Source organism: Rana temporaria, chromosome 4, assembly GCF_905171775.1.
Source record: "Rana temporaria chromosome 4, aRanTem1.1, whole genome shotgun sequence".
In the NCBI taxonomy this organism is placed as follows: Eukaryota; Metazoa; Chordata; class Amphibia; order Anura; family Ranidae; genus Rana; species Rana temporaria.
In genome coordinates this window covers 410,357,825-410,476,889 of record NC_053492.1, presented here as the reverse complement: position 1 = coordinate 410,476,889, position 119,065 = coordinate 410,357,825, and the positions used below count along the sequence as shown (strand labels likewise).

General features: G+C 44.9%; 1 protein-coding gene and 68 non-coding genes across 69 annotated transcripts; all 69 read left to right on the top strand.

Moving 5' to 3' along the window:
• The first annotated feature begins 26,678 nt into the window (after window positions 1-26,678).
• On the top strand, window positions 26,679-26,793 carry LOC120938775. Its single transcript, XR_005749220.1, has one exon. It is a non-coding gene; the product is annotated as a U5 spliceosomal RNA (small nuclear RNA).
• Window positions 26,794-27,500: 707 nt separating this feature from the next.
• LOC120938181 lies at window positions 27,501-27,615 on the top strand. Its single transcript, XR_005748824.1, has one exon. It is a non-coding gene; the product is annotated as a U5 spliceosomal RNA (small nuclear RNA).
• Window positions 27,616-28,317: 702 nt separating this feature from the next.
• On the top strand, window positions 28,318-28,431 carry LOC120938174. Its single transcript, XR_005748817.1, has one exon. It is a non-coding gene; the product is annotated as a U5 spliceosomal RNA (small nuclear RNA).
• Window positions 28,432-29,283: 852 nt separating this feature from the next.
• Window positions 29,284-29,397, top strand: LOC120938812. The gene has a single exon (XR_005749256.1). It is a non-coding gene; the product is annotated as a U5 spliceosomal RNA (small nuclear RNA).
• A 702-nt stretch (window positions 29,398-30,099) lies between these two features.
• On the top strand, window positions 30,100-30,213 carry LOC120938168. Its single transcript, XR_005748811.1, has one exon. It is a non-coding gene; the product is annotated as a U5 spliceosomal RNA (small nuclear RNA).
• A 431-nt stretch (window positions 30,214-30,644) lies between these two features.
• LOC120938809 lies at window positions 30,645-30,759 on the top strand. Its single transcript, XR_005749253.1, has one exon. It is a non-coding gene; the product is annotated as a U5 spliceosomal RNA (small nuclear RNA).
• Window positions 30,760-31,460: 701 nt separating this feature from the next.
• On the top strand, window positions 31,461-31,574 carry LOC120938786. The gene has a single exon (XR_005749231.1). It is a non-coding gene; the product is annotated as a U5 spliceosomal RNA (small nuclear RNA).
• Window positions 31,575-32,391: 817 nt separating this feature from the next.
• On the top strand, window positions 32,392-32,505 carry LOC120938785. The gene has a single exon (XR_005749230.1). It is a non-coding gene; the product is annotated as a U5 spliceosomal RNA (small nuclear RNA).
• An 849-nt stretch (window positions 32,506-33,354) lies between these two features.
• On the top strand, window positions 33,355-33,468 carry LOC120938780. The gene has a single exon (XR_005749224.1). It is a non-coding gene; the product is annotated as a U5 spliceosomal RNA (small nuclear RNA).
• Window positions 33,469-34,170: 702 nt separating this feature from the next.
• Window positions 34,171-34,284, top strand: LOC120938167. Its single transcript, XR_005748810.1, has one exon. It is a non-coding gene; the product is annotated as a U5 spliceosomal RNA (small nuclear RNA).
• A 431-nt stretch (window positions 34,285-34,715) lies between these two features.
• On the top strand, window positions 34,716-34,830 carry LOC120938808. The gene has a single exon (XR_005749252.1). It is a non-coding gene; the product is annotated as a U5 spliceosomal RNA (small nuclear RNA).
• Window positions 34,831-35,531: 701 nt separating this feature from the next.
• Window positions 35,532-35,645, top strand: LOC120938784. Its single transcript, XR_005749229.1, has one exon. It is a non-coding gene; the product is annotated as a U5 spliceosomal RNA (small nuclear RNA).
• An 816-nt stretch (window positions 35,646-36,461) lies between these two features.
• Window positions 36,462-36,575, top strand: LOC120938783. Its single transcript, XR_005749228.1, has one exon. It is a non-coding gene; the product is annotated as a U5 spliceosomal RNA (small nuclear RNA).
• An 849-nt stretch (window positions 36,576-37,424) lies between these two features.
• LOC120938779 lies at window positions 37,425-37,538 on the top strand. Its single transcript, XR_005749223.1, has one exon. It is a non-coding gene; the product is annotated as a U5 spliceosomal RNA (small nuclear RNA).
• Window positions 37,539-38,240: 702 nt separating this feature from the next.
• Window positions 38,241-38,354, top strand: LOC120938166. The gene has a single exon (XR_005748809.1). It is a non-coding gene; the product is annotated as a U5 spliceosomal RNA (small nuclear RNA).
• A 431-nt stretch (window positions 38,355-38,785) lies between these two features.
• Window positions 38,786-38,900, top strand: LOC120938807. Its single transcript, XR_005749251.1, has one exon. It is a non-coding gene; the product is annotated as a U5 spliceosomal RNA (small nuclear RNA).
• Window positions 38,901-40,015: 1,115 nt separating this feature from the next.
• On the top strand, window positions 40,016-40,129 carry LOC120938206. Its single transcript, XR_005748847.1, has one exon. It is a non-coding gene; the product is annotated as a U5 spliceosomal RNA (small nuclear RNA).
• A 711-nt stretch (window positions 40,130-40,840) lies between these two features.
• Window positions 40,841-40,954, top strand: LOC120938811. Its single transcript, XR_005749255.1, has one exon. It is a non-coding gene; the product is annotated as a U5 spliceosomal RNA (small nuclear RNA).
• A 702-nt stretch (window positions 40,955-41,656) lies between these two features.
• Window positions 41,657-41,770, top strand: LOC120938165. Its single transcript, XR_005748808.1, has one exon. It is a non-coding gene; the product is annotated as a U5 spliceosomal RNA (small nuclear RNA).
• A 430-nt stretch (window positions 41,771-42,200) lies between these two features.
• On the top strand, window positions 42,201-42,315 carry LOC120938806. The gene has a single exon (XR_005749250.1). It is a non-coding gene; the product is annotated as a U5 spliceosomal RNA (small nuclear RNA).
• Window positions 42,316-43,016: 701 nt separating this feature from the next.
• LOC120938184 lies at window positions 43,017-43,131 on the top strand. Its single transcript, XR_005748827.1, has one exon. It is a non-coding gene; the product is annotated as a U5 spliceosomal RNA (small nuclear RNA).
• Window positions 43,132-43,976: 845 nt separating this feature from the next.
• On the top strand, window positions 43,977-44,090 carry LOC120938156. The gene has a single exon (XR_005748799.1). It is a non-coding gene; the product is annotated as a U5 spliceosomal RNA (small nuclear RNA).
• Window positions 44,091-44,793: 703 nt separating this feature from the next.
• Window positions 44,794-44,907, top strand: LOC120938164. Its single transcript, XR_005748807.1, has one exon. It is a non-coding gene; the product is annotated as a U5 spliceosomal RNA (small nuclear RNA).
• Window positions 44,908-45,337: 430 nt separating this feature from the next.
• Window positions 45,338-45,452, top strand: LOC120938805. Its single transcript, XR_005749249.1, has one exon. It is a non-coding gene; the product is annotated as a U5 spliceosomal RNA (small nuclear RNA).
• A 701-nt stretch (window positions 45,453-46,153) lies between these two features.
• LOC120938154 lies at window positions 46,154-46,268 on the top strand. The gene has a single exon (XR_005748797.1). It is a non-coding gene; the product is annotated as a U5 spliceosomal RNA (small nuclear RNA).
• Window positions 46,269-47,113: 845 nt separating this feature from the next.
• On the top strand, window positions 47,114-47,227 carry LOC120938155. Its single transcript, XR_005748798.1, has one exon. It is a non-coding gene; the product is annotated as a U5 spliceosomal RNA (small nuclear RNA).
• Window positions 47,228-47,929: 702 nt separating this feature from the next.
• LOC120938163 lies at window positions 47,930-48,043 on the top strand. Its single transcript, XR_005748806.1, has one exon. It is a non-coding gene; the product is annotated as a U5 spliceosomal RNA (small nuclear RNA).
• A 430-nt stretch (window positions 48,044-48,473) lies between these two features.
• LOC120938804 lies at window positions 48,474-48,588 on the top strand. The gene has a single exon (XR_005749248.1). It is a non-coding gene; the product is annotated as a U5 spliceosomal RNA (small nuclear RNA).
• A 702-nt stretch (window positions 48,589-49,290) lies between these two features.
• On the top strand, window positions 49,291-49,405 carry LOC120938153. The gene has a single exon (XR_005748796.1). It is a non-coding gene; the product is annotated as a U5 spliceosomal RNA (small nuclear RNA).
• Window positions 49,406-50,112: 707 nt separating this feature from the next.
• On the top strand, window positions 50,113-50,226 carry LOC120938210. The gene has a single exon (XR_005748850.1). It is a non-coding gene; the product is annotated as a U5 spliceosomal RNA (small nuclear RNA).
• Window positions 50,227-50,937: 711 nt separating this feature from the next.
• LOC120938803 lies at window positions 50,938-51,052 on the top strand. The gene has a single exon (XR_005749247.1). It is a non-coding gene; the product is annotated as a U5 spliceosomal RNA (small nuclear RNA).
• A 557-nt stretch (window positions 51,053-51,609) lies between these two features.
• LOC120938217 lies at window positions 51,610-51,725 on the top strand. Its single transcript, XR_005748857.1, has one exon. It is a non-coding gene; the product is annotated as a U5 spliceosomal RNA (small nuclear RNA).
• Window positions 51,726-52,570: 845 nt separating this feature from the next.
• LOC120938778 lies at window positions 52,571-52,684 on the top strand. Its single transcript, XR_005749222.1, has one exon. It is a non-coding gene; the product is annotated as a U5 spliceosomal RNA (small nuclear RNA).
• Window positions 52,685-53,386: 702 nt separating this feature from the next.
• LOC120938162 lies at window positions 53,387-53,500 on the top strand. The gene has a single exon (XR_005748805.1). It is a non-coding gene; the product is annotated as a U5 spliceosomal RNA (small nuclear RNA).
• A 431-nt stretch (window positions 53,501-53,931) lies between these two features.
• On the top strand, window positions 53,932-54,046 carry LOC120938802. The gene has a single exon (XR_005749246.1). It is a non-coding gene; the product is annotated as a U5 spliceosomal RNA (small nuclear RNA).
• Window positions 54,047-54,751: 705 nt separating this feature from the next.
• Window positions 54,752-54,865, top strand: LOC120938205. The gene has a single exon (XR_005748846.1). It is a non-coding gene; the product is annotated as a U5 spliceosomal RNA (small nuclear RNA).
• A 711-nt stretch (window positions 54,866-55,576) lies between these two features.
• LOC120938801 lies at window positions 55,577-55,691 on the top strand. The gene has a single exon (XR_005749245.1). It is a non-coding gene; the product is annotated as a U5 spliceosomal RNA (small nuclear RNA).
• A 557-nt stretch (window positions 55,692-56,248) lies between these two features.
• On the top strand, window positions 56,249-56,362 carry LOC120938204. Its single transcript, XR_005748845.1, has one exon. It is a non-coding gene; the product is annotated as a U5 spliceosomal RNA (small nuclear RNA).
• Window positions 56,363-57,208: 846 nt separating this feature from the next.
• Window positions 57,209-57,323, top strand: LOC120938195. The gene has a single exon (XR_005748837.1). It is a non-coding gene; the product is annotated as a U5 spliceosomal RNA (small nuclear RNA).
• Window positions 57,324-57,880: 557 nt separating this feature from the next.
• On the top strand, window positions 57,881-57,996 carry LOC120938216. The gene has a single exon (XR_005748856.1). It is a non-coding gene; the product is annotated as a U5 spliceosomal RNA (small nuclear RNA).
• An 845-nt stretch (window positions 57,997-58,841) lies between these two features.
• Window positions 58,842-58,955, top strand: LOC120938777. The gene has a single exon (XR_005749221.1). It is a non-coding gene; the product is annotated as a U5 spliceosomal RNA (small nuclear RNA).
• Window positions 58,956-59,380: 425 nt separating this feature from the next.
• Window positions 59,381-59,495, top strand: LOC120938800. Its single transcript, XR_005749244.1, has one exon. It is a non-coding gene; the product is annotated as a U5 spliceosomal RNA (small nuclear RNA).
• Window positions 59,496-60,196: 701 nt separating this feature from the next.
• Window positions 60,197-60,310, top strand: LOC120938782. The gene has a single exon (XR_005749227.1). It is a non-coding gene; the product is annotated as a U5 spliceosomal RNA (small nuclear RNA).
• An 852-nt stretch (window positions 60,311-61,162) lies between these two features.
• LOC120938810 lies at window positions 61,163-61,276 on the top strand. The gene has a single exon (XR_005749254.1). It is a non-coding gene; the product is annotated as a U5 spliceosomal RNA (small nuclear RNA).
• Window positions 61,277-61,978: 702 nt separating this feature from the next.
• LOC120938203 lies at window positions 61,979-62,092 on the top strand. Its single transcript, XR_005748844.1, has one exon. It is a non-coding gene; the product is annotated as a U5 spliceosomal RNA (small nuclear RNA).
• Window positions 62,093-62,809: 717 nt separating this feature from the next.
• Window positions 62,810-62,924, top strand: LOC120938799. The gene has a single exon (XR_005749243.1). It is a non-coding gene; the product is annotated as a U5 spliceosomal RNA (small nuclear RNA).
• Window positions 62,925-63,343: 419 nt separating this feature from the next.
• LOC120938202 lies at window positions 63,344-63,457 on the top strand. The gene has a single exon (XR_005748843.1). It is a non-coding gene; the product is annotated as a U5 spliceosomal RNA (small nuclear RNA).
• An 817-nt stretch (window positions 63,458-64,274) lies between these two features.
• Window positions 64,275-64,388, top strand: LOC120938161. Its single transcript, XR_005748804.1, has one exon. It is a non-coding gene; the product is annotated as a U5 spliceosomal RNA (small nuclear RNA).
• Window positions 64,389-65,096: 708 nt separating this feature from the next.
• Window positions 65,097-65,210, top strand: LOC120938201. The gene has a single exon (XR_005748842.1). It is a non-coding gene; the product is annotated as a U5 spliceosomal RNA (small nuclear RNA).
• Window positions 65,211-65,921: 711 nt separating this feature from the next.
• Window positions 65,922-66,035, top strand: LOC120938160. Its single transcript, XR_005748803.1, has one exon. It is a non-coding gene; the product is annotated as a U5 spliceosomal RNA (small nuclear RNA).
• A 430-nt stretch (window positions 66,036-66,465) lies between these two features.
• On the top strand, window positions 66,466-66,580 carry LOC120938798. The gene has a single exon (XR_005749242.1). It is a non-coding gene; the product is annotated as a U5 spliceosomal RNA (small nuclear RNA).
• Window positions 66,581-67,281: 701 nt separating this feature from the next.
• LOC120938773 lies at window positions 67,282-67,396 on the top strand. The gene has a single exon (XR_005749218.1). It is a non-coding gene; the product is annotated as a U5 spliceosomal RNA (small nuclear RNA).
• Window positions 67,397-68,103: 707 nt separating this feature from the next.
• On the top strand, window positions 68,104-68,217 carry LOC120938200. Its single transcript, XR_005748841.1, has one exon. It is a non-coding gene; the product is annotated as a U5 spliceosomal RNA (small nuclear RNA).
• Window positions 68,218-68,928: 711 nt separating this feature from the next.
• LOC120938797 lies at window positions 68,929-69,043 on the top strand. The gene has a single exon (XR_005749241.1). It is a non-coding gene; the product is annotated as a U5 spliceosomal RNA (small nuclear RNA).
• A 557-nt stretch (window positions 69,044-69,600) lies between these two features.
• Window positions 69,601-69,714, top strand: LOC120938198. Its single transcript, XR_005748840.1, has one exon. It is a non-coding gene; the product is annotated as a U5 spliceosomal RNA (small nuclear RNA).
• An 846-nt stretch (window positions 69,715-70,560) lies between these two features.
• Window positions 70,561-70,675, top strand: LOC120938194. Its single transcript, XR_005748836.1, has one exon. It is a non-coding gene; the product is annotated as a U5 spliceosomal RNA (small nuclear RNA).
• Window positions 70,676-71,232: 557 nt separating this feature from the next.
• On the top strand, window positions 71,233-71,346 carry LOC120938197. The gene has a single exon (XR_005748839.1). It is a non-coding gene; the product is annotated as a U5 spliceosomal RNA (small nuclear RNA).
• Window positions 71,347-72,192: 846 nt separating this feature from the next.
• On the top strand, window positions 72,193-72,307 carry LOC120938192. Its single transcript, XR_005748835.1, has one exon. It is a non-coding gene; the product is annotated as a U5 spliceosomal RNA (small nuclear RNA).
• Window positions 72,308-72,864: 557 nt separating this feature from the next.
• LOC120938215 lies at window positions 72,865-72,980 on the top strand. The gene has a single exon (XR_005748855.1). It is a non-coding gene; the product is annotated as a U5 spliceosomal RNA (small nuclear RNA).
• Window positions 72,981-73,825: 845 nt separating this feature from the next.
• On the top strand, window positions 73,826-73,939 carry LOC120938159. Its single transcript, XR_005748802.1, has one exon. It is a non-coding gene; the product is annotated as a U5 spliceosomal RNA (small nuclear RNA).
• Window positions 73,940-74,369: 430 nt separating this feature from the next.
• Window positions 74,370-74,484, top strand: LOC120938796. Its single transcript, XR_005749240.1, has one exon. It is a non-coding gene; the product is annotated as a U5 spliceosomal RNA (small nuclear RNA).
• A 701-nt stretch (window positions 74,485-75,185) lies between these two features.
• LOC120938772 lies at window positions 75,186-75,300 on the top strand. Its single transcript, XR_005749217.1, has one exon. It is a non-coding gene; the product is annotated as a U5 spliceosomal RNA (small nuclear RNA).
• A 707-nt stretch (window positions 75,301-76,007) lies between these two features.
• On the top strand, window positions 76,008-76,121 carry LOC120938219. The gene has a single exon (XR_005748859.1). It is a non-coding gene; the product is annotated as a U5 spliceosomal RNA (small nuclear RNA).
• A 711-nt stretch (window positions 76,122-76,832) lies between these two features.
• On the top strand, window positions 76,833-76,945 carry LOC120938185. Its single transcript, XR_005748828.1, has one exon. It is a non-coding gene; the product is annotated as a U5 spliceosomal RNA (small nuclear RNA).
• A 548-nt stretch (window positions 76,946-77,493) lies between these two features.
• Window positions 77,494-77,607, top strand: LOC120938196. The gene has a single exon (XR_005748838.1). It is a non-coding gene; the product is annotated as a U5 spliceosomal RNA (small nuclear RNA).
• An 846-nt stretch (window positions 77,608-78,453) lies between these two features.
• LOC120938191 lies at window positions 78,454-78,568 on the top strand. Its single transcript, XR_005748834.1, has one exon. It is a non-coding gene; the product is annotated as a U5 spliceosomal RNA (small nuclear RNA).
• Window positions 78,569-79,125: 557 nt separating this feature from the next.
• LOC120938214 lies at window positions 79,126-79,241 on the top strand. The gene has a single exon (XR_005748854.1). It is a non-coding gene; the product is annotated as a U5 spliceosomal RNA (small nuclear RNA).
• Window positions 79,242-80,086: 845 nt separating this feature from the next.
• On the top strand, window positions 80,087-80,201 carry LOC120938171. The gene has a single exon (XR_005748814.1). It is a non-coding gene; the product is annotated as a U5 spliceosomal RNA (small nuclear RNA).
• Window positions 80,202-85,904: 5,703 nt separating this feature from the next.
• OTOR (otoraplin) lies at window positions 85,905-104,170 on the top strand. Its single transcript, XM_040351271.1, has 4 exons — window positions 85,905-86,100; window positions 93,257-93,399; window positions 97,585-97,695; window positions 103,470-104,170. Exons 1-4 carry the CDS (start codon window positions 85,977-85,979, stop codon window positions 103,491-103,493), a joined length of 402 nt encoding a protein of 133 aa, XP_040207205.1. The 5' UTR covers window positions 85,905-85,976; the 3' UTR covers window positions 103,494-104,170.
• Window positions 104,171-119,065: the final 14,895 nt, after the last annotated feature.

Here is a 119,065-nt window from a genome sequence, read left to right as displayed (position 1 = left end):
CTGACGTGATCGCGCGGCGGGGGCGCACGATGACACAGGGTGGAGTATCCTGTGTCTCCATGCACCCCCCCACCTGCCACGCGATCGCATCGGGCCTTGCCGGCTGGTAATTGAGGCCGCGGCTTTGCGGCCTTCTGCAGGCCTATGCTTCCTGCGCCAGGTCACTAATTCTAACCCTGCTTTAGGATGAAAAAAAACGTCTGTACTTTACTTCAGTGCAGGGGTGTCCTGCCGTACAGACCCATTTTTGCTGCACTTTTTCCTTGACCAGGATCCTGCACTGCATCAGTGTTTATCGGCATTAAAAGCAGTAATGAACTCAAATGCAAACATTTATTATATTGCAGCTTGCCAATTGGATGTGATGGCTGCATTCATTTTTTCTTTTCCTTCTGTTTTCATCTGGCCAGTAAGAATAAACTCTTCCAGATGTATCAGTTTACAGGAATGAGACAACCCCTTTAATACTGCCAGGGGTGCTTATTGATCAGCTTGTTATTCATGTAAAACATTTAACTCAAAAGGAAAAAACTGCTGTAACTGAATATTAAGTTAGAGCTGGAATTTGGCTTCAATCTGTTAGTAAATGTGCCACTACTCTCCCCCAGATTAACAATGCTGCTCTCAACTGTGCCCCTGTGCTCATGCATCCTGCGTGGGGGGCACTCTAATGCAAGAGGTGTGTTGCTGGCCTGATCACCAGGTGAAAACAGAGGAGGAGGGTCTAAAAAAAAAAAAAACTAATGCAGCCAACACATCTAAGGTTTGGTAAGCTGCAATATATTACATCTCTGGTTTTGGGTTTAAGATACATCAAGAAGATGCATGACTTTCATCCTGATCCCCTATTGAGTAATGAGTAACCAAGAGCATACATGCTACACAATGAAAGTCTTGCATGCTTTTTCCGGGGCAGTTACTCTCTAGGCCGCCCTTTCCAGCACTGTCCCCAACTTCTTCCTGGGTTTTGCCCCGGCAGTCCTCTTTGGGCCAAATACTCGCAGTACTCCAGGACTGAGGCTAGTAATTAGTTGTTCAAAGATGATGGTTGCCTCTGTGGTTCACATCACTCATTATTACACAGGCGTAGTGGAGGGGAACCGAAAACTAAAACTTATGCATACAGATATTTTTTCCCCATTCTCTTCATGCTGAGAAAAAGAGAGTACATACAGTACGGTAATCATAACGGTGAACAGCAAGAAAGTAAGAAGGGAAATTTGCTGTAATGAACACCTTTGTGTATTCACCACTGTCTGACTGGACTGACATCAGTGATGCTCAGAGTAGTAGAATTTCTTGCAATTTTATGGCTTCATATAGTTTGAATTAAAATAATCTGGATTTCGATTTCCCTAACAAGTAATGTACTCTAATGGGCTTTTTCAACTATGCAGTAACGTGGATTATCTAAACTTTTTCCTGTTCGTATGTATTTTGCTGTTCACGCTACCTTACTGGACAAGACTGCTTTTATTCATAACTGCCTATTCCAGATAACAATGAGTTGTGGAGAAAATTGAGATTGCTAAATCAGCAAAAGCAAGTCCTGCGTTGCCTCTGGCACTCTTCTCACTGCTGCTAATATGTATTAGATAGTCATCTGACAGTGTATTGCTGTCGGGAGTGATTTTGGTAAGTTATGATAATGGTAAGCACTCCTTGAGAATTCCTCCATTCACGGAAGCAAATACATTTCCTAAACTCTATTCTCTAACGTAAGGCTAGCCATGGGGTTTCAATAAAACTGCACAATTATTTTAGGCAACTGCAAGAAGATAGTGTTCCTCCAGGAAAATCTTTTTAAGTCATTCAGGCTCCTGTTTGACACTGTAAGCAAGTATCAACTCGTTACTATGTGATGCACAATCTAACCATGAGTGCTCAACCTGTGACCTTCCAGCTATTGCAGAACTACAAGGCCCACAAGGCATTGCAAGGCTGACAGTTACAAGCATGACTCCCAAAGGCAGAGGCATGATGGGACTTGTAGTTCCACAACAGCTAGAAGGTCACAGGCCTTGCCTGACTGAACCAAGTTCTTGCTTACTTGTGTCTCACACTTACCCTTCCAGACACTACAGCCCGCAGTGTGAGGGAGTAAGCAACAAATCTAGCCCTGCCAATTTATAAAGGTGTGGGCAGAACTAGACGTGGCTAGTTGTCGATTTCCAAGCTACAGCCTTGTGATTCAGCAGCAACAATACTGATAATTGAGCCTCCCTGCTACAGGTATTATCCCACTGTAGGGCAAGCAGGGACAGACTGCATGAGAATGGCAACTCTGCTCTGAGCACTCGGGGGCCAGTGCAGCATTGTTGCCATATCATCATTAGGTGGACTTCATCAACAACTATTAACTAAGTGCAGATACACTTAAAAAAATGCTGCAGCATTTTAGGTGCAGCATCCCATTTTTGTGAGGGAAGCAATAGTTTTACTTTCACCACCTCAATACCGGGCTTTTTCATCCCCTTCCTGTCTAGGCCAATTTTTAGCGCTGTCACACTTTTACACAATTACTCAGTCATGCATTGCTGTACCCCAATTAAAGCGGAGCTCCACCCTAACGTGGACCCCTCCGGGGTCACATTTGACACCTTTCAGGGGGGAGGGGGGTGCAGATACCTGTCTAAAGACAGGTATTTTCACCCACTTCCGGCCACAGTCTGCGGGAAGACTGCGGGCAGGACGTCACCTCCAATCCTCCCTCGGTTGTGCTCTGGGAACACATTAGGCTCCCAGAGCACAGCAGGAGCCAATCAGCAGGCGCAGTGCAACTCGCGCATGCGCCGTAGGGAACCGGGCAGTGAAGCCAGAGCGCTCCACTTCCTGGTTCCCTCACCGAGGATGGCGGGGGGGGGGGGGAAGTCAGAGTGACGAGCGATCGCTCGTCCTCTGCTGCGGATGGCGCTGGACTCCAGGACAGGTAAGTGTGCCGATATTAAAAGTCAGCAGCTGCAGTATTTGTAGCTGCTGACTTTTAATATTTTTTTTTTCAGAGGACATCCTCTTTAAGCTTTTATTATTTTTTAAGACAGATCTTTTTTGGTGGTATTTAATCGCCACTGGGGGTTTTTTTTTATTGGGTTTGCTATATAATAAAAAAAATGTTGTTAGTTTCTTTAAAAAAAAGAAAAATATGCAAATAATCTTTTTTTCATAAAATGAGACCGAAATGTATTCTGATACATTTCTTTGGTAAAAAAAAAAACTGTGTATATTATTTAGTCTGTGTAAAGGTTATAGAGTCTACAAATTATGGTGTGTGTATGTATAGATATACATATAACAGGGCTCAAAATTTCAAGCCCTGAGCTACTAGCCAGGCCTCAAGAGTTACTCGCCACCAGTTGCCCCACCTAATTCATACACTGCTCCACGCCTAATTGTGCCCCTAAACACGCCCTCGTAGATTATCTCATGGAATGACACTGTTAAATGTTTTATGCAGAATCAAGTTACACAATTAAATATTACCAAAAACAACTTTAACAAAATGGGACAGGGCACTGGGGACAGACCAGAGGGACAGGGCACTGGGGGCAGACCAGACCCATTCATCTCATCATCAGGAGCCTGTGTGTGCGGCTCCACGCTTGCATGTCCCCACTTCCCCCTTTTATTCAGGCTGGCAGTGAGGAGAGGAGCTGCAGCACAGCGGGAGTGAGTACAATCCAGCGCTGAGATCCACACAACTGCACAGCCATTGACACCATAGCACAGCGCACACTGACACCGCACAGCACACATTGAGACCAGTCTGCTCACAGTGCTCAGGCTGAACTGCTGGACACTTACATAGAGCACAAGGAGAAGAAAACTGCACAAACTAGAAGGCTGCCGCTCTCATGTCAGGGCAACTTTCAGTGAGCGCTGCACTGCCTACCTGGGACACCCGGAGTGGTAATTTTCGCAATCCTCCACCTGACTCATTACTTCCTGCTCCCTGCTCTCTGTTCTCCAGCTACATTGGCCGGGGGGGAGGGGGGCAGGCTCAGAGAGGTCATACTGTTAGGTCCCATGGCTTAATGAGAATTATAAGGAGAGCACCTGTGTACTGCTCTGCCTGTGTGCGGCTCACCAGACTACTTTTCCCGAGCATGCACCTTTCCTCTTCGGCCGCCAATCGCATCGGGACTCTAAGTGTAGGCACAGTTGAAGGGACATTGGTCATGCAGGCCTGTCATCACTCGCCCCCAGCTTAAATCCACTCGCCAAATGCTAGCAGGCGAGTGCAAATTTTGAGGGCTGTATATATATATAACTTTTTTGTGCTCAGTGTGATTACTTTATACCCAGAGCTGAACCTATTTCGCATCCACATACAAAGATGAACAAAAAAATACATACACATAGAACAGGTGTGCTACCAGATAGAATATTCAATGAGCGCTAAAAAAAAAGTGAATGTGAACAATCCAAAGGTTCAACATGGATTACATATAAAGTGCACTACCACCTGAATAATTTGCTAAGTGCTAAAATTCAAATATATCTGACCAATCAGAAGTCTAATATAAATAACAAATGGAAAAAGTAAGAAAATAAATAATAAAAGTTTATCCACCAAATATCAATGAAATATGCATGTTCCTGGGTTCACCAACAGCAGTGTGAGTGATGGTGTAAAAAACTCCAATCTTGTGCCCTTCACTACAAATGAGACTCTAGACAGATGCTATGGATCTCCAGTAACAGAGATTAATCAAGCATTTGCCACAACAGGCGTCTCTAGATATCCTATGGTGGTCCTCATCCAACAATCAAGCTGAGCAACTCCAAGTTTACAAACCCAGTCAGACCGTTTGTATCACCACATTGGAGGAAGAAAATAGAGGCCGCATATAGTGTGAAAAACGCTAGGCATCTACAGTATCTCACAAAAGTAAATATTTTATTATATCTTTTCATGTGACAACACTGAAGAAAGGAGACTTTGCTACAATGTAAAGTAGTGAGTGTACAGCTTGTATAACAGTGTAAATTTGCTGTCCCCTCAAAATAACTCAACGCACAGCCATTATTCTCTAAACAGCTGGCAACAAAAGTGAGTACACCCCTAAGTGAAAAGTCCAAATTGGGCCCAATTAGCCATTTTCCCTCCCTGATGTCATGCGACTCGTTAGTGTTATAAGGTCTCGGGTGTGAATGGGGAGTAGGTGTGTTAAATTTGGTGTAATCGCTCTCATACTGGTCACTGGAAGTTCAACATGGCACCTCATGGCAAAGAACTCTGAGGATCTGAAAAAATAATTGTTGCTAATTAACCACTTAACCCCCGGGCCTGTTTTTCAGAGTCGGTGTTTACGAGACTAAAACATTTTTTTTTGCTAGAAAATTACTTAAAACCCCCAAACATTATATATATATTTTTCTAACACCCTAGAGAATAAAATGGCAGTCATTGCAATACTTTTTGTCACACCGTATTTGCGCAGCGGTCTTACAAGCGCACTTTTTTTGGAAAAAATTCACTTTTTTTAATTAAAAAATAAGACAACAATAAATTTGGCCCAATTTTTTTATATATTGTGAAAGATAATGTTACGCCGAGTAAAATGATACCCAACATGTCACGCTTAAAAATTGCACCCGCTCGTGGCATGGCGTCAAACTTTTACCCTTAAAAATCTTGATAGGCGACGTTTAAAAAATTCTACAGGTTGCATTTTTTGAGTTACAGAGTAGGCCTAGGGCTACAATGATTGCTCTCGCTCTAACAATCGCGGCGATACCTCACTTGTATGGTTTGAACACCGTTTTCATATGCGGGCGCTACTCGCGTATACGTTCGCTTCTACGCGCGAGCTCGTCGGGACGGGGCGCTTTAAAAATTTTTTTGGGGGGGTTTCGTATTTATTTTTATTTATTTTACATTTTTTAACACTGAAATAAAAAAAATAAAAAAATTATCACTTTTATTCCTATTACAAGGAATGTAAACATCCCTTGTAATAGAAAAAAGCATGACAGGTCCTCTTAAATATGAGATCTGGGGTCAAAAAGACCTCAGATCTCATATTTAGGCTTAAATGCAAAAAAAAATGTGAAACTGTCATTTTTTCAAATGACAAAAAAAAAAAATGTTGCTTTAAGACGCTGGGCGGGACTGACGTTTTGATGTCACTTCCGCCCAGCAGAGCTATGGGGACAGGCGAAGGAGATTTTTCCTTCACTCGCAACCCCGCACAGCTGCCGAACGGTCGCGATCTCCTCCGCCGCTACCGACGGCTACGGTAAGCGGCGGAGGGTGCGGGAGAGCGGCGGGAGGGGGGGGCCCTCTCCCGCCACCGATAACGGCGATCTCACGGAGACCGCCGTTATCGCTGACAGGACCGCCCACTGAAGAGATGAATATCTCGGTTGTGGCAGCAGCTGCTGCCGTTACCGAGATATCCATCTTCAAAGTGATGACATATAACGACGGTGGGCGGTCGGCAAGTAGTTATGCTACAGCACGGTGGCCAAGACCATACAGCGGTTAAACAGTACAGGTTCCACATAGAACAGGCCTTGCCATGGTCGACCAAAGAAGTTAAGTGCACGTGCTTAGCATCATATTGAGAGGTTAACTTTGGGAAATAGAGGTATGAGTGCTGCCAGTATTGCTGCAGAGGTTGAAGGGATGGGGGGGTCAGCCTATCAGTGCTCAGACCATGCGCCACACACTGCATCAAATTGGTCTACATGGTTGTCGTCCCAGAAGGAAGCCTCTTCTAAAGATGATGCACAAGAAAGACCGCAAACAGTTTGCTGAAGACAAGCAGACTAAGAACATGGAATTACTAAAACCACGTCCTGTGGTATGATGAGACCAAGATAAACTTATTTGGTTCAGATTATGGCAAGCTTGTGTGGTGGCAACCAGGTGAAGAGTACAAAAACAAGTGTGTCTTGCCTACAGTCAAGCATGGTGGTGGGAGTGTCATGGTCTGGGTCTGCATGAGTGCTGCCAGCACTGGGAGCTACAGTTTTATGAGGGAATCCTAAAGGCCAACATGTACTGTGACATACTGAAGCAGAGCATGATCCCCTCCCTTCGGAAACTGGGCCGCAGGGCAGTATTCCAACATGATAACAACCTCAAACACACCTCCAAGAAGGCCACTGCCTTGCTAAAGAAGCTAAGGGTAAAGCTGATAGATTGGCCAAAAATGTCTCTAGACCTAAACCCCATTGAGCATCTGTGGGGATCCCTTAAGCGGAAGGTGGATGAGCGCAAGGTCTCTAACATCCACCAGCTCCATGATGTTGTCATGGAGGAGTGGAAGAGGAATCCAGTGGCAACCTGTGAAGCTCTGGTGAACTCCACGCCAATGAGAGTTAAGGGGCAGTGCTGGAAAATAATGGTGGCCACGCAAAATATTGACACTTTGGGCCCAATTTGGACATTTTCACTTAGGCGTGTACTCACTTTTGTTGCCAGTGGTTTAGACACTATTGGCTGTGTGTTGAGTTATTTTGAGGGGACAGCAAATTGACACTGTTATACAAGCTGTACACTCACTACTTTACATTGTATCAAAGTGTAATTTCTTCAGTGTTGTCACATGAAAAGATATAATAAAATATTTACAAAATGTACTCAAGTTCAAGCCCCTCCCAATCTGTTTTGTGTCAGAGCACATCGTCAGGGGAACAGGAGCGTGTATGGTATATATACAGCATATATATATCTGAAAATTTATCAATCCTGATGTACTGACTATCAGTTCTTGAGGCCCTAAAATGCCAGGAAAATACAAATACCCCCCATGACACTTTTTGGGGACCAGTGACATTACATTGATCGGTGCTATAAAAATGCACCGATCAATGTAAAAATGACACTGGCGGGGAAGGGGTTAACACTAGGGGGCGATCAAGGGGTTAACTGTGTTCTCTGGGTGTGTTCTAACTGTGGGGGGGGGGGGGGCTGCCTGGAACACCACATGACTGGGAACAGCAGATCTCCATGATGTCTCCTGTCAGAACGGGGATCTGCCTTATTTACATAATTAGATACCCATTCTGCCTCTGTATATCGCGCGTCGCCGGCGGACATCAATTCCGCTGCACCAGCGGGCACGACACATGCCCGCCAGCTATATCACATGCATGGACTGACATAAACCTATGGCGATTAGCGCTATCCAGCCACCTTTAGAGGGTGGTCGGGAAGCGGTTAAAGGATAAGTTGATCTTTTTGTCAAAAAATAATAAATGCATATTTTTTTGCAGGTACAAAAATGTGCATTTATTATTTGTTGTTGCAGGAGCCTGTAAAGCATTGCACCAGCATATTGCTAATGCCATGCAAGTCTCCTGCAGACCTGTCAGTGTATCGGCTTCCTCGTACCTTGTATGAGGAAACCGATACACTCTGACAGAAAGCACGAATGAACTGCCACAGCGACGTGGTACTTCATTTAGAACTACAAGCCGTCAGCCGCCTAAATTGTCGGGCCTTTTAGTTTATATTTACAGAGCACTGTGAATGAGTGATATGGCCACGTGGGCAAAGCACATTTATTTATAAAATGTTGACAAGCTCATGGTGAGGAGAAGGTCTCTCACTAGCTGGGGGAGCGGGGAGTGGGGGCCGGCGCTTTCATAAGGTGTTATGGCCCAGTTGGTTCATTGCACATTTTGACTGGGGGATAGGAGAAACTTACCTCATCCTCTGCTCCCACATAATCCAGCTATGAACTGTCGTTCGGCTTCATTGTGTCCAGTGCAGGGTTATGGAGTGTCTTGATGTCAGAAACCAAGGCCGCTGGAACGTGATGTAGAGAAAACACTGCAGGGACAGGTCAAGCAGCGGGTAGGTTCAGATAATTAAACCTGATCGGTTCACCCATGTGAAAGGGGCCTTAAGTTGTTTGTCTCATCCATGTAAACGGATACATTCTGCTGGAGAGATTGAGCTTGTGAAAAACAGCAGACTTGCTTGCTGGATCACCAGGTGAAAACAGAAGAAAGCCTACAAAAAGAAAAATAATGCGGCATCGCATCTAAGAATTGGTAAGCTAGTAAATATAATAAATGTTTGCTTTTGGGTTTAACACTGCTTTAACTCCCTTAGCGGTAAACCCGAGCGTGACTCGGGGTGGGTTTTCCATGTTAGGATCGGTATCCCCGAGTCACGCTCGGGGTGGACGTGCAGAGTGTGCAGCGGCGCGGTTTACCTGCTCGCTGAATCCACAGGCAAGTTACTTACCTTGTCCCTGGATCCAGCGATGCATCCCCGCTGTGTGAGCGAGTGAGTCCTCGCTCGATTCACAGTGTCCCTGTGTGCCGCCGATCTCCGTTCCCTACGACGTTACGAGGCATGGGGGCAGAGAACGGCGCCAAATTCAAAAAAAGTAAACAAACACATTACATACAGTATACTGTAATCTTATAGATTACAGTACTGTATGTAAAAAATACACACCCCCCTTGTCCCTAGTGGTCTGCCCAGTGCCCTACATGTACTTTTATAAAATAAAAACGGTTCTTTCTCCCTGCAAACTGTAGATTGTCCAAAAGTGTCCCTTTATGTAAAAAATGGTTTTAGATCAGCTAGAAAACAGCGATAATAAATTATAATCACTTGCAGAATTGTGCCATAGCGATTTGTGGGGAAATACGTCATAAAAAAATAAAAGTAATGACAGCGAAAATTCTGCAACTGATCAAATTTCCGTGATTTTGAGTTGATTACATTATTGAATATTTTTTATTATAATTATATTATTATTTGTTATAATTATTTATAATTATTTATTATATTATAATTTATAATTTTGTTTTAAAAAAAAAATCATACCCGGGATGCCTACTAGACTCTTGTTTGGTCAGATTGAGTTATTCCTAAAAATTGCAGGCCTACAGTATAAAACACCAAATTTCCTTGCAAAATAATTGTACCACTTTTGGTACGTAATTCCAGACAGAATCATACCGCCAGGGAGGTTAAAGAGGAAGTAAACCCTCTGAAAGTTTTTCTAAAAAAAAATACCCTTCAAGAGAAAGGCATAATGAGCTAGTATGCATAGCATACTAGTTCATTATGAATTACCTGAGATCTAAGCCCCTGCAGCGACCCTCGTTCCTCTCCTTCGCCGCTGACAGATACCCGGTTATACATCCGAGTATCGCTGCTCCGTCGCCGTGACTGGCCGGAGCAACGATGATGTCATTACCGGGCATGCGCGTGGGAGCCGTCAGGGATGGCGCAGTCCCATTCATTAACGGCACGCTCAGTGCGCCGGCGTCGTTGTCTACGGCGCGCATGCGCCATAGACTTCAGTGCAGTCTTTTCTGCAAATTTCTCCTTAACCACGTAGGTTAAGGAGATATTTCTTGCACCTACAGGTAAGCCTTAATCTAGGCTTACCTGTAGGGCCAAGTGGTCTGTAAGGGTTTACAACCCTTTTAATATTAAAGGGGTTGTAAAGGTACAATTTTTTTTCCTAAATAGCTTCCTTTACCTTAGTGCAGTCCTCCTTCACTTACCTCATCCTTTGATTTCGCTTTTAAATGTCCTTATTTCTTCTGAGAAATCCTCACTTCCTGTTCTTCTGTCTGCAGTGTAGAGTGTCCTGACTCTCCTGTGGTCCAAGGGAGGGGGAGAGCACGACACTCCACACTAGGGAGAAAGCCTTGCATTACTGTGTGGAGTACACAGTAATGCAAGGCTTTCTCCTTGGTGTGGAGTGTCGTGCTCGCCCCCTCACTTGGACTACAGGAGAGTCAGGACACTCTACATTGCAGATAGAGAAAGGAGCTGTGTGTTAGTGGGCGTCCTGACTCTCTAGTAGTCCAAGGGAGGGGGCAAGCACGACACTCCACACCAGGGAGAAAGCCTTGCATTACGGTGTGTAGTTACAGACAGAAGAACAGGAAGTGAGGATTTCTCAGAAGAAATAAGGACATTTAAAAGCAAAATCGAAGGATGAGGTAAGTGAAGGAGGACTGCACTAAGGTAAAAGAAGCTGTTTAGGAAAAGCAACATGTACCTTTACAACCCCTTTAAGTTTAAGTGGGCCTAACTTCTTGTTTCTCATTATACAAGCAGTCTTGATTTTTGCCCTAGGTGTCTTATAGCTGCTTCCCCAGCTAGATTTTCTAATAACCCTTCTCCCACTCTCTCTCTCCCACTCTCTCTCTCCCACTCTCTCTCTCTCTCTCTCTCTCTCCCCCCCCCCCTCTCTCTCTCTCTCTCTCTCTCTCTCTCTCTATATATATATATATATATATATATATATATATATATATTTATATATTTATATATATTTATATTATATATTCAGTGACTTTAAATTCTGTTTTCTCAGGGCCTTATTAAAATGTTCTAGGACGCTGCTCTTCAGTGTACAATGTGACTGGTGCCATTGTTCAATCACATTTTGACACCTGTCAGAATTGACACAGGTCGCTCATGTGTAAATGAACTGTACCCTGCTGTCTCCAGCTTTTAACTTTTTTCCTTTTTTTTTTTTTTTACACAATTCACTGAGCTAATTTTTTCTAGTTTAAACAGTTTTAAACTGATGTCTATACTTTACAAACCTTTTTTTTTTTTTTCAATAACTTTTTTGTCTTAACGTAGTTTGTGTTTGCTCAGCCACTCTTGCATACCAAACGCGGTCTTTTACGCTTCACTTGCGGATTCAGGCTCTCTTTTTTGCTCCTTGTAAATAAATTAAGAGCAGAAACTTTGTGATTATGCAGAATCTCAGTGTGTGCCCTTCAAGAAGGAACAGTTCTTCCGTGTCATTCAGCCACACACACATGATCACAGCCTTGAAAGTTTATCCGCAGCTGAAATACCTCAGAGGTCTTCTTTAAAAACGATCTTTTGTGATTATGACATACGCAAGGTCTCTGCGCTCTCAATGCTCCCTCATCCTAAGATTTGAAAAATGGCATTTAGAATTTTCTTTTTTTAATTGTGTTTGTTGGAGACTGAAGCCAGCTTTTTTTTTGTTAATTTATTGCTGCATCCTTTTTTAAAGCCTGTGTAGCGCTGCCCTCGTTGAAGCCGCTGATTTTAACTGGTTCTTCCCCAAACAGTGCAGAGGCTACCAATCACACATGCAACAGTCCATTAACTCCATTGACCACTTGCGCTCTGGAGAGTTTTACCCCGTTCATGACAAGGACATTTTTGGCTATTTTGACTGGTAATTGCGTGGTCATAAAATGCTGTACCCAAACAAAATGTATATATATTTTTTTCACACATTTTTTTTTTTTTTTGTGGTATCTGTCCACCACTGGGGTTTTCTTACTATTTGTGATATAAATGAAAAAAGATCAAAAATTTCGAAAATATAAATAAAAATAGCCAAAATGTATTCTGCTACAGTTGTGCTCATAAGTTTACATACCCTGGCAGAATATATAATTTCTTGGCCATCTTTCAGAGAATATGAATGCTAACTCAAAAACGTTTCTTTCACTCATGGTTAGTGTTTGGCATAATGGCAACAGAAAACTACCCAAATGACCCTGATCAAAAGTTTACATACCCCAGTTCATAAAGCGGAGTTCCAACCACAATTAGCATTTTTTAAATGTATGTCCTTTCATCCTGCGTTTTTATAATATAAATCTGGTCACTTACTATTTTACAATCCGCCGCCGATCCGCATCGATATTCAAAAAAGATAGTTTATAAAACTATATCTACACCGTTGTCATTTTGCTTGTGGGCATTGTGAAGCCTACAAGCACTTACTTCCTGGAAGTCTTGGATGGGGAGTGATAATTGGACAGCGCACTGCATCCTGGGAAATGATGACACACATTTCCCAGGAGCATTAGAGGGAGATGATGTCAGAATCCTAGGTGGTTTCAAAGGCAGATTTTGTGGGACCGCATAGCAACAGGCATTTCCAGATGAGTAAAAAAAAAAAAAGTTTCTTTTTTTTTTCTTTTTTAGTCGTAAGCTACAGTTTAAAGCAAAATAGTTTTTTTTGATGGAACCTCCACTTTAATACCATGTAATGTGCCCTTTTAACATCAATGACAGCTGGAAGTCTTTTGTGGTATTTGTGGGTGAGGCTCTATATCGTCTCTGATGGTAAAGCTGGCAATTCCTCTTGACAAAAAAACTCCAGTTCCTGTAAATTCTTGGGCTGTCTTGCATGAACTGCACGTTTGAGATCTCCCCAGAGTGGCTCAATGATATTGAGGTCAGGAGACTGAGATGCCCACTCCAGAACCTTCACTTTATTCTGCTGTAGCCAATGACAGCTTGACTTGTGTTTTGGATCATTGTCATGTTGGAATGTCCAAGTATGTCCCAGGTGCAGATTCCTGGCTGATAAATGCAAATGTTCCTCCAGTATTTTTTGATAACATACTGCATTCATCTTGCCATCAATTTTGACCTAATTTCCTGTGCCTTTGTAGCTCACACATCCCCAAAACATCAGCGATCCACCTCCGTGTTTCACAGTAGGAATGGTGTACATCATAGGCCTTGTTGACTCCCCTCCAAATGTAGCGTTTATGGTTGTGGCCAAAAAGCTAAATTTTGGTCTCATCACTCCAAATAATTTTTTTCCTAGAAGGTTTGAGGCTTGTCTCTGTACTGTTTGGCGTATTGTAAGCGGAATTTGTGGCATTTGCTTAGTAATGGCTTTCTTCTGGCGACTCGATCATGCAGTCCATTGTGCCTCCTTATTGCGCATTTTGAAACAGCCACACCACATGTTTTCAGAGAGTCCTGTATTTTACCTGAAGTTATTTGTGGGTTTTTCTTTGCATCCCCGGACAATTTCCTGGCAGTTGTGGCTGAAATTTTAGTTGGTCTACCTGACTGTGGTTTGGTTTCAACAGAACCCCTCATTTTCCACTTCTTGATTAGAGTTTGAACACTGCTGATTGCCATTCTCAATTCCTTGGATATATCTTTATATCCCTTTCCTGTTTTATACAGTTCAACTACTTTTTCCCGCAGATCCTTTGACAGTTCTTTTGCTTTCCCCATGACTCAGAATCCAGAAACGTCAGTGCAGCACTGGATGAAAGATGCAAGGGTCTGTCAGGAGTCCAGAAACTCATTGACCTTTTATATATACACACTAATTACAAGAAAACAGATCACAGGTCAGGATGGTTACCTTTAATGGCCATTCAAATCCCTTTTTGTCAACTTGCATGTTATCAGGCCAAAATCACCAGGGTATGTAAACTTTTGATCAGGGTAATTTGGGTAGTTTCTGTTGCCATTATGATTTAAAAAGAGTAAACACAGTTGATTAATAATAAATGGCTACATTCAAACACTAACCATGAGTAAAATAAATGTTTTTGTGTTATCATTCATATTCTCTGGAAAATGGCCAAGAAATCATAAATTCTGCCAGGGTATGTTTACTTATGAGCACAACTTTATGTCTTTGGTTAATCCCAATAAGTGCATATTGATTGTTTGCATGAAAGTTATAGCGTCTACAAACTATGGTATAGATACTTTTCATTTTTTATTTTAATACTAGTAAAGGCGCAGTGATCAGCAGATATAGTGGAACTGTGATAGCGCAGTGGGCAATTGACACTAACTGACATTGACTTCACCAGCACTGATCATATACACCAGGGGTATTGAAATAAAATTCACGGAGGTCCAGTCATTCAAATTTTCTTCTAGCTGAGGTCCGAATCGCTGTTTAATTCCTAAGGGCACCTTGAAGCATCGGCAAACTCTGCACACTTTCGTGACCACCAAACTAGCTTGGTGCAGCGCAGTTTAATTGCTTTGTGCATGTAAAAACGGCCTACACACAGAACACAGGTAGCAGTGATATAAACCTAGCCTCAAATTCTTCACATCAGAACAGTGTTCTCAGCCCCCCTGCACATCACAACCCCCCTATACATCACAGCCCCCTATACATCACCCCCTTTACAGCAATGTCTTCAACCCCCTCACATCACTCCCCCATTATTATTACCTCCCCATCACATGCCTGTTCTCTGCCCCCTTTATATCAGCCCCTTCCTCCTTCACATTACTGACCTCAGCCCCCCTACATATCACCCCCCTTATGGCTGTCGTCACCCCCCCAACTTTGCATCACCCCCTTCACATTCCTTTCCTCACCGTTCTTTACATTGCTACTTCATTCCCCCTTTATATCACCCCCTCCTCCTTCACATTCCTGCCCCCCCTTTACATTCCTGTCCTCATTCCCCCTTCACATTCCTTTCCTCACCCTTTGCATTCCCCCCCCCCCTTTACATTCCTGTATTCACCTTGTCTTTAAATTCCTGTTCTAATCCTCACTTTACATTCCTGTTCTCAGCTCCCCCCCTTTAAGATCCCCCTCCTCCAGATTCCTGCCACAAGCCCCCTTCACATTATTCCTGGCCTCCCACACATCTGTCACAGTACCTATTTTTAAATCATACTTACCTAGGTGGATGGAGCATTGGTACAATGCTGCATCTGTCCCCGGCCGGCTCTAAAACTGGGAATTGAGCTATCAAACATTGCTAGTTGCTAGGTTTTCATAGCATCCTGAGCAGAGAGCTGGTGACTGTTAGTCACCGCTCTCTGCTCTGCCCCTCCTGCGCTCACTGGAGCGTTGGGCTGTGGAGGGGGCGGGGCTGCAGGCTTAGGCTCTCAGTGGCTGACTGAGAGGCTGAGACAGGTGCTGGTCCAGGCATGTGGGCAGTTTCCGACCATATAGTTGTGATCTTTCCGTAACCTGGACCGGCTCTGTGATGTTAGGCCACAGGAGAAATACAGTCAAAAGAGCTTTGGTTGTACTTCTCCTTTAAGCAAAAGCTATTGATACACTTTAAAGCTGAACTCTAGGTATGAGCTTGGCAAGATGGAGAGGGAGAGGGAGAGGGAGAGGGGGGGGGGCAGTGGTGTCATGATCCCCACCTTGTGCAATCATAGAACGCTTTGCATTCATTGAGAAAAATGCAAGGTGTTCTGTGAATGGCGCCCATGCCGAACAGGCAACCCCCTGTGTTTACTGTGCAGCAGGGCAGCCAACCAGCACATTGAATACTACAGTGATTCTCCACTTCCATAGCGGTCCCACAGGTATGGCATATACATAGCTCCCAACCGTCCCTGATTTTGAGGGACTGTCCCTGATTTGGAGCAATGTCCCTCTTTCCTCCTCATTTGTCCCTCATTTTGGTCTGATCTATATATTTGGATATAAAATGCACTTTTTATCTTTCAAAAAGTGTTTCCCATTGCTAAACCTTTCATCCAAATTCAAAATTGCTGCATTTGTAAATTTTAAAAGCCAATATAAAAGGGATAATAGTGGTAAATAAAGCCCTTATGGATTTAATTAACCCTTTTTGGGGGGTTTATTCTTTAACCAGTTGCCGACCGCCCCACGCCGATATACGTCGGCAGAATGGCAGGGGCAGTATCAGTATGTCCCCTTTAATTTGCCACGCAACAGGCGCATGTGCGCGCCACGTTCTCCATGATCGAGCTTGCTGTCCCCGCAATTTTTTTTTTTTGCCAGCGCCCACCAATCGTGACACGGAGAGGCAGAATGGGGAGATGCCTATTTAAACAAAGCATTTTCCTGTTCTGCCTAGTTACATGACAGGGATCTACTGCTCCCTGTAATCGGGAGCAGTGATCGTTGTCATGTCAGTGGTAGCCCCCCCCCCCCACAGTTAGAATCACTCCCTAGGACACACTTAACCCCTTGATCGCCCCTAGTGTTTAACCCCTTCCCTGCCAGTGTCATTTACACAGTTATCAGTGCATTTTTATAGCACTGATCGCTGTATAAATGACAGTCGTCCCAAAATAGTGAAAAGGTTTTATATGATTCCATGCAAGGAAAAAGTACACGGTAGAAAAAATAAAAAAAGGAAAGAACTGCTGCCTCTACAGATTACTACCACTTAGGTGGAGAAAGATTGAGTGAATGGGGGAGTGATGTAGGTGTGGCGCTGTTCTGTTAGTTAGTACAAGTACTAGCGTGAATTAATAAAGTGACTTGACCTATACCTAGTCCCTTAGTCCCAAATAGTGTCAAAAGTGTCCGATGTGTCCGCCATAATGTCGCAGTCACGATAAAAAGCGCTGATCGCCGGCATTATTAGTAAAAAAATTTTTTTTATAAAAATGCCATAAATATATCCCCTATTTTGTAGATGCTATAACTTTTGCTTATTGCGATTTTTTTTTTTTTTTACCAAAAATATGTAGAATAATACATATCGGCCTAAACTGAGGAAAAAAATTGTTGGTTTATATATTTTTTGGAGATATTTATTATAGCAAGAAGTCAAAAATATTGCTTTTTTTTTTGTTTATAGCGCAAAAAATAAAAACCGCAGAGGTGATCAAATACCACCAAAAGAAAGCTCTATTTGTGGGAAAAAATGGACGTAAATTTTGTTTGGGTGCAACATCGCATGACTGCGCAATTGTCAGTTAAAGCAACAAAGTGCCGAATCGCAAAAAGTGCTCTGGTCAAAAAGGGGGTACATTTTTCCAGGGCTGAAGTGGTTAAGGGGGTGTGACAGGGGGCGTGTCCTATGCCTAAATACATTTTCTAGTAGGTGTCCCTCATTCCCATCTCAAAATGTTCGGAGGTATGTATAACGGAGCGTCCCACACTCCACTTGAGTGCTTCCGTCATATACCGCTTCCTATCAGTCTGGATATAGATATCAGATATTCCAGCTGCTCTCAAGCACACAAAGAAACAAGGGCCCAGATTCAGGTAGATTTGCCCATTACACAAAAATGTGGAGTAGCGCTAAAAAACTGAAAGGCCTTCAAATAACTGAGTACAACAAACAGAAGGCTATGTGAAAGTCCAATATCAATCAAAATTGTGTTACACAAATAAGTGAAAAAACAAATGGTTAATAGTCCAAATGTGCATCAAATTAGAGTGTGACACCCCAATGTGAAACAGAGGAAGAAGAGTCTGGCTCCAAATGGAAAATGCAACTTGCTGACCCTTACCGCAAAGGAAGGTCCTATCAGACCTAGTCAAGCAGAAATCCCTGGGTATGTTGTAGTAGAACTTGTCTGTTTAAGACGATCCCTCCAGGGGTCACAAATCCACCAATAAAGCAACCAGAAGAAAAAAACTCATATAGTGTAAATCCGTGTGATAGCAAAAACATGAGTGCATCCCCCAGTGACTGGCAACAGACAGTGTGAACACAAGAAACCACCACCAGTACACACACTGACCCTTACCAGAGCATATGATCCATCAGGATCAGTCAGAGCAGAGGGGATGTAAACAGTAAGCAACAATAGGACGTCTCAGCCAATGGTAAACAAAGGAATCGGCAGGTCCAATATGTGTGAGGAGGAGAAAAAAACTCACATAGCGTGATAACGTAGAAGTATTTAATAAAAAAGCAGTACACTTACAGTTCAGTAACAGGGTGTCAGCAGAGATAAAAAGAAAGCCGGCCGGCGTGTCAGAACGAAAGTCCTCAAATCGCGGTGATTTGCCCATTACTTACACATGAGCTGCTCAGCTGAATTTCTCTGCGCTGGGGCAATTTAGCCAAATTGCCACCTGATTCAGGAATCGTTTGTTCAGTTAATTTGCTCCTGTTTAAGGCAAAGCTGAGGGCGCAAGGCCGCGCAAGTAAAAGTGGCTGTGCCCCTATGTAAATGAGCATTTTTCGGCTCAGCAGAGGTTTGCGCCGGGCGCGCGCATGCGCAGTTATGGCGCTTCCGTCTGCGCATGCGTCAAACTGCGCCTATCATACTTTCAGGGCAAATCCTGCTCAGCTGCTTGCACTGAGCAAATAAATAGGAGCAGACTTGCGCAGGTTCTTTGCTGAATTTCATCCTGCTTTTTCTAACCCCCCCTGAGCAAGGAAATTTAGCCCATTTTGAAGAGATGGCACCTCCCAAAGGAACGAAAAAAAGAAAGGCCAACTTCGTGGCTGCGGAGATGGACATCCTAATTGCTGCACTCCAGCGCCATAAAGAAGTCCTATATGGTGCCCAGCGGCCAAACACCACCGTTGCCCAAAGGAGGGCTATCTATGAAGCCATAACCCTGGACATCAATGCCCTGGGTAATCAAGAGCGTTCCTGGGATGACATCCAGAAAAAACTAAATGACATGAGGCGCAGGGTCCGGGAGAAACTGGCTCTTATCCGCAAACATACCGGTGGCACGGGAGGTGGACCACGATGTAAGATCCGACTAAATCAGGAGGAGGAGATTATTGCCCAAACTCTAGTGCAGGAGCAGGTGGAGGGACTTGCAGGGTACGACTCCACTGTTGGGAACTTGGGGACTGGTAAGTTATTTTGTTTCATATCTGCTGTGCATCATGGGAGGGGGTAGAAGTGAACATATTTGGGGGTAGAAGTGAACATGGAACTATTATTTTTGTTTCATATCTGCTGTGCATCATGGGAGGGGGTAGAAGTGAACATGTGAGAAGTGTGTTGCACCAGCAACAATTTTTTTTTTTGGTGTCATCCACAGGTGGTGATGAGGATGATGAAGCTGGGCCGTCTTCGGCTGCGGGGCGACCTACGCCATCCATACCTGAGCCAGGGGTCCAGTCAGGCCCCATGGACATTATGGCAATGCTGGTACAGGAGGAGATCCTACCGGGGACAAGTATGGTGGAGGAAGTGGTTTTGGAGGAGGAGTCCTTTTTCATCATCCAGGAGGACTCTGGCTCCCTCCAGGAGGATACCACCATCCCTGATCAAAGGCCACCACCCCCCCGGCCAACACGTCATCCCCCTCCAGGGCAAGCCCCTCCAGGGCAAGCCCCTCCATTGTGGACGCCTCCCCTTCTCCCTCTGTCCGTGCCCGAGCCTCTCCTCCCAGGAAGGCTCTGTTCAAAACCAGGGATATACCCTCCAGCCTCCGTCAGGGTCTGCTGGAGGAGCAGGTCCTCCAGAGCCGCCATATAGGGGCCATGGTGGGAGATGTAAAACGTATGGCGGACAGCATGGCATCCACCTCCACCTCTGTGCAGCATGCCCTCACCCTGCATGCAGACCGGGACAAACATGTCTCACGGAGCCTGGATGAACTAAGTGGCAACTCCAAGGCCATAGTCACCTGCTTGGTGGCTCAGCAGAACGCCCCCGCTTTATTAACCGCTGAGGTCAGCAGGATGGCAGCTGCGGTGGAGGCCAACACCGCTCCTGTGCAGGCCAACACCGCTGCAGTGCGGGAGGAGGGGAGAGTTACCCGCCGTCATCAGCGGAACACCACCACCCGCCAAATGCGGATGTTGGGCCAGACCAACACCATCCTCGCCCGCCTGGCCAACGCCATGGAGGGCATGCAGCCACCACCTGCGAGGAGTCTGGAAGTAGGGGTTGATGCTCCTCCCCCCCTCCATCCCCACCCCATGCCTCCTCCGCACCACGGAGATTGAGGAGCCGGAGCCGGGGCACCCTTGGCCCAAAGAAGAATTTTTTTTTTTATATAATTTGAAAAATTATTATATGCTCAGAATATGAGCTATTTTTTTTTATTATATGCTCAGAATATGAGCTATTTTTTTTATTATATGCTCAGAATATGAGCTATTTTTTTTTATTATATGCTCAGAATATGAGCTTTTATATTTATTTGTAGTCCCTACACACGGTGAGGAGTGTATACTACAGTGTGACTGGTGTGTGAATGGGGGGGGGGTGGCACTCCTGCTGGAAAAGGGGTGTCACCCTCTGCCATGTGAAAGGTGTATGAATGGACAGCAACATAATTGGAGCCTTGACGCAGCGTTGCTGCTCCCTAATACCATGTGGTATTGTTGGGTCTAATCCAATTTGGGGTGCATGTGTGTGTGCTAGGGACCACAGTGGTGTGCATACATGCATTATACTTGTGACAAGATCAGGGTGTGTTTAATGTGCAAAGAGACGTTCCACAAGACCATTCCGGATTGCTCTTCCCTCAGAAGATCCGGTAGTGTTTATTGGGGGGGGGGGATTGCGTGGTTCGGGGGTAAGGTCATTGCGTAGCTCAATGTGCATGCCCCTTCTCTCAGCAAAATTGTGGAGAATGCAACATGCCCCGATGATTTGGCACACAAAGTTGGGTGAATACAACAGGGTCCCCCCTGATTTATCCAGACATCTGAATTGAGATTTAAGGATGCCAAATGTGCGCTCCACCACCGCACGGGTACGTGCATGGGCTTCGTTAAATCTTTCCTCTCCTGGTGTTTGAGGGTTACGAAATGGGGTCATCATGTGAGGTCCCAGGGCATATGCTGCGTCACCTGGAAGGGAAAAGACAGGAGGATGTTAGTCGTGCATGTGCCCCTTGTGATGTCTGCATCATGGGGGGGGGGCAGTCATACCTGACACCCATGTCACTCACCAATCAGCCAGCTGTCTCCATACATGTTCTGGTCAAACTCGGTTGGGATGGGGCTGTGTCGGTAAATAAAACTGTCATGGCTTGACCCTGGGTGTTTGGCACGGACATGCCATATGAGGCCATGTGCATCCACAATCACCTGCACATTTATCGAATGCCAATGCTTCCTGTTGCAGTAGATATGCTCGAGGTGCCGGGGGGGGCGTAGTGCCACATGGGTACAATCTATTGCACCCACAGTGCGTGGGAATCTGGCTATTTCATAAAAATCACTGATTGCCTTCTGCCGCAGGTCAGCCGTGGTTGGTTTGATAAATTGTGTGCCCATGCGTCTGAGTATTGCAGGGATCACTTGGTGCACACACCTGCTCATGCTGGATTGGGACATCCCCGCCACCATTCCACCTGTGCGCTGAAATGAGCCACTTGCCAAAAAATGAAGGGTTGCCACTACCTTCACCAGTGGCTGCAATGCCTGTCCCCGATGGGTCGGGCTGCTGATGTCATCCTGCAGGATTGTTACCAACTCAAGGATGACTTCAGGGCTGAAGCGAAACATGCGATACACCCCATTATCACTCATATCAAAAAGGTTGTAGCGCCCTCTGTAAATCCTCTCCCGTGCCCTCCTACGAGTCGGCTCAGTCAATAGAATATCAAGAACCATAGCTGCCCCTGGCATGTTGGTGCACAGATGTGAGGTCCCGAAAATGTGGGTGCTCTGCTTGTTCAGCTCGTCTGTCTAGGTGCTGCTGAAGTTGCGCGCTCCTGCAGCTGACATGTGGCCATCTGTTGCTAACTTGCCCCTGCTTTTAGAAGGAGCAAGTTTGCCCGGGGAAAAAAGCTTGCGCGCTTCCAGCGCAAGATGCGCCTCACACGCGCATGTTTCAGAATCATCGGCAGTACCTAATTTGCATATTAGCTGAGGGAATAACATGAATGCGCAAGTTACACCTCGAGCAAAATTGCGCAAGAATTGCGCCGGAGCAGCGAGGCTGCGTGCGCGGGAAAAAGGCAGAATTTCAGGCTTAGCTGGTTTACTGAATCAGCCGCAAATTTGCCTGGGAGCAAATCAGTACTTGCGCGGCGCAAATCACACTTGCTCCCGCGCAAGTGCTTCTTGAATCTGGGCCACGATTTGTTTGTGTGCTGAACATGGAGGCCGGGATTCAGAAAACACTTACGTGGGCGTATCTACAGATACACAGCGTAAGTGTAGAGATGCGCCGTAGTATCTATGCGCCTTATTCACAATCCTAGATACGCCTGAAATATGGCTTCATCCGACCGACGTAAGCCTTAGTACGCCGTCGGATCTAGGGTGCATATTTACGCTGGCTGCTAGGGGTGCTTCCGTAGATTTACGCTTCGAATATGTAAATGAGCTAGATACGCCGATTCACGAACGTACTTGCGCCCGTCGCAGTAAGCTACGCCGTTTGCGTAAGGCGTACGTCCGGCGTAAGTCATGTTAAGGTATGGACGTCGGAAACGTCGGAACAGCAGTCGTATTTTACGTCGTTTACGTAAGTTGTATGTGAATGGGGCTGGGCGTATCTTAGGGACGTGATTCAACGTGATTCTGAGCATGTGCGCCCATCCGCCGTTCGTTCGGCCATGCTTTTTTAATGTGGTCACGCTTCATTATAATACAACACGCCCACCTTCCACCTACTTTGAATTAGGCGGGCTTACGCCGGCCTATTTACGTTACGCCGGCGCAACGTTGTTGGCAAGTGCTTTCTGAATAGTGTACTTCCCTCTCTATGTTACGTCGGCGTAGCGCATATCAGATGCGCTACGCCGCTCTAAAGATACTCAAATGTATCTGAATCCCGGCCGGAGTGTTTAATAGAACCAAGAATACAACCTTATATACAGTTTAAAGAGGAGGTAACCAGAACATAAATTAACATGAGCCAGGGATGGACTGGCCATCGGGAGGACCGGGAGATTCCCGGTGGGCCGATCCCTCTGTGGGCCGATCCCTCAGTGACAGCTCCGAGTCTCTGCGCTCTGCTGACCGCTGCTTATCAGACTTAGAGTACTGTATAAGCGAGGGCTTGCTGAGCAGCAGCTTGTGCGGGCTATTTTCGTTCCCGCACGCTGCTACGAGCTACACTTTTTACTGCAGAGAGAGCCGAGTCAGCCGACATCTCTCCCTGCAGTCCCCGGCTGTCTGGCCCCCCTGATACACACACATAGCTGACTGCAGTGGAGAGAACTGAGCCCGCCCCCTCCTTCTCCTGCTGTGTGATATTTCCTGTGTACACAGAGGAGGAGGAGGCTCACCATGCTGCCGAGTCAAAGCTGCTCGTCTGAGACTGCCTGAACAACTGCAAAGTAAGTTTTCCAGAGGTGGGGAGAACAAGCCTACAGTTCACTATGAGTGGTTTGGGGGGAGAGGATATGTTTAAGGGGGCACTTTAGGACTTGTGCTGCAATCCACTTGTATATGAAATCCACCCCCCTTAGCACATATCCTCTCCTTCCCCCCTCAAATCAAAGAGATACTGTCTGCCACAAGTCACAAGTGATGTGCACAAATGCTCCAGGTGCCCAAACTAATGCCCCCCTTCCAGCCAAGTTAATGCAGCAAAGTGAAAAACACAGGAACACGTTGTGCAATCTGTGCAATGCACATGCCACCCAGGTCCAATTTCAGCCCAATTATGTCCGCACACTCTCTGACCCTTGCCTGTAGTATGTTTTGCAGTCTCTGACCCTCGCCTGTACTATGTCTGCAGTCTCTGACCCTCGCCTGTAGTACGTTTTGCAGTCTCTGACCCTCGCCTGTACTATGTCTGCAGTCTCTGACCCTTGCCTGTAGTACGTTTTGCAGTCTCTGACCCTCGCCTGTAGTACGTTTTGCAGTCTCTGACCCTCGCCTGTAGTATGTTTTGCAGTCTCTGACCCTCGCCTGTAGTACGTTTTGCAGTCTCTGACCCTCGCCTGTAGTACGTTTTGCAGTCTCTGACCCTCGCCTGTAGTACGTTTTGCAGTCTCTGACCCTCGCCTGTAGTACGTTTTGCAGTCTCTGACCCTCGCCTGTAGTACGTTTTGCAGTCTCTGACCCTCGCCTGTAGTATGTTTTGCAGTCTCTGACCCTCGCCTGTAGTACGTTTTGCAGTCTCTGACCCTCGCCTGTAGTATGTTTTGCAGTCTCTGACCCTCGCCTGTAGTACGTTTTGCAGTCTCTGACCCTCGCCTGTAGTATGTTTTGCAGTCTCTGACCCTCGCCTGTAGTATGTTTTGCAGTCTCTGACCCTCGCCTGTAGTACGTTTTGCAGTCTCTGACCCTCGCCTGTAGTATGTTTTGCAGTCTCTGACCCTCGCCTGTAGTATGTTTTGCAGTCTCTGACCCTCTCCTGTAGTATGTTTTGCAGTCTCTGACCCTCGCCTGTAGTATGTTTTGCAGTCTCTGACCCTCTCCTGTAGTATTTCTGCAATAAAGGAGGGCACAAGCATGAATTAATTTATGTACTGCCACTGCTGGTCATGGTCACTGATGAAATAATGTTTTTGTGCGTGTTTGCAAAATTAAAGTGGGCCGGTCTGGATGAAGTCCAGGGCCAAATTTTTGTCCCAGTCCAACCCTGACATGAGCTAATTAACTAATCATTTACCCAGACTCGGCAACTCATAGATATGACCTTTCAGAGTAGACGTCCTGTCTCCTCGCTCACCTGCTATACAATACACATTATCATAAGTGTAAACACAGGACATCTTCACACAATAGCAGGGTCAATTAGCACAGAGAACAGACAGATGGCTGGAGGTGAGGACATTAGCATTTAACAGTATGTGTCCCAACAGTATGAATGAGTCACTCTTACAATTAACCCGTTGAGTTCAGAATCAACAACCAGTAAATAGTTCTTTACAGATATCCTGGAATATATTGTGAATTAAAATTACATAATAATCCCATCTCAGGTAGTTCAAGATATCATTTCTCAGTCATCCTATGCCCCTAGTGGACATAGTATGATTTTAGACAGAAGAGGATCCGGGGATGTCCCGGGTGAGTCTGTCGCAGTATGCATATACATTCTCACAATGTAATTATGCAAATAATCCATACCTATTTTCAGGCGTATCTTAGTTTTGTGGGCACGGGGCACAGATAAGACGCCGCATATTTGCACTTACGCGGCGTATCTCGAGATACTTCGGCGAAAGTGCTTTGTGAATCCAGGCCTGTATGTTTATGGAAGTCTGCTTTAAAGTGAACTTGTTGATTTGCATATCTTGGGTAGCGCAGGTTCACCTGAAAATATAAATTCTGCCACAAAGTTGGAGGTTTTGTTCAATATTTTGGAGCAGATATTTCTGTGTATTTTGTGTGCTTGCAGCGTTCCCTTCCTACACCGGGCATTGCTATTGAGTGTCTTTGATAAACAAGTGCATAGGAGCTCTCTTGTATCCACGTGTCCATGCGTGTGAATGGAATGCTGTACAGGTCAATCCTATTGGCTGGCTCTGTTTTTCCAGATGTTCAGTTCCAGCATAAATGTACTGCAAGTGGTTCAAAGTATACACAGTACACTCTTCTAAGACACTGACCGAGCTCCTGGGAGGAAACTGGGGAAAATGGCTAAGACTTTGTATGTTGCGGTCATAATCTTATGTCTGGGATTTATTCATCAAAAGGCCGATGGGGTTTTCATGCAGAAGTTGTCAGATAAGAAGCTCTGCGCCGATGATGAATGCATTTGTAAGTTTGCCAAAAATGCAAATCTTTATTTTCCTTTTTATCTCTTCTAATGTATCTATTTAGTTAATTTAAGTCTACTAAATTACAGAATTATTTTTGTTTTAATACAAATTTTTGGGGTTTCAATCAGTGGTAATACAAGTGGTATTGTGAGGTAGTTCTTATTGTGAGGTAGTTCTTATTGTGAAGTACTTATTGTGAGGTAGTGAGGAATCCCTTTTTGTGAGGTACTTATTGTGAAGTACTTATTGTGAGGTAGTTCTCAGAGGTACACGGGGGAATTGTTTGGTAGATACAATCACTTGCAAGTCTGAAGTTTAGTAAATACTAAATATTATACAAGCTGGATTTGTCTTGTGTTCTGCTGGGCCGTGCGTCTTATATTGTTCCGATGAAGTCGATTGTTACGCGTGCCTGCTGATTCCCGCCCCCATGCAGCTGCACAGACATGCAAATTAGGGTGTCTTGGAGTCACCATGAGTTGAACAGCATCTGTGTTCTGCCGGACCGTGCATCTTATATTGTTCTGATGAAGCTGATTGTTACGCGTCCCTGCTGATCCCTGCCGCCATGCAGCTGCACACACATGCAAATTAGGGTGTCTTGGAGTCACCATAAGTTGAACAGCATCTGTGTATTGCTGGGTTATACTCTGGTTTCTCTTTAGAATGATTAAATCTTTTGCATTTTATTAAAGATTTCTGTGGAGGGGAACAACCATGAGTTTTGGTGAATTTTTTGATACCTGGCTAATGCCGGGCTTCCTTGGTCAAAAATAGCTTGAGATCCTTTGATTTGGAAAGGCAAGTAGATGGCTTTAATGTTGTTGTTGTTGGTGGTGGTGGTAAACGTGGCCTTGAAAACTACTTGATAGTCTTGATCCACCTATGCATATATTTGCCCCCAATTCCATGGCCGTGCGTCTTATATTGTTCTGATGAAGCCGATTGTTATGCATGCCTGCTGATTGCCGCCCATATGCAGCTGCACAGACATGCAAATTTGAATGTCTTGGAGTCACCATGAGTTGAACAGCATCTATGTTCTGCCGGGCCATGCGTCTTATATTGATCTGATGAAGCTGATTGTTATGTGTGCCTGCTGATTCCCACCCCCATCCAGCTGCACATACATGCAAATTAGGGTGTCTTGTAGTCACCATGAGTTGAACAGCTTCTGTGTTCTGCTGGGCCGTGCGTCTTATATTGTTCTGATGAAGTCGATTGTTATGCGTGCCTGCTAATTCCCGCCCCCTTGCAGCTGCACAGACATGCAAATTAGGGTGTCTTGGAGTCACCATGAGTTGAACAGCACCTGTGTTCTGCCGGGCCGTGCATCTTATATTGTTCTGATGAAGCTGATTGTTACGCGTCCCTGCTGATTTCCGCCCCCATGCAGCTGCACACACATGCAAATTAGGGTGTCTTGGAGTCACCATAAGTTGAACAGCATCTGTGTTTTGCTGGGTTATACTCTGGTTTCACTTTAGAATGACTAAATCTTTTGCATTTTTTTAAAGATTTCTGTGGAGGGGAACAACCATGAGTTTTGGTGAATTTTTTGATACCTGGTTAATGCCGGGCCTCCTTGGTCAAAAATAGCTTGAGATCCTTTGATTTGGAAAGGCAAGCAGATGGTTTTAATGTTGTTGGTGGTGGTGGTAAACGTGGCCTTGAAAACTACTTGATAGTCTTGATCCACCTATGCATATATTTGCCCCCAATTCCAAGGCCGTGCGTCTTATATTGTTCTGATGAAGCCGATTGTTATGCATGCCTGCTAAATTCCCGCCCATATGCAGCTGCACAGACATGCAAATTTCAATGTCTTGGAGTCACCATGAGTTGAACAGCATCTATGTTCTGCCGGGCCATGCGTCTTATATTGTTTTGATGAAGCTGATTGTTACGTGTGCCTGCTGATTCCTGCCCCCATGCAGCTGCACAGCCATGCAAATTAGGGTGTCTTGGAGTCACCATGAGTTGAACAGCTTCTGTGTTCTGCTGGGCCATGCGTCTTATATTGTTCCGATGAAGTCGATTGTTATGCGTGCCTGCTGATTCCCGCCCCCTTGCAGCTGCACAGACATGTAAATTAGGGTGTCTTGGAGTCACCATGAGTTGAACAGCATCTGTGTTCTGCCGGGCCGTGCATCTTATATTGTTCTGATGAAGCTGATTGTTACGCGTCCCTGCTGATTTCCGCCCCCATGCAGCTGCACACACATGCAAATTAGGGTGTCTTGGAGTCACCATAAGTTGAACAGCATCTGTGTTTTGCTGGGTTATACTCTGGTTTCACTTTAGAATGACTAAATCTTTTGCATTTTATTAAAGATTTCTGTGGAGGGGAATAATCATGAGTTTTGGTGAATTTTTTGATGCCTGGCTAATGCTGGGTCTCCTTGGTGAAAAATAGCTTGAGATCCTTTGATTTGGAAAGGCAAGCAGATGGCTTTAATGTTGTTGTTGGTGGTGGTAGTGGTGGTGGTAAACGTGGCCTTGAAAACTACTTGATAGTCTTGATCCACCTATGCATATATTTGCCCCCAATTCCAAGGCCGTGCGTCTTATATTGTTCTGATGAAGCCGATTGTTATGCATGCCTGCTGATTCCCGCCCATATGCAGCTGCACAGACATGCAAATTTAAATGTCTTGGAGTCACCATGAGTTGAACAGCATCTATGTTCTGCCGGGCCATGCGTCTTATATTATTTTGATGAAGCTGATTGTTACGTGTGCCTTCTGATTCCCGCCCCCATGCAGCTTCACAGCCATGCAAATTAGGGTGTCTTGGAGTCACCATGAGTTGAACAGCTTCTGTGTTTTGCTGGGCCATGCGTCTTATATTGTTTCGATGAAGTCGATTGTTATGCGTGCCTGCTGATTCCCACCCCCTTGCAGCTGCACAGACATGTAAATTAGGGTGTCTTGGAGTCACCATGAGTTGAACAGCATCTGTGTTCTGCCGGGCCGTGCATCTTATATTGTTCTGATGAAGCTGATTGTTACACGTCCCTGCTGATTTCTGCCCCCATGCAGCTGCACAGACATGTAAATTAGGGTGTCTTGGAGTCACCATGAGTTGAACAGCATCTGTGTTCTGCCGGGCCGTGCATCTTATATTGTTCTGATGAAGCTGATTGTTACGCGTCCCTGCTGATTTCCGCCCCCATGCAGCTGCACACACATGCAAATTAGGGTGTCTTGGAGTCACCATAAGTTGAACAGCATCTGTGTTTTGCTGGGTTATACTCTGGTTTCTCTTTAGAATGATTAAATCTTTTGCATTTTATTAAAGATTTCTGTGGAGGGGAACAACCATGAGTTTTGGTGAATTTTTTCATACCTGGCTAATGCCGGGCCTCCTTGGTCAAAAATAGCTTGAGATCCTTTGATTTGGAAAGGCAAGCAGATGGTTTTAATGTTGTTGGTGGTGGTGGTAAACGTGGCCTTGAAAACTACTTGATAGTCTTGATCCACCTATGCATATATTTGCCCCCAATTCCAAGGCCGTGCGTCTTATATTGTTCTGATGAAGCCGATTGTTATGCATGCCTGCTGATTGCCGCCCATATGCAGCTGCACAGACATGCAAATTTCAATGTCTTGGAGTCACCATGAGTTGAACAGCATCTATGTTCTGCCGGGCCATGCGTCTTATATTGATCTGATGAAGCTGATTGTTACGTGTGCCTGCTGATTCCCACCCCCATCCAGCTGCACAGACATGCAAATTAGGGTGTCTTGGAGTCACCATGAGTTGAACAGCTTCTGTGTTCTGCTGGGCCGTGCGTCTTATATTGTTCCGATGTAGCCGATTGTTACGCGTGCCTGCTGATTCCTGCCCCCATGCAGCTGCACAGACATGCAAATTAGGGTATCTTGGAGTCACCATGAGTTGAACAGCATCTGTGTTCTGCCGGACCGTGCATCTTAAATTGTTCTGATGAAGCTGATTGTTACGCGTCCCTGCTGATTCCTGCCGCCATGCAGCTGCACACACATGCAAATTAGGGTGTCTTGGAGTCACCAAAAGTTGAACAGCATCTGTGTTTTGCTGGGTTATACTCTGGTTTCTCTTTAGAATGATTAAATCTTTTGCATTTTATTAAAGATTTCTGTGGAGGGGAATAACCATGAGTTTTGGTGAATTTTTTGATGCCTGGCTAATGCTGGGTCTCCTTGGTGAAAAATAGCTTGAGATCCTTTGATTTGGAAAGGCAAGCAGATGGCTTTAATGTTGTTGTTGTTTGTGGTGGTGGTAAACGTTGCCTTGAAAACTACTTGATAGTCTTGATCCACCTATGCATATATTTGCCCCCAATTCCATGGCCGTGCGTCTTATATTGTTCTAATGAAGCCGATTGTTATGCATGCCTGCTGATTGCCGCCCATATGCAGCTGCACAGACATGCAAATTTGAATGTCTTGGAGTCACCATGAGTTGAACAGCATCTATGTTCTGCCGGGCCATGCGTCTTATATTGATCTGATGAAGCTGATTGTTATGTGTCCTTCTGATTCCCGCCCCCATGCAGCTGCACACACATGCAAATTAGGGTGTCTTGGAGTCACCATAAGTTGAACAGCATCTGTGTTTTGCTGGGTTATACTCTGGTTTCACTTTAGAATGACTAAATCTTTTGCATTTTATTAAAGATTTCTGTGGAGGGGAACAACCATGAGTTTTGGTGAATTTTTTGATGCCTGGCTAATGCTGGGCCTCCTTGGTAAAAAATAGCTTGAGATCCTTTGATTTGGAAAGGCAAGCAGATGGTTTTAATGTTGTTGTTGGTGGTGGTAAACGTGGCCTTGAAAACTACTTGATAGTCTTGATCCACCTATGCATATATTTGCCCCCAATTCCAAGGCCGTGCGTCTTATATTGTTCTGATGAAGCTGATTGTTATGCATGCCTGCTGATTCCCGCCCATATGCAGCTGCACAGACATGCAAATTTGAATGTCATGGATTCACCATGAGTTGAACAGCATCTATGTTCTGCCGGGCCATGCGTCTTATATTGGTCTGATGAAGCTGATTGTTACGTGTGCCCGCTGATTCCCGCCCCAATGCAGCTGCACAGACATGCAAATTAGGGTGTCTTGGAGTCACCATGAGTTGAACAGCTTCTGTGTTCTGCTGGGCCATGCGTCTTATATTGATCCGATGAAGTCGATTGTTATGCGTGCCTGCTGATTCCCGCCCCCTTGCAGCTGCACAGACATGCAAATTAGGGTGTCTTGGAGTCACCATGAGTTGAACAGCACCTGTGTTCTGCCGGGCCGTGCATCTTATATTGTTCTGATGAAGCTGATTGTTACGCGTCCCTGCTGATTTCCGCCCCCATGCAGCTGCACATACATGCAAATTAGGGTGTCTTGGAGTCACCATAAGTTGAACAGCATCTGTGTTTTGCTGGGTTATACTCTGGTTTCTCTTTAGAATGATTAAATCTTTTGCATTTTATTAAAGATTTCTGTGGAGGGGAACAACCATGAGTTTTGGTGAATTTTTTGATACCTGGCTAATGCCGGGCCTCCTTGGTCAAAAATAGCTTGAGATCCTTTAAAGATCCATTTTATTAAAGATTTCTGTGGAGGGGAACAACCATGAGTTTTGGTGAATTTTTTGATGCCTGGCTAATGCTGGGCCTCCTTGGTAAAAAATAGCTTGAGATCCTTTGATTTGGAAAGGCAAGCAGATGGTTTTAATGTTGTTGTTGGTGGTGGTAAACGTGGACTTGAAAACTACTTGATAGTCTTGATCCACCTATGCATATATTTGCCCCCAATTCCAAGGCCGTGCGTCTTATATTGTTCTGATGAAGCCGATTGTTATGCATGCCTGCTGATTCCCGCCCATATGCAGCTGCACAGACATGCAAATTTGAATGTCATGGATTCACCATGAGTTGAACAGCATCTATGTTCTGCCGGGCCATGCGTCTTATATTGGTCTGATGAAGCTGATTGTTACGTGTGCCCGCTGATTCCCGCCCCCATGCAGCTGCACAGACATGCAAATTAGGGTGTCTTGGAGTCACCATGAGTTGAACAGCTTCTGTGTTCTGCTGGGCCATGCGTCTTATATTGTTCCGATGAAGTCGATTGTTATGCGTGCCTGCTGATTCCTGCCCCCTTGCAGCTGCACAGACATGCAAATTAGGGTGTCTTGGAGTCACCATGAGTTGAACAGCACCTGTGTTCTGCCGGGCCGTGCATCTTATATTGTTCTGATGAAGCTGATTGTTACGCGTCCCTGCTGATTTCCGCCCCCATGCAGCTGCACATACATGCAAATTAGGGTGTCTTGGAGTCACCATAAGTTGAACAGCATCTGTGTTTTGCTGGGTTATACTCTGGTTTCTCTTTAGAATGATTAAATCTTTTGCATTTTATTAAAGATTTCTGTGGAGGGGAACAACCATGAGTTTTGGTGAATTTTTTGATACCTGGCTAATGCCGGGCCTCCTTGGTCAAAAATAGCTTGAGATCCTTTGATTTGGAAAGGCAAGCAGATGGTTTTAATGTTGTTGTTGTTGGTGGTGGTGGTGGTAAACGTGGCCATGAAAACTACTTGATAGTCTTGATCCACCTATGCATATATTTGCCCCCAATTCCAAGGCCGTGCGTCTTATATTGTTCTGATGAAGCCGATTGTTATGCATGCCTGCTGATTCCCGCCCATATGCAGCTGCACAGACATGCAAATTTAAATGTCTTGGAGTCACCATGAGTTGAACAGCATCTATGTTCTGCCGGGCCATGCGTCTTATATTGTTTTGATGAAGCTGATTGTTACGTGTGGCTGCTGATTCCCGCCCCCATGCAGCTGCACAGCCATGCAAATTAGGGTGTCTTGGAGTCACCATGAGTTGAACAGCTTCTGTGTTTTGCTGGGCCATGCGTCTTATATTGTTCCGATGAAGTCGATTGTAATGCGTGCCTGCTAATTCCCGCCCCCTTGCAGCTGCACAGACATGTAAATTAGGGTGTCTTGGAGTCACCATGAGTTGAACAGCATCTGTGTTCTGCCGGGCCGTGCATCTTATATTGTTCTGATGAAGCTGATTGTTACACGTCCCTGCTGATTTCTGCCCCCATGCAGCTGCACAGACATGTAAATTAGGGTGTCTTGGAGTCACCATGAGTTGAACAGCATCTGTGTTCTTCCGGGCCGTGCATCTTATATTGTTCTGATGAAGCTGATTGTTACGCGTCCCTGCTGATTTCCGCCCCCATGCAGCTGCACACACATGCAAATTAGGGTGTCTTGGAGTCACCATAAGTTGAACAGCATCTGTGTTTTGCTGGGTTATACTCTGGTTTCTCTTTAGAATGATTAAATCTTTTGCATTTTATTAAAGATTTCTGTGGAGGGGAACAACCATGAGTTTTGGTGTATTTTTTGATACCTGGCTAATGCCGGGCCTCCTTGGTCAAAAATAGCTTGAGATCCTTTGATTTGGAAAGGCAAGCAGATGGTTTTAATGTTGTTGGTGGTGGTGGTAAACGTGGCCTTGAAAACTACTTGATAGTCTTGATCCACCTATGCATATATTTGCCCCCAATTCCAAGGCCGTGCGTCTTATATTGTTCTGATGAAGCCGATTGTTATGCATGCCTGCTGATTGCCGCCCATATGCAGCTGCACAGACATGCAAATTTCAATGTCTTGGAGTCACCATGAGTTGAACAGCATCTATGTTCTGCCGGGCCATGCGTCTTATATTGATCTGATGAAGCTGATTGTTACGTGTGCCTGCTGATTCCCACTCCCATCCAGCTGCACAGACATGCAAATTAGGGTGTCTTGGAGTCACCATGAGTTGAACAGCTTCTGTGTTCTGCTGGGCCGTGCGTCTTATATTGTTCCGATGTAGTCGATTGTTACGCGTGCCTGCTGATTCCTGCCCCCATGCAGCTGCACAGACATGCAAATTAGGGTATCTTGGAGTCACCATGAGTTGAACAGCATCTGTGTTCTGCCGGACTGTGCATCTTAAATTGTTCTGATGAAGCTGATTGTTACGCGTCCCTGCTGATTCCTGCCGCCATGCAGCTGCACACACATGCAAATTAGGGTGTCTTGGAGTCACCAAAAGTTGAACAGCATCTGTGTTTTGCTGGGTTATACTCTGGTTTCTCTTTAGAATGATTAAATCTTTTGCATTTTATTAAAGATTTCTGTGGAGGGGAATAACCATGAGTTTTGGTGAATTTTTTGATGCCTGGCTAATGCTGGGTCTCCTTGGTGAAAAATAGCTTGAGATCCTTTGATTTGGAAAGGCAAGCAGATGGCTTTAATGTTGTTGTTGTTTGTGGTGGTGGTAAACGTTGCCTTGAAAACTACTTGATAGTCTTGATCCACCTATGCATATATTTGCCCCCAATTCCATGGCCGTGCGTCTTATATTGTTCTGATGAAGCCGATTGTTATGCATGCCTGCTGATTGCCGCCCATATGCAGCTGCACAGACATGCAAATTTGAATGTCTTGGAGTCACCATGAGTTGAACAGCATCTATGTTCTGCCGGGCCATGCGTCTTATATTGATCTGATGAAGCTGATTGTTATGTGTCCTTCTGATTCCCGCCCCCATGCAGCTGCACACACATGCAAATTAGGGTGTCTTGGAGTCACCATAAGTTGAACAGCATCTGTGTTTTGCTGGGTTATACTCTGGTTTCACTTTAGAATGACTAAATCTTTTGCATTTTATTAAAGATTTCTGTGGAGGGGAACAACCATGAGTTTTGGTGAATTTTTTGATGCCTGGCTAATGCTGGGCCTCCTTGGTAAAAAATAGCTTGAGATCCTTTGATTTGGAAAGGCAAGCAGATGGTTTTAATGTTGTTGTTGGTGGTGGTAAACGTGGCCTTGAAAACTACTTGATAGTCTTGATCCACCTATGCATATATTTGCCCCCAATTCCAAGGCCGTGCGTCTTATATTGTTCTGATGAAGCCGATTGTTATGCATGCCTGCTGATTCCCGCCCATATGCAGCTGCACAGACATGCAAATTTGAATGTCATGGATTCACCATGAGTTGAACAGCATCTATGTTCTGCCGGGCCATGCGTCTTATATTGGTCTGATGAAGCTGATTGTTACGTGTGCCTGCTGATTCCCGCCCCAATGCAGCTGCACAGACATGCAAATTAGGGTGTCTTGGAGTCACCATGAGTTGAACAGCTTCTGTGTTCTGCTGGGCCATGCGTCTTATATTGATCCGATGAAGTCGATTGTTATGCGTGCCTGCTGATTCCCGCCCCCTTGCAGCTGCACAGACATGCAAATTAGGGTGTCTTGGAGTCACCATGAGTTGAACAGCACCTGTGTTCTGCCGGGCCGTGCATCTTATATTGTTCTGATGAAGCTGATTGTTACGCGTCCCTGCTGATTTCCGCCCCCATGCAGCTGCACATACATGCAAATTAGGGTGTCTTGGAGTCACCATAAGTTGAACAGCATCTGTGTTTTGCTGGGTTATACTCTGGTTTCTCTTTAGAATGATTAAATCTTTTGCATTTTATTAAAGATTTCTGTGGAGGGGAACAACCATGAGTTTTGGTGAATTTTTTGATACCTGGCTAATGCCGGGCCTCCTTGGTCAAAAATAGCTTGAGATCCTTTAAAGATCCATTTTATTAAAGATTTCTGTGGAGGGGAACAACCATGAGTTTTGGTGAATTTTTTGATGCCTGGCTAATGCTGGGCCTCCTTGGTAAAAAATAGCTTGAGATCCTTTGATTTGGAAAGGCAAGCAGATGGTTTTAATGTTGTTGTTGGTGGTGGTAAACGTGGACTTGAAAACTACTTGATAGTCTTGATCCACCTATGCATATATTTGCCCCCAATTCCAAGGCCGTGCGTCTTATATTGTTCTGATGAAGCCGATTGTTATGCATGCCTGCTGATTCCCGCCCATATGCAGCTGCACAGACATGCAAATTTGAATGTCATGGATTCACCATGAGTTGAACAGCATCTATGTTCTGCCGGGCCATGCGTCTTATATTGGTCTGATGAAGCTGATTGTTACGTGTGCCCGCTGATTCCCGCCCCCATGCAGCTGCACAGACATGCAAATTAGGGTGTCTTGGAGTCACCATGAGTTGAACAGCTTCTGTGTTCTGCTGGGCCATGCGTCTTATATTGTTCCGATGAAGTCGATTGTTATGCGTGCCTGCTGATTCCTGCCCCCTTGCAGCTGCACAGACATGCAAATTAGGGTGTCTTGGAGTCACCATGAGTTGAACAGCACCTGTGTTCTGCCGGGCCGTGCATTTATATTGTTCTGATGAAGCTGATTGTTACGCGTCCCTGCTGATTTCCGCCCCCATGCAGCTGCACATACATGCAAATTAGGGTGTCTTGGAGTCACCATAAGTTGAACAGCATCTGTGTTTTGCTGGGTTATACTCTGGTTTCTCTTTAGAATGATTAAATCTTTTGCATTTTATTAAAGATTTCTGTGGAGGGGAACAACCATGAGTTTTGGTGAATTTTTTGATACCTGGCTAATGCCGGGCCTCCTTGGTCAAAAATAGCTTGAGATCCTTTGATTTGGAAAGGCAAGCAGATGGTTTTAATGTTGTTGTTGTTGGTGGTGGTGGTGGTAAACGTGGCCATGAAAACTACTTGATAGTCTTGATCCACCTATGCATATATTTGCCCCCAATTCCAAGGCCGTGCGTCTTATATTGTTCTGATGAAGCCGATTGTTATGCATGCCTGCTGATTCCCGCCCATATGCAGCTGCACAGACATGCAAATTTAAATGTCTTGGAGTCACCATGAGTTGAACAGCATCTATGTTCTGCCGGGCCATGCGTCTTATATTGTTTTGATGAAGCTGATTGTTACGTGTGCCTGCTGATTCCCGCCCCCATGCAGCTGCACAGCCATGCAAATTAGGGTGTCTTGGAGTCACCATGAGTTGAACAGCTTCTGTGTTTTGCTGGGCCATGCGTCTTATATTGTTCCGATGAAGTCGATTGTTATGCGTGCCTGCTGATTCCCGCCCCCTTGCAGCTGCACAGACATGTAAATTAGGGTGTCTTGGAGTCACCATGAGTTGAACAGCATCTGTGTTCTGCCGGGCCGTGCATCTTATATTGTTCTGATGAAGCTGATTGTTACACGTCCCTGCTGATTTCTGCCCCCATGCAGCTGCACAGACATGTAAATTAGGGTGTCTTGGAGTCACCATGAGTTGAACAGCATCTGTGTTCTGCCGGGCCGTGCATCTTATATTGTTCTGATGAAGCTGATTGTTACGCGTCCCTGCTGATTTCCGCCCCCATGGAGCTGCACACACATGCAAATTAGGGTGTCTTGGAGTCACCATAAGTTGAACAGCATCTGTGTTTTGCTGGGTTATACTCTGGTTTCTCTTTAGAATGATTAAATCTTTTGCATTTTATTAAAGATTTCTGTGGAGGGGAACAACCATGAGTTTTGGTGTATTTTTTGATACCTGGCTAATGCCGGGCCTCCTTGGTCAAAAATAGCTTGAGATCCTTTGATTTGGAAAGGCAAGCAGATGGTTTTAATGTTGTTGGTGGTGGTGGTAAACGTGGCCTTGAAAACTACTTGATAGTCTTGATCCACCTATGCATATATTTGCCCCCAATTCCAAGGCCGTGCGTCTTATATTGTTCTGATGAAGCCGATTGTTATGCATGCCTGCTGATTGCCGCCCATATGCAGCTGCACAGACATGCAAATTTCAATGTCTTGGAGTCACCATGAGTTGAACAGCATCTATGTTCTGCCGGGCCATGCGTCTTATATTGATCTGATGAAGCTGATTGTTACGTGTGCCTGCTGATTCCCACCCCCATCCAGCTGCACAGACATGCAAATTAGGGTGTCTTGGAGTCACCATGAGTTGAACAGCTTCTGTGTTCTGCTGCGCCGTGCGTCTTATATTGTTCCGATGTAGTCGATTGTTACGCGTGCCTGCTGATTCCTGCCCCCATGCAGCTGCACAGACATGCAAATTAGGGTATCTTGGAGTCACCATGAGTTGAACAGCATCTGTGTTCTGCCGGACCGTGCATCTTAAATTGTTCTGATGAAGCTGATTGTTACGCGTCCCTGCTGATTCCTGCCGCCATGCAGCTGCACACACATGCAAATTAGGGTGTCTTGGAGTCACCAAAAGTTGAACAGCATCTGTGTTTTGCTGGGTTATACTCTGGTTTCTCTTTAGAATGATTAAATCTTTTGCATTTTATTAAAGATTTCTGTGGAGGGGAATAACCATGAGTTTTGGTGAATTTTTTGATGCCTGGCTAATGCTGGGTCTCCTTGGTGAAAAATAGCTTGAGATCCTTTGATTTGGAAAGGCAAGCAGATGGCTTTAATGTTGTTGTTGTTTGTGGTTGTGGTAAACGTTGCCTTGAAAACTACTTGATAGTCTTGATCCACCTATGCATATATTTGCCCCCAATTCCATGGCCGTGCGTCTTATATTGTTCTGATGAAGCCGATTGTTATGCATGCCTGCTGATTGCCGCCCATATGCAGCTGCACAGACATGCAAATTTGAATGTCTTGGAGTCACCATGAGTTGAACAGCATCTATGTTCTGCCGGGCCATGCGTCTTATATTGATCTGATGAAACTGATTGTTATGTGTCCTTCTGATTCCCGCCCCCATGCAGCTGCACACACATGCAAATTAGGGTGTCTTGGAGTCACCATAAGTTGAACAGCATCTGTGTTTTGCTGGGTTATACTCTGGTTTCACTTTAGAATGACTAAATCTTTTGCATTTTATTAAAGATTTCTGTGGAGGGGAACAACCATGAGTTTTGGTGAATTTTTTGATGCCTGGCTAATGCTGGGCCTCCTTGGTAAAAAATAGCTTGAGATCCTTTGATTTGGAAAGGCAAGCAGATGGTTTTAATGTTGTTGTTGGTGGTGGTAAACGTGGCCTTGAAAACTACTTGATAGTCTTGATCCACCTATGCATATATTTGCCCCCAATTCCAAGGCCGTGCGTCTTATATTGTTCTGATGAAGCCGATTGTTATGCATGCCTGCTGATTCCCGCCCATATGCAGCTGCACAGACATGCAAATTTGAATGTCATGGATTCACCATGAGTTGAACAGCATCTATGTTCTGCCGGGCCATGCGTCTTATATTGGTCTGATGAAGCTGATTGTTACGTGTGCCCGCTGATTCCCGCCCCCATGCAGCTGCACAGACATGCAAATTAGGGTGTCTTGGAGTCACCATGAGTTGAACAGCTTCTGTGTTCTGCTGGGCCATGCGTCTTATATTGTTCCGATGAAGTCAATTGTTATGCGTGCCTGCTGATTCCCGCCCCCTTGCAGCTGCACAGACATGCAAATTAGGGTGTCTTGGAGTCACCATGAGTTGAACAGCACCTGTGTTCTGCCGGGCCGTGCATCTTATATTGTTCTGATGAAGCTGATTGTTACGCGTCCCTGCTGATTTCCGCCCCCATGCAGCTGCACAGACATGCAAATTTCAATGTCTTGGAGTCACCATGAGTTGAACAGCATCTATGTTCTGCCGGGCCATGCGTCTTATATTGATCTGATGAAGCTGATTGTTACGTGTGCCTGCTGATTCCCACCCCCATCCAGCTGCACAGACATGCAAATTAGGGTGTCTTGGAGTCACCATGAGTTGAACAGCTTCTATGTTCTGCTGGGCCGTGCGTCTTATATTGTTCCGATGAAGTCGATTGTTTCGCGTGCCTGCTGATTCCCGCCCCCATGCAGCTGCACAGACATGCAAATTAGGGTGTCTTGGAGTCACCATGAGTTGAACAGCATCTGTGTTCTGCCGGACCGTGCATCTTATATTGTTCTGATGAAGCTGATTGTTACGCGTCCCTGCTGATCCCTGCCGCCATGCAGCTGCACACACATGCAAATTAGGGTGTCTTGGAGTCACCATAAGTTGAACAGCATCTGTGTTTTGCTGGGTTATACTCTGGTTTCTCTTTAGAATGATTAAATATTTTGCATTTTATTAAAGATTTTTGTGGAGGGGAACAACCATGAGTTTTGGTGAATTTTTTGATACCTGGCTAATGCCGGGCATCCTTGGTCAAAAATAGCTTGAGATCCTTTGATTTGGAAAGGCAAGCAGATTGCTTTAATGTTGTTGTTGTTGTTGGTGGTGGTGGTAAACGTGGCCTTGAAAACTACTTGATAGTCTTGATCCACCTATGCATATATTTGCCCCCAATTCCAAGGCCGTGCGTCTTATATTGTTCTGATGAAGCCGATTGTTAGGTGTGCCTGCTGATTCCCGCCCATATGCAGCTGCACAGACATGCAAATTTAAATGTCTTGGAGTCACCATGAGTTGAACAGCATCTATGTTCTGCCGGGCCATGCGTCTTATATTGTTTTGATGAAGCTGATTGTTACGTGTGCCTGCTGATTCCCGCCCCCATGCAGCTGCACAGCCATGCAAATTAGGGTGTCTTGGAGTCACCATGAGTTGAACAGCATCTGTGTTCTGCCGGGCCGTGCATCTTATATTGTTCTGATGAAGCTGATTGTTACACGTCCCTGCTGATTTCTGCCCCCATGCAGCTGCACAGACATGTAAATTAGGGTGTCTTGGAGTCACCATGAGTTGAACAGCATCTGTGTTCTGCCGGGCCGTGCATCTTATATTGTTCTGATGAAGCTGATTGTTACGCGTCCCTGCTGATTTCCGCCCCCATGCAGCTGCACACACATGCAAATTAGGGTGTCTTGGAGTCACCATAAGTTGAACAGCATCTGTGTTTTGCTGGGTTATACTCTGGTTTCTCTTTAGAATGATTAAATCTTTTGCATTTTATTAAAGATTTCTGTGGAGGGGAACAACCATGAGTTTTGGTGAATTTTTTCATACCTGGCTAATGCCGGGCCTCCTTGGTCAAAAATAGCTTGAGATCCTTTGATTTGGAAAGGCAAGCAGATGGTTTTAATGTTGTTGGTGGTGGTGGTAAACGTGGCCTTGAAAACTACTTGATAGTCTTGATCCACCTATGCATATATTTGCCCCCAATTCCAAGGCCGTGCGTCTTATATTGTTCTGATGAAGCCGATTGTTATGCATGCCTGCTGATTGCCGCCCATATGCAGCTGCACAGACATGCAAATTTCAATGTCATGGAGTCACCATGAGTTGAACAGCATCTATGTTCTGCCGGGCCATGCGTCTTATATTGATCTGATGAAGCTGATTGTTACGTGTGCCTGCTGATTCCCACCCCCATCCAGCTGCACAGACATGCAAATTAGGGTGTCTTGGAGTCACCATGAGTTGAACAGCTTCTGTGTTCTGCTGGGCCGTGCGTCTTATATTGTTCCGATGTAGTCGATTGTTACGCGTGCCTGCTGATTCCTGCCCCCATGCAGCTGCACAGACATGCAAATTAGGGTATCTTGGAGTCACCATGAGTTGAACAGCATCTGTGTTCTGCCGGACCGTGCATCTTAAATTGTTCTGATGAAGCTGATTGTTACGCGTCCCTGCTGATTCCTGCCGCCATGCAGCTGCACACACATGCAAATTAGGGTGTCTTGGAGTCACCAAAAGTTAAACAGCATCTGTGTTTTGCTGGGTTATACTCTGGTTTCTCTTTAGAATGATTAAATCTTTTGCATTTTATTAAAGATTTCTGTGGAGGGGAATAACCATGAGTTTTGGTGAATTTTTTGATGCCTGGCTAATGCTGGGTCTCCTTGGTGAAAAATAGCTTGAGATCCTTTGATTTGGAAAGGCAAGCAGATGGCTTTAATGTTGTTGTTGTTTGTGGTGGTGGTAAACGTTGCCTTGAAAACTACTTGATAGTCTTGATCCACCTATGCATATATTTGCCCCCAATTCCATGGCCGTGCGTCTTATATTGTTCTGATGAAGCCGATTGTTATGCATGCCTGCTGATTGCCGCCCATATGCAGCTGCACAGACATGCAAATTTGAATGTCTTGGAGTCACCATGAGTTGAACAGCATCTATGTTCTGCCGGGCCATGCGTCTTATATTGATCTGATGAAGCTGATTGTTATGTGTCCTTCTGATTCCCGCCCCATGCAGCTGCACACACATGCAAATTAGGGTGTCTTGGAGTCACCATAAGTTGAACAGCATCTGTGTTTTGCTGGGTTATACTCTGGTTTCACTTTAGAATGACTAAATCTTTTGCATTTTATTAAAGATTTCTGTGGAGGGGAACAACCATGAGTTTTGGTGAATTTTTTGATGCCTGGCTAATGCTGGGCCTCCTTGGTAAAAAATAGCTTGAGATCCTTTGATTTGGAAAGGCAAGCAGATGGTTTTAATGTTGTTGTTGGTGGTGGTAAACGTGGCCTTGAAAACTACTTGATAGTCTTGATCCACCTATGCATATATTTGCCCCCAATTCCAAGGCCGTGCGTCTTATATTGTTCTGATGAAGCCGATTGTTATGCATGCCTGCTGATTCCCGCCCATATGCAGCTGCACAGACATGCAAATTTGAATGTCATGGATTCACCATGAGTTGAACAGCATCTATGTTCTGCCGGGCCATGCGTCTTATATTGGTCTGATGAAGCTGATTGTTACGTGTGCCCGCTGCTTCCCGCCCCCATGCAGCTGCACAGACATGCAAATTAGGGTGTCTTGGAGTCACCATGAGTTGAACAGCTTCTGTGTTCTGCTGGGCCATGCGTCTTATATTGTTCCGATGAAGTCGATTGTTATGCGTGCCTGCTGATTCCCGCCCCCTTGCAGCTGCACAGACATGCAAATTAGGGTGTCTTGGAGTCACCATGAGTTGAACAGCACCTGTGTTCTGCCGGGCCGTGCATCTTATATTGTTCTGATGAAGCTGATTGTTACGCGTCCCTGCTGATTTCCGCCCCCATGCAGCTGCACATACATGCAAATTAGGGTGTCTTGGAGTCACCATAAGTTGAACAGCATCTGTGTTTTGCTGGGTTATACTCTGGTTTCTCTTTAGAATGATTAAATCTTTTGCATTTTTTTAAAGATTTCTGTGGAGGGGAACAACCATGAGTTTTGGTGTTTTTTTTGATGCCTAGCTAATGCTGGGCCTCCTAGGTGAAAAATAGCTTGAGATCCTTTGATTTGGAAAGGCAAGCAGATGGCTTTAATGTTGTTGTTGTTTGTGGTGGTGGTAAACGTGGATTTGAAAACTACTTGATAGTCTTGATCCACCTATGCATATATTTTCCTCCAATTCCATGGCCGTGCATCTTATATTGTTCTGATGAAGCCGATTGTTATGCATGCCTGCTGATTCCCGCCCATATGCAGCTGCACAGACATGCAAATTTCAATGTCTTGGAGTCACCATGAGTTGAACAGCATCTATGTTCTGCCGGGCCATGCGTCTTATATTGATCTGATGAAGCTGATTGTTACGTGTGCCTGCTGATTCCCACCCCCATCCAGCTGCACAGACATGCAAATTAGGGTGTCTTGGAGTCACCATGAGTTGAACAGCTTCTATGTTCTGCTGGGCCGTGCGTCTTATATTGTTCCGATGAAGTCGATTGTTTCGCGTGCCTGCTGATTCCCGCCCCCATGCAGCTGCACAGCCATGCAAATTAGGGTGTCTTGGAGTCACCATGAGTTGAACAGCATCTGTGTTCTGCCGGGCCGTGCATCTTATATTGTTCTGATGAAGCTGATTGTTACACGTCCCTGCTGATTTCTGCCCCCATGCAGCTGCACAGACATGTAAATTAGGGTGTCTTGGAGTCACCATGAGTTGAACAGCATCTGTGTTCTGCCGGGCCGTGCATCTTATATTGTTCTGATGAAGCTGATTGTTACGCGTCCCTGCTGATTTCCGCCCCCATGCAGCTGCACACACATGCAAATTAGGGTGTCTTGGAGTCACCATAAGTTGAACAGCATCTGTGTTTTGCTGGGTTATACTCTGGTTTCTCTTTAGAATGATTAAATCTTTTGCATTTTATTAAAGATTTCTGTGGAGGGGAACAACCATGAGTTTTGGTGAATTTTTTCATACCTGGCTAACGCCGGGCCTCCTTGGTCAAAAATAGCTTGAGATCCTTTGATTTGGAAAGGCAAGCAGATGGTTTTAATGTTGTTGGTGGTGGTGGTAAACGTGGCCTTGAAAACTACTTGATAGTCTTGATCCACCTATGCATATATTTGCCCCCAATTCCAAGGCCGTGCGTCTTATATTGTTCTGATGAAGCCGATTGTTATGCATGCCTGCTGATTGCCGATTGTTATGCAGCTGCACAGACATGCAAATTTCAATGTCTTGGAGTCACCATGAGTTGAACAGCATCTATGTTCTGCCGGGCCATGCGTCTTATATTGATCTGATGAAGCTGATTGTTACGTGTGCCTGCTGATTCCCACCCCCATCCAGCTGCACAGACATGCAAATTAGGGTGTCTTGGAGTCACCATGAGTTGAACAGCTTCTGTGTTCTGCTGGGCCGTGCGTCTTATATTGTTCCGATGTAGTCGATTGTTACGCGTGCCTGCTGATTCCTGCCCCCATGCAGCTGCACAGACATGCAAATTAGGGTATCTTGGAGTCACCATGAGTTGAACAGCATCTGTGTTCTGCCGGACCGTGCATCTTAAATTGTTCTGATGAAGCTGATTGTTACGCGTCCCTGCTGATTCCTGCCGCCATGCAGCTGCACACACATGCAAATTAGGGTGTCTTGGAGTCACCAAAAGTTAAACAGCATCTGTGTTTTGCTGGGTTATACTCTGGTTTCTCTTTAGAATGATTAAATCTTTTGCATTTTATTAAAGATTTCTGTGGAGGGGAATAACCATGAGTTTTGGTGAATTTTTTGATGCCTGGCTAATGCTGGGTCTCCTTGGTGAAAAATAGCTTGAGATCCTTTGATTTGGAAAGGCAAGCAGATGGCTTTAATGTTGTTGTTGTTTGTGGTGGTGGTAAACGTTGCCTTGAAAACTACTTGATAGTCTTGATCCACCTATGCATATATTTGCCCCCAATTCCATGGCCGTGCGTCTTATATTGTTCTGATGAAGCCGATTGTTATGCATGCCTGCTGATTGCCGCCCATATGCAGCTGCACAGACATGCAAATTTGAATGTCTTGGAGTCACCATGAGTTGAACAGCATCTATGTTCTGCCGGGCCATGCGTCTTATATTGATCTGATGAAGCTGATTGTTATGTGTCCTTCTGATTCCCGCCCCATGCAGCTGCACACACATGCAAATTAGGGTGTCTTGGAGTCACCATAAGTTGAACAGCATCTGTGTTTTGCTGGGTTATACTCTGGTTTCACTTTAGAATGACTAAATCTTTTGCATTTTATTAAAGATTTCTGTGGAGGGGAACAACCATGAGTTTTGGTGAATTTTTTGATGCCTGGCTAATGCTGGGCCTCCTTGGTAAAAAATAGCTTGAGATCCTTTGATTTGGAAAGGCAAGCAGATGGTTTTAATGTTGTTGTTGGTGGTGGTAAACGTGGCCTTGAAAACTACTTGATAGTCTTGATCCACCTATGCATATATTTGCCCCCAATTCCAAGGCCGTGCGTCTTATATTGTTCTGATGAAGCCGATTGTTATGCATGCCTGCTGATTCCCGCCCATATGCAGCTGCACAGACATGCAAATTTGAATGTCATGGATTCACCATGAGTTGAACAGCATCTATGTTCTGCCGGGCCATGCGTCTTATATTGGTCTGATGAAGCTGATTGTTACGTGTGCCCGCTGCTTCCCGCCCCCATGCAGCTGCACAGACATGCAAATTAGGGTGTCTTGGAGTCACCATGAGTTGAACAGCTTCTGTGTTCTGCTGGGCCATGCGTCTTATATTGTTCCGATGAAGTCGATTGTTATGCGTGCCTGCTGATTCCCGCCCCCTTGCAGCTGCACAGACATGCAAATTAGGGTGTCTTGGAGTCACCATGAGTTGAACAGCACCTGTGTTCTGCCGGGCCGTGCATCTTATATTGTTCTGATGAAGCTGATTGTTACGCGTCCCTGCTGATTTCCGCCCCCATGCAGCTGCACATACATGCAAATTAGGGTGTCTTGGAGTCACCATAAGTTGAACAGCATCTGTGTTTTGCTGGGTTATACTCTGGTTTCTCTTTAGAATGATTAAATCTTTTGCATTTTTTTAAAGATTTCTGTGGAGGGGAACAACCATGAGTTTTGGTGAATTTTTTGATGCCTAGCTAATGCTGGGCCTCCTAGGTGAAAAATAGCTTGAGATCCTTTGATTTGGAAAGGCAAGCAGATGGCTTTAATGTTGTTGTTGTTTGTGGTGGTGGTAAACGTGGATTTGAAAACTACTTGATAGTCTTGATCCACCTATGCATATATTTTCCTCCAATTCCATGGCCGTGCATCTTATATTGTTCTGATGAAGCCGATTGTTATGCATGCCTGCTGATTCCCGCCCATATGCAGCTGCACAGACATGCAAATTTCAATGTCTTGGAGTCACCATGAGTTGAACAGCATCTATGTTCTGCCGGGCCATGCGTCTTATATTGATCTGATGAAGCTGATTGTTACGTGTGCCTGCTGATTCCCACCCCCATCCAGCTGCACAGACATGCAAATTAGGGTGTCTTGGAGTCACCATGAGTTGAACAGCTTCTATGTTCTGCTGGGCCGTGCGTCTTATATTGTTCCGATGAAGTCGATTGTTTCGCGTGCCTGCTGATTCCCGCCCCCATGCAGCTGCACAGCCATGCAAATTAGGGTGTCTTGGAGTCACCATGAGTTGAACAGCATCTGTGTTCTGCCGGGCCATGCATCTTATATTGTTCTGATGAAGCTGATTGTTACACGTCCCTGCTGATTTCTGCCCCCATGCAGCTGCACAGACATGTAAATTAGGGTGTCTTGGAGTCACCATGAGTTGAACAGCATCTGTGTTCTGCCGGGCCGTGCATCTTATATTGTTCTGATGAAGCTGATTGTTACGCGTCCCTGCTGATTTCCGCCCCCATGCAGCTGCACACACATGCAAATTAGGGTGTCTTGGAGTCACCATAAGTTGAACAGCATCTGTGTTTTGCTGGGTTATACTCTGGTTTCTCTTTAGAATGATTAAATCTTTTGCATTTTATTAAAGATTTCTGTGGAGGGGAACAACCATGAGTTTTGGTGAATTTTTTCATACCTGGCTAACGCCGGGCCTCCTTGGTCAAAAATAGCTTGAGATCCTTTGATTTGGAAAGGCAAGCAGATGGTTTTAATGTTGTTGGTGGTGGTGGTAAACGTGGCCTTGAAAACTACTTGATAGTCTTGATCCACCTATGCATATATTTGCCCCCAATTCCAAGGCCGTGCGTCTTATATTGTTCTGATGAAGCCGATTGTTATGCATGCCTGCTGATTGCCGCCCATATGCAGCTGCACAGACATGCAAATTTCAATGTCTTGGAGTCACCATGAGTTGAACAGCATCTATGTTCTGCCGGGCCATGCGTCTTATATTGATCTGATGAAGCTGATTGTTACGTGTGCCTGCTGATTCCCACCCCCATCCAGCTGCACAGACATGCAAATTAGGGTGTCTTGGAGTCACCATGAGTTGAACAGCTTCTGTGTTCTGCTGGGCCGTGCGTCTTATATTGTTCCGATGTAGTCGATTGTTACGCGTGCCTGCTGATTCCTGCCCCCATGCAGCTGCACAGACATGCAAATTAGGGTATCTTGGAGTCACCATGAGTTGAACAGCATCTGTGTTCTGCCGGACCGTGCATCTTAAATTGTTCTGATGAAGCTGATTGTTACGCGTCCCTGCTGATTCCTGCCGCCATGCAGCTGCACACACATGCAAATTAGGGTGTCTTGGAGTCACCAAAAGTTAAACAGCATCTGTGTTTTGCTGGGTTATACTCTGGTTTCTCTTTAGAATGATTAAATCTTTTGCATTTTATTAAAGATTTCTGTGGAGGGGAATAACCATGAGTTTTGGTGAATTTTTTGATGCCTGGCTAATGCTGGGTCTCCTTGGTGAAAAATAGCTTGAGATCCTTTGATTTGGAAAGGCAAGCAGATGGCTTTAATGTTGTTGTTGTTTGTGGTGGTGGTAAACGTTGCCTTGAAAACTACTTGATAGTCTTGATCCACCTATGCATATATTTGCCCCCAATTCCATGGCCGTGCGTCTTATATTGTTCTGATGAAGCCGATTGTTATGCATGCCTGCTGATTGCCGCCCATATGCAGCTGCACAGACATGCAAATTTGAATGTCTTGGAGTCACCATGAGTTGAACAGCATCTATGTTCTGCCGGGCCATGCGTCTTATATTGATCTGATGAAGCTGATTGTTATGTGTCCTTCTGATTCCCGCCCCATGCAGCTGCACACACATGCAAATTAGGGTGTCTTGGAGTCACCATAAGTTGAACAGCATCTGTGTTTTGCTGGGTTATACTCTGGTTTCACTTTAGAATGACTAAATCTTTTGCATTTTATTAAAGATTTCTGTGGAGGGGAACAACCATGAGTTTTGGTGAATTTTTTGATGCCTGGCTAATGCTGGGCCTCCTTGGTAAAAAAATAGCTTGAGATCCTTTGATTTGGAAAGGCAAGCAGATGGTTTTAATGTTGTTGTTGGTGGTGGTAAACGTGGCCTTGAAAACTACTTGATAGTCTTGATCCACCTATGCATATATTTGCCCCCAATTCCAAGGCCGTGCGTCTTATATTGTTCTGATGAAGCCGATTGTTATGCATGCCTGCTGATTCCCGCCCATATGCAGCTGCACAGACATGCAAATTTGAATGTCATGGATTCACCATGAGTTGAACAGCATCTATGTTCTGCCGGGCCATGCGTCTTATATTGGTCTGATGAAGCTGATTGTTACGTGTGCCCGCTGCTTCCCGCCCCCATGCAGCTGCACAGACATGCAAATTAGGGTGTCTTGGAGTCACCATGAGTTGAACAGCTTCTGTGTTCTGCTGGGCCATGCGTCTTATATTGTTCCGATGAAGTCGATTGTTATGCGTGCCTGCTGATTCCCGCCCCCTTGCAGCTGCACAGACATGCAAATTAGGGTGTCTTGGAGTCACCATGAGTTGAACAGCACCTGTGTTCTGCCGGGCCGTGCATCTTATATTGTTCTGATGAAGCTGATTGTTACGCGTCCCTGCTGATTTCCGCCCCCATGCAGCTGCACATACATGCAAATTAGGGTGTCTTGGAGTCACCATAAGTTGAACAGCATCTGTGTTTTGCTGGGTTATACTCTGGTTTCTCTTTAGAATGATTAAATCTTTTGCATTTTTTTAAAGATTTCTGTGGAGGGGAACAACCATGAGTTTTGGTGAATTTTTTGATGCCTAGCTAATGCTGGGCCTCCTAGGTGAAAAATAGCTTGAGATCCTTTGATTTGGAAAGGCAAGCAGATGGCTTTAATGTTGTTGTTGTTTGTGGTGGTGGTAAACGTGGATTTGAAAACTACTTGATAGTCTTGATCCACCTATGCATATATTTTCCTCCAATTCCATGGCCGTGCATCTTATATTGTTCTGATGAAGCCGATTGTTATGCATGCCTGCTGATTCCCGCCCATATGCAGCTGCACAGACATGCAAATTTCAATGTCTTGGAGTCACCATGAGTTTAACAGCATCTATGTTCTGCCGGGCCGTGCGTCTTATATTGATCTGATGAAGCTGATTGTTACGTGTGCCTGCTGATTCCCACCCCCATCCAGCTGCACAGACATGCAAATTAGGGTGTCTTGGAGTCACCATGAGTTGAACAGCTTCTATGTTCTGCTGGGCCGTGCGTCTTATATTGTTCTGATGAAGTCGATTGTTTCGCGTGCCTGCTGATTCCCGCCCCCATGCAGCTGCACAGACATGCAAATTAGGGTGTCTTGGAGTCACCATGAGTTGAACAGCATCTGTGTTCTGCCGGACCGTGCATCTTATATTGTTCTGATGAAGCTGATTGTTACGCGTCCCTGCTGATCCCTGCCGCCATGCAGCTGCACACACATGCAAATTAGGGTGTCTTGGAGTCACCATAAGTTGAACAGCATCTGTGTTTTGCTGGGTTATACTCTGGTTTCTCTTTAGAATGATTAAATATTTTGCATTTTATTAAAGATTTTTGTGGAGGGGAACAACGATGAGTTTTGGTGAATTTTTTGATACCTGGCTAATGCCGGGCATCCTTGGTCAAAAATAGCTTGAGATTCTTTGATTTGGAAAGGCAAGCAGATTGCTTTAATGTTGTTGTTGTTGTTGGTGGTGGTGGTAAACGTGGCCTTGAAAACTACTTGATAGTCTTGATCCACCTATGCATATATTTGCCCCCAATTCCAAGGCCGTGCGTCTTATATTGTTCTGATGAAGCCGATTGTTAGGTGTGCCTGCTGATTCCCGCCCATATGCAGCTGCACAGACATGCAAATTTAAATGTCTTGGAGTCACCATGAGTTGAACAGCATCTATGTTCTGCCGGGCCATGCGTCTTATACTGTTTTGATGAAGCTGATTGTTACGTGTGCCTGCTGATTCCCGCCCCCATGCAGCTGCACAGCCATGCAAATTAGCGTGTCTTGGAGTCACCATGAGTTGAACAACTTCTGTGTTTTGCTGGGCCATGCGTCTTATATTTTTGCGATGAAGTCGATTTTTATTCGTGCCTGCTGATTCCTGCCCCCTTGCAGCTGCACAGACATGTAAATTAGGGTGTCTTGGAGTCACCATGAGTTGAACAGCTTCTGTGTTCTGCCGGACCGTGCATCTTATATTGTTCTGATGAAGCTGATTGTTACGCGTCCCTGCTGATTTCCGCCCCCATGCAGCTGCACACACATGCAAATTAGGGTGTCTTGGAGTCACCATAAGTTGAACAGCATCTGTGTTTTGCTGGGTTATACTCTGGTTTCACTTTAGAATGACTAAATCTTTTGCATTTTATTAAAGATTTCTGTGGAGGGGAACAACCATGAGTTTTGGTGAATTTTTTGATGCCTGGCTAATGCTGGGCCTACTTGGTGAAAAATAGCTTGAGATCCTTTGATTTGGAAAGGCAAGCAGATGGTTTTGTTGGTGGTGGTGGTAAACGTGGCCTTGAAAACTACTTGATAGTCTTGATCCACCTATGCATATATTTGCCCCCAATTCCAAGGCCGTGCGTCTTATATTGTTCTGATGAAGCCGATTGTTATGCATGCCTGCTGATTCCCGCCCATATGCAGCTGCACAGACATGCAAATTTGAATTTCTTGGAGTCACCATGAGTTGAACAGCATCTATGTTCTGCCGGGCCATGCGTCTTATATTGATCTGATGAAGCTGATTGTTACGTGTGCCTGCTGATTCCCACCCCCATCCAGCTGCACAGACATGCAAATTAGGGTGTCTTGGAGTCACCATGAGTTGAACAGCTTCTGTGTTCTGCCGGACCGTGCATCTTAAATTGTTCTGATGAAGCTGATTGTTACGCGTCCCTGCTGATCCCTGCCGCCATGCAGCTGCACACACATGCAAATTAGGGTGTCTTGGAGTCACCATAAGTTGACCAGCATCTGTGTTTTGCTGGGTTATACTCTGGTTTCTCTTTAGAATGATTAAATATTTTGCATTTTATTAAAGATTTTTGTGGAGGGGAACAACCATGAATTTTTGGTGAATTTTTTGATACCTGGCTAATGCCGGGCCTCCTTGGTCAAAAATAGCTTGAGATCCTTTGATTTGGAAAGGCAAGCAGATGGCTTTAATGTTGTTGTTGGTGGTGGTGGTGGTAAACGTGGCCTTGAAAACTACTTGATAGTCTTGATCCACCTATGCATATATTTGCCCCCAATTCCAAGGCCGTGCGTCTTATATTGTTCTGATGAAGCCGATTGTTATGCATGCCTGCTGATTCCCGCCCATATGCAGCTGCACAGACATGCAAATTTAAATGTCTTGGAGTCACCATGAGTTGAACAGCATCTATGTTCTGCCGGGCCATGTGTCTTATAATGTTTTGATGAAGCTGATTGTTACGTGTGCCTGCTGATTCCCGCCCCCATGCAGCTTCACAGCCATGCAAATTAGGGTGTCTTGGAGTCACCATGAGTTGAACAGCTTCTGTGTTCTGCTGGGCCATGCGTCTTATATTGTTCCGATGAAGTCGATTGTTATGCGTGCCTGCTGATTCCCGCCCCCTTGCAGCTGCACAGACATGTAAATTAGGGTGTCTTGGAGTCACCATGAGTTGAACAGCTTCTGTGTTTTGCTGGGCTATGCGTCTTATATTGTTCTGATGAAGTCGATTTTTATGCGTGCCTGCTGATTCCTGCCCTCTTGCAGCTGCACAGACATGTAAATTAGGGTGTCTTGGAGTCACCATGAGTTGAACAGCATCTGTGTTCTGCCGGGCCGTGCATCTTATATTGTTCTGATGAAGCTGATTGTTACGCGTCCCTGCTGTGTTCCGCCCCCATGCAGCTGCACACACATGCAAATTAGGGTGTCTTGGAGTCACCATAAGTTGAACAGCATCTGTGTTTTGCTGGGTTATACTCTGGTTTCTCTTTAGAATGATTAAATCTTTTGCATTTTATTAAAGATTTCTGTGGAGGGGAACAACCATGAGTTTTGGTGTATTTTTTGATACCTGGCTAATGCCGGGCCTCCTTGGTCAAAAATAGCTTGAGATCCTTTGATTTGGAAAGGCAAGCAGATGGTTTTAATGTTGTTGGTGGTGGTGGTAAACGTGGCCTTGAAAACTACTTGATAGTCTTGATCCACCTATGCATATATTTGCCCCCAATTCCAAGGCCGTGCGTCTTATATTGTTCTGATGAAGCCGATTGTTATGCATGCCTGCTGATTGCCGCCCATATGCAGCTGCACAGACATGCAAATTTCAATGTCTTGGAGTCACCATGAGTTGAACAGCATCTATGTTCTGCCGGGCCATGCGTCTTATATTGATCTGATGAAGCTGATTGTTACGTGTGCCTGCTGATTCCCACCCCCATCCAGCTGCACAGACATGCAAATTAGGGTGTCTTGGAGTCACCATGAGTTGAACAGCTTCTGTGTTCTGCTGGGCCGTGCGTCTTATATTGTTCCGATGTAGTCGATTGTTACGCGTGCCTGCTGATTCCTGCCCCCATGCAGCTGCACAGACATGCAAATTAGGGTGTCTTGGAGTCACCATGAGTTGAACAGCATCTGTGTTCTGCCGGACCGTGCATCTTAAATTGTTCTGATGAAGCTGATTGTTACGCGTCCCTGCTGATTCCTGCCGCCATGCAGCTGCACACACATGCAAATTAGGGTGTCTTGGAGTCACCAAAAGTTGAACAGCATCTGTGTTTTGCTGGGTTATACTCTGGTTTCTCTTTAGAATGATTAAATCTTTTGCATTTTATTAAAGATTTCTGTGGAGGGGAATAACCATGAGTTTTGGTGAATTTTTTGATGCCTGGCTAATGCTGGGTCTCCTTGGTGAAAAATAGCTTGAGATCCTTTGATTTGGAAAGGCAAGCAGATGGCTTTAATGTTGTTGTTGTTTGTGGTGGTGGTAAACGTTGCCTTGAAAACTACTTGATAGTCTTGATCCACCTATGCATATATTTGCCCCCAATTCCATGGCCGTGCGTCTTATATTGTTCTGATGAAGCCGATTGTTATGCATGCCTGCTGATTGCCGCCCATATGCAGCTGCACAGACATGCAAATTTGAATGTCTTGGAGTCACCATGAGTTGAACAGCATCTATGTTCTGCCGGGCCATGCGTCTTATATTGATCTGATGAAGCTGATTGTTATGTGTCCTTCTGATTCCCGCCCCCATGCAGCTGCACACACATGCAAATTAGGGTGTCTTGGAGTCACCATAAGTTGAACAGCATCTGTGTTTTGCTGGGTTATACTCTGGTTTCACTTTAGAATGACTAAATCTTTTGCATTTTATTAAAGATTTCTGTGGAGGGGAACAACCATGAGTTTTGGTGAATTTTTTGATGCCTGGCTAATGCTGGGCCTCCTTGGTAAAAAAATAGCTTGAGATCCTTTGATTTGGAAAGGCAAGCAGATGGTTTTAATGTTGTTGTTGGTGGTGGTGGTAAACGTGGCCTTGAAAACTACTTGATAGTCTTGATCCACCTATGCATATATTTGCCCCCAATTCCAAGGCCGTGCATCTTATATTGTTCTGATGAAGCCGATTGTTATGCATGCCTGCTGATTCCCGCCCATATGCAGCTGCACAGACATGCAAATTTCAATGTCTTGGAGTCACCATGAGTTGAACAGCATCTATGTTCTGCCGGGCCATGCGTCTTATATTGATCTGATGAAGCTGATTGTTACGTGTGCCTGCTGATTCCCACCCCCATCCAGCTGCACAGACATGCAAATTAGGGTGTCTTGGAGTCACCATGAGTTGAACAGCTTCTATGTTCTGCTGGGCCGTGCGTCTTATATTGTTCTGATGAAGTCGATTGTTTCGCGTGCCTGCTGATTCCCGCCCCCATGCAGCTGCACAGACATGCAAATTAGGGTGTCTTGGAGTCACCATGAGTTGAACAGCATCTGTGTTCTGCCGGACCGTGCATCTTATATTGTTCTGATGAAGCTGATTGTTACGCGTCCCTGCTGATCCCTGCCGCCATGCAGCTGCACACACATGCAAATTAGGGTGTCTTGGAGTCACCATAAGTTGAACAGCATCTGTGTTTTGCTGGGTTATACTCTGGTTTCTCTTTAGAATGATTAAATATTTTGCATTTTATTAAAGATTTTTGTGGAGGGGAACAACCATGAGTTTTGGTGAATTTTTTGATACCTGGCTAATGCCGGGCATCCTTGGTCAAAAATAGCTTGAGATTCTTTGATTTGGAAAGGCAAGCAGATTGCTTTAATGTTGTTGTTGTTGTTGGTGGTGGTGGTAAACGTGGCCTTGAAAACTACTTGATAGTCTTGATCCACCTATGCATATATTTGCCCCCAATTCCAAGGCCGTGCGTCTTATATTGTTCTGATGAAGCCGATTGTTAGGTGTGCCTGCTGATTCCCGCCCATATGCAGCTGCACAGACATGCAAATTTAAATGTCTTGGAGTCACCATGAGTTGAACAGCATCTATGTTCTGCCGGGCCATGCGTCTTATATTGTTTTGATGAAGCTGATTGTTACGTGTGCCTGCTGATTCCCGCCCCCATGCAGCTGCACAGCCATGCAAATTAGGGTGTCTTGGAGTCACCATGAGTTGAACAGCTTCTGTGTTTTGCTGGGCCATGCGTCTTATATTTTTGCGATGAAGTCGATTTTTATTCGTGCCTGCTGATTCCTGCCCCCTTGTAGCTGCACAGACATGTAAATTAGGGTGTCTTGGAGTCACCATGAGTTGAACAGCATCTGTGTTCTGCCGGGCCGTGCATCTTATATTGTTCTGATGAAGCTGATTGTTACGCGTCCCTGCTGATTTCCGCCCCCATGCAGCTGCACACACATGCAAATTAGGGTGTCTTGGAGTCACCATAAGTTGAACAGCATCTGTGTTTTGCTGGGTTATACTCTGGTTTCACTTTAGAATGACTAAATCTTTTGCATTTTATTAAAGATTTCTGTGGAGGGGAACAACCATGAGTTTTGGTGAATTTTTTGATGCCTGGCTAATGCTGGGCCTACTTGGTGAAAAATAGCTTGAGATCCTTTGATTTGGAAAGGCAAGCAGATGGTTTTGTTGGTGGTGGTGGTAAACGTGGCCTTGAAAACTACTTGATAGTCTTGATCCACCTATGCATATATTTGCCCCCAATTCCAAGGCCGTGCGTCTTATATTGTTCTGATGAAGCCGATTGTTATGCATGCCTGCTGATTCCCGCCCATATGCAGCTGCACAGACATGCAAATTTGAATTTCTTGGAGTCACCATGAGTTGAACAGCATCTATGTTCTGCCGGGCCATGCGTCTTATATTGATCTGATGAAGCTGATTGTTACGTGTGCCTGCTGATTCCCACCCCCATCCAGCTGCACAGACATGCAAATTAGGGTGTCTTGGAGTCACCATGAGTTGAACAGCTTCTGTGTTCTGCCGGACCGTGCATCTTAAATTGTTCTGATGAAGCTGATTGTTACGCGTCCCTGCTGATCCCTGCCGCCATGCAGCTGCACACACATGCAAATTAGGGTGTCTTGGAGTCACCATAAGTTGACCAGCATCTGTGTTTTGCTGGGTTATACTCTGGTTTCTCTTTAGAATGATTAAATATTTTGCATTTTATTAAAGATTTTTGTGGAGGGGAACAACCATGAGTTTTGGTGAATTTTTTGATACCTGGCTAATGCCGGGCCTCCTTGGTCAAAAATAGCTTGAGATCCTTTGATTTGGAAAGGCAAGCAGATGGCTTTAATGTTGTTGTTGGTGGTGGTGGTGGTAAACGTGGCCTTGAAAACTACTTGATAGTCTTGATCCACCTATGCATATATTTGCCCCCAATTCCAAGGCCGTGCGTCTTATATTGTTCTGATGAAGCCGATTGTTATGCATGCCTGCTGATTCCCGCCCATATGCAGCTGCACAGACATGCAAATTTAAATGTCTTGGAGTCACCATGAGTTGAACAGCATCTATGTTCTGCCGGGCCATGTGTCTTATATTGTTTTGATGAAGCTGATTGTTACGTGTGCCTGCTGATTCCCGCCCCCATGCAGCTTCACAGCCATGCAAATTAGGGTGTCTTGGAGTCACCATGAGTTGAACAGCTTCTGTGTTCTGCTGGGCCATGCGTCTTATATTGTTCCGATGAAGTCGATTGTTATGCGTGCCTGCTGATTCCCGCCCCCTTGCAGCTGCACAGACATGTAAATTAGGGTGTCTTGGAGTCACCATGAGTTGAACAGCTTCTGTGTTTTGCTGGGCTATGCGTCTTATATTGTTCTGATGAAGTCGATTTTTATGCGTGCCTGCTGATTCCTGCCCTCTTGCAGCTGCACAGACATGTAAATTAGGGTGTCTTGGAGTCACCATGAGTTGAACAGCATCTGTGTTCTGCCGGGCCGTGCATCTTATATTGTTCTGATGAAGCTGATTGTTACGCGTGCCTGCTGATTTCCGCCCCCATGCAGCTGCACACACATGCAAATTAGGGTGTCTTGGAGTCACCATAAGTTGAACAGCATCTGTGTTTTGCTGGGTTATACTCTGGTTTCACTTTAGAATGACTAAATCTATTGCATTTTATTAAAGATTTCTGTGGAGGGGAACAACCATGAGTTTTGGTGAATTTTTTGATGCCTGGCTAATGCTGGGCCTACTTGGTGAAAAATAGCTTGAGATCCTTTGATTTGGAAAGGCAAGCAGATGGTTTTGTTGGTGGTGGTGGTAAACGTGGCCTTGAAAACTACTTGATAGTCTTGATCCACCTATGCATATATTTGCCCCCAATTCCAAGGCCGTGCGTCTTATATTGTTCTGATGAAGCCGATTGTTATGCATGCCTGCTGATTCCCGCCCATATGCAGCTGCACAGACATGCAAATTTGAATGTCTTGGAGTCACCATGAGTTGAACAGCATCTATGTTCTGCCGGGCCATGCGTCTTATATTGATCTGATGGAGCTGATTGTTACGTGTGCCTGCTGATTCCCACCCCCATCCAGCTGCACAGACATGCAAATTAGGGTGTCTTGGAGTCACCATGAGTTGAACAGCTTCTGTGTTCTGCCGGACCGTGCATCTTAAATTGTTCTGATGAAGCTGATTGTTACGCGTCCCTGCTGATCCCTGCCGCCATGCAGCTGCACACACATGCAAATTAGGGTGTCTTGGAGTCACCATAAGTTGACCAGCATCTGTGTTTTGCTGGGTTATACTCTGGTTTCTCTTTAGAATGATTAAATATTTTGCATTTTATTAAAGATTTTTGTGGAGGGGAACAACCATGAATTTTTGGTGAATTTTTTGATACCTGGCTAATGCCGGGCCTCCTTGGTCAAAAATAGCTTGAGATCCTTTGATTTGGAAAGGCAAGCAGATGGCTTTAATGTTGTTGTTGGTGGTGGTGGTGGTAAACGTGGCCTTGAAAACTACTTGATAGTCTTGATCCACCTATGCATATATTTGCCCCCAATTCCAAGGCCGTGCGTCTTATATTGTTCTGATGAAGCCGATTGTTATGCATGCCTGCTGATTCCCGCCCATATGCAGCTGCACAGACATGCAAATTTAAATGTCTTGGAGTCACCATGAGTTGAACAGCATCTATGTTCTGCCGGGCCATGTGTCTTATAATGTTTTGATGAAGCTGATTGTTACGTGTGCCTGCTGATTCCCGCCCCCATGCAGCTTCACAGCCATGCAAATTAGGGTGTCTTGGAGTCACCATGAGTTGAACAGCTTCTGTGTTTTGCTGGGCTATGCGTCTGATATTGTTCTGATGAAGTCGATTGTTATGCGTGCCTGCTGATTCCCGCCCCCTTGCAGCTGCACAGACATGTAAATTAGGGTGTCTTGGAGTCACCATGAGTTGAACAGCTTCTGTGTTTTGCTGGGCTATGCGTCTGATATTGTTCTGATGAAGTCGATTTTTATGCGTGCCTGCTGATTCCTGCCCTCTTGCAGCTGCACAGACATGTAAATTAGGGTGTCTTGGAGTCACCATGAGTTGAACAGCATCTGTGTTCTGCCGGGCCGTGCATCTTATATTGTTCTGATGAAGCTGATTGTTACGCGTCCCTGCTGATTTCCGCCCCCATGCAGCTGCACACACATGCAAATTAGGGTGTCTTGGAGTCACCATAAGTTGAACAGCATCTGTGTTTTGCTGGGTTATACTCTGGTTTCTCTTTAGAATGATTAAATCTTTTGCATTTTATTAAAGATTTCTGTGGAGGGGAACAACCATGAGTTTTGGTGTATTTTTTGATACCTGGCTAATGCCGGGCCTCCTTGGTCAAAAATAGCTTGAGATCCTTTGATTTGGAAAGGCAAGCAGATGGTTTTAATGTTGTTGGTGGTGGTGGTAAACGTGGCCTTGAAAACTACTTGATAGTCTTGATCCACCTATGCATATATTTGCCCCCAATTCCAAGGCCGTGCGTCTTATATTGTTCTGATGAAGCCGATTGTTATGCATGCCTGCTGATTGCCGCCCATATGCAGCTGCACAGACATGCAAATTTGAATGTCTTGGAGTCACCATGAGTTGAACAGCATCTATGTTCTGCCGGGCCATGCGTCTTATATTGATCTGATGAAGCTGATTGTTATGTGTCCTTCTGATTTCCGCCCCCATGCAGCTGCACACACATGCAAATTAGGGTGTCTTGGAGTCACCATAAGTTGAACAGCATCTGTGTTTTGCTGGGTTATACTCTGGTTTCACTTTAGAATGACTAAATCTTTTGCATTTTATTAAAGATTTCTGTGGAGGGGAACAACCATGAGTTTTGGTGAATTTTTTGATGCCTGGCTAATGCTGGGCCTCCTTGGTAAAAAATAGCTTGAGATCCTTTGATTTGGAAAGGCAAGCAGATGGTTTTAATGTTGTTGTTGGTGGTGGTAAACGTGGCCTTGAAAACTACTTGATAGTCTTGATCCACCTATGCATATATTTGCCCCCAATTCCAAGGCCGTGCGTCTTATATTGTTCTGATGAAGCCGATTGTTATGCATGCCTGCTGATTCCCGCCCATATGCAGCTGCACAGACATGCAAATTTGAATGTCATGGATTCACCATGAGTTGAACAGCATCTATGTTCTGCCGGGCCATGCGTCTTATATTGGTCTGATGAAGCTGATTGTTACGTGTGCCCGCTGATTCCCGCCCCCATGCAGCTGCACAGACATGCAAATTAGGGTGTCTTGGAGTCACCATGAGTTGAACAGCTTCTGTGTTCTGCTGGGCCATGCGTCTTATATTGTTCCGATGAAGTCAATTGTTATGCGTGCCTGCTGATTCCCGCCCCCTTGCAGCTGCACAGACATGCAAATTAGGGTGTCTTGGAGTCACCATGAGTTGAACAGCACCTGTGTTCTGCCGGGCCGTGCATCTTATATTGTTCTGATGAAGCTGATTGTTACGCGTCCCTGCTGATTTCCGCCCCCATGCAGCTGCACATACATGCAAATTAGGGTGTCTTGGAGTCACCATAAGTTGAACAGCATCTGTGTTTTGCTGGGTTATACTCTGGTTTCTCTTTAGAATGATTAAATCTTTTGCATTTTATTAAAGATTTCTGTGGAGGGGAACAACCATGAGTTTTGGTGAATTTTTTGATACCTGGCTAATGCCGGGCCTCCTTGGTCAAAAATAGCTTGAGATCCTTTGATTTGGAAAGGCAAGCAGATGGCTTTAATGTTGTTGTTGGTGGTGGTAGTGGTGGTGGTAAACGTGGCCTTGAAAACTACTTGATAGTCTTGATCCACCTATGCATATATTTGCCCCCAATTCCAAGGCCGTGCGTCTTATATTGTTCTGATGAAGCCGATTGTTATGCATGCCTGCTGATTCCCGCCCATATGCAGCTGCACAGACATGCAAATTTAAATGTCTTGGAGTCACCATGAGTTGAACAGCATCTATGTTCTGCCGGGCCATGCGTCTTATATTATTTTGATGAAGCTGATTGTTACGTGTGCCTTCTGATTCCTGCCCCCATGCAGCTGCACAGCCATGCAAATTAGGGTGTCTTGGAGTCACCATGAGTTGAACAGCTTCTGTGTTTTGCTGGGCCATGCGTCTTATATTGTTTCGATGAAGTCGATTGTTATGCGTGCCTGCTGATTACCGCCCCCTTGCAGCTGCACAGACATGTAAATTAGGGTGTCTTGGAGTCACCATGAGTTGAACAGCATCTGTGTTCTGCCGGGCCGTGCATCTTATATTGTTCTGATGAAGCTGATTGTTACACGTCCCTGCTGATTTCTGCCCCCATGCAGCTGCACAGACATGTAAATTAGGGTGTCTTGGAGTCACCATGAGTTGAACAGCATCTGTGTTCTGCCGGGCCGTGCATCTTATATTGTTCTGATGAAGCTGATTGTTACGCGTCCCTGCTGATTTCCGCCCCCATGCAGCTGCACACACATGCAAATTAGGGTGTCTTGGAGTCACCATAAGTTGAACAGCATCTGTGTTTTGCTGGGTTATACTCTGGTTTCTCTTTAGAATGATTAAATCTTTTGCATTTTATTAAAGATTTCTGTGGAGGGGAACAACCATGAGTTTTGGTGAATTTTTTCATACCTGGCTAATGCCGGGCCTCCTTGGTCAAAAATAGCTTGAGATCCTTTGATTTGGAAAGGCAAGCAGATGGTTTTAATGTTGTTGGTGGTGGTGGAAAACGTGGCCTTGAAAACTACTTGATAGTCTTGATCCACCTATGCATATATTTTCCTCCAATTCCATGGCCGTGCATCTTATATTGTTCTGATGAAGCCGATTGTTATGCATGCCTGCTGATTCCCGCCCATATGCAGCTGCACAGACATGCAAATTTCAATGTCTTGGAGTCACCATGAGTTGAACAGCATCTATGTTCTGCCGGGCCATGCGTCTTATATTGATCTGATGAAGCTGATTGTTACGTGTGCCTGCTGATTCCCACCCCCATCCAGCTGCACAGACATGCAAATTAGGGTGTCTTGGAGTCACCATGAGTTGAACAGCTTCTATGTTCTGCTGGGCCGTGCGTCTTATATTGTTCCGATGAAGTCGATTGTTTCGCGTGCCTGCTGATTCCCGCCCCCATGCAGCTGCACAGACATGCAAATTAGGGTGTCTTGGAGTCACCATGAGTTGAACAGCATCTGTGTTCTGCCGGACCGTGCATCTTATATTGTTCTGATGAAGCTGATTGTTACGCGTCCCTGCTGATCCCTGCCGCCATGCAGCTGCACACACATGCAAATTAGGGTGTCTTGGAGTCACCATAAGTTGAACAGCATCTGTGTTTTGCTGGGTTATACTCTGGTTTCTCTTTAGAATGATTAAATATTTTGCATTTTATTAAAGATTTTTGTGGAGGGGAACAACCATGAGTTTTGGTGAATTTTTTGATACCTGGCTAATGCCGGGCATCCTTGGTCAAAAATAGCTTGAGATCCTTTGATTTGGAAAGGCAAGCAGATTGCTTTAATGTTGTTGTTGTTGTTGTTGTTGGTGGTGGTGGTAAACGTGGCCTTGAAAACTACTTGATAGTCTTGATCCACCTATGCATATATTTGCCCCCAATTCCAAGGCCGTGCGTCTTATATTGTTCTGATGAAGCCGATTGTTAGGTGTGCCTGCTGATTCCCGCCCATATGCAGCTGCACAGACATGCAAATTTAAATGTCTTGGAGTCACCATGAGTTGAACAGCATCTATGTTCTGCCGGGCCATGCGTCTTATATTGTTTTGATGAAGCTGATTGTTACGTGTGCCTGCTGATTCCCGCCCCCATGCATCTGCACAGCCATGCAAATTAGGGTGTCTTGGAGTCACCATGAGTTGAACAGCTTCTGTGTTTTGCTGGGCCATGCGTCTTATATTTTTGCGATGAAGTCGATTTTTATTCGTGCCTGCTGATTCCTGCCCCCTTGCAGCTGCACAGACATGTAAATTAGGGTGTCTTGGAGTCACCATGAGTTGAACAGCATCTGTGTTCTGCCGGGCCGTGCATCTTATATTGTTCTGATGAAGCTGATTGTTACGCGTCCCTGCTGATTTCCGCCCCCATGCAGCTGCACACACATGCAAATTAGGGTGTCTTGGAGTCACCATAAGTTGAACAGCATCTGTGTTTTGCTGGGTTATACTCTGGTTTCACTTTAGAATGACTAAATCTTTTGCATTTTATTAAAGATTTCTGTGGAGGGGAACAACCATGAGTTTTGGTGAATTTTTTGATGCCTGGCTAATGCTGGGCCTACTTGGTGAAAAATAGCTTGAGATCCTTTGATTTGGAAAGGCAAGCAGATGGTTTTGTTGGTGGTGGTGGTAAACGTGGCCTTGAAAACTACTTGATAGTCTTGATCCACCTATGCATATATTTGCCCCCAATTCCAAGGCCGTGCGTCTTATATTGTTCTGATGAAGCCGATTGTTATGCATGCCTGCTGATTCCCGCCCATATGCAGCTGCACAGACATGCAAATTTGAATGTCTTGGAGTCACCATGAGTTGAACAGCATCTATGTTCTGCCGGGCCATGCGTCTTATATTGATCTGATGAAGCTGATTGTTACGTGTGCCTGCTGATTCCCACCCCCATCCAGCTGCACAGACATGCAAATTAGGGTGTCTTGGAGTCACCATAAGTTGACCAGCATCTGTGTTTTGCTGGGTTATACTCTGGTTTCTCTTTAGAATGATTAAATATTTTGCATTTTATTAAAGATTTTTGTGGAGGGGAACAACCATGAGTTTTGGTGAATTTTTTGATACCTGGCTAATGCCGGGCCTCCTTGGTCAAAAATAGCTTGAGATCCTTTAAAGATCCATTTTATTAAAGATTTCTGTGGAGGGGAACAACCATGAGTTTTGGTGAATTTTTTGATGCCTGGCTAATGCTGGGCCTCCTTGGTAAAAAATAGCTTGAGATCCTTTGATTTGGAAAGGCAAGCAGATGGTTTTAATGTTGTTGTTGGTGGTGGTAAACGTGGACTTGAAAACTACTTGATAGTCTTGATCCACCTATGCATATATTTGCCCCCAATTCCAAGGCCGTGCGTCTTATATTGTTCTGATGAAGCCGATTGTTATGCATGCCTGCTAAATGCCGCCCATATGCAGCTGCACAGACATGCAAATTTCAATGTCTTGGAGTCACCATGAGTTGAACAGCATCTATGTTCTGCCGGGCCATGCGTCTTATATTGATCTGATGAAGCTGATTGTTACGTGTGCCTGCTGATTCCCACCCCCATCCAGCTGCACAGACATGCAAATTAGGGTGTCTTGGAGTCACCATGAGTTGAACAGCTTCTGTGTTCTGCTGGGCCGTGCGTCTTATATTGTTCCGATGTAGTCGATTGTTACGCGTGCCTGCTGATTCCTGCCCCCATGCAGCTGCACAGACATGCAAATTAGGGTATCTTGGAGTCACCATGAGTTGAACAGCATCTGTGTTCTGCCGGACCGTGCATCTTAAATTGTTCTGATGAAGCTGATTGTTACGCGTCCCTGCTGATTCCTGCCGCCATGCAGCTGCACACACATGCAAATTAGGGTGTCTTGGAGTCACCAAAAGTTGAACAGCATCTGTATTTTGCTGGGTTATACTCTGGTTTCTCTTTAGAATGATTAAATCTTTTGCATTTTATTAAAGATTTCTGTGGAGGGGAATAACCATGAGTTTTGGTGAATTTTTTGATGCCTGGCTAATGCTGGGTCTCCTTGGTGAAAAATAGCTTGAGATCCTTTGATTTGGAAAGGCAAGCAGATGGCTTTAATGTTGTTGTTGTTTGTGGTGGTGGTAAACGTGGATTTGAAAACTACTTGATAGTCTTGATCCACCTATGCATATATTTTCCTCCAATTCCATGGCCGTGCATCTTATATTGTTCTGATGAAGCCGATTGTTATGCATGCCTGCTGATTCCCGCCCATATGCAGCTGCACAGACATGCAAATTTCAATGTCTTGGAGTCACCATGAGTTGAACAGCATCTATGTTCTGCCGGGCCATGCGTCTTATATTGATCTGATGAAGCTGATTGTTACGTGTGCCTGCTGATTCCCACCCCCATCCAGCTGCACAGACATGCAAATTAGGGTGTCTTGGAGTCACCATGAGTTGAACAGCTTCTATGTTCTGCTGGGCCGTGCGTCTTATATTGTTCCGATGAAGTCGATTGTTTCGCGTGCCTGCTGATTCCCGCCCCCATGCAGCTGCACAGACATGCAAATTAGGGTGTCTTGGAGTCACCATGAGTTGAACAGCATCTGTGTTCTGCCGGACCGTGCATCTTATATTGTTCTGATGAAGCTGATTGTTACGCGTCCCTGCTGATCCCTGCCGCCATGCAGCTGCACACACATGCAAATTAGGGTGTCTTGGAGTCACCATAAGTTGAACAGCATCTGTGTTTTGCTGGGTTATACTCTGGTTTCTCTTTAGAATGATTAAATATTTTGCATTTTATTAAAGATTTTTGTGGAGGGGAACAACCATGAGTTTTGGTGAATTTTTTGATACCTGGCTAATGCCGGGCATCCTTGGTCAAAAATAGCTTGAGATCCTTTGATTTGGAAAGGCAAGCAGATTGCTTTAATGTTGTTGTTGTTGTTGGTGGTGGTGGTAAACGTGGCCTTGAAAACTACTTGATAGTCTTGATCCACCTATGCATATATTTGCCCCCAATTCCAAGGCCGTGCGTCTTATATTGTTCTGATGAAGCCGATTGTTATGCATGCCTGCTAAATGCCGCCCATATGCAGCTGCACAGACATGCAAATTTCAATGTCTTGGAGTCACCATGAGTTGAACAGCATCTATGTTCTGCCGGGCCATGCGTCTTATATTGATCTGATGAAGCTGATTGTTACGTGTGCCTGCTGATTCCCACCCCCATCCAGCTGCACAGACATGCAAATTAGGGTGTCTTGGAGTCACCATGAGTTGAACAGCTTCTGTGTTCTGCTGGGCTGTGCGTCTTATATTGTTCCGATGTAGTCGATTGTTACGCGTGCCTGCTGATTCCTGCCCCCATGCAGCTGCACAGACATGCAAATTAGGGTATCTTGGAGTCACCATGAGTTGAACAGCATCTGTGTTCTGCCGGACCGTGCATCTTAAATTGTTCTGATGAAGCTGATTGTTACGCGTCCCTGCTGATTCCTGCCGCCATGCAGCTGCACACACATGCAAATTAGGGTGTCTTGGAGTCACCAAAAGTTGAACAGCATCTGTATTTTGCTGGGTTATACTCTGGTTTCTCTTTAGAATGATTAAATCTTTTGCATTTTATTAAAGATTTCTGTGGAGGGGAATAACCATGAGTTTTGGTGAATTTTTTGATGCCTGGCTAATGCTGGGTCTCCTTGGTGAAAAATAGCTTGAGATCCTTTGATTTGGAAAGGCAAGCAGATGGCTTTAATGTTGTTGTTGTTTGTGGTGGTGGTAAACGTTGCCTTGAAAACTACTTGATAGTCTTGATCCACCTATGCATATATTTGCCCCCAATTCCATGGCCGTGCGTCTTATATTGTTCTGATGAAGCCGATTGTTATGCATGCCTGCTGATTGCCGCCCATATGCAGCTGCACAGACATGCAAATTTGAATGTCTTGGAGTCACCATGAGTTGAACAGCATCTATGTTCTGCCGGGCCATGCGTCTTATATTGATCTGATGAAGCTGATTGTTATGTGTCCTTCTGATTCCCGCCCCATGCAGCTGCACACACATGCAAATTAGGGTGTCTTGGAGTCACCATAAGTTGAACAGCATCTGTGTTTTGCTGGGTTATACTCTGGTTTCACTTTAGAATGACTAAATCTTTTGCATTTTATTAAAGATTTCTGTGGAGGGGAACAACCATGAGTTTTGGTGAATTTTTTGATGCCTGGCTAATGCTGGGCCTCCTTGGTAAAAAATAGCTTGAGATCCTTTGATTTGGAAAGGCAAGCAGATGGTTTTAATGTTGTTGTTGGTGGTGATAAACGTGGCCTTGAAAACTACTTGATAGTCTTGATCCACCTATGCATATATTTGCCCCCAATTCCAAGGCAGTGCGTCTTATATTGTTCTGATGAAGCCGATTGTTATGCATGCCTGCTGATTCCCGCCCATATGCAGCTGCACAGACATGCAAATTTGAATGTCATGGATTCACCATGAGTTGAACAGCATCTATGTTCTGCCGGGCCATGCGTCTTATATTGGTCTGATGAAGCTGATTGTTACGTGTGCCCGCTGCTTCCCGCCCCCATGCAGCTGCACAGACATGCAAATTAGGGTGTCTTGGAGTCACCATGAGTTGAACAGCTTCTGTGTTCTGCTGGGCCATGCGTCTTATATTGTTCCGATGAAGTCGATTGTTATGTGTGCCTGCTGATTCCCGCCCCCTTGCAGCTGCACAGACATGCAAATTAGGGTGTCTTGGAGTCACCATGAGTTGAACAGCACCTGTGTTCTGCCGGGCCGTGCATCTTATATTGTTCTGATGAAGCTGATTGTTACGCGTCCCTGCTGATTTCCGCCCCCATGCAGCTGCACATACATGCAAATTAGGGTGTCTTGGAGTCACCATAAGTTGAACAGCATCTGTGTTTTGCTGGGTTATACTCTGGTTTCTCTTTAGAATGATTAAATCTTTTGCATTTTATTAAAGATTTCTGTGGAGGGGAACAACCATGAGTTTTGGTGAATTTTTTGATGCCTAGCTAATGCTGGGCCTCCTAGGTGAAAAATAGCTTGAGATCCTTTGATTTGGAAAGGCAAGCAGATGGCTTTAATGTTGTTGTTGTTTGTGGTGGTGGTAAACGTGGATTTGAAAACTACTTGATAGTCTTGATCCACCTATGCATATATTTTCCTCCAATTCCATGGCCGTGCATCTTATATTGTTCTGATGAAGCCGATTGTTATGCATGCCTGCTGATTCCCGCCCCTATGCAGCTGCACAGACATGCAAATTTCAATGTCTTGGAGTCACCATGAGTTGAACAGCATCTGTGTTCTGCCGGGCCATGCGTCTTATATTGATCTGATGAAGCTGATTGTTACGTGTGCCTGCTGATTCCCACCCCCATCCAGCTGCACAGACATGCAAATTAGGGTGTCTTGGAGTCACCATGAGTTGAACAGCTTCTATGTTCTGCTGGGCCGTGCGTCTTATATTGTTCCGATGAAGTCGATTGTTTCGCGTGCCTGCTGATTCCCGCCCCCATGCAGCTGCACAGACATGCAAATTAGGGTGTCTTGGAGTCACCATGAGTTGAACAGCATCTGTGTTCTGCCGGACCGTGCATCTTATATTGTTCTGATGAAGCTGATTGTTACGCATCCCTGCTGATCCCTGCCGCCATGCAGCTGCACACACATGCAAATTAGGGTGTCTTGGAGTCACCATAAGTTGAACAGCATCTGTGTTTTGCTGGGTTATACTCTGGTTTCTCTTTAGAATGATTAAATATTTTGCATTTTATTAAAGATTTTTGTGGAGGGGAACAACCATGAGTTTTGGTGAATTTTTTGATACCTGGCTAATGCCGGGCATCCTTGGTCAAAAATAGCTTGAGATCCTTTGATTTGGAAAGGCAAGCAGATTGCTTTAATGTTGTTGTTGTTGTTGGTGGTGGTGGTAAACGTGGCCTTGAAAACTACTTGATAGTCTTGATCCACCTATGCATATATTTGCCCCCAATTCCAAGGCCGTGCGTCTTATATTGTTCTGATGAAGCCGATTGTTAGGTGTGCCTGCTGATTCCCGCCCATATGCAGCTGCACAGACATGCAAATTTAAATGTCTTGGAGTCACCATGAGTTGAACAGCATCTATGTTCTGCCGGGCCATGCGTCTTATATTGTTTTGATGAAGCTGATTGTTACGTGTGCCTGCTGATTCCCGCCCCCATGCAGCTGCACAGCCATGCAAATTAGGGTGTCTTGGAGTCACCATGAGTTGAACAGCTTCTGTGTTTTGCTGGGCCATGCGTCTTATATTTTTGCGATGAAGTCGATTTTTATTCGTGCCTGCTGATTCCTGCCCCCTTGCAGCTGCACAGACATGTAAATTAGGGTGTCTTGGAGTCACCATGAGTTGAACAGCATCTGTGTTCTGCCGGGCCGTGCATCTTATATTGTTCTGATGAAGCTGATTGTTACGCGTCCCTGCTGATTTCCGCCCCCATGCAGCTGCACACACATGCAAATTAGGGTGTCTTGGAGTCACCATAAGTTGAACAGCATCTGTGTTTTGCTGGGTTATACTCTGGTTTCACTTTAGAATGACTAAATCTTTTGCATTTTATTAAAGATTTCTGTGGAGGGGAACAACCATGAGTTTTGGTGAATTTTTTGATGCCTGGCTAATGCTGGGCCTACTTGGTGAAAAATAGCTTGAGATCCTTTGATTTGGAAAGGCAAGCAGATGGTTTTGTTGGTGGTGGTGGTAAACGTGGCCTTGAAAACTACTTGATAGTCTTGATCCACCTATGCATATATTTGCCCCCAATTCCAAGGCCGTGCGTCTTATATTGTTCTGATGAAGCCGATTGTTATGCATGCCTGCTGATTCCCGCCCATATGCAGCTGCACAGACATGCAAATTTGAATGTCTTGGAGTCACCATGAGTTGAACAGCATCTATGTTCTGCCGGGCCATGCGTCTTATATTGATCTGATGAAGCTGATTGTTACGTGTGCCTGCTGATTCCCACCCCCATCCAGCTGCACAGACATGCAAATTAGGGTGTCTTGGAGTCACCATGAGTTGAACAGCTTCTGTGTTCTGCCGGACCGTGCATCTTAAATTGTTCTGATGAAGCTGATTGTTACGCGTCCCTGCTGATCCCTGCCGCCATGCAGCTGCACACACATGCAAATTAGGGTGTCTTGGAGTCACCATAAGTTGACCAGCATCTGTGTTTTGCTGGGTTATACTCTGGTTTCTCTTTAGAATGATTAAATATTTTGCATTTTATTAAAGATTTTTGTGGAGGGGAACAACCATGAGTTTTGGTGAATTTTTTGATACCTGGCTAATGCCGGGCCTCCTTGGTCAAAAATAGCTTGAGATCCTTTGATTTGGAAAGGCAAGCAGATGGCTTTAATGTTGTTGTTGGTGGTGGTGGTGGTAAACGTGGCCTTGAAACCTACTTGATAGTCTTGATCCACCTATGCATATATTTGCCCCCAATTCCAAGGCCGTGCGTCTTATATTGTTCTGATGAAGCCGATTGTTATGCATGCCTGCTGATTCCCGCCCATATGCAGCTGCACAGACATGCAAATTTAAATGTCTTGGAGTCACCATGAGTTGAACAGCATCTATGTTCTGCCGGGCCATGTGTCTTATATTGTTTTGATGAAGCTGATTGTTACGTGTGCCTGCTGATTCCCGCCCCCATGCAGTTTTACAGCCATGCAAATTAGGGTGTCTTGGAGTCACCATGAGTTGAACAGCTTCTGTGTTCTGCTGGGCCATGCGTCTTATATTGTTCCGATGAAGTCGATTGTTATGCGTGCCTGCTGATTCCTGCCCCCTTGCAGCTGCACAGACATGTAAATTAGGGTGTCTTGGAGTCACCATGAGTTGAACAGCTTCTGTGTTTTGCTGGGCTATGCGTCTTATATTGTTCTGATGAAGTCGATTTTTATGCGTGCCTGCTGATTCCTGCCCTCTTGCAGCTGCACAGACATGTAAATTAGGGTGTCTTGGAGTCACCATGAGTTGAACAGCATCTGTGTTCTGCCGGGCCGTGCATCTTATATTGTTCTGATGAAGCTGATTGTTACGCGTCCCTGCTGATTTCCGCCCCCATGCAGCTGCACACACATGCAAATTAGGGTGTCTTGGAGTCACCATAAGTTGAACAGCATCTGTGTTTTGCTGGGTTATACTCTGGTTTCACTTTAGAATGACTAAATCTATTGCATTTTATTAAAGATTTCTGTGGAGGGGAACAACCATGAGTTTTGGTGAATTTTTTGATGCCTGGCTAATGCTGGGCCTACTTGGTGAAAAATAGCTTGAGATCCTTTGATTTGGAAAGGCAAGCAGATGGTTTTGTTGGTGGTGGTGGTAAACGTGGCCTTGAAAACTACTTGATAGTCTTGATCCACCTATGCATATATTTGCCCCCAATTCCAAGGCCGTGCGTCTTATATTGTTCTGATGAAGCCGATTGTTATGCATGCCTGCTGATTCCCGCCCATATGCAGCTGCACAGACATGCAAATTTGAATGTCTTGGAGTCACCATGAGTTGAACAGCATCTATGTTCTGCCGGGCCATGCGTCTTATATTGATCTGATGAAGCTGATTGTTACGTGTGCCTGCTGATTCCCACCCCCATCCAGCTGCACAGACATGCAAATTAGGGTGTCTTGGAGTCACCATGAGTTGAACAGCTTCTGTGTTCTGCCGGACCGTGCATCTTAAATTGTTCTGATGAAGCTGATTGTTACGCGTCCCTGCTGATCCCTGCCGCCATGCAGCTGCACACACATGCAAATTAGGGTGTCTTGGAGTCACCATAAGTTGACCAGCATCTGTGTTTTGCTGGGTTATACTCTGGTTTCTCTTTAGAATGATTAAATATTTTGCATTTTATTAAAGATTTTTGTGGAGGGGAACAACCATGAGTTTTGGTGAATTTTTTGATACCTGGCTAATGCCGGGCCTCCTTGGTCAAAAATAGCTTGAGATCCTTTGATTTGGAAAGGCAAGCAGATGGCTTTAATGTTGTTGTTGGTGGTGGTGGTGGTAAACGTGGCCTTGAAACCTACTTGATAGTCTTGATCCACCTATGCATATATTTGCCCCCAATTCCAAGGCCGTGCGTCTTATATTGTTCTGATGAAGCCGATTGTTATGCATGCCTGCTGATTCCCGCCCATATGCAGCTGCACAGACATGCAAATTTAAATGTCTTGGAGTCACCATGAGTTGAACAGCATCTATGTTCTGCCGGGCCATGTGTCTTATATTGTTTTGATGAAGCTGATTGTTACGTGTGCCTGCTGATTCCCGCCCCCATGCAGTTTTACAGCCATGCAAATTAGGGTGTCTTGGAGTCACCATGAGTTGAACAGCTTCTGTGTTCTGCTGGGCCATGCGTCTTATATTGTTCCGATGAAGTCGATTGTTATGCGTGCCTGCTGATTCCCGCCCCCTTGCAGCTGCACAGACATGTAAATTAGGGTGTCTTGGAGTCACCATGAGTTGAACAGCTTCTGTGTTTTGCTGGGCTATGCGTCTTATATTGTTCTGATGAAGTCGATTTTTATGCGTGCCTGCTGATTCCTGCCCTCTTGCAGCTGCACAGACATGTAAATTAGGGTGTCTTGGAGTCACCATGAGTTGAACAGCATCTGTGTTCTGCCGGGCCGTGCATCTTATATTGTTCTGATGAAGCTGATTGTTACGCGTCCCTGCTGATTTCCGCCCCCATGCAGCTGCACACACATGCAAATTAGGGTGTCTTGGAGTCACCATAAGTTGAACAGCATCTGTGTTTTGCTGGGTTATACTCTGGTTTCACTTTAGAATGACTAAATCTATTGCATTTTATTAAAGATTTCTGTGGAGGGGAACAACCATGAGTTTTGGTGAATTTTTTGATGCCTGGCTAATGCTGGGCCTACTTGGTGAAAAATAGCTTGAGATCCTTTGATTTGGAAAGGCAAGCAGATGGTTTTGTTGGTGGTGGTGGTAAACGTGGCCTTGAAAACTACTTGATAGTCTTGATCCACCTATGCATATATTTGCCCCCAATTCCAAGGCCGTGCGTCTTATATTGTTCTGATGAAGCCGATTGTTATGCATGCCTGCTGATTCCCGCCCATATGCAGCTGCACAGACATGCAAATTTGAATGTCTTGGAGTCACCATGAGTTGAACAGCATCTATGTTCTGCCGGGCCATGCGTCTTATATTGATCTGATGAAGCTGATTGTTACGTGTGCCTGCTGATTCCCACCCCCATCCAGCTGCACAGACATGCAAATTAGGGTGTCTTGGAGTCACCATGAGTTGAACAGCTTCTGTGTTCTGCCGGACCGTGCATCTTAAATTGTTCTGATGAAGCTGATTGTTACGCGTCCCTGCTGATCCCTGCCGCCATGCAGCTGCACACACATGCAAATTAGGGTGTCTTGGAGTCACCATAAGTTGACCAGCATCTGTGTTTTGCTGGGTTATACTCTGGTTTCTCTTTAGAATGATTAAATATTTTGCATTTTATTAAAGATTTTTGTGGAGGGGAACAACCATGAATTTTTGGTGAATTTTTTGATACCTGGCTAATGCCGGGCCTCCTTGGTCAAAAATAGCTTGAGATCCTTTGATTTGGAAAGGCAAGCAGATGGCTTTAATGTTGTTGTTGGTGGTGGTGGTGGTAAACGTGGCCTTGAAAACTACTTGATAGTCTTGATCCACCTATGCATATATTTGCCCCCAATTCCAAGGCCGTGCGTCTTATATTGTTCTGATGAAGCCGATTGTTATGCATGCCTGCTGATTCCCGCCCATATGCAGCTGCACAGACATGCAAATTTAAATGTCTTGGAGTCACCATGAGTTGAACAGCATCTATGTTCTGCCGGGCCATGTGTCTTATATTGTTTTGATGAAGCTGATTGTTACGTGTGCCTGCTGATTCCCGCCCCCATGCAGCTGCACAGACATGCAAATTAGGGTGTCTTGGAGTCACCATGAGTTGAACAGCTTCTGTGTTCTGCTGGGCCATGCGTCTTATATTGTTCCGATGAAGTCGATTGTTATGCGTGCCTGCTGATTCCCGCCCCCTTGCAGCTGCACAGACATGTAAATTAGGGTGTCTTGGAGTCACCATGAGTTGAACAGCTTCTGTGTTTTGCTGGGCTATGCGTCTTATATTGTTCTGATGAAGTCGATTTTTATGCGTGCCTGCTGATTCCTGCCCTCTTGCAGCTGCACAGACATGTAAATTAGGGTGTCTTGGAGTCACCATGAGTTGAACAGCATCTGTGTTCTGCCGGGCCGTGCATCTTATATTGTTCTGATGAAGCTGATTGTTACGCGTCCCTGCTGATTTCCGCCCCCATGCAGCTGCACACACATGCAAATTAGGGTGTCTTGGAGTCACCAAAAGTTGAACAGCATCTGTATTTTGCTGGGTTATACTCTGGTTTCTCTTTAGAATGATTAAATCTTTTGCATTTTATTAAAGATTTCTGTGGAGGGGAATAACCATGAGTTTTGGTGAATTTTTTGATGCCTGGCTAATGCTGGGTCTCCTTGGTGAAAAATAGCTTGAGATCCTTTGATTTGGAAAGGCAAGCAGATGGCTTTAATGTTGTTGTTGTTTGTGGTGGTGGTAAACGTTGCCTTGAAAACTACTTGATAGTCTTGATCCACCTATGCATATATTTGCCCCCAATTCCATGGCCGTGCGTCTTATATTGTTCTGATGAAGCCGATTGTTATGCATGCCTGCTGATTGCCGCCCATATGCAGCTGCACAGACATGCAAATTTGAATGTCTTGGAGTCACCATGAGTTGAACAGCATCTATGTTCTGCCGGGCCATGCGTCTTATATTGATCTGATGAAGCTGATTGTTATGTGTCCTTCTGATTCCCGCCCCATGCAGCTGCACACACATGCAAATTAGGGTGTCTTGGAGTCACCATAAGTTGAACAGCATCTGTGTTTTGCTGGGTTATACTCTGGTTTCACTTTAGAATGACTAAATCTTTTGCATTTTATTAAAGATTTCTGTGGAGGGGAACAACCATGAGTTTTGGTGAATTTTTTGATGCCTGGCTAATGCTGGGCCTCCTTGGTAAAAAATAGCTTGAGATCCTTTGATTTGGAAAGGCAAGCAGATGGTTTTAATGTTGTTGTTGGTGGTGGTAAACGTGGCCTTGAAAACTACTTGATAGTCTTGATCCACCTATGCATATATTTGCCCCCAATTCCAAGGCAGTGCGTCTTATATTGTTCTGATGAAGCCGATTGTTATGCATGCCTGCTGATTCCCGCCCATATGCAGCTGCACAGACATGCAAATTTGAATGTCATGGATTCACCATGAGTTGAACAGCATCTATGTTCTGCCGGGCCATGCGTCTTATATTGGTCTGATGAAGCTGATTGTTACGTGTGCCCGCTGCTTCCCGCCCCCATGCAGCTGCACAGACATGCAAATTAGGGTGTCTTGGAGTCACCATGAGTTGAACAGCTTCTGTGTTCTGCTGGGCCATGCGTCTTATATTGTTCCGATGAAGTCGATTGTTATGCGTGCCTGCTGATTCCCGCCCCCTTGCAGCTGCACAGACATGCAAATTAGGGTGTCTTGGAGTCACCATGAGTTGAACAGCACCTGTGTTCTGCCGGGCCGTGCATCTTATATTGTTCTGATGAAGCTGATTGTTACGCGTCCCTGCTGATTTCCGCCCCCATGCAGCTGCACATACATGCAAATTAGGGTGTCTTGGAGTCACCATAAGTTGAACAGCATCTGTGTTTTGCTGGGTTATACTCTGGTTTCTCTTTAGAATGATTAAATCTTTTGCATTTTATTAAAGATTTCTGTGGAGGGGAACAACCATGAGTTTTGGTGAATTTTTTGATGCCTAGCTAATGCTGGGCCTCCTAGGTGAAAAATAGCTTGAGATCCTTTGATTTGGAAAGGCAAGCAGATGGCTTTAATGTTGTTGTTGTTTGTGGTGGTGGTAAACGTGGATTTGAAAACTACTTGATAGTCTTGATCCACCTATGCATATATTTTCCTCCAATTCCATGGCCGTGCATCTTATATTGTTCTGATGAAGCCGATTGTTATGCATGCCTGCTGATTCCCGCCCATATGCAGCTGCACAGACATGCAAATTTCAATGTCTTGGAGTCACCATGAGTTTAACAGCATCTATGTTCTGCCGGGCCATGCGTCTTATATTGATCTGATGAAGCTGATTGTTACGTGTGCCTGCTGATTCCCACCCCCATCCAGCTGCACAGACATGCAAATTAGGGTGTCTTGGAGTCACCATGAGTTGAACAGCTTCTATGTTCTGCTGGGCCGTGCGTCTTATATTGTTCCGATGAAGTCGATTGTTTCGCGTGCCTGCTGATTCCCGCCCCCATGCAGCTGCACAGACATGCAAATTAGGGTGTCTTGGAGTCACCATGAGTTGAACAGCATCTGTGTTCTGCCGGACCGTGCATCTTATATTGTTCTGATGAAGCTGATTGTTACGCGTCCCTGCTGATCCCTGCCGCCATGCAGCTGCACACACATGCAAATTAGGGTGTCTTGGAGTCACCATAAGTTGAACAGCATCTGTGTTTTGCTGGGTTATACTCTGGTTTCTCTTTAGAATGATTAAATATTTTGCATTTTATTAAAGATTTTTGTGGAGGGGAACAACCATGAGTTTTGGTGAATTTTTTGATACCTGGCTAATGCCGCGCCTCCTTGGTCAAAAATAGCTTGAGATCCTTTGATTTGGAAAGGCAAGCAGATGGCTTTAATGTTGTTGTTGTTGTTGGTGGTGGTGGTAAACGTGGCCTTGAAAACTACTTGATAGTCTTGATCCACCTATGCATATATTTGCCCCCAATTCCAAGGCCGTGCGTCTTATATTGTTCTGATGAAGCCGATTGTTATGTGTGCCTGCTGATTCCCGCCCATATGCAGCTGCACAGACATGCAAATTTAAATGTCTTGGAGTCACCATGAGTTGAACAGCATCTATGTTCTGCCGGGCCATGCGTCTTATATTGTTTTGATGAAGCTGATTGTTACGTGTGCCTGCTGATTCCCGCCCCCATGCAGCTGCACAGCCATGCAAATTAGCGTGTCTTGGAGTCACCATGAGTTGAACAACTTCTGTGTTTTGCTGGGCCATGCGTCTTATATTTTTGCGATGAAGTCGATTTTTATTCGTGCCTGCTGATTCCTGCCCCCTTGCAGCTGCACAGACATGTAAATTAGGGTGTCTTGGAGTCACCATGAGTTGAACAGCATCTGTGTTCTGCCGGGCCGTGCATCTTATATTGTTCTGATGAAGCTGATTGTTACGCGTCCCTGCTGATTTCCGCCCCCATGCAGCTGCACACACATGCAAATTAGGGTGTCTTGGAGTCACCATAAGTTGAACAGCATCTGTGTTTTGCTGGGTTATACTCTGGTTTCACTTTAGAATGACTAAATCTTTTGCATTTTATTAAAGATTTCTGTGGAGGGGAACAACCATGAGTTTTGGTGAATTTTTTGATGCTGGGCCTACTTGGTGAAAAATAGCTTGAGATCCTTTGATTTGGAAAGGCAAGCAGATGGTTTTGTTGGTGGTGGTGGTAAACGTGGCCTTGAAAACTACTTGATAGTCTTGATCCATCTATGCATATATTTGCCCCCAATTCCAAGGCCGTGCGTCTTATATTGTTCTGATGAAGCCGATTGTTATGCATGCCTGCTGATTCCCGCCCATATGCAGCTGCACAGACATGCAAATTTGAATGTCTTGGAGTCACCATGAGTTGAACAGCATCTATGTTCTGCCGGGCCATGCGTCTTATATTGATCTGATGAAGCTGATTGTTACGTGTGCCTGCTGATTCCCACCCCCATCCAGCTGCACAGACATGCAAATTAGGGTGTCTTGGAGTCACCATGAGTTGAACAGCTTCTGTGTTCTGCCGGACCGTGCATCTTAAATTGTTCTGATGAAGCTGATTGTTACGCGTCCCTGCTGATCCCTGCCGCCATGCAGCTGCACACACATGCAAATTAGGGTGTCTTGGAGTCACCATAAGTTGAACAGCATCTGTGTTTTGCTGGGTTATACTCTGGTTTCTCTTTAGAATGATTAAATATTTTGCATTTTATTAAAGATTTTTGTGGAGGGGAACAACCATGAGTTTTGGTGAATTTTTTGATACCTGGCTAATGCCGGGCCTCCTTGGTCAAAAATAGCTTGAGATCCTTTGATTTGGAAAGGCAAGCAGATGGCTTTAATGTTGTTGTTGGTGGTGGTGGTGGTAAACGTGGCCTTGAAACCTACTTGATAGTCTTGATCCACCTATGCATATATTTGCCCCCAATTCCAAGGCCGTGCGTCTTATATTGTTCTGATGAAGCCGATTGTTATGCATGCCTGCTGATTCCCGCCCATATGCAGCTGCACAGACATGCAAATTTAAATGTCTTGGAGTCACCATGAGTTGAACAGCATCTATGTTCTGCCGGGCCATGTGTCTTATATTGTTTTGATGAAGCTGATTGTTACGTGTGCCTGCTGATTCCCGCCCCCATGCAGTTTTACAGCCATGCAAATTAGGGTGTCTTGGAGTCACCATGAGTTGAACAGCTTCTGTGTTCTGCTGGGCCATGCGTCTTATATTGTTCCGATGAAGTCGATTGTTATGCGTGCCTGCTGATTCCCGCCCCCTTGCAGCTGCACAGACATGTAAATTAGGGTGTCTTGGAGTCACCATGAGTTGAACAGCTTCTGTGTTTTGCTGGGCTATGCGTCTTATATTGTTCTGATGAAGTCGATTTTTATGCGTGCCTGCTGATTCCTGCCCTCTTGCAGCTGCACAGACATGTAAATTAGGGTGTCTTGGAGTCACCATGAGTTGAACAGCATCTGTGTTCTGCCGGGCCGTGCATCTTATATTGTTCTGATGAAGCTGATTGTTACGCGTCCCTGCTGATTTCCGCCCCCATGCAGCTGCACACACATGCAAATTAGGGTGTCTTGGAGTCACCATAAGTTGAACAGCATCTGTGTTTTGCTGGGTTATACTCTGGTTTCACTTTAGAATGACTAAATCTATTGCATTTTATTAAAGATTTCTGTGGAGGGGAACAACCATGAGTTTTGGTGAATTTTTTGATGCCTGGCTAATGCTGGGCCTACTTGGTGAAAAATAGCTTGAGATCCTTTGATTTGGAAAGGCAAGCAGATGGTTTTGTTGGTGGTGGTGGTAAACGTGGCCTTGAAAACTACTTGATAGTCTTGATCCACCTATGCATATATTTGCCCCCAATTCCAAGGCCGTGCGTCTTATATTGTTCTGATGAAGCCGATTGTTATGCATGCCTGCTGATTCCCGCCCATATGCAGCTGCACAGACATGCAAATTTAAATGTCTTGGAGTCACCATGAGTTGAACAGCATCTATGTTCTGCCGGGCCATGCGTCTTATATTGATCTGATGAAGCTGATTGTTACGTGTGCCTGCTGATTCCCACCCCCATCCAGCTGCACAGACATGCAAATTAGGGTGTCTTGGAGTCACCATGAGTTGAACAGCTTCTATGTTCTGCCGGGCCGTGCATCTTATATTGTTCTGATGAAGCTGATTGTTACGCGTCCCTGCTGATCCCTGCCGCCATGCAGCTGCACACACATGCAAATTAGGGTGTCTTGGAGTCACCATAAGTTGAACAGCATCTGTGTTTTGCTGGGTTATACTCTGGTTTCTCTTTAGAATGATTAAATATTTTGCATTTTATTAAAGATTTTTGTGGAGGGGAACAACCATGAATTTTTGGTGAATTTTTTGATACCTGGCTAATGCCGGGCCTCCTTGGTCAAAAATAGCTTGAGATCCTTTGATTTGGAAAGGCAAGCAGATGGCTTTAATGTTGTTGTTGGTGGTGGTGGTGGTAAACGTGGCCTTGAAAACTACTTGATAGTCTTGATCCACCTATGCATATATTTGCCCCCAATTCCAAGGCCGTGCGTCTTATATTGTTCTGATGAAGCCGATTGTTATGCATGCCTGCTGATTCCCGCCCATATGCAGCTGCACAGACATGCAAATTTAAATGTCTTGGAGTCACCATGAGTTGAACAGCATCTATGTTCTGCCGGGCCATGTGTCTTATATTGTTTTGATGAAGCTGATTGTTACGTGTGCCTGCTGATTCCCGCCCCCATGCAGCTGCACAGCCATGCAAATTAGGGTGTCTTGGAGTCACCATGAGTTGAACAGCTTCTGTGTTCTGCTGGGCCATGCGTCTTATATTGTTCCGATGAAGTCGATTGTTATGCGTGCCTGCTGATTCCCGCCCCCTTGCAGCTGCACAGACATGTAAATTAGGGTGTCTTGGAGTCACCATGAGTTGAACAGCATCTGTGTTTTGCTGGGCTATGCGTCTTATATTGTTCTGATGAAGTCGATTTTTATGCGTGCCTGCTGATTCCTGCCCTCTTGCAGCTGCACAGACATGTAAATTAGGGTGTCTTGGAGTCACCATGAGTTGAACAGCATCTGTGTTCTGCCGGGCCGTGCATCTTATATTGTTCTGATGAAGCTGATTGTTACGCGTCCCTGCTGATTTCCGCCCCCATGCAGCTGCACACACATGCAAATTAGGGTGTCTTGGAGTCACCATAAGTTGAACAGCATCTGTGTTTTGCTGGGTTATACTCTGGTTTCACTTTAGAATGACTAAATCTTTTGCATTTTATTAAAGATTTCTGTGGAGGGGTACAACCATGAGTTTTGGTGAATTTTTTGATGCCTGGCTAATGCTGGGCCTACTTGGTGAAAAATAGCTTGAGATCCTTTGATTTGGAAAGGCAAGCAGATGGTTTTAATGTTGTTGGTGGTGGTGGTAAACGCGGCCTTGAAAACTACTTGATAGTCTTGATCCACCTATGCATATATTTGCCCCCAATTCCAAGGCCGTGCGTCTTATATTGTTCTGATGAAGCCGATTGTTATGCATGCCTGCTGATTCCCGCCCATATGCAGCTGCACAGACATGCAAATTTGAATGTCTTGGAGTCACCATGAGTTGAACAGCATCTATGTTCTGCCGGGCCATGCGTCTTATATTGGTCTGGTGAAGCTGATTGTTACGTGTGCCTGCTGATTCCCACCCCCATCCAGCTGCACAGACATGCAAATTAGGGTGTCTTGGAGTTCAGCTTTAAATCTGTACCATGCTAATGTCTACTGCATAAAAGTAAGAGGGGTGCAATTATAGAAAAGCTGCCGAGTTTATTCTAGAGTATTGCAGTTATTCAACTTTGTTACCCTTACCCACATGACTTTGTCAAACACTCTTGTCTTCATTTTACCAAGTCAGCTCTTCTTAGCCGCTTGCATTGTCTTTTAACTTAGAATTCTGCTGACTTTACATATCTTTAATAAAAGCCAGAGCATCTGCTATAAAATGTGCTACATTGTACAGGAGCGAACGCTGAATTAAAAGGCATACTATCTGCCTGGTATGTATGTATGTAGAAAGGTTACAGATCTGCTATGAGCATGGGCGTCCGCTGAAATTTTTTCAGGGGGGGGGGGGCGCTTCAGCAGCGGCGATACACAGTCGCATTTTACCCTTTCATCGACCGCTAGCAGTGGTTAAACGCTACCCCCCCCGCGTTAAAATTTAAAAACACCCCACTGTGCCCTCTGCATCTTTCAATATCTCTTTGTCCTACTGTGTACCCCCCTCTCCACAACTGCACCCCTTTACATTACACAACACCCTTCACCACTGGACCCCTCTACATTACACAGCACCCTGGATCACTGGACCTCTTTACATTGCACAGCATCCTGCACCACTGGACCTATTTCTATTATTACATAGTTATACAAAATGAAATGGTTCAACTCACCATAATGCAGAAACAGTTGGAGCCCCGAGTGTGTCACTTGCCACCATCGCCTGCCACGCGTTGCGGATTATCACTTGCCACGTCGCCATGCTTATCACTTGCCACGTTGTGGATTGTCACTTGTCACGTTGCCTGCTGTCACATGTTGTGGATTGTCACTTGCCACGTTGCCTGTCACATGTTGTGGATTGTCACTTGCCACGTCGCCTGCTGTCACATGTTGTGGATTGTCACTTGCCACAGCGCCTGTCACATGTTGCAGTCCGGATTGTCACTTGCCACGTTGCCTGTCACATGTTGTGAATTGTCACTTGCCACGTCGCCTGTCACATGTTGTGGATTGTCACTTGCCACGTTGCCTGTCACATGTTGTGGATTGTCACTTGCCACGTCGCCTGTCACATGTTGTGGATTGTCACTTGCCACGTCGCCTGTCACATGTTGTGGATTGTCACTTGCCACATCGCCTGTCACATGTTGTGGATTGTCACTTGCCACATCGCCTGTCACATGTTGTGGATTGTCACTTGCCACATCGCCTGTCACATGTTGCGGTCCGGATTGTCACTTGCCACGTCGCCTGCTGTCACATGTTGTGGATTGTCACTTGCCACGTCGCCTGTCACATGTTGTGGATTGTCACTTGCCACGTCGCCTGTCACATGTTGTGGATTGTCACTTGCCACGTCGCCTGTCACATGTTGTGGATTGTGTACCCCCCTCTCCACAACTGCACCCCTTTACATTACACAATACCCTTCACCACTGGACCCCTCTACATTACACAGCACCCTGGATCACTGGACCCCTTTACATTGCACAGCATCCTGCACCACTGGACCTATTTCTATTATTACATAGTTATACAAAATGAAATGGTTCAACTCACCATAATGCAGAAACAGTTGGAGCCCCGAGTGTGTCACTTGCCACCATCGCCTGCCACGCGTTGCGGATTATCACTTGCCACGTCGCCTGCCACATGCTTATCACTTGCCACGTTGTGGATTGTCACTTGTCACGTTGCCTGCTGTCACATGTTGTGGATTGTCACTTGCCACGTTGCCTGTCACATGTTGTGGATTGTCACTTGCCACGTCGCCTGCTGTCACATGTTGTGGATTGTCACTTGCCACAGCGCCTGTCACATGTTGCGGTCCGGATTGTCACTTGCCACGTTGCCTGTCACATGTTGTGAATTGTCACTTGCCACATCGCCTGTCACATGTTGCAGTCCGGATTGTCACTTGCCTGCTCCAATTGTCCCTTGCTGTGTCAGGACCAGGGTTGTCAGCAATGTCAGGCAGCAGAGAAATTATTTAAACTCTCTGATTCCCGCGCTGCCTACACAGAGAGGAAGGGGGCTGCTGGGCGGGCGGTGAGAGATAATGAAATCTCTCTGCTCCCTCCCGCTTACCAGCTCGCTGATTGGCCAGCACTCGCTCAGGCTCAGACACTCACTAAGCCAAGCCGCCCAGCCCACAAGCTCTCTCACCTGACACCCCTCAGCGGAGCCGCCCGCACTTTTAGCTGTCACTCGCCCGCACACTATGTCACTCGCTCCCTCACCAGCCCATCCAGCTGCCCACAGCCTGGCCTGCTAGCTCTCACCCATCCACGGCACTCACCGGCCATCCGCTGTTGGATTTCAGGGGGGGCCGTCCCGCTGACAGAGAGGGGGAGGGGGGGCGATCGGGGGAGATATACAGTGCAGACAGCTCACGGCTCTCCTCTCCCTGTCACAGCGCCACGGCTCCATTTACCAGAGAACTCGGCAGCGGCGCTGTGACAGGGAGAGGAGAGCCGTGAGCTGTCTGCACTGTATATCTCCCCCGATCTCCCTATCTCTGTCAGTGGAGCTAGCTCTAATTTCATTCGCCGTGATGCCGCCTTGTTTCCTGCCGAGAATCATGACATTGGCACTGGTTTCTAGGGGGGGGGGCGAGAGCCCTCCCTTGCCCTATGGAGCGGACGCCCATGGCTATGAGTAATGATTTTTGTAACTTATTGTCTAACAAAATCATGGTCATTGCTGAACAGGGAACATTGACACATTTGTAGGGACCCTGCCTAAAATTGGAGTATTCCTAGTTAGTTAAAGCAGAACATTTTACCCTAATGCATTCCCTGCATTATGGTAAAAAATGTCCAAATGTCCCAAAGATACATTTCGATTAAGGTTGCCACCTGTCCAGGATTCACCCGGACGGTCCAGGTTTTGAATCATGTGTCAGGGTTTCAGTCCACCTGAAACCCGGACACATTTTTCAGACAGGAATGTGACTCAGAACAGGGCCTGACAGATGGGTGAGGGGGCACTATATACACACACACACACACACACACACACACACACACACACACACACACACACACACATATTTTAAGCAGTTACAGCAACAGTTTTGTCCTTTTAGGGCACACATGTTAAACACAAGGCATGTGGGCCGAATCTGGGCTTCCAGGCCTTGTCAATTTGTCAAGGAAGCTTTGGGGAGGGTTGAGTTTGGATTACACCCTGTACATAATACACTCTTGAACCCTGCCCATAGAACACTCCTGAACTCTGCACTCTGTATGTAGCACACTCCTGAACTCTGCACTCTGTATGTAGCACACTCCTGAACTCTGCATTGTATGTAGCACACTGCTGAACTCTGCACTCTGTATGTAGCACACTCCTGAACTCTGCACAATGTATGTAGCACACTCCTGAACTCTGCACTCTGTATGTAACACACTCCTGAACTTTGCACTCTGTATGTAGCACACTCCTGAACTCTGCGTAATGTATGTAGCACACTCCTGAACTCTGCACTCTGTATGTAGCACACTCCTGAACTCTGCATTCTGTATGTAGCACACTCCTGCACTCTGCACAATGTATGTAGCACACTCCTGAACTCTGCACAATGTATGTAGCACACTCCTGAACTCTGCACAATGTATGTAGCACACTCCTGAACTCTGCACTCTATATGTAACATGCTCCTGAACTCTGCACAATGTATGTTGCACACTCCTGAACTCTGCACTCTGTATGTAGCACACTCCTGAACTCTGCACTCTGTATGTAGCACACTCCTGAACTCTGCACAATGTATGTAACACGCTCCTGAACTCTGCACTCTATATGTAGCGCACTCCTGAACTCTGCACAATATACGTTGCATAACCCTGAAGTCTGTACTCTGTATATAGCGCACTGAGATACAACTGGCCCTTACTGCTTATGGGGATCCTTGATGAAATTGAGTTTGGCACGCCTGTTTCAGGGGGTTGATGTTTTACTTAAATAAAACAAAAGCTGATCATTGTAAGCACCCCAGTCCATGGTAAATGGTGTGTCTTAATCATCTAACTGGTCCAGGACAACTTGTTCTGTTGAAGAACAACAAACTTACTGGCCAGATCATCAAGTGAAAATAATCGAAAGAAAACGAATGCATCATATTCAAGAATTGGTAAGCTGCAATATAATACATGTTTGCTTTTGGGTTTGATACTGCTTTAAAGCAAACCTGAGCAAAAGAAAGATAAGTAGACAGTATAGCCCGGATTCACAGACACTGGCGCATATTTATGCCGCCATAGCGTATCTCCTTTACGCTACGCCGACGCAGCGCAGAGAGGAAAGCACTGAATTCACAAAGCCAGTGCTGCCAAATCTGCGCTGGGTTTCCAAGGTGTAAGCTGGCGTAGGTGGAAGTGGGCGTGAGCCTTGCTAATGAGGCGTGACCCCATGCAAATGATGGGCCGAGCGCCAGACAGATACGTATAACGAACGGCGCATTCGCCGTCCCGTGGACGCATCTCAGTGCGCATGCTCACAATCACGTCGGAACAACTGCCTAAGATACGTCGGATCACTGCCTACGGCGTGAACGTAACCTACATCCAGCCATATTCACGTCCAACGTAAACTACGTAAAATACGTTGGCTTGTGTTCCCTTTGCATGGATGCTGCCGAGTTACACCTCCTTTATGGGGCATAACTTTATGCCGGATGTATGACTTTACGCGCACTGCGTCAGACGTACGTACGTTCATGAATCGGCGTATCTCCCTCATTTGGATATGTGAATAGAAAATCAATGGGAGCGCCAAATACGTCCAGCGTAAATATGCGCCCACTCTAAGCCGGCGTAGGCAAGTTACGTCGGTCGGATGAAGCCTATTTTCAGGCGTATCTTAGTTTTGTGGGCACGGGGCACAGATAAGACGCCGCATATTTGCACTTACCCGGCGTATCTCGAGATACGTCGGCGCAAGTGCTTTGTGAATCCAGGCCTGTATGTTTATGGAAGTCTGCTTTAAAGTGAACTTGTTGATTTGCATATCTTGGGTAGCGCAGGTTCACCTGAAAATATAAATTCTGCCACAAAGTTGGAGGTTTTGTTCAATATTTTGGAGCAGATATTTCTGTGTATTTTGTGTGCTTGCAGCGTTCCCTTCCTACACCGGGCATTGCTATTGAGTGTCTTTGATAAACAAGTGCACAGGAGCTCTCTTGTATCCACGTGTCCATGCGTGTGAATGGAATGCTGTACAGGTCAATCCTATTGGCTGGCTCTGTTTTTCCAGATGTTCAGTTCCAGCATAAATGAACTGCAAGTGGTTCAAAGTATACACAGTACACTCTTCTAAGACACTGACCGAGCTCCTGGGAGGAAACTGGGGAAAATGGCTAAGACTTTGTATGTTGCGGTCATAGTCTTATGTCTGGGATTTATCCATCAAAAGGCCGATGGGGTTTTCATGCAGAAGTTGTCAGATAAGAAGCTCTGCGCCGATGATGAATGCATTTGTAAGTTTGCCAAAAATGCAAATCTTTATTTTCCTTTTTATCTCTTCTAATGTATCTATTTCGTTAATTTAAGTCTACTAAGTTACAGAATTATTTTTGTTTTAATACAAATTTTTGGGGTTTCAATCAGTGGTAATACAAGTGGTATTGTGAGGTAGTGAGGTAGTTCTTATTGTGAGGTACTTATTGTGAGGTAGTTCTTATTGTGAGGTACTTATTGTGAGGTAGTGAGGTAGTTCTTATTGTGAGGTAGTTCTTATTGTGAGGTAGTTCTTATTGTGAGGTACTTATTGTGAGGTAGTGAGGAATCCCTTTTTGTGAGGTACTTATTGTGAGGTACTTATTGTGAGGTAGTTCTCAGAGGTACACGGGGGAATTGTTTGGTAGATACAATCACTTGCAAGTCTGAAGTTTAGTAAATACTAAATATTATACAAGCTGGATTTGCTAAGCATTAATTAATGCTGTATCAAAGTTTCATATGATATACACCTTCATTAAATGTAAACATATTGCTACACTTTAAGGCGCCTATCTTCTTTTTTATACTCGGTGGTGACATGACGCTACCCTTATTCCAAGACATAGCTTGTATATCAAGTCAAAATGTATTAAAACATTTTGCTTGTCTTGCAAAACGCTCTCAAACCAAGTTACTCTCAAACCAAGGTTTTTATTGAATTTATAACACTTTACCGAGTTACATAACAATAGTACAATATAGAAAGCTTTGGGAGCCAATGGAAACTGAGGCTTCAGGAGTTCAAGACGTTAGGGGTTAAAGGGGTTGTAAAGGTACAATTTCCCCCCCCTAAATAGCTTCCTTGAAAAAGGGGGGAAAGGGGGTGGGACTTTGTATGAGGCATATGATAGAACTACCACAGGCCTCCATCCCTGTAAATGTATGAAAAAAGGGGGGAAAGTTGGGACTTTAAATGAGATGCGTTTTTAGCAATATGCGATTAAGTATATATATATGGAAAATAAAAATGTTTCCATAAAAGCCACGCTGAAAGTTGCCAACCAAAAAAGCACTAAACCGAATTAATCTGTCTAACTGTATGTAATTAAAATATTTTTTTTAATTACATACAGTTAGACAGATTAATGCGGTTTAGTGCTTTTTTGGTTGGCAACTTTGAGCCTGGCTTTTATGGAAACATTTTTTATATTCTATATATATACTTAATCGCATATTGCTAAAAACGCATCTCATTTAAAGTCCCAACTTCCCCCCCTTTTTTCCTAAATAGCTTCCTTTACCTTAGTGCAGTCCTCCTTCACTTACCTCATCCTTTGATTTTGCTTTTAAATGTCCTTATTTCTTCTGAGAAATCCTCACTTCCTGTTCTTCTGTCTGTAACTCCACACAGTAATGCAAGGCTTTCTACCTGGTGTGGAGAAAGCCTCTTGAGGGGGCGAGCAGGAGTGTCAGGACGCCCACTAACACACAGCTCCTTCCTCTATCTGCAAAGTAGAGAGCGTCCTGACCCTCCTGCTAGCCCCCTCCCCCCTTAAGAGGCTTTCTCCACACCAGGGAGAAAGCCTTGCATTACTGTGTGGAGTTACAGACAGAAGAACAGGAAGTGAGGATTTCTCAGAAGAAATAAGGACATTTCAAAGAAAAATGGAAGGATGAGGTAAGTGAAGGAGGACTGCACTAAGGTAAAGGAAGCTATTTAGGGAAAACATTTTTTACCGTCGTATCTATGCGCCTGATTTATAGAATCAGTTATGCATAGATTTGGGCAAGATACGAGTGGCGTAAGTCTCCTACGCCATCATATCTTAGGGTGCATATTTACGCTGGGCGCTAGGGGCGCTTCCGTATATTTCCGTGTCGAATATGCAAATGACCTAGATGCGCCGATTCAGAAACGTACGTGCGGCCGGCGCATTTTTTTAGTCGTTTACGTAAGGCTTTTTCCGGTGTAAAGTTACCCCTGCTCTATGAGGCGTAGCCAATGTTAGGTATGGATGTCGGAACAGCGTAAAATTTTTCAAGTTTTACGTCAGTTGCGTAAGTTGTCCGTGAATGGGGCTGGGCGTAAGTTACGTTCACGTCGAAACCAATGAGTAGTTGCGGCGTAATTTTGAGCATGCGCACTGGGAGACGTCCACGGACGGCGCATGCGCCGTTCGTAAAAAGCGTAATTTACGTGGGGTCACGAGTATTTAGCATAAAACACACCCACCACTTCCACATTTGAATTAGGCGGGCTTACGCCGGCCAATTTACGATACGCCGCCGTAACTTAGGACGCAAGTGCTTTGTGAATACTGCAATTGCCTCTCTAAGTTGCAGCGGCGTAGCGTAAATAAGATACGCAACGCCCACACAAAGATCCGCTCACGTCTCTGAATCTGGCCCTTAGTTGTTTATTGAAATGACTAATTTATATTTTTATATTGCGTTTAAAAAAATTGGTATGTTGTATGGTTTCTGTTTATTTTCCGGTTATAGCCAGTCTTAGCAAGTGATCACACAGGACGCCAACCTGTAGTTGAGTTATCACTGTCTTTAACTAGTCTTTACATTGTGTATGGTAGACATTCTACAAGTGATCACCTTCAATTTTAAATTTTCCCATTCTTCTCATCCTTTTCACTTTTTAAAATGATGAAGATAGTCAATGTGGTTGAACCAGGGTCACTATATATGTGTATGGGATTTTGTATGTGTGCATTTATGGCCCCTGTGTAACAATTGATACAGATCCTTACATCTGTATAGATGATAAATGACCGTCCCCAGGTCTGGTATCTTTATATATACTGTATGTATATATATATATATATTAGGGCTGTGGAAATTAACTATTAATTCATCGATTAATTTTTAATTTTTTTAATCGATCAAAATTCTTTTGATTGGTACTCAGCTCCCTGCCGGCTTCCGGGCCTTCAGGGAGTTCCGTTGGAGATCCGTTGACACGGCGGGGCTTGTCGTGTCCATCTGAAGGGCTCCTTTGCTGTGCCTTCATATCTGCATGCCGGCGGGACCTTACTATCTGCCACACGCAAGGGCTGTTACCCTTCCCTCTATCACTTCCCTCTATCAACCTGGGATTCTACCACCATCCACTGGGAGTTGTGATAGTTCCCTTCACGGGGCATCTACATGCCAACGGACTGATGTTAACACCTCCTCATCTGGATTCAGCAGTGGCATCGCTGTACCCATTTTTATACCAGTATCATACTTAGCTACATGTTTTTATGACTGCTTTTGCTACCATTTGGTATTACTCGCACCATTTTTACAGTTTATGTAGCTACATCGATTTTATCTCCAGTGCAATATTTATTTTGTTACCGACTTGAAGACTATAAAAGTTTTAATGCTATTCCCATCGAGCGCTGCCTTTGTGTGTTTTTAGTATCCTGCTATCCATTTTCCCAATGGTTGGTAGCTGCACTGGGAATCAGCCTGCAAGGAGATCAGCTAAAAGTAGTTGGATCTGTATGTGCGTTATAATTAATGGAAATTTAGTCGATTAATCGATTAAAAAAAAAAATCGATTAATCGAACACAACATTTTTAATCAGTAACAGCCCTAATATATATATATATATATACTGTATATGTAGCGGTACCCCTGTAAGGGCCGCTGGTTGAGAATGATTGAATGTAGTAAAATCACAGTCACTGCATATTTCCTGATAGCAGCAGCATAAATGATGATCATGCAGAGGCTGCCGACACACATACAGCAGTGGTTCCATACACACTGAACCAATTACAAGGGGGTGGGGATGTATTTTGAGTCTTTATGCTAAAGAAATTTGTAACTGGGAAGGGATATAGGGCATGGGATACTCATATCAATTCTAGCTCCATTAAAAGCAGACACTAACTACGCTGTACTACAAATAGTGTTTCTGATCTCTGAGACTGGATGGAATGGCCAGATCAGGGGCACTATAAAATGAATACCCCATAGAGCTACACTGACTCTTATATCCTTAAAGTGATTATAAAGTCTTGTTTTTTTTTTTTTTTATTTAAATAACAAACATGTCAAACTTACCTGCTCTGTGCAGTTGGTTTTGCACAGGGCAGCCTGGATCCTCCTCTTCTCAGGTCCCTCTTTTCTTCTCCTGGCTTCTCCCTCCTGTTTAGTGCCCCCACAGCGCGCAGCTTGCTATGGGGGCACCCGAGTTGAGTCACAGTTCCCTGTGTCCATTCAGATACGGAGCTGCCGTTTGGCCCTGCCCCCTCTCTCCCCTGATTGGCTAACTTACTTTGATTGACATCCGCGGGAGCCAATGGCGCCGCTGTCTCAGTCAGTCAGGGGGGAATGTCTGAGGGACTCGTGGACATCGCTGGACAGAGATGGGACTCGGGTAAGTATGAGGGAGGATGCTACACACAGAAGGCTTTTTATTTTAATACATAGAATGCATTAAGATAAAAAAACTTTCTGCATTTACAACTCCTTTAAAAGCACCAACAACACTAGAATCAGCAAACAGTCTTTTACCATTGAGGCCACCAAATTGCTGTCCAGAATTAGCTTTCGGTTGCTTTCTAGTGAGGTTTTAGGCTCCAAGGTGAAGTCTCAGGGGTGTCTCTGTAGTTGCATAGGTCACTCAGCTCTGCCACAGCTGGGGCCCTAGTGGACATCAATCCAGATAAGCAGCCATGCCTTCAGGAACTGCAGCTTCCCAAACTGGTGAAGCTCATATGCTAGTTGGGTAAGGCTGTCCTCACAGCACATGCTGGACCTCAATCAGGCTGTGGGGCCCAACAACATAGACAGTTCAGCAGCAACTTCCCAGGCCTCAGCCTTAAGCAAGAGAGCCAGAATAATATGGCTTTCCCATGCATACTGTTCCCCATCATGAACCACCTACTGGTGTGGCTGGGGTAAATATAAATATTCATAATGCAGTTTAGTATTGAAATCTCCTACTATAGCCAGTGCTACCAGAAGCACCTACTGGCAACGACAGTGAGAAATTGCAACCTCACTGAGCTTAGGGAGAAACCAAGTGCAAAATTATACAAATCAGGCTGGGCTGATTACTTACCACCCAACGAAAATACAATTTTACTAACATGTAGCAACCTACCTAGAAGGGTGATATATATAGTTGTGCTCATAAGTTTACATACCCTGGCAGAGTTTATGATTTATTGACCATTTTTCATAGACTATGAATGATAACACAAAAACTTTTCTTTCACTCGTGGTTAGCGTTTGGCTGAAGCCATTTATTATCAATCAAATCTTTTTAAATCATAATGACAACAGAAACTACCCAAATGACCCTGATCAAAAATTTACATACCCCAGTTCTTAATATCATGTATTGCCCCCTTTAACATCAATGAAAGCTTGAAGTCTTTTGTGGTATCTGTGGGTGAGGCTCTTCATCTTCTCGGATGGTAAAGCTGCCCATTCCTCTTGGCAAAAAGCCTCCAGTTCCTGTAAATTCTTGGGCTCTCTTGTATGAACGGCACATTTGAGATCTCCCCAGAGTGGCTCAATGATATTAAGGTCAGGAGACTAAGATGGCCACTCCAGAACCTTCACTTTATTCTGCTGTAGCCAATGACAGGTCGACTTGGCCATGTGTTTTGGATCATTGTCATGTTGGAATGTCGAAGTACGTCCCAGATTCAAGATTGCCAGTGATGGCTAGAGAATTTAGAAGTTTGTGAAGCAACAAATATAAAAGTGTGATAATAATGAAATATTATGCCCCTCTTCTCTACACTAGTAAAAATAATATGTGAGCAGGGGTGCACCAGTCTTGTTGGGAATGACCACATTCTCTTTCTTTGGAGTTGAGGGATTTTAGTTTTGGATAGGGCAGGAAGGCATCAAATCCCCTGTTGGGTTTTTATTGCGTCCCAGCTAGGGTTATTCACCTTCCTTATTTGTTCTAGTAATTAATTGTCACTGAAACAGAAAATGATGCGATATCTAAAATTTAGGATTTGTCACCAGAACAAGATGTGAGAGGAAGTCTTCCAATGGACACACTAGTACTGATGACTGTTTAGGAGATGAATTCCTCTAACTTTATAGAGTTTGCCTGTAAACAGTCAGGGATTTAAACCCTTTCCTACCCTAAAACTAAACTAAATACAGTTATTTTTAGCTTTACATAAGCCTGCTCAAGCCAGCTTGTTACAGTTAGATCTAGGACTCGACCTTGATTGGATTGTGCCTGTAAGGCCCTGTACACACGATCGGACAAAACCGATGAAAACGGACTGAAGTTCAGTTTTATCGGTCCAAACCGAACGTGTGTGGGCCCCATCGGTCCGTTATCTTTGGTCGAAAAATTTAGAACTTGCTTTAAAATTTAACCGATGGACGCCTAACCAATAGGTCAAAACTGACGGTTAGTACGCAAAAGCATCGGTTCAAAACCTGCGCATGCTCAGAATCAAGTCGACGCATGCTTGGAAGCATTGAACTTAATTTTTCTCAGCACGTCGTTGTGTTTTACATCACCGCGTTGGACTTGATCGTTTTTTTAACTGATGGTGTGTAGGCACATCAGACCATCAGTCTGCTTCATCGGTTAACCGATGAAAACGGTCCTTCGGACTGTTCTCATCGGATGGACCGACCGCGTGTACGCGGCCTAAGCCTAACCACCATCTGATGTCTGTAGGTTGCTTTAGGTTTATGAGCACCAGGAGATGCCCTATCTGGTAAGGAAATGCTCTACTAGTGGGGTTTGATATATTTGCTATTGTCCCCAGGATGAGACTCAGCCCAGTCTTGCTGTCCTCTCTCCAACCCATCCTGTGATTGGACAAAGAAAGAATATAACAGACTGACGAGGTCATAAATAAGCATGTTTCTTGTCTAGACATTTTCATGCAGCACACCGCATTCGCTCTTAGTCCTGCGCTCCCCACTCCGAAGCTTAATGCCGCTGTACAGTGGATTACAAGAGGCTAATATCAAGTCAAATTTGGATAGTTTATGAAGCACTGGGAAACATTGTCACTATTCAAGTTTACATTGGTTTACGATAATAGGAAAATTACAATTTACTTTATACTTATCAGAGATTTCTATAAACATAAAAAGCATTAGGAATACCAATTGAAAGAAAAGCTCTTGGCCTGTGTAAGGTGATGCTGTCTCTACTGGAACATGCTGAGTATTCTGTCCTGATTATTCCTCAGATGCTATATCATTTGGTAGAGCTGAAGATGATTACAATGCCCCAGACTGCAGATTTATCAACATTAAGAAAGGAGAGCTGGTCTACATCTACACCAAGTTAGTGAAGGAAGATGATGATGCGGGTGAATTCTGGTCCGGAAGTGTAAGTTATATTATATTATATTATCATTAATGGACAATGTTGTGTTATTTTATACATTCTTGGTACAAGTTTTTATATACAGCAATGTTCATTTATCTGCAAGTATAATTTTAGACATAATTGCTGTAAATTATTTTCCCAGGATTAGCCACTTTGTTTCTGAAGTGTTGAACATATTATAAAAAAACTCTAAAAACTTGTACTATTCCACAGTATGCTCCTGTGCTAATTTGAATCTATTACATATTAATTACTTACCTCCCTACTTTTTGAGATGGGAACAATGGATACCTATTAGCAAACGTATGTAGGCATAGGACACACCCCCTGCCATGCCCCCTTTAGGAGAATTATACAAAAAGTGCTCTTTTCACCCTTACTATTCCTTTATACTGGCTTCGGACATTTACAAATTCACAATTTAGAAATTGGATTACAGGTTTAGCACTGGAAAACAAGTTTTGAAAGATAAAATTGTGCATTTTATATTCAACTATATAGATCAGACCAAAATGAGGGACACATGAGGAGGAAAGAGGGACAGAGGGACTTTGTTCCAAATCAGGGACAGTTCCTCAAAATCAGGGACAGTTATGTTAAATCTAATGCTGTAATCCCTGTAACGACACCCCGAGAATGAAAGGGGTTAAAGTCGTTTAGGACATTCCATACCCGAACACAAAGGCAGCTACCGAACACTCCAACCAGATGAACAAGAAACCCATATGAATAATTCTTCCCCCAAGTATGAGACGAAGCTCTGTGTTGAGGGTCAAACAGGAATGAGAGTTTATTGAAAATAATACAAGTCTTATATACAGTAAAAAGAGGAGGTGCATACCCCCTGCTCATATTACTCTGAAAATACACCTGTGACCAGACCTAATTAACATGATCTAATTAACTAATCCCATTAAGCAGCCTGGTCATTGTGATGATAAATCAGGATTTCACTACAGGTCAGACTTGTTGTCACAAGCTTCACACAGTAGATGATACATTATCATATGTTTAAACACAGGACTCCTTCATACAATTGCAGGGTTAATTAGCCCAGACAACAATGGCTGAAAGAGAAGCCACACTAGACTAATTTACATTATAGAAGACAACAGACAGACAGGTGGCTGGAGGTGATGACATAAGCATCTCCTTACAGTATATGTCCCAACAGTATGAATCAGTCACTCTTTCTGATATGGCATATACAGGGTTCCCAGAGTCTGTGTGTTTTGGGGGGACATGGACTTGAATCCAAAGTAACATTACTTCAAGGTCCCCAGGCATACACCTCACAAAGAGTATTGTTCCCTTAAAATCCATGGGCCATGATCGGAAGGCAAGAAGATAGCATTCAGTCCTCTCCAAAAGCCTTTGTCCAGGCTAGGTCTGTCACACCCCCCATACAAAGCTAGGTCACCATATGGACTTGGTTTAAAATAACCTCCAGGCAGATTTAAAAAATACACCCAAATGTTTTATATAATCTTCTTCTGTAAAACTTTGCATTGCAGCTCTGGAGGGTAGTTGACACCGTAATGCCCTTCTGAAGTTGCTAGTAGTCTGTTTAATACACAGACAAACTGGGTTTAATAAGATTTGAGCTATTGACCTGGAACAAGTAAGCCTATTTGTATATTTAGACATTGCTGTTTGAATATTTGTATCTGTAGGGGACCCAATGTATTGAAGTAAAGCGATAAACATGACAGCCAGGAAACTAGCATTAGAAGATTGGAAAGAAGTAATGGCATGTCCCTCAGGAAAGGTTTTCCTTAAAAGAAGGGAGAGCACATGCATGACCTCATCAGTATGTATTTATGGTCCAGACACAAGTTGGGTGGGTCTTGGAGTACGCTGTATACTTCAATTGCAGTATAGTCTGCAGGATGATTAGGGATCAACTTTTTCTCTGTTGCAGGGGTGTCTATAATATAATACTGTACATTACATTTACAGTTGCAAGTACAGTAGTTTAGTCTGAAGACAAGTCATTGTGGTGTGGTCAAAATGAATAGGGACTATTAAATATATTTATGGGTTGGGAAAGGGGTTTGGGTTATTCCATCAAGGGTTAGTGGATTTCAATTTTCACTCAGACCTAATCTGTATGTAGGTTATACCTTTCTTCTGTGCACCATGAGGGCCTCTCATGAACTGAAATCATTATTTTAACTGTAGCAGAAATGTTGGGTGCCAAATGTAGCAGAATCTGTGACCTCTTCCAGTCTAATGCGAACCTTCAAGGCCAAAGATAGCTGACATCCTTCAATATGTGGTGGGTTGTGAGGCATAGCTGGTGCAAAGGTGGTAAAAGTCATTGGGCGCCAGACACTTCTTGGATGTAAAAGAGGTTTTATTTTTTTGACAGTCCTTTTTTTTATTTTGCAAAGGAAAGAGGGTTTAGGGCCAGGACACCCTTAAGTAGTTGCAATTTCAAATGGCAGACTCAGAGACTTCATCAGGAGGACAGCCATACAGGGAAAGGCCCCAGCAAGGTGCCACTTCTGCATGTGCAGAATAGCTGTCCTAACTTAAAGTACGGCAACAGTTCTCTTAGCTGTACTACAACTTCTCCTTGTAGTTCTTCAGCCCTGTATCTCCTGGTCTCTCACTGGATTCTCTGATTTACTGACTCTGAATCCTGTGAGCTCCTCAAGGCTTTTGCGGTGGTATCTCCTTCAAACGTCACCCACGCTTCCCTGCTGGGTCCCTAGCTTGGCACTTTGGATACCTTCAAGCTTCACCCCTGCTGACCGGCTCAGTCCCTAGCTTGACACACAAGGCTGCTCTGCAAGCGCCACCCCTGCTGTTTGGGTCCCTGACTTGATCACCGCCTGAATTTTCCTGATTCTACACTGTGCCCATTTGGTGATACTGCTCCGGGACTTGCTTCAGTTACTCACTGTGGTCCCTGGTAAAGGCGAATGGTCCCTTAGTGGCGACAGCTTCCCTTCTACCTCCGACCACGCCAGGTTCTCCGGCCGGCAGAACCGTCATATTTGTTTGGTCTGCAAGTCGCAGTCCCAACCCTGCATAGCCCTTATACTTCTGGATAGGCCCTCACACAGCTTGGCAGCCTGATGCCCCTGGGATAGGCCCAATCTCTGGCCTAGCAGCCCGGGGCAGATGACACACATCCACCCAGATGGCGGTCTGGCTGGCACACAAGAACCTGGATCACCTGACCTCACCCGAATATATAGGCTCTCCTGGAAGGCCAAGGGATTCAACAAAATTCCTGCCCTTCGGCTGAGATACCCCATTTACCCATAACCTGACCTTGAGTTATCCTTCTCAATCTAATACCTCCAAGTGCCCATCCACCGGGTGGTAGAAGAGGAAAGTACAACCAGGCCAAACTTAAGGAGAAGTCAGTGGATCCCTGATAAATAATTACAGTAGCTACTCCTAACAAGGAATTTGGCAAGGAGCCCCCTGACTAAACCCCAGGGCGCTACATAACATACTGTAGGTTGAATCTGTTTACAGGAGAAAAACTAGGCGCAAGCTAGCTCTCATCTTACTAGAAGAAAACCAGCAAAGGTCATTTGGCCTAAAATAACAAACAGAGCAATGAGCTGCACAGCTAAGAATTTTCATTTACTGTGCTGTGTCATTAGGAGTAATGGTGGCACTGGATTGGTGGTTTTAGGGTTTAATTAAGGCTTCTCTCAAAACAAAGTCTGTTTTTACTGCTGGAGGACCTTCATGACTCTGGGAAAAAATTAAGTGTAGGAGCACCACATATAGAAGATCTGAAAAGACCTGTTCAGTTTGGCTCAACATATCTATGTTCACAACTCAGTTTGATTAAGTAGTGATTTCATATTCAGGTTGGTATTGAAGGTATCTCACTGTTTGGATGTCTGAACTGATGCAGCAGCTGAAGTTCCTCTAATGAGAGTCTATAATGCATGAAACATGTACGTTAGAAGAAAAAGCTCTGCAGTACACGATTAATGATCTTGAAGGCGGAGGTGTTATTTACCGCTTATTGGTGCCACATGTGTTCCATCTGCTCGGCTAGAAACACATTTTTGAGATTTGTTTGACTACTCATGTGTAAAAATGCTAAGAAAAACAAGTGGCTGTAGAGTGGATGTGACAGCTGTGTTGTTCTGTACTGGTATGAGCCTGTGCAAAGTAGAGGTGCCTTGTACTAACTCTCCTTCTCACTGACAGGTTTATAGTGACCAGTACAGGGATCAGCAGGGACTTGTTGGTTATTTTCCCAGCAGCCTTGTCACCGAGCTCAGTGTCTACAAGGATGAACTTCAAGAATTTCCCACCACAGTAAGTACGAAAGACACAATATATATGAGAACTGCATTAAAGAAATGAAGGCAAAAAGATTCTATTTGGTTAACAATTGCAGAATGCAGGAAATGTATTGTTTAAAACAAACCTGTACAATTTTATTAGCAGGCAAGGTGACACAAATGGTATACAGCAGGTACCATGTGCTGCTCCCATCTCTTTTAATTTCATATTGGATAGACAAAGGGAGGGTCATTTTTTGTAATCTGGTATTCTGTATCCCATTGATGAGATTTCCATTCACTCCCTGTCCCATAGCTAAAACAGGAAGGGAGAGGAAATTACTCCAAAGTGTAAAAAAATCTTGGTTGTCACCAGAACCCATTGCAAGACTTTCAATGGCAGTGTCCTCTGTTCCTCCCTTCCCATTACCCCCTCCCAGCGGCGTCCCCTGTGCTTCCCTTCACACAACCTCCCTCTCCACAATGGTGCCCTTTGTCCCCCTTCACATTACCCCCCCCCCCACAGTGGTGTCATCTGTCCTCCCCTTCACACAACCCCCCCCCCCTTAACAGTGTCCTCTGTCCCCCCTTCACATTACCCCCAGATCTAGGGATCTTGTCTATAATGAATTTCGGGAGGAAATTTATCAGAGCCTCTGTTTCCTCCTTACAATGAAACATTTCTGTTTTGGCATCTTCACACCCATGGCAGCATACAAACCCACCCTTGGTATGTCGTTTATTACAGAGAATACAGGGGGCATTATCCATCTTTCTTTTATGCTATTCACTGGTCCTGAGAGAGTGGTTAGAGGTTGAGTTCTGTCACAGGCAGTGGCGGCTGGTGAAGTTTTAGGATGGGGGGGCGCAATACCCCGCCCTTCCACATTTGGTCCCTCCCACTTCTCATAAGCCACACCCCTTATAGAATCCACCACTCCGTCCCCTGTATTCCACTTGCTTCCACTCAATGTCAGGATTATACAGCTCAGCGTCACAGCACAGAGTATATAGCCCCAGCATCACAAGTCATGGTATATAGCGCAGCCTTACAGATCGGTGCAAACAAACTAAAATATGACACTGTTAGTAATGAAGGACTCGAAATGGGCAGGAGATTACCAGAGACTGCGGACATACTGCACAAGATTACCAGAGACTGCGGACATACTGCCGGAGATTATCAGAAACTGTGGACATACTGCACAGGATTACCAGAGACTGCGGACATACTGCACAAGATTACCAGAGACTGCGGACATACTGCAGAAGATTACCAGAGACTGCAGACATACTGCAGGAGATTACCAGAGACTGCAGACATACTGCAAAAGATTACCAGAGACTGCGGACATACTACACAAGATTACCAGAGACTGCGGACATACTACACAAGATTACCAGAGACTGCGGACATACTACACAAGATTACCAGAGACTGCGGACATACTGCAGGAGATTACCAGAGACTGCGGACATACTGCAGGAGATTACCAGAGACTGCGGACATACTGCAGGAGATTACCAGAGACTGCAGACATACTGCAAAAGATTACCAGAGACTGCGGACATACTACACGAGATTACCAGAGACTGCGGACATACTGCAGGAGATTACCAGAGACTGCGGACATACTGCAGGAGATTACCAGAGACTGCGGACATACTGCACAAGATTACCAGAGACTGCGGACATACTGCAGGAGATTACCAGAGACTGCGGACATACTGCAGGAGATTACCAGAGACTGCGGACATACTGCACAAGATTACCAGAGACTGCGGACATACTGCACAAGATTACCAGAGACTGCAGGAATTACTTGTCCTGCAACTTGGGACTTAAATGTTGCATGACAAGTCGTACCCCATGATTTCCAATGAGAACCGTTCATATCTGTGCGACTTCAAAGTAGTCCCTGCATTACTTTGGTCCCACATTGATGCAACTTGAGGTCCATAGACCTCCAGAATACACAGGCATTGCTTTAAGTCACATCAAAATTGCAGTAGAATTGTGCAACTTTCAGACTGCATTAGCCTGAAAGTTGCAAGATTCTGCCACAATTTTTTGGTGCGATTTTGCAGCGACTTGAAGCAATGCCTATGTATTCTGGAGGTCTATGGACCTCAAGTCACATCAAGGTGGGACAAAAGTCATGCAGGGACTACTTCAAAGTTGCACAGATATGAACAGTTCTCATTGGAAATCATCGGGTCCAACTTATCCTGCAACTTTCCAGTCCAAAGTCGCAGGACAATTTGCAAGCGGGGGGTGGTGTGGTGTTGACGGCCGATATTTTCCCTGCACATTAAGTATAAAAAAAGTTTTTTTTTTAATAACTGGGGGGTGGTCTTACCAGCCGCTATTTGTGCTGTAATGAATTTTTACATAGAAAAGAAATGTTGTTAATAAGTGGGTAAATGAATTATAAAAAAAGCCGCTTATTGAAAAAAACTTTTTTTTATAATTCATTTACAGACTTTGTATAAGCGGGTGGGGTGTTGTGTAGCGGCCACCGATGCTTAGAGACAGGCAGGCTTACCTTTTCCTCGGTCGGGCGCACTGAGCTCGAGCAGTCCCGACGTCACTTCCTGTTTTTCCAGTGACGTCGGAACGAGCACAGAGACGGGCGGGTGCACACAGAAAGTGTATGCACCCGCCCGGCCATAACAATACACTCCATCGCGCCGAAGCAAGTGGCGCGATGGAGAACGCCACAAAGGCATATTTTTTGTGCCAATGTAGCGCCGTGTCTGCAATCCCCTGATTGCACAGACGTGGCGCTACTCCTACAGCACTGTGCCCGGCGTCCGGCGCGCGGACACAGTGCACATAAGGCCCTTTTTTTGAATTTTTTTTTTTCTTAAAGGGACAGATTTAAAAAAAAAAAAATTTTTACTGACTGGGGGATGGGGGGCGGCGCCCGGGCGCCCCTATGGATGGGCCGCCACTGGTCACAGGTATGCTGCCAAGGACTGGTGTCAGGAAAGGAAAATGATGGTAAACAATTGATACAATTTTCAGTTTTGGGGTTTAAATACACTAATGGGGAAAATCCCTTTAGATTTCCTTTGTATAGGTTATTTTCTAACTTCCAGGGACAGGAAATCAAGGGAAATCTCCACAACTGGAAAAAGACAGAAAAAAACTGGTAAAGGTTTAAAATCTTTTCTACTCTACACTGTCTAAGGCATTCCCACACTTGCTTCTGCCTGTTTCTACAGGGCAGGAAGTAAAAGGAAATCTTCTCAAAGAGTTACAGATGGCAAACAAATAAAGAGATAGGGATTTTTATCCATTATCTAAAGCACAGGTGTCAAGCACAAAGCCTGCGGGCCGAATCCGGCCCGCCAGGCCATTTAATGTGACCCTTGCACCCAGGGATTTTTTTTCAGCCAGAGTGTGGTGGAACAGAGTTCCGCCACCTCCCACTCCTGCTCAACAGTCACTTGTAAACACAGAAGCCTGTGTTTACAAGGACAGCTTTCCTCTTAGAGGCTCTCACAGATCCCTGCCTGCCCTGCACTCATGGCATTAACAAGGGGGATATAGATGCATATTAAGTGTGGGATGGGGCATCACATATTAAGCTGCACTGTGATCCCCATCTGTGCCTGAGTGCACAGATGCCACCATTGATCTCCCTGCTAAAAGTGAGAGAAAGGGGACACTGCCTACACTGGAGGTGAGAGAGCCGGGTAGCTGCGAGCTGGGGAATGAAAAGATGAGGGGTGTAGAGGGAGATGTGTGCAGAGGTGAGGGATGAGGGAAAGTAGTGTGGAGGTCAGAGCCGAGGAGGGGGAACTGAATGTGGACAGCCTGTGAAAGAGAGCTAAACCCTAAACACTGTGCAAAGCACACCCCTAAACCTTGCACTCTGTATGTATTACACTTCTCAACCCTGCACTCTGTACATGTGCACCACTGAACTCTGCACTCTGTATGTAGCGCACCCTGGAATGCTGCACTCTGTATGTAGTGCACCCCGGAAACTGCACTCTGTAGGTAGCACATCAACTCTGATCATAACCCACTTGTGGTATTTACTGCCCCTTTAAATACTTAAATACTGCCAGTGAAATATGGCCACACTGTTCCATCGGGTCAGCAGGAGGCATGGTTAAGGTTCAGGCACCTATTCTCTGAAAAAAAAAAAAAAAAAGCTATGGATACCTTTATATAGTCTTATAGATGCAACTAGCCCTTTGGGGGCAACCATAAGACTGATGCGGCCCAAGATAAAATTGGGTTTGACACAGCTGATCCACAGTGTTAAAAAAAAAAAGTTTATAGTATATAGTACACTCACTTTCCAGTTCAGCCTATAGCTTGGATATTTGACTAAAATACTGTATGTTGAAGAACAAACTGATATTGCTAGAATTATTTAAAATATCAAAATGATCAGTTCATTAAGTGATTCAGTTGATATACAGTATATGTGGCCATCATAACCCTACACGGTCTGGAGTTTACTGCAGTGCCGAGCCTTTTTTGTTGTGATAAAACCCAGGCCTTGGAATTCTCTCACTTTCAAATTTCCTGTATTCTTGGCGCTGCTTATACACTGCCTTGAAGCAACTGATAGGCGGTAGCCTGGGCAGCACATTTCTCATATCTCTGCCCAGCTAGTTTTCGCTATCTTGTTAAAAGAGGAAAACAAACTTTCATTTGGCCCTTTCATTATCATCTATGATCTGAATGATCTTCACATAAAACAGACTGAACAATTGTGGGTGGCTTCCAGCAGGTTCAGTCACTTTTACTGACTCCCTCCCTCTCCCTCATCATAGCTTTGCTTCTCTTCTCCTAAATTGTAAAACATTTATTTTCAAGGGTTTACAGAAGTTGGATGACACCACTGCTTAGTCTAATACAAAGCAATTTTTTTCTGCAGCTTCTCCAGGTTAAGGTATTGCCTGGGATGATTCCTACGTTTTTGGTTACTTTTGAGTGCACAGTAATATGCTAACATACCCTGGCATTTAGTTTTATTAGTCAGTAAAGAGGTCCAACCCAATCTGTTCCTAATTTCAAATAAACACAGAGGTTTCAGATGCATACCTTTCCGAATATATAGCAGCAGGGCTTTGCTGGGAATGGATGCAGCCATTTTTGCCACCCCACTACCTTCCTTGCCTGGTCATATATCAACATTGACTGCTAGGATGCTGGTGGTCAGACAGCATCATTGGTTGCTACGATGCAGGCAGCCAGGCCATGCACCAGGGCTGGACTGGGACAAAATTTTGGCCCTGGACTTTATCCAGACCGGCCCACTTTAATTCAATAAAATGCTGCCCCCACCCCCGCCCCCAAAAATAGCGCCTGTAAAGCGACTGAAAAATGCTTCCGCTGCAGTCCCTGTGTGAAAGCCTGAGTTCTTTCACACTGGGGCGCTGCCAGGGCGTTAAAAAAAAGTCCTCCAAGCAGCATCTCTGTTTTAAAAAACGGCCCACTGAGCCATCGGCCCACCGGGAAACTCCCTGTAGTCCCTATGGCCAGTCCATCCCTGCCATGCACTGGAGGTGGAGTGGCTGGCCTTAATGCTACCAGCCCCCCCCCCCCAATGCCTCCGTGGGTGCCTCAGTTGGCTTCATAGGTGTCACAGCCTTGTGTTAAAACTTCCTGCCATAATAAGGCACTGACAGTGGGATATATATTATAGCTTTACAATAGCGTAATCTAGACGGGGCCACCTATTCTCCCTATGATGCATGCATTGAGAAATACAGACTTACAAAAGCCAGCCAAGGACTTGTTCATAGGTCAAATGCAATAATCTCTTTTCTTTTCTCTTCCAGGCTGTTGATTTTTACTGCGATTAAAAGGAAGAGGTAGTGTGAGAAAACGAGTGACATGTTTCTGGGGAATTATCTGCAAATATGTTCAAAGATTCTATTGCATGCATTTAGAGGAGAACTAACTACCATTCCTTTACACTTGGATTTATATTTTATACTGTTAACAACTATCATATGGAGAGTAGGGATATCCATCAGGCTACTATTGATCAAGATCCAATAGGGTTAGTCAGCTTAGAAAATATTTAGTTCTAGTTAAATCAATCTTTATGGAGGAGGATCCATCCCTGACCACTCTGATACATGGTATAGGAAACATGCACCAGAGAAATACAAAGACTGAGTCCTCCTTCTGAAAATGTTAGTTGCCTGGCTGCAGTACATCCAGAGGTTCTGACCTGGGCCAGATACAGTGGGTATAGAAAAGAATCACCCTCCTTTAAAATAATAACATTTTGTTGCTTTGCAGCCTGAAATTATGACAGACACAGTGTTTGAATGTTTGTTTTATCCAGCTGTATTTGCTAGCGCAACTTATAACATCCAAGTGAAAGATATAATACCAAAACGAATCACTGATTTGGAAAAAGGATCATCCCCTTATGTTAGTATTTTGTTAAACCGCCTTTTGCTTTAATTACAGCCTTTCGTCTGTTGGGATATGTCTCTACTAACTTTGCACATCTAGACTTTGCAATATTTGCCCACTCCTCTTTCCAGAACTGCTCAAGTTCAGTTCAATTTGATGGTGAACATTTGTGGACTGCAGTCTTTAAGTCATTCCACAGATTTTCAATGGGGGTTTACTGTAAGTCTGGGCTCTGACTAAGCCATGCAAGGACATTCACCCTTTCCTCCTTCAACCACTGTGTGGTCATTTTTTGCTGAGTGCTTTGGGTCATTGTCATGTTGGAAGGTAAACCTTCTTCCCATTGACAATTTTCTGGCAGAGGGCATTTGATAGTATTTTGCCCCATCTATTTTTCTTCTATCCTGACAAATGCTCCAGTCCCTGCTGCAGAGAAACACCCTCATAACAGGATATTACCACCTCCATGCTTTACCTTAGGAATGGTGTTATTTGAATGGTAAGTTGTATCGGATTTCCACCAGACATATCGTTTGGTGGTGTTGAGGCCATATAATAAAATGTTAGTGTCATCTGACCATAATACCCTTTTCCATGTGGCCTGAGAATATTCAAGGTGGTCATATGAGACTAAAATTTAAGTATTTGACCTCAACACCAAACAATATGTCTAGCAGAAATCCAATACAGATCACCATCCAAATAGGTGGTAATATCCTGTTATGGGGGTGTTTCTCTGTGGACAGGAGCACTTGTCAGAATAGAAGGAAAAATGGATGGGGCAAAATACCGTCAAATTCTTGAGGAAAATCTGCTGCCCTCTGCCAGAAATGTGTCAATTGGAAGAAGGTTTACATTCCAACATGACAGTGACCCAAAGCACACAGCAGAAAATTACCACACAGCGATTGAAAGGGGAAAAGGGTGAATGCCCTTGCATAGCCTAGTCAGAGCCCAGATTTAAACCCCATCGAAAATCTGTGGAATGACTGCAGTCCACAAACGGTCACTAAAGGCTGTAATTGAAGCAAAATGTGCAAAAATATTGACATACTGAGGGGTGATCCTTTCTCCAACTCAGTGATTCTGTTTTTTATTAAAAATGTTATTCTGACATGTTGGTATTATATCTTTCACTTGGATGTTATAAGTTGCAGTAGTGAACACAACAAAGCAACAATATGTGGTTATTTTAAAAGGGGCTATTCTTTTCTATACCCACTGTATCCAGCATGGAAAGTCAACTTTTGATCTGCTCCAGCAATTCAGAACGTATTGAAGACAGATACATACAGGACATTATAATTTTTAAGATTGAGATCACAAATGACAGCCAGAGCTGGATCATGCACAGGGCAATCTAGGTAGATCACTAAGGCCTGGTGGATGTCCAGAGAGCTCAGCTGCAATCTTCATGCTTCTGCAAAAAAAACTATGAGAATGCAACAATTGGTCAAATCTGTGTACCTGCCTGTCAAATCACAAAGTAGGATGCACTTGTAGGCAGTTAGTGCCTGATAGGGTAGCCCATATAGATAATGCAAATGGGCCTGCTTCTCTGTTCCTACTGCAGTGTTTATCAATGTCATTTGAATAGATAGGGAGCCCCATTTTGCCGTAATGCATCTTTGATGGCAGCCTGCAAATTTATCTCACCATGAGTTTTCCTTAGTGGAATCACACATCTCTATCCATATTTTTTTATTTTCAATAAATCAATATGTTCTAAAAAAAAAGGCTGAGACGAGAAATTCGGCAATGGCAGGGTGCTAATGTTTCTAAAGGTATTTGGAAGCTGGTGTAAGCCCTTGGGTTCTTCTTAGTAAAATGTGTACATGCTAAAACTTTATACCACAGTACTATAGACAGCCAGCAGTGGTGTCTACATTTTAGTTCCACTGGACTCACTGGACCGGTAGAGTTCATATGGAGTATAGTGCCCATGGAAACAAATGGAGACACCTTTTAATTATACGCAGTATATGTTTTCAGGTAACAATTGTTTACGTTTATTGATCTTTGGGATAGCTCGTCTAATCTGCTTCATATACATGACATGCTTTTTAGATTCCTGTAATTTCTGTATGCGTGTTAAAAATAAATATTGCACATAAAAATGTATTTTAATATTAATTATGCTACCTGTTTATTTAACAGACAACTTTCAACAGCTCATCATAGACCACAATGAGCCTAGTGAACAGGTACTTTAGTGTTCAACTGTTCTAATTACTAATTACAGATCTTTTCATGGAAAAGTGAAAAAAAAAAGAGAGAATTGTTTTTTTTATCAGGAGTATACACTTCTCTTGTGGGATCTCTATTTACAAAAGGAACCAACCAGGAAATCAACCTAACTGACCCAATTCACTAACTAGAGTCAAAAACAACCCCAAAGCTAACTATTATTTGAAAATGTGTTGCCCATAGCAGAAGACCAACATTATCTAAAGCCAGTTTTGGATAGAAGAGGAATGGTAAGAACCACCCACCGATCCACCTAACCACTCTCAGCACTGGACATTTCTCCATAACAGCTGTGACAGTGCGAGGCCCTGCCACTGTGGAAATGTAGGAGACAATGACATAGGATTCATATTAAGGCCCCGTATACACGAGAGGATCGATCCGCTGAAACTGATCCGCGGATCGGTTTCAGCGGATAGATCTGCTGGTGTGTACGATCCAGCGGATATTTATCCGTGGATATATTTCGGGCCGACCGATTTCCAGCGGATAAAAATTTCTTAGCATGCTAAGAAATCTATCCGCTGGAATCGGCTCCAGCGGATCGATCCGGTGGTCTGTACAGACTCACCGGATCGATCCGTCCGAACCCATCCCTCGCATGCGTCGTAATGATTCGACGCATGCGTGGAATTCCTTATATGACAGCGTCGCGACACGTCATCGCGATGGGAATTCGGCGCGGATTTCGATCCGATGGTATGTACACTCCATCGGATCAAAATCCTCAGAGGATTTATCCGCGGAAACAGTCCGGAGGACCGTATCCGCGGATAAATCCTCTCGTGTGTACCCGGCATAAGGCTTAATGTGAAGTTTTTAAGCAAAAAAAGCTGTGTTTTTAGTTTTCTCCGGATTTTGTAGTCTTAGATTTGGGCCTGGAGCTTGGAGGTTCCAAAGCGTTTTGGGTGTGACGAAACCTTGAACCCCGTGTCTGGATACCTGCAGCCTGTGTGAGTACACAGGTGTGCAGGGTCATTATAAACCAAGCCTTATGATAGCTAAGAGCTTCTAGTTTGAAGACAGTTCTCATATTAGAGTCAGGTGTCACCCAGGGGTCACAGGTGCCCCCATCCAGGAGTCAAGAGACATAAAGTCTCACACAGGGGCCAGAGAAGCCTTAGCCAAAAGTTTGGAGACAGGAGGTCTCACCCAGGGGTCAGAGAAGCCCCAGCCAAGAGTCCAGAGACAGGAGGTCTCTGTCAGGCGTCAGAGGAGCCCCAACCAGGAATCTCTAGACAGAAGGCCTCAACTAGCGGTTCGAGATGCCCCAGCCAACAGCCAGGAGACCAGAGGTCTGGTCCCAGGAGTCAGGTGATTTCCTATCAGGGTGTCAGGAGAACCCCTATCCAAAAGCCAGGAGTGGGTCCTGCAGCAGGGCGCTGAGACTAAAGGCTAAGTGAGTCAAGTAAACCAAGAGAACTGGGAAACACAGTCAGAGGGACTGGTAAGGAGAACAATTGTGCTGCTGACAAGCAAGCCAGCTGGCTTGGCACTTACAGTTACATTTTTCTATGTTGAAAGTGGAAACCCCTGCGTGAGCAACTGATTTCTTTGTGAACTATTCCCTTCTGTTTATTAAAAATGTACTGCCATGCCGTAAAATGTCGTTTGGGCTGGCATAATGCTCTGGAAAATGCATCTGCCACAAGAGCATAATCAATCCAACACCACACAACATAATGAAAGTTCTTTGGGGAGAGTATAATATTTTTTAATATATTCTTAAATATTGCTGGAGATGCCACCTAAGATTAACCAGACAGCTTAACACTGATACTTCTTCTAGGACTTTGCATAAATGCTGTTGTGCCAATATTTGTGGTGGACAGAAAATACAGAGTTATAAAGCCGCGTACACACAATCAGTATTCTCGTCGGGAAAACTGTCATGTTTTCTCTTGGACGAGAAAACCGGCCGTGTGTAGGCTCTCCAGCAGTTTTCCAGACGAGAAAATTTAGAACATGTTTTAATTTTTCTCATCGCGAATTGAGGCGTTTTTTCCTCGGCAGTCTTTCCATAGGAAAACACTGCGGTGGAGCCTACACACGGCCGGTTTTCTCGACCAAGAGAAAACATGTCAGGTTTCTCGGCGGTGTACGTGGCATAAGTCGCTGTCACTTAATAGTTTTTTCTGTGCAGTGGAAAGACTTCTGTAGTTCATGGGATATTCAAAGTGTATGTACACTTCTAACAATTAACATCACTTTTTTGGTCCCCTTTGATCAGTTAAATATGCCATGTGTTTTGTTAAAGCGGTGCTCCAGCCCCCCCTTCCAAAAACAAAAAGTCAGCAACTACAAATACTGTAGCCGCTGACTTTTAATACTAGGACATTTACCTATTATGGGGACTTTGATGTGGGCACCCCAGCCAGTTTTTCAATCGGCAGTCGGGTGCTGCTGCCGCCAGTGAAGTCTTTCAGCATCACAGCTGGTTCCCTACTCATGCACCAATTCTGAATGGCCTGGCGGTGGTGGGAGGAGGAGGATGAACTTCCATGACTAGGTCTCCCCCCTCCGAATATGGCACATTTTAGCGCGTGTGTGTGTGTGGGGGGGGGGGGGGGGCAAACAAGTGGAGCTTCCCCTTTTGGATGGAGCTCCGCTTTACGCCTGTTTGACAAATACCTCTTGAATGTACCAGAAATCTTATGAGCTGATAACTTTCCATGCTTCTTGTCTGTGCTGATTCTTATCAGTTATATTGTTCTCTGAAAACAATAGAACCATGCCCCTCTATAGACAATAAGAGAGGGCAAGGTTCCATAGTAGTGTCTTGTTTTTGTTGTCCTGATACAGAAGGGTGAGTGAGTCTTGTCCTCTTATGACTGGTGGTGTGTTACTGACAGAATTGCAACCTGTATTCTACCCTTTCAGTCCGTCCCTCTTGGTTTAAATAATAGCCCTCTTCCACATGAGGCGGACTCCGTAGTTAGGAATCCGCCAGCTCAGCGGGAGATCTCTCTGCTGATCTCCGCTGAGCCGGCGGATGACAAGTCCATCTCTGCTCACTGATTGGACAGGGGCTTGTGCAGCGCCGCTGTCTCCTATGGAGAGATCTGATGAAAACGGACAGTATGTGGATGTATCGCCATCTGTCTGATTTTGGCAGATCGGATCCGGTCGGATGTCAGCGGACATGTCTCCGCTGACATCCAACGCTCCATAGGCATGCATGGAGCGGCTGTTCAGGTCCGCCGTCAAAACTGACAGGTCCGACCGTGTGAAAAAGGGGCCATATAGGTATTAAATATATGTATACATATTTACAAATGTAAGTCATCTTTCATACTAAGTAACTGGATAGAGCAGCTAGGCATGAAATATCCACAACAAATCTTATTGTGAAATAGCTATTCGCTTGTCCATCTTACATGTGTCCCTGCTAGTAATACAGCGTATGGGACGTGAAATGAATTGGAGAAATAAAATGAAATGGAGAGCGCACCAATATGTGACAATAACATTTATTCATGTTTGGGTTGTCATAAAGTCTATTTCAATTTTTTATTCTGCCTACAGCAAATCATGGTAAAATCAAGCAAAAAGAAACACTAAAACTATTCCACATAAGAAAACATTGCCAGCAGTGTGGAGTGTTCTGTTGGGAGCATTCTCTGTGGGCCTGAAATCTTACAGTGGAATTATATTTATTTCTGCAGCTTTTTATTTAGAAAAGGAGAATTCACCAGGGACAGCAATCAGCCATTTAATTGAATATTTAACAGGCAGGTTATGCAAAGTAATTAAAACTTGCATGTAAAGTGTTAATCATAACCTGACTGGGTGGGATTGAAGACTTTTTTTTAGATGCTTATTTGCATACATTTAAAATATGCCCGATCGTTTTGAGATTTAAATATGGTAAAGGGGATATCAGATCTTTCCCAATGCTAGGAAATTTTTATTAGGTTACCGCAATTGCTACAATACAGCTAATACCCTTTCATATCATGTTCCTCTAGCAGATATAAAAAATAAAAATTAATGCAGTTATGAATACAATAAAAATGTAAATGTGTATTTTTAAATGCAGTTAGTGTACCTGAATGTCTTGATATTGCTTCTCCTATTTTTTTGAATTTTCTTAAATTTTTTAGTGTTCTGTCTTCCAGGGGAGGAGGTACATGTAATACTTTGCCCTATTCCTATGTGCTTTGAAAGCCCAGTAATGAGGTCAAACAAAATTCCCCACCTCCCCCTATTGCCACACCGACAACATGGTTAGCAAGGAGATGGCTTTTGTATAACCAGTACTAATCTCAGCTCCAAGTAAGAGAAAAGAGTCAGCAAGAGGAATATAGAGGGAGGGGGCACATGCCAGCCTTCTCTCCTTTTGAATTGCTCTTGCTGCCATTTGTCTTGGGAAAGTGTTTGAAGCCGAGACAAACGCCAGTTTTCAGGCAGCCATCTCCTTGCTAGTCGTGTTGTCAGATGGCAGTGGGGGAAAGGGGGTCATCCTCTCAAACCTCATAGCTATATACAGTATATATACAGTACTGTGCAAAGGTCTTAGGCAGATGTTAAAAAATGCTTGCAGAAATAGAAGTATTAAACTGGTTGTAAACCCTTACAGACCACTTTTACCTACAGGTAAGCCTAGATTAAGGCATACCTGTAGGTGCAAGAAATATCTCCTAAACCTGCACGGATTAGGAGATATTTGCATGTCTACGGCACATGCAAGATCACCGTTAGCGGCGGAGGGAGAGGGGCCCCCCTCCCGGCGCTCTCCCGCGCCCTCCGCTGCTTACCGGAGCCGTCGGTAGTGGCGGAGGCGATCGGGTCCTTCTTCCTCTGTGGTATGGATACGAGTGAGGGCAAGATGGCTCCCACCCGTCTCCATACCATAGCAGGGCAGAAGCAACGTCACTTCTGCCCATATGTCTTAAAGGCACTTTTTTGTTGTCATTTTTTTTTTATTGCATTTTAGTGTAAATATGAGATCTGAGATCTTTTTGACCCCAGGTCTCATATTTAAGAGGACCTGTTATGCTTTTTTCTATTACAAGGGATGTTTACATTCCTTGTAATAGGAATAAAAGTGACCCATTTTTTTTTTTTAAAAACAAGTACAATAAATAAGAAAACAAAAAAAAATATTTTTAACCTCTTGACCACCGAGGATGTCCCTGGGACGTCCTCGGATTTGTGCGGTGATATCTGAATGATGCCTGCAGCTACAGGCATCATTCAGATATCACCGTCTTCAGCCGCCAATTCTGTTCACGATAAGAACGATCAAAGCGGCGATCCTGCCGCTTGATCGTTCTTATAGGCAGCGGGAGGGGACGCCCCCCCTCCTGCCGCCACCCGGTGCTTCTCCGGGCTCTCCCGTGCCATCGGGGGCCCGGAGAGCGAATCGGTTGGCGGTGATGGAAAGCATAGAGATGACTGGTGACCAGATGGTCACCAGTCATCTCTATGACCGTCGGAGGCCAGGGCGCGACGTTATGAGGTCACGCCCGGTACCCGGAAGTAAACAAAGCCGCAATCGCGGCTGTCGGCATGTGATCGGTGATTTTTTTTTCACCGATTTCATGCTTGTAAGCCTGGAGGAGAGATGTGGAGTCTTATTGACCCCACGTCTCTCCATAAAGAGGACCTGCCACACTGATTCCTATTACAAGGGATGTTTACATTCCTTGTAATAGGAATAAATATGATAAAAAAAAATATGAAAAAAAAAGTGTAAAAATAAAAAGAATTAAGTAAAATAAAAATAAAATTAAAACATTTTTTTTCAAAACGCCCCTGTCCCCGTTATCTAGCGCGCAAAAGAGAACACGCATGCAGGTCCCCCCACATGTGAGGTATCGTTGCGTGCGCTAGTGCGAGAGCAACAATTCTTATCCATTATGTCATATGGTACCATCAGGGAGGTATTGTGCTGCAGGACAACGACCCCAAACATAAAATCAATGTCACTAAAAATGATCTTCAGTATAAAGAAGAACAAGCTGACCTGGAAGTCAAGGTTGGACCGTACAGAGCCCTGATCTCAAGATTGTTGAATGTGTATGGGATTACATGAAGAGACAGAAGGATTTGAGGCAGCTTATATTCACAGAAGATCTGTGGTTAGTTCTCCTAGATGCTTGGAATAACCTACCTGCTGGGGTCCTTCAAAAACTGTGTACAAGTGCAGGGCCGTCTAAATAGCATCATGGGCCCCTGGGCAAAGTAATGCTCTGGGGCCCCTACAATGATGATAGTGCAGGTAAACAGACATCAAGTAGGTAGGAGGCCGACTGCCTCGCCTGTGTATCCATCACTCTCAGTGCGATCATGGAGCCCCCAATTTCGGGGCAGCGTGGGCTCAAGGACCAGCTGCTTTGGAGAAAGTGCAGAGGCCCCCCATGCAACTGGGGCCCCTGGGCAGCACCCAGGTGTGCCCTCTCATTAAGACAGCCCTGTAACAAGTGTACTGAGAAGAATTGAAGAATTTATGCTGATTTTGAAGGCAAAGGGTGGTCGTACCAAATATTGATTTGATTTTGATATCTTTTCTGTTCATTTACTTTCCATTTTTTTGATAAAAATTAACCATTAACACTTTTACTTCTGAAAGTTTTCTTAATTCACAGCATTTTTACACACCTGCCTAAAACTTTTGCACAGTACTGAACATATATAATATATATATATATATATATATATATATATATAGATATATATATATATATATAAATATATATATATATATATATATATATATATATATATATATTTATATATACTGTATAAACATAGCTTATATATTATGTAGAAACATGTAACAAAGTACTACAATTACTTTGTCCCTTCAGGGACAGAATGCTGAAATATAATGAAGTGAAGGTTCACGCAATGCCAAACTTTTTTCTAGAGTGGGGAATTGTAATGGCTACCCAGATAGTGAGAGGGTCTCAGCCGTTGGAGAAGTCCTTTTCCCTGGCAAGCTGCGATATGCAGGTACCGCCGGTATATCCCATCGAACGCCCTTCCAAGAAATGAGACGGGCTACGTTTGCAGAGTCAAGCAGGACTGACTTTTAATGCCACATTTACCTCCTTATATCTGGTTACAAACTGTACAGAAACAAATGACACTCCACCCAGGGGGTGCTTCAATACACATACTTTGAAATAATGACATTCCCTTGAGCCAATCAGTCGCTAGACGTTTTGGCTCCTAAACTTAGCTTCATCAGACAATAGAATTCAATTAACCTTTAAAACAATTATCACTCACACATAATCCCCATCAGCATACACCTCACAGGAGGCTGTTACCTACACAAAAGAGAGTTCATTAGCTATGCAAAGGGAACATTAGCATTCAGCAGTGAAAGAGACCCTTGTCCAATTAACCCTTTGAGCTCAGAATACAATGTGGTACATCCAATTGTGACAAGCCATGCAGTTCCTTGTAGTCCTCCCTGCATGAAGATTATCGATGTCCAGGCAGCATGCATAGGTCCGTTACAGAAATAATCAGGGCCCTGTCAGGTTTCTTTTCTGTCCATGTCTCTTCCGGAGATTTCTCTTCACTCCGTGTCAGAAACAAAGCAAGGAAGTGAAGAGATCCTTTCAAAGTAGATGCCACTAGAACAGCTTTACCCAATGGAAGAGTTATGCCCCGTACACTCTTTTTCCATCGCATTTTCCGATCGTGTGTAGTCCCATCAGAGTTTTTTCCATCGGAAAAATTCCGATGAATTTCATCGAAGTTTAGATATAGGACATGATCTATTTTTTCCAATGGAATTCCGATGTGATTTGGCTGGGCAAAAACCTGATCGTGTGTACGTGGCATTAGCCTTGCCTTCTGTTCTAGGAGACAATGGGCACCAGGAACAATAGTGAAGTTTATCCTTCCACGAGGAACAACAATAAAAACCTGAACTTTCTGATTCTATCCAAAACTAAAGAAAATAAAAAAAGTTCTGAAGTTCCAGCTTTATGTACAGTACACTATAAATATCATCATACATTAGAATGAAAGAGGGGGTGGGGCATCACCCGTAGCCAGTGCTTCAGTGCAGGAGTGCTAGTAGTAAATATGTTGACAGAAGGAAAAGAAAGTGAATAGAGGGATGACCTCATCAGTGTTCCTTATTGCACAGCCATCAGATGGGGTTGTTTCTCACTAAGCTATGCTGTGCAGTGTAGGACACATTCCTGACTGTGCTGAACATAATTACAAATCCTAAATCTTTAGAGATAAAAAGCGAATACACTGAAAACCAATATTTCAGTAATTGGTGAACACCATACATTTGAAATCAACCACTACATATATTTTTGGGGAACTTCATTAATGACAGCTTTTCACCTGAGCTCCCAGCTTTTCCCATCTGCAATGGCCATTCCTTGGATTTATGTATTTATTAGTAGCAGGGAGTAGGGTCATAACTTCAGCAGGAAGGTACAGTATAGGCAGGGCTGTCTTAATGAGAGGGCACACCTGGGCACTGTCCAGGGGCCCCAGCTGCATGAGGGGCCCCTGCACTTTCCCCAAAGCAGCTGGTCTTTGAGCCCACGCTTCCCCCGAAATCGGGGGGCCCCTGATGGCACTGAGAGTGATAGATACACAGGGGGGGCAACCTTCCTCCTACCTACTTGATGTCTGTTTACCTGCACTATCATCATTGTAGGGGCCCCAGAGCATTACTTTGCCCAGGGGCCCATGATGCTATTAAGACGGCCCTGGGTATAAGCACTATGGGCCAGATTCAGGTAGAATTACGTTACTCCGTGGCGGCGTAACGTATCCCATTTACGTTACACCGCCGCAGGTTTACAGCGTAAGTGCTTGATTCACAAAGCTCTTACCTGTAAACTTGCGGCGGTGTAACGTAAATCCGCTCGGCCCAAGCCCGCCTAATTCAAATGGGGTGGGCACCATTTAAATTAGGCGCATCCCGCGCCGAACGTTCTGCCCATGCTCCGTTAGTAAATTTCCCGACGTGCTTCGCGCGAAATTACGGCGCCCCAACGTTTTTTTTGAACGGCGACGTGCGTTACGTCGTTTCGTATTCCCGGACGTCTTACGCAAAAAAAAATCTGAAATTCGACGCGGGAACGACGGCCATACTTTAACATGGCTGTTCTAAAGATAAGCCATGATAAAGCAGGCGGAAGTTTGCGACGGGAAAAAACGACTAGCGACGACATAAGAGATTGCGACGAACGCGCGTATCTTCGTGGATCGCCGTAAGTAGTCATTTGCATATTCTACGCCGACCGCAATGGAATCGCCACCTAGCGGCCGGCCTAGAATTGCAGCCTAAGATCCGATGGTGTAACACAGTTACACCTGTCGGATCTTAGGGCTATCTATGGGGAACTGATTCTATGAATCAGCCACATAGTTAGGACGGGCGGATCACAGAGATACGACGGCGTATCAGGAGATACGCCGTCGTATCTCTTTTGTGAATCTGGCCCTATAGTCCCTGGGGAATGTAAGATCCCAAAGGTGAAAGTACCCAGCAAAATGTATTCAAAATGGAATAATCTAAAAGTGGACCGACACTTTACATTTTTGAGGGTCCCTGGTTCACACATTGCTGCATACAAATGCTACTTATAGATTGAAGGGTCATGGGCAAAGCTGACCAACTGGGAAGTTCAATGCTTGCGTCCAATTAGTAAATAAGACACAAGGAGCAATCAAATATGTTGTACAATAGCTGATAATATAGTGACAAATGTCATACTATGTAATGACTGGAGTGCTTGGCACAGATACCCCCTCTCTCTTTTGGGTGCCCTCCTGTCAAGTCACAAACTCTTCTAAAACCCTGGCAGAGTCGCTCTGTCTCCTGACAGCAGTTCTGTACAGATGCTTTAAATATGTTTTGCCAAACGATTATTGTGAGCATTGGTGATATTAAAGGAGCTGCATTTATTGACACAACATTATTGACCTTTAAGGCGCGCAGGGAACAGATGGCTGTGTTTCAATAAATGTGGTGCCGTTTATTTCATGTTTGACAAGTTGATGTCAATTAATTCCTGCTGTACTTCTGGAAAAACAAAACAAAAAAAAAAACAAGAATAAACAGTCTTTCTAAGTCTGTGGGGAAAAAAATCTATAATTGTTTGTATCATGGTCTTCACTACCATATTATTTTAGAATTGTTAGTTATATAAATACTATCAACAGTAAGATGCTTGGTGGAGCTTTCCTGACATCTAGTGGACAGATTTGAGAATGTTCATACAATGGACCATGTATTGTATATTAATGGATTGCAGGTCTGGTTCATAGTAACGTTATATTGCACAGAGATAATACAACTAATAGGGATCTGCTATGTTGCCCTATATTAGCCAAAGGTCTTTTGGACTATAATATTTATAGTGGAGGCAGAATTTTCAGGATGGATTTCAGGAGAAGCTCTTTGGGGGGGGGGGGGGGGGGGGGGGGCATGTGCATTACGTGTAATTATAATAGAATCAAGAAAAAAGGAACATAAATACATGGCAGACAGGAATGAGCTGAAATTATTACTATATACAGTATAGAATTCTGAACACTAAATACTAGTTAGTAGAAGTAGATGAAACATTTTCTAGCCAGAAATGAAAAGAACATCTGGTTTAATATAAAAAAAAGCAATACCCACTTGTATTAAAACCACGGACATAGCGCTGGGCAGCCAACCTAGATGTCATTATCAGGATTATATTGTCTTAGTAAGCCAAGGGTTTTCATAAATATAATAATAAAAATAAAAAAGACTCTTTCTTCCATAGTCACATTGCGGCTTTGTTTTTTGTACTTTTATGCAGCCTGATCAGTGCCAATCAATACAGCCTCACCAGTGCCCACCAATGCAGCCTCACCAGTGCCCATTAATGCAGCCTGATTAGTGCCCATCAATGTAGCCTCACCAATGCGCATCAATGCAGCCTCACCAGTGCCCATCAATGCAACATCACCAGTGCCCATCAATGCAGCCTGTTTAGTGTCCATCAATGCAGCCTCACCAGTGCCCATCAATGTAGCCTCACCAGTGCCCATTAATGCAGCCTGATCAGTACCCATCAATGCAGCCTGTTTAGTTCCCATCAATGCAGCTTGTTTAGTGCCCATCGATGCAGCCTCACCAGTGCCCAACAGCTTAGCCTCATCAGTGCAGCCTCACCAATGCCCATCTGTGTAGCCCTATCAGTGCAGTGCAGCCTCACCAGTGCCCATCACTGCAACCTGATCAGTGCCCATCAATGCAGCCTCACCAGTGCCCATCAATGCAACATGTTTAGTGCCCATCAATGCAGCCTCACCAGTGCCCATCAGTGAAGCCTCACCAGTGCCCATCAGTGCAGCCTTCTCAGTGACCATCAATGCAGCCTCACCAGTGCCCATTAGTGCAGCCTCATTAGTGTCCATCAATGCAGCCTCACCAGTGCCCATCAATGCAGCCTGATCAGTGCCTATCACTGCAGCCTGGTCAGTGCCCATCAATGCCGCCTCACCAGTGCCCAACAATACAGCCTCACCATTGCCCATCAATGCAGCCTCACCAGTGCCTATCAATGCAACCTGATTATTGCCCATTAATGCAGCCTCACCAGTGCCCATCAATGCAGCCTCACCAGTGCCTATCAATGCAGCTTCACCAGTGCCCATCAATGCAGCTTCACCAGTGCCCATCAATGTAGCCTCACCAGTGCGCATCAATGCAGCCTGATCAGTGCCTATCACTGCAGCCTGGTCAGTGCCCATCAATGCCGCCTCACCAGTGCCCAACAATACAGCCTCACCATTGCCCATCAATGCAGCCTCACCAGTGCCCATCAATGCAACCTGATTAGTGCCCATCAATGCAGCCTCACCAGTGTCCATCAATGCAGCTTGATCAGTGCCCATCAATGCAGTCTGTTTAGTGCCCATCAATGCAGCCTGTTTAATACCCATCAATGCAGCCTTACCACTGCCCATCAGTACAGCCTGATTAATGCAGCCTCACCAGTGCCCATCAATGCAGCTTGATCAGTGCCCATCAATGCAGCCTCACCAGTGCCCATCAATGCAGCCTGATCACTAGGATAGCGTAAATGGGGTGTATAGTGGGGGGGGGGGGATGGGCTGTGGGGGTCAGCTGGGGGTGTCAGGGTCTCTAACCTGGAAGCTCAGCATAGCTGGTCCTTGCATGCCATGGCCTCCTGGGGGGGGGGGGGTGATGCTCCTGGACCTAGGGACTCGCAGCCCGAGACAGCCATGCGTCCTGACTCCCTGGCATGCCTTGCCTCTGAGACTCCTGGAGTTGTAGTTTCCTCTGTGCTGCTCACAACACCGAGAGCGTGGACTACAACTCCTGGAATGCAACAGCGGCCGGCCGGATGCCCTGCCCCGACTTCCTAGAGAAGAGAAAAAATGGTAGCGGGCAGCGGCCGCTGGCCGTATTGAACCTTAGTTAGGGCGGCCGGGGGGGGGGGGGGGGGGTGTATGAACTATAACCACTGCAGCAGACAGACTTGTAGTTCCCAATGGAACATAGCTGCAATAATCACTGTAATCATATTCCATTGACACTTCCTCCAGCTCTCTAACTGAAAACCCTTGCTATGGACATGGGGAATCTGCAGGAGCCTGGCATTGCACCCACAATCCACTGCTCATGGCAGCAAGGCTCTGCAGGCTCCTATGCAAAAATATAATAAATGCACTGCATCATACTGAATAGGACAGTGCCATTGGCGGCAATCGCCACTGATTTGACAAAATGTCAAAATGCTCCAGTGTGAACCAGAGCTTAGCCTAG

Excerpts from the sequence above, each read along its gene's own strand:
- OTOR (XM_040351271.1), top strand. The coding sequence starts at position 85,977 with ATGGCTAAGACTTTGTATGTTGCGGTCATAGTCTTATGTCTGGGATTT. Across the intron at positions 86,101-93,256 it reads CGCCGATGATGAATGCATTT|ATGCTATATCATTTGGTAGA; the intron begins GTAAGTTTGCCA and ends ATTATTCCTCAG. Across the intron at positions 93,400-97,584 it reads GTGAATTCTGGTCCGGAAGT|GTTTATAGTGACCAGTACAG; the intron begins GTAAGTTATATT and ends TCTCACTGACAG.